We start from the raw sequence: 112,154 nt of genomic DNA, 5'->3' as shown, positions 1-112,154 counted from the left end.
TTTTCTGCCCTCCTCATCTTTTGCATTTTTGTATTTTCGACGTTCATCAATCAACTCTAATTTCTCCCGAGATCTTTTCTTGAGTAGCCTTACTGATCTCATTCTTTACGATTGTCCACTCTTCATCTGTTGTGTTTCTTCAGCCTTTTCATTTCGTCCTTGTGCAACACATTCCTTGAAACAATCCCTCACACTGTCTTTTCTTTCAATTTATCTAGATCCCATAATTTTTTTCCTCCCTTTGCTCAATTTCTTCAACTTCAGACGGCATTTCATGACCACCAAGTTGTAGCCAGTGTCCACGTCAGTTATCCTTAAATAGGCATGTAGGTAAATGCTGAGCTAACGCCCCAAGCATAAATAGAGAAGTCATTAATGAATGCAAGGCACTACAATACGTACACCCGCGTCGTCGAACCCGATCTCCCATGAACAGACCGGCAACTAACCATTCACCCAACTCATAAGTCTGCAGGCTCTATTGAATTCTGACCCCAAAATATCATCGGTATCAACAGTCTCTTCTTGTTTCAGAACTTATTCAACTAATTCTTTCCATTCATACAACTTTTGATTTTTTTTCCTGTCATCTTTCTGCCTTGTCTTCTTGCCCTAGAAGTAGTTCTCCACTGTTCCAATGCTGTAGCAGTTCACTATTATCAGGAGAACGTGCACCGCTGCATCTATGCTTGTACCAACATGACCTAACAGTCTACGAAACCTACTCTTGTGGAATGATCCGCCCGTCCGTGTAATGCATCGATCACTACCTACTGACAATCACTACATAGTCACTACCAGCAATGCCTATGAGAACCACGACACCCATACCGTACGTAACTAAAAGGGGTCATCTTCCTAACACAAAAAATATCTGCAACGCTATTGTCTCTGCTCAGCATTTAAAAGGAGGTCTGAATGTGGAACAGCAATGCTTTATATCTTTCTAAAAGCACGTATGATTTCTACTCGCAAGATAATATAATCTGCCTAGCCAAGACAATGTGGCAAAATACAATACAATTGTCTCTCCCCAATAGCTGGCCCGTTCCGCTCAACTCTTTCCGCCTGACCTAACCCTCATATACCTGGAATCTGGCCCACTTACTAAACAACTCATTCAACCCAATAATTTCAAAACACAATTCTAACATGCAAAAATATCATCTCACTGACCAACGCTATATCTGTACTATCAAAACCTGAGCCTCATATAATTTGACAGCTACAATCAACGCATTGGAGAAACTATTACGATAATATAGATCATTGTCTACAATCCTATCGACAATGTGAAACATCACGTCTTTCACAATTCTCACAAAATGTAACTTCCTCAGGATTTGTAACCTGGAATACCAATAGGTTCTTCAGGACATTTAACCTTGAATCAAATACCATCACTATCTCACAAAATACTCAACTACTTCACAAAGCATCTCGTCACTACTTCAAGATCTATCTTCTACTACGACGACGTGACAACGACAAAAACACAATGTTCCTACATATCCATCTGATAACTGCTCAAACTTCACCCGTGAGATACACTACATGACCGGTCCCGTTACACATCTTTTTATCGATCTTAAATTGTGTTATTATTCCCGACATTAAATTTGTAAATTTGTGAGCACGCAAAACTGTCTTTGCCAACTAAGACCATATTCTATCTCCCAAGTAACTCATAATAAATCAATTCCAATTTTCTAACATAGGATATTCAGACGTCGTGACGATAACACTTTTCACCAGAAGATTAACCTCTCTCCTTTCGTCATATAGGCTATCCTCGCAGCAACCTAAACTTGGAACACAGTGAGATCCTAACGCGTAACACTGAATACATTGACAAACAAAATATTTTACCCGCACGGTATTTCACATGCTGGCTAACTCATTCTAATCACTACACACAAACATACAAATAGAAAAATAGGGCTCCGACCGTACCCGGAACACTTAAGATGGCAAACAGCACATGCCTACAAAATAAGGAACATAGAATTTACAGACGTTTCATCCTCAATCTGACCATGGCTCAGTGGCTGGCGATATCTGTACTTAGCTCAACACATTCTCATAAGTACTTCTCATGATTTTACATCATTTATCATACGTCATTCCATTGTCTTCTTATATTCGGTGTTAGTATCTGAAAAAGAAACGCACGGAAGGCTTTCCGAAACCATGAAAGAACACGCTTCGCGATGTTTTAATTTCAACCACGGTCGCACTCGTTGTTGAACCTCCCGTTGAATACAGCCTTTGACGGTTTACAATCGTCTATTGAAAAGCTGATTTTATCACCTTGCCCACAAAGTTACTTAAGACAGAAGCAACGTATCGTCGTCTACTCATTAGCTTAACCCTAGCGGTGAAACTCCTGAAATGCCTCAAGTTACTCATAATATTAATTAACAGATATTATTAATTAATTTAATCACTGTTTCTCATATAGTACTAGGAAAATGTTCAAATGCGATTTTCATTATTGCAAATGATCACAGCTCAGCTTATATTCTTGAACTACGCAGCTTCGCAACCAATCAATCAATCAATCAATCAATCAATCAATCAATCAATCAATCAATCAATACTGATCTGCATGTAGGGCAGTCGCTCAGGTGGCAGATTCCCTATCTCTTGTTTTCATAGCCTTTTCTTAAATGATTGCAAAGAAATTGGAAATTTATTGAACATCTCTCTTGGTAAGTTATTCCAATCCCTAACTCCCCTTCCTATAAACGAATATTTGTCCCAATGTGTCCTCTTGAATTTGAACTTTATCTTCATATTGTGATCTTTCCTACTTTTAAAGACACCACTCAAACTTATTCGTCTACTGATGTCATTCCACGTCACTCTGCTGTTTTTTTCTTTCGGTGGGGCTCCCGAAGCCCGCTTCCCCCGCGTGGCAATCGACTCAATCTACATTGCCTCCGACATGCTATTAGTTTCTAATTAGAAAAGAGATAGCAGGGAAGAGTGGGAAAGGTACTACAGGAGTACCTGCCTGTTTGCCCGTCAGACGCGTCACCAGGCAAGGTTTGTGTTGGTAAGGTGGTGTTAAGATGTGGCATTAAGGGCTTGGGAAAACCATATAGACAGAAAAGTGCCTACATGTAAAACCGGGCAAATTTTGATAGCGCGTGCAAGGATGTGGTTTTTGGATAGGTCCAGGTGTTTGTGTTAGTTGAGAAGAGGTATCATGCACCAGCCATGAATCATAATCTCGCCATTCCAGTTGTCAGAGGATCAGTCCGTCTGGGCACTGCCGTAACTAGCGCGGGCCTTGCCGGTTGTGGAGCCATGCGTCAAGTACCACTAGGGCCCGCCGCACAGCACCACCTCCTTGGGGTCCCTCGTACCCAGTCTCCGATCCCGGAGAATGAGGCGAAGCCACCTGGGCGGAGGCCTCCTGGATGGAGGTGGGTCATGACATCGGGCCTCCTTTCTCTCTGCCCACGCCATGTCCCTGTAAACAGGGCAACTGCGATGAGAGGCCGGGTGGCTCCCTGCGCAGTTGTCGCACACCGGCGCCTCTTTAAGTGCTGTGCAGGCCGTGTAGTGGTGATCACCCCCACAACGGTTGTACCTCACTAAGAGCCCACACCTCTCCTGCAGGTGGCCCCACCTCAAGCAGCGGAAACACTCTAAGAGCTGCTGAGGAGGACGTTTCAATCTCACCTGATTGCCGCTACCCACTGAGGTCCTCTCCTGATTGGCTCCTCGGTCGACTGCTGTCCTGGCAGCAGTTCTGGGCTGCGGCTGGGTGGCCCTCTCCTTTTGGGCCGGTGACGTCCTCTTCTTCCTGGTGCGGGGGTGGCGCCTGTTTCCTGATTGGGGTGGTCTCTTCTCGGCTGGGGAATAGGTCTTGTCCTGGTGGTCCTCCTCCGGGCCTGGTGACCCTGGGGTAGCAGTGGCCCCGCTGCAGCGCCGGTTTCTCCCTCCTCCTGGCTGGCGACGGTGTCGGTCGTTGCAGGCACTTGATTGCGTTCCCTGTCCGGTGGGGCGCTAATCGATGTCTGCAACTCGACATACACGCTGGCAGGCTGGGTCTGGATAGCAGCCTCCGATCGCGAGGGTGCGTCCTCCTCCACTGCTGTGCTACCGTCCGCCGTTAGGGGCGCTTTCCTGGATTGCGTCCGGGTAACAGGCCCTTCCTGGTAGGCCTGGGTCTACGTCCACTTCGCCCTTGCAGGTGGTCGTCGTTCCTCCTTGGTGGCCTTGTTGGTCTGCGTGTACTACGTGAAGTACAGCAATCCAAGTGGGGTCACGCCGGCAGGGCGCTCTGGAGCTCCGTCGTCGTCCTCGGTCCTCGGCTCCGTCTAGGTGGCTGCCTCCTGGCTGCCTGTGTCGTCGAGCTGCTCCCTGAGTCCTGGTAGACGGACAACCTGGAAGTGTTGAACCGCCCAGCCAGGGATCACCTCGCCGATGAGCTGGATGATCGGCTCCTCTTCGAGGAACTCCGCAATCGCAGTCAGGAGGTCGATTATGACAATCGTCTCCCCCACCGGTTGTACACTATCAGCGCCTGGATTGTAAGGTCGGGGGCGAGCTCCAAGCACAGCCTCGCTTGGAGTTTCTCTGTGGCTGATCTGCAGTCGTAGTCGATCGGTCTCGCTGGAATGGATAGTTGGTCCATCCTGATCCTCTTGTAATAAAACTCGTGAAAGAGAAAGCGAGCACTGAGAAGTGCTGTAGCTCAGACAAAGCTCTTTCGAAAGTGTACCAATAAGTACAGATGCCTGACTAGTACTTGGAAAGAACAGATCGCCTGGCGAGGAGACTGACTCAGCGGGAAGCACGTACGTCTGCTCGCTGTGACTGCCAAACTCGTCCTCATAAACTCTGCTGTACGCAGATTCGGCTTCTGTACTGTAAAATGGAGCGACCAGAGATGTCCTCGTTTCACCACGTCTAAGATATGTACAGTATGTGTCATGGCATGATAGCGTGCCCTGTAAGCCAAACCTTGATGTTCGGCCAGTACGCATGACGCGATCTTCATAAAAACGTTCTCAAATTTCATGTAAATCACTTGAATAAGGTATCAAACTGCAGGGAAATACATGGCCATTCGAAACATGAGCGTCGTTTCATTAATTCACCCCGACTTATGCCTAAAACTCGACATCATATGTCACACTTTTTATGCTCATCCATTTATGTATTCATACGCGATCTCTGAGACACGTATAGATTTATATCTCGTAATATCCCTTATGCACTTCGAAGATTTATTTACAATAATTTATATAAAATTCCGTTAAACAAATTGCCGATTATGAAGTTTACGTATACCGCACGGGCTTAACTGTTCTAGAAAGTAGTTTTAGGGCATCGCCACTAAACGTTGACCGACGTGCAAGTGTAGATGCCACACGTGTTGAAGACGACGCGGCTCTGCCGGATTACCACTTGGCAAATGCCGAAAAAATGGCGCTCTCTGTCGAGAACCCAAGATGACGGGTGTCGTGATACTAAGGATTCGGCAGGCTGGGGGCTTGTGTTCGGATTTTCGCGAGCTTAATCTTAAAATAATAAGATCGTCTTTACACACACACACTTCCCCCTTCACCTGATTAAATAGATAGGCACACATAATACATTTACATATTATACAATTAAGAAACATGAAACTCTTCGTACATATACACTTGGTTAGATAGTCTCTCTCAAAGTCCTTGACTATCCAGTTCAATTGCATTCTATAATACAATAATATCGTACCATACACACTTGGTGGTTACTTAGCTTTTGATTGAAGATTTCTTCAATCTTCTGCATCGACTTCTCTCTCTTGACGACTTATCTGCACCAACGATGCCGTAGCCGCGTTGAGTGGTGCGATATTTAGTTCACATGGATGTGTAACTCCTGGATTCGAACACAACATCCTCAAACTCTGTCGTCGAACAGAATAGTCTCGAGCAGAATAGTCTATCTCCCAAAGAGTTCTGTCTACAAGGTTATGTTTACTGATAGGATAGGCTCGCTATGACACTGGGCCCTCCTGTCAAACAGTTCGATGTTCGTGTTGTTGCAGCCCAAGTCTTTGCACTAGCAACCTGCTAACTATGCTGTACACAGTGTTTCCTTCACTGTTTCGCGTAACCCGATACAGTTTCTCCCTCGTGGCACTCAGCCACAAACACACGTTACAATCAATCGATCAATCAATCAATCAATCAATCAATCAATCAATCAATCAATCAATCAATCAATCAATCAATCAATCAATCAATCAATCCTGATCTGCATTTAGGGCAGTCGCCCAGGTGGCAGATTCCCTATCTGTTGTTTTCCTAGCCTTTTCCTAAATAATTTCAAAGAAATTGGAAATGTATTGAACATATCCCTTGGTAAGTTATCCCAATCCCTAACTCGCCTTCCTATAAATGAATATTTGCCCTAGTTTGTCCTCTTGAATTCCAACTTTATCTCCATATTTTGATCCTTCCTACTTTTAAAGACACCACTCAAACTTATTCGTCTACTGATGTCCTCCCACGCCATCTCTCCTCTGACAGCTCGGAACATACCATTTAAACGAGCAGCTTGTCTCCTTTCTCCCAAATCTTCCCAGCCCAAACTTTGCAACATTTTTGTAACGCTACTCTTTTGTCGGAAATCACCCAGAACAAATCGAGCTGCTTTTCTTTGGATTTTTTCCAGTTCTTGAATCAAGTAATCCTGGTGAGGGTCCCATACACTGGAACCATACTCCAGTTGGGGTCTTACCAGAGACTTATATGCCCTCTCCTTTACATCCTTACTACAACCCCTAAACACCCTCATAATCATGTGCAGAGATCTGTACCCTTTATTTACAATCCCATTTATGTGATTACCCCTTATGTTAACCCCTAGATACTTACAATGATCCCCAAAAGGAACTTTCACCCCATCAACGCAGTAATTAAAACTGAGAGGACTTTTCCTATTTGTGAAACTCACAACCTGACTTTTAACCCCGTTTATCAACATACCATTGCCTGCTGTCCATCTCACAACATTTTCGAGGTCACGTTGCAGTTGTTCACAGTCTTGTAACTTATTTATTACATCATCCGCAAAAAGCCTTACCTCTGATTCCACTCCTTTACTCATATCATTTATATATACCAGGTGGCTCACGGACGCTGTACTTTCTACTTATAAATGTCCCGCATGCATAAGTGATGTGTGGGGTGTATACTAACTGATTTTAACAGGGGAACTACTGCCAGCGGGCAGGTTACGTCAGAATGTGAGGAGATAAGAAACAGAGTCACACTCGCAGCATGTTACTCAGCGCTGCTAGTCGAATACATCCCTTGCATTCGTTAACATCGTTTTCGACCGCATAGTTCTAGGCTGGTGTATGGTACAGCCGCACTATATTTGCTGTCTGCATATCGGCAATGGCTAGTGTGATCAGCAGCGATGAATACATAGACATTATTTTAAGCTGGACAACCTGGTCGGAATGCAACAGACGCTCCAAACAGACGTACGCCTTCTACACACATATTTCGCCGAACAGTATTCGGTTTTGTTCCATGCAATCTTCTCTTTTATCGAGTTGAGTGTCTACACGTGTCTAAATTAATAAGTTATTAGATTTCATTTACTGCATCTTTGGCGTATCTACAAACAGTAGCGGCGGTTAGGGGGTGGAGTGAGGAGGGACAGTCGCTCCCCCCGTCACTTTGTAGAGTAAATATGACATTTATTCCATTTTAGCAAGCTGGAACTAGGAATTATTTTTAAAAAGCTATTTGTACAAGCCTTGTTGTCTTATACGCTAATTCTTTCCTTTATTGTATAGCGCTACGGCAAGTAGTGGAGACGTTGCATGTGCTGTGAGGAAGGGTAGTAGGGGTACAAATTTTTGCCGAGGTAGTGGCCACGGAGTTATAATTCACCCGCTTGCCGCGCGCATTCGTCAGTCTGGCAGTCTCTTTATTGTCTGTTAGTTTCTTAGTATGTATTCAAATACTAAATGATAATTAATTGCATAATCATGCCGTACATCTAGATATATAATTGTATAGGGCGATCTGGCCGTGGGGTTACGGGCGCGCAGTTGTGAGCTTGCACTCGGGAGATAGTGGTTTCGAATCCCATTGTCGACACCACTGAAGACACGTGTAGACATTCCACTCAATGAAAGAGTTGCATGCATGAAACAAAAACTAATACTGTTCTGTGAAGTACGTATGTAGAAGGCATACGTCTGTTTGGAGCTTCTGTTGCATTCCGACTAGATTGTCCAGATTAAAATAATGTCTGTGTATTCACCGCTGCTGATCAAACTAGCTACTGCCGATATGCAGACAGCAAATATAGTGCGGCTGTAGCATACATCAGCCTAGAACTATGTGGTCGAAAACGATGTTTACTAATGCAAGCAGTGCATTCGAGTAACATGTTGCGAGTGTAACTCTGTTTCTTATCTCTTCATATTCTGAGGTAACCTGCCCGCTGGCAGTAGTTTCCCTGTTAAAATCAGTTGGTAAGCACCCCACACATCACTTATGCATGCGGGACATTTATAAGTAGAAAGTACGGCGTCCGTGAGCCACCTGGTATAAGAAAACATAAAGGTCCGATAATACTGCCTTGAGGAATTCCTCTCTTAATTATTACAGGGTCAGATAAAGCTTCACCTACTCTAATTCTCTGATATCTATTTTCTAGAAATATAGCAACCCATTCAGTCACGCTTTTGTCTAGTCCAATTGCACTCATTTTTGCTAGTATTCTCCCATGATCCACCCTATCAAATGCTTTAGACAGGTCAATCGCGATACAGTCCATTTGACCTCCTGAATCCAACATATCTGCTACATTTTGCTGGAATCCTACAAGTTGAGCTTCAGTGGAATAACCTTTCCTAAAACCGAACTGCCTTCTATCGAACCAGTTATTGATTTCACAACATGTCTAATATAATCAGAAAGAATGTCTTCCCAAAGCTTACATACAATGCACGTCAAACTGTAATTTTCAGCTTTATGTCTATCACCCTTTCCTTTATACACAGGGGCTACTATAGCACCTCTCCATTCATCTGGTACAGCTCCTCCGAACAAACAATAATCAAATAAGTACTTCAGATATGGTACTATATCCCAACCCATTGTCTTTAGTATATCCCCAGAAATCTGGTCAATTCCAGCCGCTTTTCTAGTTTTCAACTTTTGTATCTTATTGTAAATGTCATTGTTATCATATGTAAATTTTAATACTTCTTTAGCCTTAGTCTTCTCCTCTACCTGGACATTATCCTTGTAACCAACAATCTTTACATACAGCTGACTGAATACTTCTGCCTTTTGAAAATCTTCACATATACACTCCCCTTGTTCATTAATTATTCCTGGAATGTCCTTCTTGGAGCTAGTTTCTGCCTTAAAATACCTATACATACCCTTCCATTCTTCACTAAAATTTGCATGACTGCCAATTATGCTTGCCATCATGTTATCCTTAGCTGCCTTCTTTGCTAGATTCAATTTTCTAGTAAGTTCCTTCAATTTCTCCTTACTTCCACAGCCATTTCTAACTCTATTTCTTTCCAGTCTGCACCTCCTTCTTAGTCTCTTTTTTCTCTATTATAATAAGGTGGGTCTTTACCATTCCTTACCTCCCTTAAAGGTACAAACCTGTTTTCGCTTTCCTCAACAATTTCTTTAAACCCATCCCAGAGTCTGTTTACATTTTTATTTACCGTTTTCCACCGATCATAGTTACTTTTTAGAAACTGCCTCATGCCTGCTTTATCAGCCATATGGTACTGCCTAATAGTCCTACTTTTAAGACCTTCCTTTCTATCACATTTGTTTTTAACCACGACAAAAACAGCTTCATGATCACTAATAACCATGGGCGCCCGCAGGATCTTTTCCACTGGGAGGGGGGGGACACATTAACAATTTTCTTGAATATAAAACCAATATAACGTCAGCAACATTAAATTGTTTACAGAAACTTCCAGTTATAACATATGCTAGATGACTGTCAGTAATTTCAGTTTATGAAATAATCTGGTATGATATTAAACAATTGAACATCAATATCTTTAGAATTCCAGGGGGGGGGCAAATGACCCCCCCCCTTGCGGGCGCCCATGCTAATACCACCTATTACTTCCGTTTCTCTATAGAGCTCATTTGGTTTTATCAGCACCACATCCAGGATATTTTTCCCTCGGGTTGGTTCCATCACTTTCTGAATCAACTGTCCTTCCCATATTAACTTATTTGCCATTTGTTGGTTATGCTTCCTGTCGTTCGCATTTCCTTCCCAATTTACATATGGTAAATTCAGATCTCCCGCTACAATCACATTTCTTTCCATGTCGTTTCCTACGTAGCTAATTATCTTATCAAATAATTCTGAATCCGTGTCAATTGTACCCTTTCACGGTCTGTACACTCCAAATATATCCAGTTGCCTATTATCTTTAAAAATGAACCTTACACCTAGAATTTCATGTGTCTCATCTTTAACTTTTTCGTAGCTTACAAATTCTTCTTTCACCAGAATGAATACTCCCCCTCCCACCATTCCTATCCTATCTTTACGATACACACTCCAGTTCCGTGAGAAAATTTCTGCATCCATTATATCATTTCTCAGCCATGATTCAACTCCTATTACAATATCTGGTAAATATATATCTATTAAATTACTCAATTCTATTCCTTTCTTCACAATACTTCTACAGTTCAACACGAACAATTTTATGTCATCCCTACTTGATTTCCAGTTCCCTGTTCCCTTATCACCGCTCCCTAGTGCCACCCCGTTTCCCTATCACGGTAGTCAGCTAGATTATCCCGGTTCTGTCGAAGTTAGCGCTGTGAAGAGGAGGCGGACCTCCTGTTGATTGAATCGGATAATACGATTACAGCGCTCCTCCGGAGACCTCCGGTAGTCCTCCGATTGAATTCACTGGCGGAAAATTCAAATGCTTTGATGTGGGCAATGTTGCAACGGTGATCTTAGGAGGAATTACAATTTAGATTTCAGAACTAATTCCACAGATGCATGTGTTCCCCTACGTTTGTCATTCAAATGATGTAGTCGTTTCAAGATAGCCGCATTATTTCTTACGTTATGAATAACAGATTTTGATCTGCTGACGTTCAGTTTGCAATAGGTGCAGGTGGATAGAATACTGTAGATTGAATATTGGCATATATTATACTGTTGCAAATGCGTTAACAATATTATTAATACTGGTAGTAAAATAGTTTAAGTGGTCATTATATTCCATTGCATGTAAACATATCTATCTTCTATCTATATATATAAAATAAGAGTTTTGTCTGTACATTGCTCAGAATTTGAAAATAATGGTATTCCTGTATCGGTCATGTCCATAGTAACAAGAAAATGCATTTTTTACTTTTCCGTAATGTCTGTCTGTCTGTCTGTCTGTCTGTCTGTCTGTCTGTCTGTCTGTCTGTCTGTCTGTCTGTCTGTCTGTCTGTCTGTCTGTCTGTCTGTCTGTCTGTCTGTCTGTCTGTCTGTCTGTCTGTCTGTCTGTCTGTCTGTCTGTACACGCATCACGAGAAAACGGTTGAAGAGAATTTAATGAAAATCGGTATGTGAAGTCGGGGGATGAGCCTCTACAATCTAGGCTATAAATCATTTTGCTCACGCTGAGTGAAATGGTAGTTTAGGGGAAGGCCTAAAATTGAATTCTCAACTATTTATGTTATTAGTGGTCGTATTTTAAAGAAAATGGGTATGCAAAGTTGGGGAATAAGTTGCTACAATCTTGGCTATCAATAATTGTATTCACGATGAGAAAAATGGTAGTTTAGGGGAAGGCTTAAAATTTAATTCTCAAATATTGTTATTAGTAGTCTTATCTAGATGAAAATCGGTATGCAAAGTCAGGAAATAAGTCGCTATAGTGTAGGCTGTAAATTGTTTTATTCACGCTGAGTGAAATGGTAGTTTAGGGGACGGCCTAAAATGTAATTCTCAAATATTTCTTATTAGAGGTGTAATCGATGAATGCTACATAACTAAGGTTATATAGTATTAAATTTCATATTATTCATGTCTTATACATTGTTACCGTACTGGCTATGATCACAAAGATATTCATGAATTTGGATTTTTGTTACTAAGTCCATATCAGCGCCGAGTAACGAGAAAATGGGTAAACAGTATTTAATGAAAATCGGTATGTAAAGTCAGAGAATAAGAAACTACAGTTTATGGTATAAAATATTTTACAAATCACAGAGTCAAAAGAAAACTAAATGTGAAGGCCTACAATATAGAAATCTCATAACTTTGATCATTGTTTGTCGTGATATGCTTTGTTGTCTTCTGTTGCCCCTCATCTCCAGTAGATGGGATTACTGCTGTGTACAGAGTAATTTTTATTTGATTTACGTTGCACCGACATAGATAGGTTTTATGGCGACGATGGGATAGGAAAGGGCTAGGAGTGCCTTAGGCCTTAATTAAGGTACAGGCCCAGCATTTGACTGGTGTGAAAGTGGTAAACCACGGAATACTATCTTCAGCGCTGCCGACAATGGGATTCGAATCCACTATCTCTCGGATGCAAGCTCACAGCTGCGCACCGCTAACCACACGGTCAACTCGCCCAGTCGTACAGAGTGTAACAGCCTGTCTGAATACTGATGGGAAGTAGCTGGGGAGTTAGATAACTTTCTTCTTTAGCATGCCATTCCCCTGGTTTTTAAATTTTCTGATACTACTGGTACGTAACACACTGGATCATCATAGCATTCGGGCTATTCAATCCCTACTCTGAGGCACTGATTGGAATGAACAGTGTGCATATTTAGCGGAATAATGGCAGATGAGTGTTCATGGCAATCTGCGGCCTGGTCATCCCAGCTCTGGAACTTTGGACTATTAGATTGGCACCGCAATCTAACCGCAGCACTATTCGTTAAAAGTGATAAAACGTGCGGCTTTCCATTTGATCAAGTATTTTATATGATAGCATTGCTTTTAATCGCTACATTCATACTTACTTTTTTGTAATGACCTATGTTGATTTCAGGTTAGGAAAACCACAAAGTCAGTCTTTCTGAGAATCCCGTAGCGAAGCACGGGTACATCAGCTAGTATTATATACGATGTTCTTACATTAATTATACTCGTAGCTCATTTATTACGGAACAGTACATCCGGCTCCATGGCTAAATGGTTAGCGTGCTGGCCTTTGGTCACAGGGGTTCCGGGTTCGATTCCTGGCAGGTTCGGGAATTTTAACCTTAATTGGCTAATTTCGCTGGCGCTGGAACTGGGTGTATGTGTCGTCTTCATCATCATTTCATCCACTTCACAACGCGCAGATCGCCTAAAGACGTCAAATCAAAGGACCTGTATCTAGTGAGCCGAACTTGTCCTCAGACACTCTCGGCACTAAAAGTCATACGCCATTTCAATTTTTACTGAAGAGTGCGAACTGATTGAAACTGGTTATATGCTGTACCGGGCTGAGTAGTTCAGACGGTAGAGCGCTGGCCTTCTGAGCTCAAGCTTGCGGTTTCAATTCCGACTTTGCTCGGCGGTACCTGAAGGTTGTCAGGTGTACCGGCAGTAGCGGCGATTGGGAATTAGAAGTAGGGGGGAAAAATGTAAAGACAACAAAGTACCCCAGTTTGTGGGATATAGCGGGGGCGGGGATAAACGTTATACATTAAAACTGAAGAAAAAGCTACTAAATGGAATTTCGACAGACAGGTAAAGATTCTCAGCCTACCAACTTACCTGTGTTGGTAATATTTATTTGAGATTTTGATTCAATACTATACAATAAAACTTTCACGAGAGGAACAATATTACACATGTATTACAATTAAATAGACGTACGGCGTGATTATATAATTAAAATCATTTAGTATTTGACTACAAACTAAAAAAAAAAAAAACTAACTGACACTAAATAGACTGCCAGACTAACGAATGCACGCGTACCCTTCCTCACAGCACATACAAAGTCTCCACTACAGTACTCGCAATTTCGTTATTAATTAAAGCAAATAATTAGCTGATAAGACAACAGGGCTTGTAGAAATTGCTTGTTTTAATAATTTCTACAATACCTTGTTTCATCCAGCTAAAATGGAATACAAATGCAAAGTTTTCTCCACAAAGTAGGGGGGCGACTGTCCCCTCTCGCCCCCCTAATCGCCGCTACTGTACCGGCACATGAAAGAACTCCTGTGGGACAAAATGTCGGCACCTTAACGTCACAAAAAACCAGAGAAGTGGTTATGGGAGTACAATAATAATAATAATAATAATAATAATAATAATAATAATAATAATAATAATAATAATAATAATAATAATAATCCTTCCATCAATTTACCCTCCAGGGTTGGGTGTTCCCTCGGACGCAGAGAGGGATCCCACCTATACCGCCTCAAGGACAGTGTCCTGGAGCGTGAGACTTTGGGTTTTGTTTTATGTCGCACCGACACAGATAAGTCTTATGGCGACGATGGGATAGGGAAGGTTTGGGAGGGGGAACGAAGCGGCCGTGGCCTTCAGTTAGGTACCATCCCGGTATTTTCCTGGAGGAGAAGTGGGAAACCACGGAAAACCATCTTCAAGGCTGCCGACAGTGGGATTCGATCCCACTATCTTCCGGATGAAAATGGGTTCGAACCCCACTGTCGGCAGCTCTGAAGATGGTTTTACGTCGTTTTCCATTTTCACGCCTAGAAATTACTCTCCTTAGCCGTTCCTATCACATCGTCGTCATAAGACGGCATGACGTAAAGCAAATTTTTACAAAAGTAATCGACAAATGAAACACGAACGATAAATGAGAATGTATATATTTCCTATATTCTCCTTCGTCATACTTATAAAGCAGTATTTACTATGTCGCTAGCACATCCGTTGCGCACCACGGATGGAACGGCAAGCGAGGCACACATTCAGTACTGTTGCTCCGTCCTCCGCTCGCCCTCCGCTCGCGTGCCGAAGCACCGATTGGTTTCCCAGCAACAGTTTACTACCGGAGAATACCGGAGAGAGCGCTCAATCGCACTATCGATTGCAATCATAGGAGCAACTGCTCCGTTCCCAGCTCTATTCGCAACAGTAGCTCCGAGTGTAAGGACATAGTGGGCTGTAATTTCAAACTTATGTCCATGAATGTAGGCGCCCTATAAAAATCGTTACCTACATAAACAAAAATTGATCTATATCACCGATATTCCATACAATACCCCTTAACAAAGAACGTATAGTCATTCAGAATAATTAATGCATCCTCTCATTTGTTATCAAAAAAATGCAATTATATCGACATATAATACATAGCCCATATACCTGTAAGTATAAACCCTGTAGATACAACAAACAATATATCTTAATAGGTTCAGTTGTTCCTCAGAAAAGTACAGGCCCTACCTGTGCAGAACTTACACAGTGGTTCGTTCATTATTATTATCATTATTATGGAAATATTCCCATTATATTGGCGCTAGAATACAGTAATTTCAAGTTAAATTTGAATTCGTTTTTAATTTCTGGACATATGTAAAACACGTGAAAGACGTGGCAGAAGTAAGGGATGATTATTTACGAGCGGAGGGAGGAGTTCAAGCGGTTCAAATCTGTAAATGTTGCTCTGTAAAACATGGCACAAATGACTCCTAACCATTGGTCTTGCGGTGTAGGTGGCAACGCGTCCGCCTGTCACCCGGCGGTCCCGGGTTCGATTCCCGGCCAGATCAGTTTTTAATTGTAAATTATTAATATCTCTGGCCTGGGGACTGGGTGTTTGTGTCATCCTTAACGTTCCTTTCCTCGCTTTCAACACTTTACCCTACCGCCATTTACATAATACACGCAGGATTCCTCATATATGGTGCAAATAGGGGCAAAGGATCTTCATAGGTCGACGCCCCGAACAAATAGCATTAAAAAAAGTTAAAGAAGGAGTGTAGTTTCGCGCAAAAACAGCGACGTCATAAATTCCTGTGAAAATGCTTGTTCATTCCTCCCGTATAAAGTTCACACTACGCGCTTGTCATTCAATGTTTTTTTTTTTCTATGCTAGTTGTTTTACGTCGCACCGACACAGATAGGTCTTATGCGACGATGGGATAGGAAAGGTCTAGGAAGTGGAAGGAAGCGGCCGTGGCTTTAATTGAGGTACAGTCCCGGCATTTGCCTGGAGTGAAAATGGGAAACCACGGAGAACCATCGTCAGGGCTGCCGACAGTGGGGCTCGAACCCATCATCTCCCGAATACCATCTTCAGGGTTGCCGGCAATGGGGTTCGAATCCACTATCTCCCGGATGCAATCTCACAGCTGCGCGCCCCTAACCACACGGCCAACTCGCTTGGTCGTACCGACTGTAACAGCCTGCCTGTATATTGGTGGGAAGTAGCTGGGGTGTAAGATAACTTTCTTCTTTAGCATGCCATTCCTCTGGTTCATACATTTTCTGATATATCTGGTACGTAACACACTGTATGTATGAGTTCAATCAATCAATCAATCAATCAATACTGATCTGCATTTAGGGCAGTCGCCCAGGTGGCAGATTCCCTATCTGTTGCTTTCCTAGCCTTTTCCGAAATGATTTCGAAGAAATTGGAAATTTATTCTACATCTCCCTTGGTAAGTTATTCCAATCCCTAACTCCCCTTCCTATAAATGAATATTTGCCCCAGTTTGTCCTCTTGAATTCCAACTTTATCTTCTTATTGTGATCTTTCCTACTTTTATAGACGCCATTCAAACCTATTCGTCTACTAATGTCATTCCACGCCATCTCTCCGCTGACAGCTGGTTCATCATTGTATTCGAGCTATAAAATCCCTACTCTGAGCCACTGATTGGAATGAGTAGTGTGCATATTTAACGAAATAATGACAGAGGAGTGGTCACGGCAGTCTGCGACCTGGTTATTCCAGTTCTGGAACTTTGGACTCTTAGATCGGCACCGTAGTACTGTTCGTTGAAAGTGAGAAAGTGTGCGGTTTTTCATTTGATCGAGTATTTTATATGATAACATTGCTTTCAATCGCTACATTCCTACTGACGTTTTTGTAATGACCTATGTTGAATTCAGTTAGGAAAGCCACCAAGTCAATCTTTCTGAGAATCCCGTAGCGAAGCACGGGTACATCAGCTAATAATAATAATAATAATAATAATAATAATAATAATAATAATAATAATAATAATAATAATAATAATAATATTGGCTTTACGTCCCACTAACTACTTATAAGGTTTTCGGGGACGCCGTGATGCCAGAATTTGGTTACGCAGGAGTTCTTTTACGTGTAATTAAATCTACCAACACGAGGCAGACGAATTTGAGCATCTTCAAATATCACCGGACTGAGCCATAATCGAACCTGCGAAGTTGGGGTCAGAAAGCCAATGCCTCAAACGTCCGAGCCACTCAGCCCGGCATGCAATGATAATAGTATTAATTATTTCATAACGAAGTAATTTACAGTCACGGACAAGGCCTAAATTATAACATGTTTATATTTAAGAAAATACATAATTATGTTTGTACGTAAGAATGCGATGTGTAATATCGATAAATAGTTAAGGTATTAACTGAGGGGCCTAGTTTCGCACAATAGTAGCGACAAGTTTTAAGTTCCTGAGAAAATGCTCTTCCATTTCTCCCGTACCAAGTTCACACTACGCGCTTGTCATTCAATCGGAGGTTCTGTTACATAATTATTATGTCTGTACGTAAGAATGCTAGGCCTATTTGTAATATCGCCAAATAACTGAAGTATTAACGGAGGGGCGTAGTTTTTCACATTAATAGCGACAAGTTATAAATTCCTGTACAAATGCTCGTTCATTTCTCCCGTGCCAAGTTCAAACTACGCGCTTGCAATTCAATCGGAGGTTCTCCGGAGGCAAACGATTGAAAGCGCCCGGAGCCTCCGCTCCGTAAACAACCGCTCCGTTAACAGCGCTAGTCATATGTCTGTTTGGACACCCCTAGGGGGTGCCGGTTGCGGTGCCAGTACCGGTGCGCTATGCCGCGCTCCTCACCTGGCCTGTTGTAGAAAAATAAGTATAAAAAGAATAAAATATATTAGTGTGATAATAATAATAATAATAATAATAATAATAATAATAATAATAATAAAAATGGTGGAATATTTACTGTAAAGTGGGTGCATTAGTGTGGTAATATGGCGAAACGCAACGTTATTCATTGTGTGCCATGGCTGGATGTTAAATGAATTTCTGAATTTGCTTTTGAGCCAGCGGCAAGGGCAAACATGGGTGGTCACCCATCCATGTTTTGACCACGCCCGGTGTTGCTTTGGTTGGCCGGGCTTTGCCGCTGGATTGTTCGCAGGAATATCTCTATATTCCCGAGTATCCGTTGTTTACGATACTTATAATCAGAAAATACTTGAATTTAGAAAAAACAGCATGTTGTATTGCAGCTTTTAGTTAGTTATTTCCGCCTCGGCTACCGGTGTTTCCAGTGCTTCGTTATTGTGGTGGATTCTGATTTATTGTGGGTTTGAGCTGGCTGTTGGGAAGGCTAGGCCGTTGCATAGGAAGTGAGGCATTGTTACTTGTTTCTTACACTGTACTTGGCTGGGCGTGTTCTGGGGTACTTGGGTTCGGGGGTCCTGGTATGAGTTGTGCTTGTGTGAGGTGGGTCTGAAGTAGTTTCAGTAATGACTGTAATAGTGTGTCTGTGTTTGTGGTAGGCAGGTTGGATGAGGTAGTGATTGGTCTTGGGTTCGGTTGCGGGGACTGTAGAAGTGGTAGGCTGAGTAGTGGTGTTGGTTTTGTTTGTAAGTGTCGTGACTGCTTGTAATGTGCTTTAATTGCTTTTTTGATGAAAGGGCAGCCAGGAAACGAAGCGGCATGACTGCCTTGGCAGTTGGCGCACTTCGCCTGGTCCCGTGGTACCTTACAATCTGTGTGGCGGTGGTTACCACCACACCTATTAACAGCGCTAGTCTTTTTTTTTTTTTTCTTCGGGGGGGCCCCCGAAGCCCGCTCCCCCCGCGTGACCAACGACTCAATCTACATGGCCTCCGACATGCTATTATTTCTAAGAAGAAGAAAGAGATAGCAGGGAAGAGTGGGAAGTGATACAAGGAGTATCTGCCTGTTTCCATGTCAAACACGCTACCAGGCGATATTGTATTAGGTATATGGTATTGAAGTTTGGTATTGAAGGGTCAGGGAAAAACCACATAGGCAGAAAGAAGAAAGAGCCTACATGTAAAACCTGACATCTTTTGATAGCACATGCAAGGATGTGGGCTGGAAAAAGACCAGAGGTTGTGTTAGTTAGGAACAGGTAACATGCACAAAACATAAACCAATTCCTCGCCATTCCATCGCCTGGGGATCAGTCCGTCTGGGCACTGCTGGGACTAGCGCGGTCCTTGCCGGCTGCGGAGCCATGCGTCAAGTACCACTAGGGCCTGTCGCACGACTCCACCTCCTTGGGGTACCTCGTACCCAGTCTCCGATCCCGGAGAATGAGGCCAAGCCCGCCGAGGCGGGGGCCTCCTGGAATGGGGTGGGTCATGGCGCCGGGCCTCCCTCCTCTCTGCCCGCGCCATGGCCCTGTAGACTGGGCAACTGCGGTGGGAGGCCGGGTGGCCCCCCGCGCAATTGGCGCACACCGGCGCCTCCTTAAGTGTTGCGCAGGCCGTGTAGTGGTGATCACCACCACAGCGGTTGCACTTCACTTGGAGTCCACAGCTAACTTGACGGTGGCCCCACCTCAGACAGCGGAAACACTGCAAGAGCTGCTGAGGGGGACGTTTTACTCTCACCTGACTGCCGCTACCCGCTGAGGTCCTCTCCTGATTGGCTCCTCGGTTGACTGCTGTCCTGGGAGCAGTCCTGGGTTGCGGCTTGGCGGTCCTCTCCTGGTGAGCCAGCGACGCCTTCTGCTTCCTGGTGCGGCGTCGTCTTCTTCTTCTTCTTCTTCCCGGGGGTTGCTTCTCGGCGGGGGAAGAGGCCTCGTCCTGGTGGCCCTCCTCCCGGCCTGGTGACCCCAGGGTAGTTGATGGCTCCGCTGCGTCGCCGTCTTCTTCCTTCTCCTGGCTGGCGGCGGCGGCGGCGTCGGTCGGTGCTAACGCCTGAGTGCATTCCCTGTCCTGTGGGGCGCACATCGAGGTCTGCAGCTCGACAGACGTGCTGTCAGGCTGGGCCTGGACAGCAGCCTCAGAACGCCAGGGGGCGTCCTCCTCCACTGAAGTCGCACCGTCGCGGCGCCAGGGGGCGTCATGCCCCACCTCCGTGATGGCGTCGCTGGTCGCCGGCTGGGTGGCCAGGACTAGGTCGGTATTAACCGCCCTATTCCTTAGCCTCCTCGGCGTCTCCCTGGTCTCCGTCGCGGCCCTGACTGCGCCGGTGTTCATCCCTGGCACGCCGTCCCTCCCTGGTAGACGGATGACCTGGAACAGAGTAGAAAGCTCCTTCTCTGCGTCGCGCATCCGCTCCTGGTCGTGATGCCGGATAATGAGGCCTCCTGGTAGGAAGCTCTCGACGGCCACGGTTGTCGAGATGATCCTGCCTCCTCGGCGAGGGCGCCGCATTCTGTCCAGGACGAGGCCCCGTTCAGAAGTTACAGGGCGCCCTGGCCTGTAGTACACGAGCAGCGCCTCGTACTCCGGGTCGGTGTGGCCTTCAGAGAAGAGAAAGCCGTCAGGGGGGTCGCACCCGTCCCTGCACGGCTCCGTCTCCACCTCGGTCTCCGGCTCCGGCTCGGGTGCAGGCGGCTCGTTCTCCTCCGATGCCCAGCAGTAGTCTGCTGCTCGCCACACGTCCGTATTCTTCTTCATCCTGGTACTCCTGAAAGAGAATAAGAATAAGCGAGCACTGAGAAGTGCTCAGCTCAGACAAAAGCCCTTTCGAAGTCGTACTAATAAGTACAGCTGCCTGGTTAGCACTTGAAAGTACTGAGCGCCTGGCAAGGAGAGAGACAACGGGGCGACAGGCACGTACGACCTCTCGCTACGACAGCCAGCTGCTCCTTCGAAGTATCATTCCCTATATATCTTACGTTCGACGTTTCTTGAAGCTCCCCCCCCCCCTACTTTTGTAGAAGTAAGACGAAGTCTGATTGGTTTACGAGTTCCTCCCACTAACTGCTGGGGGAGTGTCATCGAATTCACTCGAACAATTTGTTTCGAGCTGCGTCAACAATCTACGCGATATTTGCAGACTTTCTTCTGCGTTTTCTGTCTTACTCTGACGCCGTGTAGTTGATTATTGCACAACATTACACCCACTGACTTGAGTTGTACCAGCTTGCTTCAAGTAGAACACTTATGACGTCTTATTCTTTTGAATACTTATAATCCTTTCCCACTTAATAAAATTATCACTCAACATTTGAAACATTATAAATTTTTTTTGCCTCTGTTACATGATCATAAAAACTCTAGATCAGTACTCAATATCCTTAGTCTCGGAAGTCGCGGATTCGAGACTCGCTCGAGTCCGTTCGCTCGGCACTGACCGTGAGACATGAAATGGGGCGCGTCGCGACATGCGGTCGTGACACGGGGTCGGTCAGTATGTATGTATGTATGTATGTATGTATGTATGTATGCATGTATGTTAGCAAGATACCTGTGCTTTGCTACGGTTTTAAACTGAATGTTATCTTTCAAGGTTTTAAATTTTGGAGTCAACTGTCAGTTGAACCTGTAAAATAAAATATCCTCAATTCGTACGTCAAATGGTGTGAAGAATGATTATTTTCGAACCTAAGACTTACTTAAACCCCATAGGATAGGAATGATTTTTTGACCCAATCTTTATTTATTATCTAAGATGTGAGTGGGGCCAGTAGAATAACAAACACGGTATCCTTTGCCTGTCGAAAGAGACGGCTAGAATGGGGCTCAGGAGCTCTCAAATTAGGAGCGTTCGGTTGGCAACCACGGGATCCTTAGCTGAGTCTTGGCTTTGATTCCGTTTCCTTCTGACAGACTCCTCGTTTTTATATATCCTCTCCGACCTTCCTTGGTCAGCTTTTGTTATTTTTCGACACCGATGGTATTAGAGCATTCGATTATTCGGGAGTCTTTCACTTTCACGCCCTTTGTTGTCCTCGACTTTCTTTGGTCTATACTTTTTTTGAAGTTTCGGATCCTTTCCATTTTTATCCTCATATTAGTGTTAATAGAGAATGGTTGCCTAGTTGTACTTCGTCATAAAAAATAATCTCCACCACCAGCACCACGACAACCGTAGAAGCGATCAATTTGTGAAAAATTTGACGTAGTACATGGAACAGTAATCGAGGAATGAATTTTATATTTTAGGGTAGAATGTTTTAAAAGTATTTATCGTCTAGAATATAGAAGACCAATGTGTTGGAGAGTTTGAAGGAGATAATTAGGATTCTCTCAGAGGACAAGACGGAAGGTAGGCCTCCCTCAAACAATGCATAGGATACAGTAGGTGTAAAAGAGGGATGGGAAGGAAAGAGGGTAATTGTAGGAGACAGGTGGTCTAATGTTCTAAGGGAAAGGAGATTGCAGGCTAAGGGCTCTATTCAGGACCAGAATTCAGGACAGGTGTCTGTGAGAAATCGGTAGGAGTCACTGCAGGCAGAACAACAGAGGAACGATGACGAACAGGGAACTGTTGCTGAGAACTGTGGAAGTAGGAGGAAGGGAAAAGGTAAGAAACGGACATGTAGAATAGAGGGCAGGAAAAGACAGGTGGAACAGGTCCATGGGAGGGAGAAAGTGGAGGAAGAAGTAGCTTCTGCAGCTGTCAGGAAAGATAGGGCTGACCAGGAGGGGAGGGAATCAAATGATTTGGGTAGGGTTGAGGCTGTGGTCATGGGGGATGCCATTGTTAGACATGTGGGGAAAGTGTGTAGAGGAAAGGGAACCAGGGTAGAGTGTTATCCAGGAATTAGGTTGAGGCAGGTGTTGAGGAATGTAGAAGAGAAGGAGGAGGGAATGGAGAAGGTGGTATTCACGATGGAGAAATAGTTGATAAGTTACGCACCTTTTCCTGCCATTCAAGTATTTGCTAAAAAAGGTGAAGTAACGGGTTGGGAAATCCTAAAACGCAGAAGTATATCGTGATAAATTTTGCCAAAAGACTGTTCGAAATCAATGTATAATATGTCCACCTGAGCTCCCCTACCTCTTTGAAAATGTCTTGAGTAAGGTTAACTAAATTTTTAACCGTAGATAATCGAGGAAGAACAATTTTAGCAGCCTGCCTGGTGACCATGATCTTGAATAACCGTAGATAATCGAGGAAGAACAATTTTAGCAGCCCGCCTGGTGGCCATGATCTTGTCTCAACATACTGTGAGAAGTTTTCAGCAAACTTTTCTGCACTATCTAACGTCTTGTTGTCGCAGGTGAACGATGCGCAATCTGTTTGTCACATTTATCATTTTATGTCTTTTTTTTTAATGAATGCCCAAAATGTACTCGTATTCCTACAGATATCCTGGTCCACATTTGGAATATAATTGATGCACATACGCTCTTTTAATTTGTGTCTTAATCTCAGACGGATCTCAATTCTCTAAATCGTCCTTTATTATAGTCAAAAAAATATTGTCGCTTTCTGTAATACTCTTCCTCTTTATTTTATATCCCGGAAAAGGACAAGGAAACAAGGAGACGGTGGTGGAGTGAGGTCGTTCAGAAGGGCATTAAGAAGAACCTGGCTAACAAAGAGGTGGGACAAAGATCGGGACGAAAACAGCAAGAAATTCTAAAAGGAAGCTAAGAAACAAGCAGAGAAACCGGTAGTTAAGGCTAAAGACGATGCACAGTCTGTTTGGTACGAGACCATGGAGTCAAAAAGAGGGTAAGGAAGGCATTCAGTATAGCAAAACAACGGTAAAGTAACTAAGTAGAGATATGGATCAAGCAAAAACCATAGAGATCGCAGATTGTAGGGTGCTGTACCAAGACAACGAACTTTTGAGCCAATGGATGGAATACCTTGGGAATCTTCTAAATGTGGAAAATAGAAGACTAGATACAGGAATGGGAGAAACAAATATGGGCACGGTGGAACATATCTCCGAGCTTGAAGTCAAAGTAGCAAAAAGCCAAATGAAGGATGGAAAGGTAGTTGGACCTGATAACATCCCGTCGGAAGTATGGAATGTTTTACCGGAGAAAGCTATTACTTTTCTAATCAACGTGTTAACTGACATCGTGATACCGGGCGAGTTGGCCGTGCGCGTAGAGGCGCGCGGCTGTGAGCTTGCATGCGGGAGATAGTAGGTTCGAATCCCACTATCGGCAGCCCTGAAGATGGTTTTCCGTGGTTTCCCATTTTCACACCAGGCAAATGCTGGGGCTGTACCTTAATTAAGGCCACGGCCGCTTCCTTCCAACTCCTAGGCCTTTCCTATCCCATCGTCGCCATAAGACCTATCTGTGTCGGTGCAACGTAAAGCCGCTAGCAAAAAAAAAAAAAAAGACATCGTGATAAGTGGGGCAATGCCAGAAGAATGTAGAAAGAGCCTACTGAGTCTGATATTCAAGAACAAGAGGATATCTTATCGTGCAGTAATAGAGGCATTAAACTGATGAGCCTTTCCATGAAGGTCTGGGAAAGAGTGATCGATAAGAGACTACAAACCGACGTAGACATTGTAAAAGAGTAGTTCGGGTTCATGCCTCGCAGGGGAACTATCCATGCTATATTTGCTCTGCGCGAGCTAATGGAAAAGCACAGAGAAGGAAACAATGAACTTTCTTTGGCATTCATTGACTTGGAAAAAGCATTCGGTATGATCCCGAGAGACGAATTATGGGGTTGCTTGAGGAGGAAAAATGTACCGGTACCTGAGCAGTATGTCAAGGTAATCCAAAATGTTAAATTTTAGTCAGGAGTCGCGGAGACTTTTTCAGTAAATACAGTAGTTCACCAGGAGCCATCGCTAAGCCCTTTACTATTCGATAGTATAAAGGCTATGCTAACAGAGACAGTACGGAAGGAAGCGCCATGGACGATGTTGTTTTCCGATGATGTTTTATTATGCACAGAGTCGCGAAATGAAGCAAGTTTATGAGCATTGTGAGCGATGAATAATAAGTACCGGTAATCTTACAAGGAGTGAGCATACCAGTGGTGAAGAATTGGAAATACTTTGGCTCAATCATAAATGACGCCCACCCTCATCGGAGGGTCTGCCTAACTAGGGCTGCACCCGGCTAGGAATAGCCACACGAATTATTATATCATAAATGACAAAGGCGATATCGGAAGTGAAATTTCAAGCAGAATGCAGTGTGAGTGGAATGCCTGGAGAAGGGTTTCCAGCGTCTTGTGTGACAAGTTAATTCCAGCCAAATGAAAGGGAAAATGCACAAGGTATAGTTGTGAGGCCAGCACCCGTGTATGAAGCGGAAACCTGTCACCAAAGGACTGCTGCAAAATATACGTGTTGCAGTGATGAAGATGCTGAGACATTCGTGTGGAATGACAAGGAGAGGCAGAATACAGAGTAAGGAAAGAGACAGTCAGAGGAACTACAGGTGTGGAGGAAGGATGATTATGAAGGAAGGTAGGCCTATTAGAGATGGCTCCGCCTGGTAAGAGGAGAAAGGGTAAGTAAGTAAGTAAGTAATATGTTTTATTTATCCTGGCAAAGTTAGGGATGTACTCCCTTTCTTACACTTAACCAGTCTTAACCTAGAACACTTAATAATAACTACTGATGACAATAATATGATAATATGGACAAAAGTAACAGTAATGCCATTAACAAAACTAACCACACTTTAAAAAAATATCATATCATCTATATAATATAAATCGTACGTAAAGTGCAGAATATAATTATGAATAATGAGTACTAAGAATATAACTATGAATAATGAGTACTAAGAATATAACTATGAATAATGAGTCCTAAGAATATAATTATGAATAATAAGTACTAAGAATATCATTATGAATAATAAGTACTAAGAATATCATTATGAATAATGAATACTATAACAACTACTTAAGAAAAAGTTTAGAAAATATATACATTTCTACAGTACACCGAAATATCGCCTTCAGCTGAGAGGTGAAGAGAAGGATTAGTAAGTAGAAGAAGAGGAAGAAGAATATCTCTGAAAGGAAGAGGGAAATGATGATGAAGAGGCGGTAGGAGTAGGTGTTTACGGGTCATAATTTGATGATTCATGCATGTTTACCTAGTATTTCGACACAGGCATGTTTAAAAGCTAAGCTGCTGGACATGCTTCTGACGTCCACTGGTAAGAGATTCCATTGTCGGGCTGCGGTAACGGTGAATGATTTCGTGTAGATTGCTGTTCTGTGTACAGGAAGGGATAAACACATGGTGCTGCAGGATCGGGTATTTTTGTTATGGTCTGTGGAGAGGAGCTTCATTCGATCACGGAGATAGGCTGGTTGAGAACTTTTAAGAATAGTATGCAAGAAGCAAAGAGTATGAAGTGTGCGTCGTTCTTGCAGGCGAAGCCACCCGAGCCGCGTGTAAGACGGTGTGACGTGGTCAGCGTAACGAAGTCCACAGATAAATCTTACACAGGCATTCTGAGCGCACTGTAATTTCCTTCCCCAGTCCACTCCTAGGTTGTTGTAAACTATGTCGCAATAATCAAAATGAGGTAATGCGAGTGATTCAACAAGATTTTTCTTTAGTTTAAAAGGGAAAGTGAATTTGAATTTACTGAGACAGCGTAGCGTTCCGTATAATGATAAGATGGTTGGATTGTATAAAGGAGGGTATGACAGAGCTGAACCTACAGGAAAACCTGATCGCAGACAGGAACAATTGGAGTAAGTTAATCCGCACCAGTGATCCCACTTAGTGAGGGAATAATAAAGCTGAAGAAGAACAATAGAAGAAGTAAGGAGGTTATTTTATTACATTTGTGTCGGTGCGACGTAAAGCCCCTAGCAAAAAAAAAAAAAAATTACATGTGTTAAATTTCAGTCCGCCTCTGTGGTATAGTGGTTAGTGTGATTAGCTGCCATCCCCGGTGGCCCGGGTTCGATTTCCGACTCTGCCACGAAATTTGAAAAGTGGTACGAGGGCTGGAACGGGGTCCACTCAGCCTCGGGAGGTCAACTGAGTAGAGAGGGGTTCCATCCGCCCCTCAGCCATCCTCCAAGTGGTTTTCCGTGGTTTCTCACTTCTCCTCCGGGCAAATGCCGGGATGGTACCTAACTTAAGGCCACGGCCGCTTCCTTCCCTCTTTGTTATCCATCCTTTCAATGTTCCCATCCACCCACAAGGCCCCTGTTCAGCATAGCAGGTGAGGCCGCCTGGGCGAGGTACTCCTTCCCAGTTGTATTCCCCGATCCAGAGTCTCATGCTCCAGGACACTGCCCTTGAGGGATCCCTGGCTGAGTCCGAGGGAAAAACCAACCCGTGAGGGTAAACGGATTAAGAAAGAAAGAAAGAAAGAAAGAAAGAAAGAAAGTGTTGTTTCATCTTTTTTCTCGTTATCACAGTTGGCATTGTCTATTTCTCTTTAGATACCTGCTCGCTATTTTATTCTTCATCGAAGAAAAAACGGAACTAAATTTCACTCTGTTCCGGCGTTGACGACCGATAATACAGTATGTGACATTTCCATTGTAAATAGTCGACCTCATTTCAACGATACTCGTCCACCTAACTACTTTTTATTAACTCTGGGTTCATTTCTAGTCAAGTCAGCAATAATCTTAATCACAGCAAGTATGGAAAATGATAAATATTTTAAACAAAATTGAGTTTTATTGTATACCGTACTGTAAACTTCTTTCTTTCTTATTATTATACCGAGCTCGATAACTGCAGTCGCTTAATTCATAGCAGGGACTGGCTGCATAAGGAATGGCATTACTACTGTCGGATTTTTAATTATGGACACTCGAGTTTAGGCTTTAATTACAAACGAACCAATAGGCCTATGGAAATTCGAGTTATACCAATATTTTCCTTGTTTAATTCTACATTAGCGTATATAAGACGCATTGTTTTCGACGTTCATTAAATATTTTTTGTTCGTGGTTGTAATAAATATTGCCCGGGTTTTTGGCTTCTCTACGAAGCGCTCACTTAGGAGTATATACAAGTAAAACGACTTGTCTGATTCTAATGAAATTTTTATATGTTATAACCACATGTAATTGTAGTGTAATACTCAAGTTACAATTCTTTTCAACCACCCCGAAAAATGTTCTTATCATTTTTCTAAAGCAACTCTTTTTCAGCCCAGGATAAACGTACAGCAGCAAACTTGGGCTTATTTTGAAGCACTCGGTCATGGTTATCAGAAACTACAACAACTGTAAGCGTACAGAGTGGTACCGAATTTATGAAGAGTAATAATGCAGGGAGGTTTTGACGGTGCGAATAACAGCAGGCCGGGTGGTGAAATTGGGCGCAGTGTTGCCGCGTTCAGTAGTAATCACGCGCGCAACGAACACAGTACACTCGCCCCGGGCAGTTGTGAAACGGAATGCTCGTGACCTTGGTTTGTCCGGAAGCTATTTTCAGTTTTCCTATGTTCTGCATGTTGACTACGTCACTTCAAGATGCCTCCGAGACCGCCGTTATCAGAGGGTGAACTTGCAATGATTTTTTTTTTTTTTTGTTATTTGCTTTACGTCGCACCGACATAGATAGGTCTTATGGCGACGATGGGAGAGGAAAGGCCGAGGAATAGGAAGGAAGCGGCCGTGGCCTTAATTAAGGTTAATTAAGCATTTGCCTGGTGTGAAAATGGGAAACCACGGAAAACCATCTTCAGAGCTGTCCTCAGTGGGGTTCGAACCCACTATCTCCCGGATGCGAGCTCACAGCTGCGCGTTCGTAACCGCATGGCCAACTCGCCCGGTTTGCAATGATTTTGAGTGCTATTTTTTTTCAATGAGAGGGGGGAAAAGTAGGGGACAAGAGGTTCCCTGTGTACCAGAAGGTGGCAGATTGTCTTGGATTATCGCTGTCGTCAGTGCAGAGAGTAGGAGCCGCTTCAAAGGAGAATGATGGCAATACGTCATCCAGGTCATAATTTTACACATCGGAAGCGAAGAACGATTTCTTGACGGTGCAGAACTTTGTTTTAATGGCGAGAAAAGTAGTGGTGATTACCAGAATGAGATGAACTCGGCTCATTATGAAGAATGGTTCATGAAAGTCCTGAGTCTATTGCCTCAAAGTTCGGCTGTCGTTATAGATCAAGTTCCATATCATACGAGGGTCGATCCTTCATCTAAAAACCCGAACACGTCATGGCTGAAACGTGAAATTATACATTGGATAACGTCAAAGAATATTTCACTGCCACATGGAGTTGACGATTATAACAAATTAACTAAATCAGAGCTGATTAGTTTCAAACGCCAGTAAAGAAGCTGGAACAACTGACTAAACGACTTCGACCAGATGTACAGATTATTTGGTTACCAGTGGCCCATTGCGAGCTTAATCCAATCGAGCTCATTTGGGCTTACGTAAAAGGGAAAATAGCAAAAACAAATATGACTAACACATTAGTAAATGGTAGAGGTATGGAAACAATTTACGCTTTATGCCGAGAAGCCTTACGTACCGTGACCCCTGAACTCTGGAAACAATGCATTAAACACGCTAAGAAAATTGAAGACCACTACTGGGAAAAAGATCAGTCTGCAAATGTCCCTTATTTCGAGTCAGTCATAATCAACATGAATGACAGCAGCACCGATTCTTCAGAACACAGTGATTTTTCAGGCGAAGAAAATTGATAGAATTAAATACCGTACATATATGTAAATAATAATACAAATACCTCTTGTAAAAATTGTACAGTGTGAAATTTCTAAATCAGGAAGTCAACCATTTTTAAACCTGCCGTTGAAGGTCCAAAGCCCTTATGAGAAAAGGTGATGGGAAGTGGAATTCATAAGAGGAAATAAAATTAAAGGTTGAAAGTAAACGAAAAGCTGTGTTCGTTGCGCGCGTGATTACTACTGAACGCGGCAACACTGCGCCCGATTTCCCCATCCGGCCTGCTGTTAATCGCACGGTCCGGCGTACACAAAACCTCCTTTCAGTATTAATCTTCATAAATTCGGTACCACACTGCACGATTACAGTTGTTGTAGTTTCTGATAACCATGACTGAGTGCTTCAAATTAAGCCCAAGTTTGCTGCTGTACGTTTATCCTGGGCTGAGAAAGAGTTGCTTTAGAAAAATGATAACATTTTTCGGGGTGGTTGAAAAGAATTGTAACTTGAGTATTACACTACAAATACATGTGGTTATAACATAAAAATGTCATTAGAATCAGACAAGTCGTTTTCCTTGTATATATTCCTAAGTGAGCGCTTCGTAGAGAAGAAGCCAAAAACCCGGGCAATATTTATTACAGCCACAAATAAAAAATATTTAATGAACGTCGAAAACAATGCGTCTTATATACACTAATGTAGAATTAAACGAGGAAAATATTGGTATAACTCGATTTTCCATAGGCCTATTGGTTCGTTTGTAATTAAAGCCTAAACTCGAGTGTCCATAATAAAAAATCCGACAGTAGTATCGCTCATACCTTTCATATTGTCAAAGCCAAGGATAAGACAGAGACCGACCTATGAAAGTAACAAAATTGCTCTAGCCTATACTAGAAGACATAGTGCACTGTAAACACTAGGTCCTCCCAGCTAAGGCATACATGCTTACTAAGGTTCTTTTTAAAATACCGCTATAGGCTATTTTACTGCCTGCCTGTACAAGGGTTTAGTTTTGGATACTGCTTCTTGTAACACTGATACATTTCATTATAAAATCTGTCTACTAGTGTATCTACACCAGAGCATTCGGAACCGATTCGTAGTTATAGTACCTCAATCCAGAGTAAAGTTTTTAAAAGTTTGATCTCTTAAAATTAAATGTTACTTTGGGCTTGATGGATTGGTCTTGGCACGAGGACAGAGGAACTTGTACGCTCTGGGCGGTATGGTGACGATTTTGTGCCAGTAACGGGTCCATATTAATTACTTAAATTATTGTGATTACATGTCCGACTCCTTAGCTGAATGGTTGCGTTGAGGCCTTCGTTTCAGAGGGTCCCGGGTTCGATTCCCGGCCTGGGTGGGGATTTTAATCGCGTCTGATTAATTCTTCTGGCTCGGGGACTAGGTGTTTATGTTTGTCCCAACACCTTCCTCTTCATATTCAGACAACATACTACACTACCAATCACCACAGAAACACGCAATAGTGATTACATCTCTCCAGACAGGGTTGGCGTCAGGGCCAGATCCACATGTGTGACAGAGTAGACAACCGCGACCCTACAAGTGTGGGAAAAGCGGTAGAAGAAGAAGAAGAAGAAGAAGAAGAAGAATTTTTTATTATTATTTAACACCAGGTCGAAAGTTCTTCCGTTGCAATTACGGACCGGACTGTGTGATACAAGGTTAAAAATATTCATACGATTGTCAAGTTCTTCGTTGTAGTTACCTACAGTAACGCTTATAGACGTACTCTGACTAGAGATAATGTTAAAATGCCCAGCTATTATTAAGCGTTGATCATACATCTTATATTGCGACTCTAACGATTGGAACAATTCAACATAAGTATCTACTGCATTTCGGACGCGGGAGATGGTAGAGGTGGTGTATATATGTTACGTAGATGGCATCACCATCATCATCATACCTCGTTCCATAGCGTTTTATTTATTTATTTATTTATTTATTTATTTATTTATTTATTTATTTATTTATTTATTTATTTATTTATTTTTCCCACCTTATGAAGAGGTTTGGACAATAGCATTGCCGTAGGTCGGTTTTAAATGTTGCCAGATCCAGTGCTCAACCCCTCATCTCATTCGGTGGAAATTTCCACGTTCGTTGGCAGGTAACCCCAGCCCAGCTTCGCCTTTAGTCAATAGAAAGGGAAGCCCTCCGAGCCTCCCAGGGAGAGCTCAACCTTGGGTTCAAACTTACTAGGGGATGGTTTGTAGGGAGGGCGCGGAAACAAAATACTGTAGCTATTGCCCGTTCCAAGATTATTGATCGTAAAGTAAGAAGGAATCTTCAGCTCTTAAACATTTCAAATAACTGCAGGACCTGTGATGAAAATGTATTTTTGTCCTCATCATTTATTTATTTATTTATTTATTTATTTAATACTTAATATAGATTTGCTCGTAGTTTAACATCGCACCAACACGTAGGTTTCCGTCAATGCCGAGATGGGAAAGGGCTAGTCGCTGAAAGAAGAAATGAGTACATCTTATTCTATGTTCCTCGCATTTAATATTTTATCAGACATAATTTTAATTATTATCAAAATATAATTCAATTAATATAATTCACCTTGCATGTAGATACCGTACAAATTCTGTGGATACTCGCAGCAAAAATTATAACTATAGGTTCAGTTGTTTCTGAGAAAAGTGTACCTGCGAAGAACATACATATACAATTCCATACGCTCATTCCTTTTTTTTTTTTTTTTTTTTTTGAGCGAATGGGTAGGTGTGAGAGTGTCAAATCGAGGAGAACTATCTTCAGGGCTGCCGATGGTGGTGTTCGAACCCACCATCTCGTGAATGTCTGTAAGTTACTGTGCTGCCATCTCAGTGTCTCGTAATTTTAAAGTATTTGCTCCTCTCTTTTGAACGCGAAACCCATTCTTGAGATTGAAAGAACGAATATGAATGTTGCGACTTCCCTCATTACACGGCATAAATACTGTAGATTACACTAGTGCTACCAGTCGTTAAAGTTTTAGCAAGCACCACTCTACGATTGTTATTCTTAAAACAAACAAACAAACAAACAAACAAACAAACGAGAAAAAAGAGCCCTTTCAACAAGAGTAGAGTACAAGAACCGAGAACGAAGGAAGTAATGTACTGTATCTCCGGGAAGCTCTGAGTTTGGGAGCGTGGAGTGGCGTCTGCTATTGCTTTCAATGTACTTGTGCCAAGCTCGTCATTCTATATATTCTTCTTCTCTTCTGACTTTAGACGGTATTACATGTGTGCAGGATAGAAAATGCTTTATTTTCACGCCTTTATGGGCCTCCCTTCTAATTACTCTCATTTGTTTTCAGGAAATGCAATGTTACTTGTACGATTCGTAGCCTATGTTATATTTAGTATAGTTTGTGAAAGTTAATAATATAATTTATTCAAAAGGAAAACTGTCTTCTATCTGAGTACTTTTTCATTAGCTATTAACTTTCGTATTTTAAACTAGGACACTGAATTGAAGTTGTGTTCCAGCTTTGGAACTTTGGGCTGTTAGATCGGCACCGAAGTACTGTCGTTAAAAGTGAGAAAATGTGCAGTTTTTCATTTAATCGAGTATTTTATAACATTGCTTTTAATCGCTACACTCCTAGTGACATTTTTGTAATGACCTATGTTGACTTCAGTTAGGAAGACCACAAAGTCAGTCTATCTTAGAATCCCGTAGCGAAGCACGGGTACATCAGCTAGTGAGCAGTAAAAGTAAAGACGTTATGGGGCCCATGTTTTTTGACTTCCCTTTACACAGCCAGTCTGTCGACCCTCCCAGTCCCTCCCTTGTACGAGTCTAGAACAAACTTGCTCTCACCGATCGATATGGAAAGCCCCTTGTGTCTTCTAATGTGTTGGGAAGTGGGAAGAGAACTTGTTTGGCAGATACAAACCTCTGTTATTTCCTTAGAAACCGTCATTTCATGTCCTATTAATATTCATAAATAATTTCGTACAATTACAACTGGAGTGCAGTTTGAGAATAACTTACTTGTTCATTTATTATGCATATTTATTTTAAAGTACAATGTTTGCCGTCATTTCGATCAAAATGGGCATTTAGGTGAAAATCTTCCAACACTAGCATAATAAAACTAAACTCGTGCCCTTATCCTGAGATGGTGCAACTCTTTTCAGGCATACACCCAATGGAGGTGAGCTGTATAGAAGCATTTTAACATACCAGTTCTGCCATTCTTAAATTTCCGGCAGTAGCCTACCTGGAATCAAAACCGGCCTCCAAGGCCGACAGCTAATAGTGCTAACCGTTACGCTATAGAGGCAAGCACTAACATAACGTTATCATTATTTTATAACAATCTTGAAACTTCCCGCTATGGGAGCGTTAGAATACGTTCATGCTATCCGCTGCCTCTTCTTTTACTCTGCTCATAATGAGGGGATTGCTGCGAAGTTGTGCAATAGTCACCACCACCTTCTGTTGCTGTATGGAGAAAGCAGGTTATGTGCATCATAATGCCAAAGAGATGGTATATGCAGCAATACCACAAATACGTTCTTGTACCATTAGCCATGAAAATTTCAGATCTTGGGAGTGAAAGCAGAGTGGACAGAGAACAGCGAATTCGTAAGTTCGAGTAAGACACATAGGAGTGGGAGAATGCTGGTACGAGCAGGTACCAGCAGCAGTAAAGCGAGAAAAGCCAATGAATATACAGTATCGGACGAAGAACTGGGTTTTTTCAATAGGTCAGCATGAAATGGCTTTCAAATTGGAGGGATGACCAGTTTTAAAGAAACTATACTACAAAAACACGTTTAAGGTACCGGTATGAAATGAAATGGCGTATGGCTTTTAAGTGCCAGGAGTGTCCGAGGACAAGTTCGGCTCGCCAGGTGCAGGTCTTTCGATTTGACACCCGTAGGTGACCTGCGCGTCGTGATGAGGATGAAATGATGATGAAGACGACACATACACCCAGCCCCAGTGCCAGCGAAATTAACCAATGATGGTTAAAATTCCCGACCCTGCCGGGAATCGAACCCGGGACCTCCGTAACCAAAGGCCAGCACGCGAACCATTTAGCCATGGAGCCGGACAAGCCAATGAATATACAGTATCGGACGAAGAACTGGGTTTTTTCAATAGGTCAGCATGAAATGGCTTTCAAATTGGAGGGATGACCAGTTTTAAAGAAACTATACTACAAAAACACGTTTAAGGTACCGGTATGAAATGAAATGAAATGGCGTATGGCTTTTAAGTGCCGGGAGTGTCCGAGGACAAGTTCGGCTCGCCAGATGCAGGTCTTATTATTTGACTCCCGTAGGCGACCTACTCGTCGTGATGAGGATGAAATGATGTTGATGACGACACATACACCCAGTCCCCGTGCCAGGGAAATTAACCCTGCTGGGAACGGAACCCAGGACCCCTGAGACTAAAGGTCAGCACGCCAACCATTTAACCGTGGAGCCGGACACATGTAAGGTAGAAGTCAAACATTCAACTACACCAAGGATGAGGGAGATTAATGAGATGAAAATCCACAGCCTGTTTCCAGTTTCAACCAGGTCAGAAATGGAATGAATGAAGTCCCCATCTAGCGGCGAGAATAGGAGCTGTGCCGGCTGCCGAAGCCTGTCACACTCCTCTGAGGCAATGATTAATGAAAGGTGAAATGATTTTGGAGAGTGTTACTGGAATGAAAGATGATACGAAAACCCGGAGTATCCGGAGAAAAACCTGTCCTGCCTCCGCTTTGTCCAGCACAAATCTCACATGGAGTGACCGGGATTTGAACCACGAAACCCAGCGGTGAGAGGCCGGCGCGCTGCCGCCTGTGCCACGAAGGGTCGAGAGAGATTAAATGAAATAAAATTATTAGCAATTCATTAAAAATCCACAGTCCGTTTCCAGTCATTTAACTAGTAGGTTAGGAATTGAATGAATGAAACCCTCTCTAGCAGCGAAGATAGGAATGTGCCGGCTGCCGAAGCCTGTCGCATTCCTCTGGGGCAAAGATTAATGACTGACAAGTGAAATGAAATGACATTGGAGAGTGTTGCTGGAATGAAAGATGATAGGGAAAACTGGAGTACCCGGAGAAAAACCTGTCCCACCTCCGCTTTGTCCAGCACAAATCTCACATGGAGTGACCGGGATTTGAACCACGGAACCCAGTGGTGAGAGGCCGGCGCGCTGCCGCCTAAGCCCCGGAGGGTTTTATTAGCATTTCATATTGCGTCTATTTATTTGCACCAGGCTCTGCTGCTTATTCTTTCCTATCCCACCTCCCTCGGCGGATTTCCGTTTTCTTTCGGCCGCGAGGGTTTTAGCTTTGCAAAAAATGTTTTCATGTTGACACATTTTTATAACTCTTTTTCCCCTTTTCTGCGTATGCTCTCCTCAAAGGATCGAACCTCTTACTTTCTCTCCTATAATAGATTTATGAGAATATCATCCCCTTAAACCATTATCACTTTTACTATCACTCCATTTATAACATTAATGAGGGAGAATGAAAAATATCTGTTGACCGAGAAAGTGCCAACCACAGCTGTGAAAAGAACTTTAAAAAGAAATTCGCCACGTAGTCTGTTCCTCGCATTCTGCGTCACATTTCGGCCAGTTAGTGGGGAGGGAGAGATCGGGAGTCTTAATACATTTCAAGCATTTAGCTTGTTGTCAATAAACGGTAATTAACACATTGCTTTCTTTGTGGTTGGAGACATCTTTGACCCTGATATTGTACACAGACAACCTTTCTTACGTATGAGGTCGTTAATGTTTATTTCTGTATCTTCCATACGGGAATACTTTATCAATATCCAAGTAAGTTCGATATACGGGTTCGGGTCATGTAGAATAGTAGATTAGAACCCTACTCTTGGCAACCCTGACGATGTTTTTCTGTGGTTTCTTCTGCTCGCACCAGGCAAATGCTGGCCGGGGCCGCATCCTATTTCCGACCACGGCCACAACCATCCTAGGAGTTTCTTATCCTTTCGTCGCCTGAAACTTTATGAAGTAGCTAAACACATATCATTGATATGTATAGGCCTACATACATCTTCATTATAGACTGTTATGCCTTTCAATGTTTAGTCAACAAATCTCTGTGAATTAACTATCACAATCGTCTATTTCCACGTAGTTATGTGGTTTCATTTAGTCCCACACCGCTTATCATTAAAAACTAAGTCTAACCATCGTCGCTTTGGTCTTCCTCTATCTTACTCTCCATAGCCAAGTCCATTATTCTCCTACAGTACAGGTAATCTACCCTCCTCCGCCCATTTCCAAGAGTGTGGCCCCTTCTCATGACAGAGAATGGCCTCGAGGTGCAAAGATAGGTTACAACTACTAACCTACATTTTTTCTTGCCGTGCGGACAGTATGCGCCGCGGCGATAGAAAAGAGCCTCTCGAAGGGAGTGTGGTCCCAAAGGGGCCACTGTTCTCATGACAGAGATTTGCCTCGAGCTGCAAAAGTACCTTAAAGCCAGTGGCGGTGCGTTCTATATGTTCAGTGGTTCAGTGAACCCCCTAGAAATAGATAAGTCTAGGTAAAATGGTTTAACAGAGCCTATTCCTTAAATTTGCTCTGTACATCAGCGCGCGTAGCGGTATTTTTGACATCAACACTCGGTTGCTCTCCGGAACCAGCGAAGAGGTTCAATTTCAGGACTGAACGCGCGGGGCCCTGAGACGTAAGGAGAGTGCGCAAGGCGAGGGGTTATGGGAAGCAGGGAAAACATAGCCCAGGAATCGCTGTCAACTGGACCAGCGATAGATACGAGTTACGTCGAGCGGTTCCGAAATTAGCCGAAGCATTGCCAGAGCGCGCAGTTAAAATTTGCCGTATGTGGTAGGTTTTGAAGGGAATTTAATTTGGCGATTTTGCCATTCTGATGTAATTAAGCGCAATGAGCCAGAATATTTCGCTAACTGTGGTTTGTATAGCATGAATTGGCGTAAGTACCCTAAATTTATGTAATCAAATGAAACTTTTCATTAGTAATACGTGTTTTATGAAAAGTAAACAACAAAATACGTCAACACATAAATAACAGTAGTCTGTCTAACACGTTCTTGAAGAAGTTATTCCTACGTAAGCAACGTCTTCAATGAAGAAAACCTACAACCTGTTTTCCAGTCATTGACCGGGTCAGGGATGGAATGAATGAAGCAGATATAGGCTATTAGTACGATGGGGTCGCCACTCCCAAAGTGATTTATTAATGACTGATAGATGCTATGAAATGAGAATGGAGAGTTGCTGAAATGAAAGATGACAGGGAAAACCGGAGTACCCGGAGAAAAACCTGTCCCGCCTCCGCTTTGTCCAGCACAAATCTCACGTGGAGTGACCGGGATTTGAACCACGGCATCCAGCGGTGAGAGGCCGACGCGCTGCCGTCTAAGCCACGGAGGCTCAACGTCTTCAAAATGAGGGGAAATTAGATCAGCTTAAAGTAATTGCACCTCATATTCTCTGTCTTTCATTCTTCATTGTTTTGGTAACTTCTTCGAGCTGTAGCCGTGTCTCTGCAAAGAAAAGTCATGTTTCTAATCAAGCAATGCCACTATTTTACATCTGTGTAAACATCAAGTAACAATAATAATCTGAACACGTTATTTTCCACAGCAGTGAACCCCCAGACGTTTTATCCACGCGCCGCCACTGCTTAAAGCTAAAAAATGATCTTTATTTCTCGCGCCGAGGCCATTTCAAACTTCCGGGACGCTTCATAAATTGTTTTTTCTGCAATGGTTGGCAACAAATTCTCGGCCTCATCCTAGGTGTCAGTGACGTCATCCTCTTACTTACGTGTACCAATCACCGTTATAAACAACGGAGTACGGCGTCTAAAACAGTATTTCTTATTATAAAAGTAAATGTACTTCTAGGGGCGCGCGGGTTGGTCCCTGGCAAGCGTATTGAACGCATCTCTCTTCCTCGATCATTATAAGGTAAAATTGGAAGCATTTCAAGTAAAATTCTATGTAATAATCCTTGAGTTCTCCTTTCTATATTTTTACGCAGTAGCGAAGCCAGGATCGACCGATGGGGGGATTCTAGTTACAAAATGATGACAGAACATATTGAAGTTGCTTGTACGTGTGTGGTACGCGCATGAAAAAATGAAACTAGTACTTGAAAATATCAGGGGTATCAAATTATGCGCAAGATAAGTGAAATATTGAAAGGAGAAAATGTTGATGTGAGTGTTTTTAGAGGAAGATGTCACTTGATTCAAGTATGAACCCTTTACATCCGTTGATGTGGAGATACGTTTCTCCATGTCTCGATATCTGAAAAGCTACAGTATGATCCGTTACACCTGAGAACCTGGCGATGGCCAACTGAGGTAATGTTTCCGAATTCCAATTTCTGTAACCCGAGTGTGGTTAAGCCAAATATCATTCCAGTTATACTAATTTAAATTTCTTTCTCCAGGATGTCCATTGCGGGTTCGCCGAATACATTCTAGGTGGAAAATTTCTAAGTTCAGCAAGTATGCTACTTTTTTAACAACCACGGAATTCCTTTTTTAAAATTATGTAAATCTAATGGTCTATAATGATGATGAATGTACGTCTAAAGACTAAAATGGCAGTAGTATTTCACTCATATGTTTTTGCACTGCATGTTCCGTACCACCAGAATTTTGCCTTTTTAAACATTATATCATTAAATATATAATTAAAACTATAATTATGAATGCATTTGGATAGATTTTTACGTTATTTTGCCAGTTTTTAGATTCTTTTTGGATATTTTAGGTCGTTTCATAGGTCTTTATTAGGCAATTTATAGGTCTTCAACTTCCTAGCCTTATTGATCATATCCTGAGCCTGGGCCAGTCAGGTGCACACCTCTCCGGTTCACTTACTGTAGCTCTCGGAATCCTACCAACCCCGGACCCTTGGCTCTTGAACGTGTGTTGGGAAGTGGGGGAGAAGGAGGTGCGTTTGAAACTTAGCATTCTATCTAAAAGAAATCCTTAATTAATTCTTCATACACTGACTGACAGAGCAAATGCAATACCAAGAAGGAGTGGTCAGAACTTTATACCAATTGCAGGGTAGACTGACGTCACTGAGGTATGCTCATGATGTGAAATGCGCCGCTATGCTGCGCACGTAGCGAACGATAAATGGGACACGGCGTTGGCGAATGGCCCACTTCGTACCGTGATTTCTCAGCCGACAGTCATTGTAGAACGTGTTGTCGTGTGCCACAGGACACGTGTATAGCTAAGAATGCCAGGCCGCCGTCAACGGAGGCATTTCCAGTAGACAGACGACTTTACGAGGGGTATGGTGATCGGGCTGAGAAGGGCAGGTTGGTCGCTTCGTCAAATCGCAGCCGATACCCATAGAGATGTGTCCACGGTGCAGCGCCTGTGGCGAAGATGGTTGGCGCAGGGACATGTGGCACGTGCGAGGGGTCCAGGCGCAGCCCGAGTGACGTCAGCACGCGAGGATCGGCGCATCCGCCGCCAAGCGGTGGCAGCCCCGCACGCCACGTCAACCGCCATTCTTCAGCATGTGCAAGACACCCTGGCTGTTCCAATATCGACCAGAACAATTTCCCGTCGATTGGTTGAAGGAGGCCTGCACTCCCGGCGTCCGCTCAGAAGACTACCATTGACTCCACAGCATAGACGTGCACGCCTGGCATGGTGCCGGGCTAGAGCGACTTGGATGAGGGAATGGCGGAACGTCGTGTTCTCCGATGAGTCACGCTTCTGTTCTGTCAGTGATAGTCACCGCAGACGAGTGTGGCGTCGGCGTGGAGAAAGGTCAAATCCGGCAGTAACTGTGGAGCGCCCTACCGCTAGACAACGCGGCATCATGGTTTGGGGCGCTATTGCGTATGATTCCACGTCACCTGTAGTGCGTATTCAAGGCACGTTAAATGCCCACCGCTACGTGCAGCATGTGCTGCGGCCGGTGGCACTCCCGTACCTTCAGGGGCTGCCCAATGCTCTGTTTCAGCAGGATAATGCCCGCCCGCACACTGCTCGCATCTCCCAACAGGCTATACGAGGTGTACAGACGCTTCCGTGGCCAGCGTACTCTCCGGATCTCTCACCAATCGAACACGTGTGGGATCTCATTGGACGCCGTTTGCAAACTCTGCCCCAGCCTCGTACGGACGACCAACTGTGGCAAATGGTTGACAGAGAATGGAGAACCATCCCTCAGGACACCATCCGCACTCTTATTGACTCTGTACCCCGACGTGTTTCTGCGTGCATCGCCGCTCGCGGTGGTCCTACATCCTACTGAGTCGATGCCGTGCGCATTGTGTAACCTGCATATCGGTTTGAAATAAACATCAATTATTCGTCCATGCCGTCTCTGTTTTTTCCTCAACTTTCATCCCTTTCGAACCACTCCTTCTTGGTGTTGCATTTGCTCTGTCAGTCAGTGTATTTACAGTTTGGTTATATAGTGTACGCCTTGAATAAAGGCTTATCTCGATGTAATAATAACATGCAACAAGGGCGCCCATAAGATAGTTTTCAGGGGGGGGGCGGCTAGACCTGGGGGTATGTAGTATTTTTAATATTTAGGGAGATGAATGGCGACTTGTATTCCACGGTAGAATACAACAACTGTATCCCTTCCACTTCTTCGTAATACCGGCTTTTAAAATCATTTTCTTGAAAGAAAAACACCTGACTATATTAGATTTTTCCCTTTCCCTGAAAGCTAGGAGGGGTGGGGGGTGACGCGTCTCCCCCTTGCCCTCGGGCATGGGCGCCCATGACATGCGAACAATAACAACTTCTTCTATTATCTGCTAGAAAACTGGTGACAACGTTGCCAGACACTACAACAGTTGAACCCCTCCGACAGAGGCAGGTAGTGTATTCCACTGCCGTGCTAAAGAAATAACGAACGAATTTATGTAACCTGTGGTGCGATGAGGTGGTATCGATAAGTTGCGAAATTGTGATTGGATGACAGGTGGTGAAAGTACAAGTAGGAAGGTGAACGCGAGGAGAATATTATTTTGTTGAAGAAGGAATGAATATTACTGCGCTGTTTGAGTTTTAGCCAACCAAGTTCATGGTAGGCAGGTGTAACATGGTCACACTCATAATAACGTAGGTCACATATATAGCGAAAACAGGCATTTTGCGCGTGTTGTAGAGAGTCATTGAGAGTAGCAGTAAGGTCGTTGTACACGGCATCACAGTAGTCGAAATTAGGGAATACCAGAGTACAAAAGATATGTTCCTTTAATACTCGGAAAGAATACAGAGGCGAACAGAAATATTCAAATGCAACATTATGCTACTACAAGAGAACATGTAACAACCAAGACATACACAATAGAAAGTAAAATATCTTCTATGTTCTTAACATATTTTTTATTTCCTTTTCAATGTCATGTGGTTGTACATACGTAAATTAAACATAAATACATGTTCGTAATGAAAAATGTTCTCCCAACTGTTGGATATAAGTATTCAAATAAACAAAACACAGTACCTTAGTACTTGGTTATCATGCCACGATTAACCGCTGCCGAATGCATTGGCACTGAATATACGTGCCTGCTAATTTAGTCCGAATCAATTTTATTCCATTCCTACAGAATAATGTCTCAGTCTCGTTTTGCTTGTGATGTGGTGTTTTCTGATCCTGTCTTCTAATTCTTGCCAGACGTTCTCGATGGGGTTCAAGTGGGGTGATTGAGGTGGTATTTTGAGAGTAGACGATCCATAACCTAGCAACTTCTGAGGTGTGCTTAGGATCGTTGTCTTTTTTATGTATGGGTTACGGAGTGAGAAGGCACATCTTACCAACTTTTCCCTGTCTTCTTCTTACCTGGTTAGTTCAGCGGCAAGTCCGCGCAACGTTTGCTGACTTGATCAAATAAACTAAAATAAATCTTAAACATATAACAGGACAGGAATCGCGATTGTGTGAGTGAATGAGGATAGGAATTTCACAAACAAAACTTTTAATAATCGAAAACATAAAAGTCGAATAGAAACATTAATAATCACATACATTTAAACACAAAAATACAAGTTCACATCAGTAGCCAAGAAGTGGCAACATGACCAATTAATCTTTTCGGAGACCGTAGGAACATTACATAAACACTGCATTTTAGATCTTGATAAGTTCGAACAGATTTTATACAGTAATCGTCGTAATTAAACGTCCCATTTCACGAGATTAGGAACAGAAATTCTTCGCACATAAAGAAACTAAATTTAACATTACTCCCATAAATTCGGGATAGAAATACACACGAATACAAGTACAGGACTATCTGTTACCCCCAAAAAGTACTAAAGTTAAGATGAGCCCACGCTCATCATCACGAAGGAGAATGAACTCGCAACCTCTAGAAATCACACGTGCTACCCTTCTAACAAAACACAATCAGATGACAAATACTGAAAGAACCAAGAGACATTAAAATAACACAGAACAAAACAGAAATACCACTGCATCTGAAATAATAATTGCAAGGAAATACACTCATCTTGCGGGATTGGCGAAGTAGGCCTTTCTCCCTGGGTCCATTATCTGGGTGATAGCATTGACCTTCCCTAACGAGAGGAGGGTGCAAGGCCGTCTATCTCTCGGGTACAAACAAAACATTACTCAAACTGACGTCTACCACTACACGGTCGAGTTTCTCACACAACTAGGATCTGTCACGATCCTTCCGGGCCCCTCTTCACGCATTCCACTGCGCTTTCAGTTGGGCGAACTGTTATCCCTTCAATCCGGGGCGCACTTAGCCTTTCAATAACAAAGCATTACTATGACATATGAGTCACTTTCCTCAAATTCATAGTTTGGCTTATATGCCGGACCTCACTTCAGGCCATTCAAATCAAGCAGAATATCATCCGTGCATTTCATCTCTGTATACATCGGACCCCGGTTCATGCCACCTGCTCAGTCATGAGAAAACTCGCCGGAATAATTTGGATAACCCTCTCTAATACAACAATGAGGACACCTGACCCTCAGTTTCTTCAGCACCTGTGAAATTCATGCACATTTATATAGCATGCTGGCCCTATTCATACGTTGCCCGGTACTCCCAGTAAGAGTCTCCCACTCGACGTTGCAAGGCATCTATGTTCTTTATATATTTTTAATATGCTAGTTCCGCAAAACTTCTATACAAAATAACCCAAAGAAATAACATAACATTATGAGACACTAAATCAAACCTAAATCCGACCTAACTCCCTCATTACCATAAACATAAACATAAACATAAACATAAACATAAACATAAACATAAACATAAACATAAACATAAACATAAACATAAACATAAACATAAACATAAACATAAACATAAACATAAACATAAACATAAACATAAACATAAACATAAACATAAACATAAACATAAACTTACTACACATGCAGAAGTCCTGAGTGAAATTACATGATTGTCATAAGGGCTTAATGGGTGATTATTTACAAAGAAAATATATGCGAAGCTAACTGTCCCTATCTCATGCTAATAAAATCTGTTAAAACTTATTATCTTGTCATGATGACCTTACGGTTCCTCCATGCGGACTCAGTAATTGGACTTAGCCCAACATTACTCTATCTTCGTCCTGGGTCGTTGGTCCTCGGTTCAGCTCCTGGGGTTGGTTCATTGCGATGCCGTCTGCTTGACTGATGAGTGTTGGACGGTCTCGTGCTATTGGCAGCTCTTGTCGTAGTTTCCGTACCGCACTACCTGCAATTAGACACAAAGTTAAACGTCTACTGGCTCGCCCCGATCACTCCTATTTCTTTATCTTCCACGTTAGGGCTGAAAGTACTGCCTAACCACTGGAAAGTTATTTAACAATATTCTTAGTGCTCTACTGCATACCACCTCTGTGTTGAAGTCTATTAATTGTTCCCTTCCTAGTTCGGGCACTAGCTATTTCTCCAGGCTACAATTATTTAATTGTTTGACTTTGCATCTTCTAAAACGGAGTCTTTGTGTAGTTTGCAAACTTCACGACGCAGCCTCCTACGTGGCTGACTTCCACAACGAGCAAGACTGAATAAACGAATGATCCCCTCTCCACTTAGCGCGCTCTATTTATTAGTCCAGAGACGCCACGCCATAGAAATCACCGAGATACACACTTGATTCCTTTGTGCAGAGAACAGTTTGGTTCCCACGCCTATCCCGCGCAAGTTGTATAACGGAAGGCAATAACTGTTAATACCACAAATCAATTCAAAGCACTCAGAAAATTATGATAAATTTTTCTGTCGTGTTAGTTTTCCCGGATTTCGTCCATATGCGTACATATCATCCTCGTTTCATAACTTGCCAGTCCTGCTTTCTACCGCATTTTTTCTTATCAGGGTGGCATATGTGATTCCCCTAACAGCATTCGAGTCGCTTCATCCTTTACACGCGATTTCCTTTCTCTCTCTCTCAGCGTGCCACGCACGTTCTAGCGTTCCCTGCCTTCCTCGTGCTCTCAGACATATTTTGCGCCTTTCTGATTTCGACTCCCTGATACCACATTTCTGATGCGTTAAATATTCTTTCTCACCATGAACGATATGGTTCAATATATACCCTCAGGGGCGAGGGGCGACGGGGGTGATATATAAAATATTCGAAAATAGTTTCGAATCAATACTTTTCGGGGTAGCTGAGATGAATAGTGACACCCCGGAATTTTTTAAAATCCAAGTTCAACCCCCTTTGCGGTCGGGGCGAAGAGGGAGTGATATATCAAAATAATCGAAAATAGTGTCGATTCCATACTTTTCGGGGTCGCTAAGATGAATAGTGACACTGCGGATATTTTTAGGATCCATGTTCAGCCCCCTTTGGGGTGGGGAGCGAGGCGGTGTGATATATACAAATAATAGAAGATAGTGTCGAATCCATAGTTTTTGGGGTCGCTGAGAAGAAGAGTGTCACTCCGGATATTTTTAAAGTCCAAGTTCAGTCCCCAATGGGGTGGGGGCGAGGGGGAGTGATATATAAAATTAATCGAAAATAGTGTCGAATCCATAATTTTCGGGGTCGCTGAGGTGAATAGTGACACTCCGCGTTTTTTGTATCGGGAGACAAACCGCGTGGGGGTAAGAAATCCCAGGCACCCTTAAGGGCTGGGGGAGGGACGCCTCGAGATTAAAAATAACCGAAAGTAGTGTCGAACCCATACTTTTCGGGGTCGCTGAGATGATTAGTGACATCCCGGAATTTTTTACAGTCTAAGTTCAGCCCCTTTGTGGTGGGGAGGGGGTGTGAGATATAAAAATTAATCGAATATAGTGTCGATTACATAGTTTTTTGGTCGTTGAGATGAATAGTAACACTCCGGATTGTTTAAAGTCCATCCCCCTTTGTGGTGGGGCTGGGGAGAAATTATAAATAAAAGTAATCGAAAATAGTGTCGAGGGGCGAAGGGGGTGACATAAAAATAATAGAAAATAGTGTTGAATTCTTACTTCTTGTGGTCGCTGAGATGACTAGTGACACAACGGATATTTTTAAATTCCAAGTTCAGCCCGCTTTGGGGTGGGGGTCTCGTGATCCTAAGGATTGGACAGGCTGAGGACTGGGTTCGGAATTTTTCGGGAGCTTACTCTTAAAAAGTAACACGATCAACTTCCAACACACACAGTTCCCTTCATCTGTATTATCTTAAAAGAGCACACTGTACAAGTACAAATACCCTATTCAAATCTTGAACTTTTTTTACAAGTATATTTATAACTCTTGGTTAGAGATAGTCTCTTTCAAGTCCTTGTCTATCATTCATTCATTCATTCATTCATTTATTTAGCTTCCATAGACTGTACAATTACATATTTTGAAATATGCCAACAGTATAGGAGTTGTCAAGCGATTTCCTAATACTAACAATAATATATGCACAACAATGAACATTTTGAAAAAGAAGAAGAACAGAAACACCACATACCTCAATGTTAGGACAGCACATCTTAATTTTTTAAATAATATTAATATTTACAAGACAAAATAAAAATATATTGGTGTGGTGTTAATAATGTGAACATAGTCCATGTGACATTAACATATTTTTAAGGCTATATACTAGATTAAAAGTTAATAAGTAGTAGCATCATTACCAGCACTTCATCATGTATTCTTCTGTACTGTAGAAGCAGCTACTCAGCAGGAGATTTTTTAAAGCTGTGGTAAATGAACTGACGGGACTAATATCTTTAATCGTATTTGGAAGCTTATTATACAATCTGATTCCAACAGAGTCTACATGTCTCAAGGCAATGGTTTTACTCTTGTGTTCGATAAAAATATTATTTCTTGTTCGCGTCTGGTAATTGTGATTGTCAAAATTCTTTCTGAAGTGATCAATATTTTTTTTCACGTGTAGAATGCATTGCATGATGTATATACTTGGTACTGGGAGTATCCTTAGTCTCTTAAATAATGGTCTGCAATGATCTAACCTGTTACGTCTCAATATAATTCTGATAGCTCGTTTCTGTATTCGAAAAATAACATCAAGATTTGATTTGTAACAGCCCCAGAGACCAATAGCATAAGTGATGACAGAATGGAAAAATCCAAAATATGCCATTCTAACATATTCTTCACTACAACTATTAGACAAAATCTTTAAGGCAAAACAAACAGAACTCAGAGACTTCCCTATTTTTTTAATATGACAATCCCATCTTAATTTTTCATCTATATGGACACCTAAAAATTTTGTGGTCAACGTATTTTCAATTGCATTTGCATTTAATATAAGGTTGTGTTTTTTGCAGTTTTGTCATGGTAGTTAGATGCCTTGAATTCCATGTATTGGGTCTTTTTAAAGTTCAATGTTAATTTGTTTTTCCTGAACCATGATTCTAACCTAGACAGGACTGTATTTGCTGTAGTTTCTATAGACGTAGGGTCAGGATTATTAATAATAATGTTTGTATCATCAGCATACAGAACTGCTGTTTCTACTTGATTATTGTGAGGAAGATCATTCACATAGATCAAGAAAAGAACAGGGCCCCAAAATACTACCCTGCGGAATACCTAAGTCTATGCTTTTTACCTGAGAGTGATATGTCTCATTATGCCCTTTACTGTTACAATGTGTAATTTCAACAAACTGGGATCGTTTATTCAGGTATGATCTAAACCAGTCATTAACAATTCCTCTAACTCCAATCTGATATAATTTGTGCAACAATATTTCATGATCAACAGTATCAAATGCCTTTGAAAGGTCAAGAAATAGTCCTATCACAGTTTCATCATTGTCAAGAGCATTTACGACCAACTGTGTAAAATGTGATAAAGCAGACAAAGTACTTCTGCCAGCTCTGAACCCATGTTGTGCATTATTTAACAAGTTATATTTGATTAAAAATTTAGTAAGCCGATCTTTCATAGCGCATTCAAATATTTTTGAAATAACAGTAAGTATAGATATTGGTCTGTAGTTATGTAAATCGTGTAAGTTTCCACTTTTAAAGACTGGGATAACTTTAGCTATTTTCAGGAGATTAGGGAACTGACCACTAGAAAATGATTCATTGATGAGATAAGTTAAAGGCTGTACCAGGTAGGGAGCACACTTTTTAATGAGTTTTGTGGGAACTTCATCTACACCTGTGGAAGTTTTGTTCTTCAAAGATTGTATGATTTTAAAAACTTCCAGTTCTGTTACTGGAGTTGACTGCATAGAGTTTTGCACACAGGTTGGGAGTTCTGGTAATACATCTGATTTATTTGCATTTTCAAGTTTGTATGGTAGGGATAGAAAGAAATCATTTATATAATTAGCCAAATGATGAGGGTCATTCATTTGTATTCCCTTATCATTTTTTATGGCAGCAACTTTATTTCCAACTGCATGTCTGTTGGTTTCTCCCTTGATTACCTTCCATATGGTTCGTGATTTATTGCACGACTCTTTAACTTTCTTGTTATTGTGCATTATCTTAGCCATCCTAAGAACTCTTCGATAGACTGATTTGTAGTTTTTAACATACTTACAAAAAACCTGGTCACAACTCTGCTGTGCTAATCTACTTAGTAATTTAAATTTTTGACTTGAGATCCGTATACCCTTCGTGATCCATGGCTTTTTTGAAGATTCATTAATTACTGCAAGTTTTTTTGGAAAGTGTAATTCAAATTCCGTTAAAAAATGCTTAAAAAGGTTCTATACTTTTGGTCAATGCTATGAACGAATGTTATTGGAGTCCAGGTCTGAAGTTTAAGGCTTTCAATGAAACTGCCACATGCAGCTGCAGAGAAAAAACGAGTTAATTGTGCTTGCTTTATTTTGGTTGAATGCTTGCTAGCATTCTCAAATTCTAGTTGTAAAATTTGAGCATGATGATCTGATAATCCAAAATTTATATTGGATGCTTGCATTTTAGAACAATGGAAATTAATACAAATGTTGTCTATCGTTGTAGCTGAGGTGGCAGTTACCCGGGTGGGTGTAAAAATTAAGTGTTTTAGATTACAGCTTTGAAGAACCTGCAGTAGTTGTGATGTTGATGGAAGGTTTTCTTCAGCAAACTCTATGTTAAAATCACCACAAAGTATTACTTCTGCGCTGCTATTCCTACCGAAAATGTTATGAAGGACTTGATCTAATTTTTATAAGAAAATTTCCACATCAGCATCCGGTGAACGGTACACGGTTAACAGAATTGCCCTTTTACCATAGGGAAGCTTAAATTCCACTGAAGTTAATTCAAAATCTAATTCCGAATTATGCACTTCAAGATCCTTCCTTTCTTTACATTCAATTCCTGACTTAGCAAAAATACAAACTCCCCCATGCTCTTTATTAACCCGACTGTAATTACTTGCCAGATAATAACCTTCAATATTAATGAGTTCAAGTTCATCATTATTACACCAATGTTCATCCAAACAGATAAACATAACATCCTGTATTGAATTTAAAATTACTTGTAATTCTAAAATTTTATTGTTAAGACATTGAATGTTCTGATGAAATATTTTGAACCGCCTATTCCTACCCTCCAAGTCATTACCGGTATTTAATTCTGGACCCACATTTTCGATTGAAATGTTATTGGGTCCAGAATCTAACACACGTTTCCCGGACTAGGTAGTTCTTTTTTTTTTTTTTTTGCTAGGGGCTTTACGTCGCACCGACACAGATAGGTCTTATGGCGACGATGGGATGGGAAAGGCCTAGGAGTTGGAAGGAAGCGGCCGTGGCCTTAATTAAGGTACAGCCCCAGCATTTGCCTGGTGTGAAAATGGGAAACCACGGAAAACCATCTTCAGGGCTGCCGATAGTGGGATTCGAACCTACTATCTCCCGGATGCAAGCTCACAGCCGCGCGCCTCTACGCGCACGGCCAACTCGCCCGGTAGGTAGTTCTAGGACAGTCTTTTCCTGATCTTTACTTGTAATGATGTTACTTATTAACTTGCTTACATATTGCTTCCCAAGTCCATTCAAGTGCATGCCATGCCTCGTATGAGATGTTCGGTTTAATTTACTAATGTCTAACAGTGTAACATTTTTGAAATGACTACATATTTGCCTGAATTTCTCATTTGTGTCCTTGACAGCTTTATTCACAATTGACCAGTCTGTTAAATCATGCCTATGGGGTACGTTTGTCACTATCACATTTGTATGGGTCAGCTTACCTAGAGTCCTTTTCAGAATACTTGCAGCCTGATGGCCTTCATTTCTTGCTACGTCGTTGGTTCCACCGACAATAACTATGACGTCGTTTGACGAGAGTTCATCAGCATTTCTCAAGAGGGGTTTCACTACTTCTGAAAAGGGGGCACCTGGTTGAATAACACCTGTCACTTCACTGTCGGCTCGCAACTCGGCTATATTTGCTGAAAGGCCTCGACCGTGACTATCACCAAACAGTTTCACTTTCTTCTCCTTCCTTACTTTCTTGATCACGTTATGGGCGTGAATTCGGCGTTTTTTCGTCGGTGAATTCGCATCTCAGGAGAAATAAGTGCTTCCTTGCTCTTCCCGAACTTCGTGTAAAACGCTGAATCTGTTCGTTACTGTAGGTTGATTTCCAGATGAATTAGGCCCTGTTCGCGACACTTTCCTGTGCCGCGACGTAACCTCACTCCACGACGCGCCGGTTTCTTTACACTCTTTAACGCAGTAAAGTTAAACCCTGCGAAACTTGGTGATTACTTAGCTTGTGTTTGAAGCAGGGGCGGCTTTTCAGGTGAAGTAGGTGAAGTGCCACTTCACCATTTATTTTTACCAGAATGATTTTTTTTAAAATTTACTTTTCTTATGACATTTGTTGGTTTTACGGAAAGAAAATGTTTTTGTACGGCGTTTGGAGCACCAAGAGTTCGCATTACTTGATGAGAACCAGGGGAACTCACGAAAGCGCCGGCTGTTGGCCACCCACAGTACGGCGCGTGAGCTTGATTGAAGACGAGAGATTCAGCAGCTGGCTTTACCTCCGAAGTGCCGCTTGGCCTTGGCCGTTGCCATGACAACCGTGACGTCACCCGCGTACTAAACGCAGTGCGAAATGTACAAGTGAAGTTGCGGGAAGATCGGAATGTTTTATCTTTCCTGTGTCATTCTGTGTGAAGTACGAGTACTTACGCATCGTGCTTCATTCGTAGTGTTGTGCTGTTTTATTTAAACATGTATCCTGTTTATAACATAGTGTGTATTTTATTACAAACAAAATTTTCACGTTGGAGAAACGAAGATCAGAATGAAGTTCTACGTTTTGGTCGCCCTACTGAATCACTGCGAATTTGTGCTACAAAAGAAGTGAAACATTCCGGTAAATCTTACAATCTTAGTTTCAAACGATCGTGGTTTGAGCAATTTTCATGGTTGTGCTCCTCTCCAGCTCTACAGAAGTTGTTTTGTTGGCCCTGCTTGCTTTTTAGCAATAAAAATAACGTTTGGAATAAAGAAGGATTTTCAGCCCTTTTGAACCTAACACGTTCTTTACATAAGCATTCAGACTCTGCAGAACATATAAAATGCTAGCTAAATTTGAGGACTTCGGAAAGAAACCAAAATACGATCTCTGATGCCCTGAAGGAAAATGCTAGACTGTATATTGTACACTTCAATGAAAATGTGGGTTTCAATAGGCTTTTCCTTCAGTTGGTAATTCATGCAGTGCTCTATTTAAGTAAGCAAGAACTAGCTTTTCGTGGTCATGACGAAACATTAAATTCAATAAATCGTGGTAATTTTAAGGAATTGTTAACATTGCTGGTATCAAGGAGCCCTGCAGAAGTACAAAACCAGTATTCTAAGATAAAAAGTAATTTAGTGGCGAATTAAAGAGTATTCAAAATGAGTTAATCGAGTGCATTTCAGAATACATCGATGATTTCGTAAAAACAGAATTGACGAGTGCTGATTTTTTTCTGTTCAGGTGGACGATACGACAGATATCACACAGGGTTCTCAGTGTTCTGTAATTGTGAGGTTTGTTAATGCTGACGGGGCTATAGTGGAACGTTTCTTAGGTTTCCATGATGTAAGTGCTGACAGATCCTCAGATGCTTTGTTTGCTTTATTGGACAAAATTTTGGGACCATTCGATTACGAGTACAAATTAGTAGGACAGTGTTACGATGGTGCTAGCGTGATGTCTGGCCATTTAAATGGACTCCAGAGAAAGATGAAAGATAAAGCTCCTCTTGCAGTAACACTGTTTGACGCACCGATTAAATTTGGTCTTACAACAGAGTTGCAAAACAATACGAAAGTGTCGTATATTTTTTTCATCAATTTCTGGAATACCATCCTTTTTCCATCACTCGGCGAAGAGAACTTACGCCATTTCTGCTGTATCGGGTCCACGCATTCCAACCGTGACTCCTGTCCGCTGGAGCTCGAACTCACTATTATTGAGTGTAATTGCGGATGACTGGGAAAATCCGAAGGAAGTTTTCGAAAATATAGTTACCAGTGAAGAGTCCGGTAACAAATGTATTCTACTTGCTAGAGGCTTTCTTCACGACATGAACAGTTTTGAATTCACTTTTCTGGAAGAAGGGTTTCATGACATTTTTTTGTTTAACTGATATTCTTTACGATATTTTGTAAAATAAGTCATTGGATGTGAACTATTGTATACCAAAAATAAGAACAACATGTGATCTTTAAGAAACAAGAGGATCGATGAACATTTTCTAATTATATTTGAAAAGGCCAGCAAAATGACAGATATGCGCCAAAACCCGAGAGTATAGTACCCTTATTCAGGATGAATGTGTTCAGATGTATCGAGTTTTATATTTTGAAATTTTGGATAACATTTTGATGGAAAACGATGAGAGATTTCGCGATTGTGATAAAATTAAATTTGTTTGCTTAGCCGATAACACAAAATTTGAAGAATACAACACGTGCTTTCCTTCTAGCGCTCTTGAAAACGTGCAAAATTTCTTTGGATCTGTGTTTCCCAAGATGCATCGCTTAAGAAACGAACTCTCTATTTTGTATGCCGATGAAAAGTACAGACATGTTTCTACTGAAAACATGTTCCAAATGCTTCACGGAGATAAAGACATTTTTTACGGACGCTTATAAATTTTTCTCCCTTATTCTGTCCATCTCATCTACTACTGCGTCAGTGGAAACAAGCTTTTCTTGCCTAAAACGTATAAGAACATACCTTAGAAATGCAATTTCAGAAGAGACTTTCTTATTTGGGAAATATTGCTATTCAGAAAGAACTACTTCTGCAGTTAATGAACAAACAACCATTCTATGAAGACATTACCGACAAGTTTGCAGCTTTAAAGGACCAGAGGATCGAATTGATGTAAAAAAACTAGGTGAGTTCAATTATTAAGAAAACAATTAATGTAAATATATACATTTTCTTTACTACTATAACTTTTTCAGTTACTAGCGTCAGTAAACAGCTGTGCGTCATAAATGAAAACACGACAACATGTCCAAATTTTCCTGAGGGTGCCGCGCTTCTATAATTGTTTGTCTCCCGGTCAGATCTTATCTCTACTTTGCATTGTAGAGCAAATGCAGCTACATGGTTGCCGCGCTGTGACGTTACACGGTCTGATCCGTGCTGATCTCTCCGCCAATCATAGGTACGAGGTACGAGTACAAAACAACCAAAAACAACACGTAGTTCCTAAATCTGTCGCTCGAAACCGAACGGGTTATAGCTCTTCACCATACTTTACAGCCACGAGCCGCCACTGGTTTGAAGGCTTTTTCTGCCGTCAGCATCCGTCTTCTTTCTTGAACTCTTCTCTGCGTCCGTGACGCCGTAGTCTTCTTGCGCGACACAATGTTTAGTTGAAGGGAGGTGCAAACCTAGAACTCAAACCGGCACCTCCTAAACTCCGTCGTTATTCAGTCTAGCAAAATTCCCTTCGCTACTGATTGCTAATTTGCATCGACTGAAGTCTCTTCCTGCTTTGCGCATCCTTCGCAAAATCTGACTGATTGTGCCCGGCAACATACAACTATTTTGCAGCTTACGGCAGTTATATGGCTTACAGTCACACACACCCTGCTTGCACGACTGCTGGCTAGATTCTCTCGTTTTGTGGTGCACTGCCACACACACTACTTGCACGGTAGTTCGATGGATTCTCGCCGGTCTCTCAAATCCCAATCCGAGGCTTCTAAACCATTTACCCCTCTATTCTTCCAGAAATCTGTTGTTTGATCAAGTTTGATTGGCTCACGTGTTCCTCCCACTAACTGATGGGGGAGTGTCATAGAATCTACGCGAATAAGTGGCTTTAAACTGCGTCAAACTCTACGCGATATTTCCTTCCACTAGCTTCTAGAAATACCCTCAGAGCTTCCTACTGCGCTTCTGTTTTACACTGACGCCGTGTTGTTAGCTATTTCATACTATTACACAAGCATTGGCTCCGCGTTGCACCAACTTGCTTCATGTAAAAATTTGAAATCTTATGCCTTGAATACTTCGAATTTTTCACTTAATAAAATTATCACTCATACATTCGAAGTACTGTAACTTCTTGCCACTGTTACATGATCATATGAACTCTAGATCAATACTCACTATCTCTAGTCTCGGAGGTCGTGGATTCGAGACTCACTCGGGTCCGTTCGCTCGGCACTGAGACATGAAAAGGGCGCGTCGCGACACGCGGTCGTGACAGGGGCGAATTATCGAAAACAGTGTCGAATCCATACTTTTCGGGGTCGCTAAGATGAATAGTGACACTCCGGATTAAAAGTCCAAGTTCAGCCCCCTTTCCGGCGGGGGCTGAGGGGGGAGTGACATAAAAATTATCACAAATAGTGTCGAGTCCATACTTTTCTGGGTCGCTGGGATGAATAATGACACTCCGGATTATTTTAAGAGTCCAAGTACTTTTGGGTGGGGGCGAGGGGGGGGGGGTGAAATGTTAATAAATCGAAAATAGTGTCGAATTCATAGTTTTCGGGGTCACTGAAAAGAATATTGACAATAGATATATTTTTAATGGCTAAGTTCAGCCCCTTAGGGAGAGTGGCGAGGGGAGGGACGAGGGGCAGTGAAATATAAAAATAATCGAAAATAGTGTCGAATCCACAGTTTTTGGCTTCGCTGAGATAAATATTGACAATCAAGAGTTTTTGAAGTCCAAGGTCAGCCACCTTTGCGGCGGGGGACGAGGGAGGTATGAGTTTTAAAAATAATCGAATATGGGTTTGAAGCCATACTTTTTGGGGTTGCTGAGAGGAATAATGAAAATCGGGGTTTTCTTGAAGTCCAAATTCAGCCACCTTTGGGGTGGGGGTGGGGGCGGGGGCGGCGGGGGAGTGAGATAAAAAATGATCGACAATAGTGTCGAATCCATAGTTTTTGGGGTCGCTGAGATGAATGGTGACAATCCGGAGTTTTTTGAAGTCCAAGTTCAGCCACCTTTGTGATGGGGGCGAGGGGGGATGAGGTATAAAAATAATCGAAAACAGTGTAGAATCCACAGTTTTCGGGGTGCTGATGTGAATAGTGCCACTTCGGAATTTTTCAAAGTCCAAGTTAGCCCCCTTTGGGGGTGGGGGGCGTCGGGGCAAGAGATATAAAAATAATCGATAATTGTCTCGAATTCATAGTGTTCGGGGTCCCTGAGATGAATAGTTAAATTCCGGATTTTTTAAAGTCCTAGTTTAGCTCCCTTTTTGGGTGGCGGACGAGGGGGCAGTGGGATATAAAAATTATCGAAAATAGTGTCGAATCCATAATTCTCGGGGTCGCTGAAATTAATAGTGAAACTGCGGATTTTTTAAAAAGTCAAATTTCATCCCCCTTTGAGGAAGGGGGCGAGGTAGGAGTGAGATATAAAAATAATCTAAAATAGTGTCGAATCGATAGTTTTCGGTGTCGCAGAGATGAATTTTTTATCCCTTAGGGATGGTGGGGAGGGGTGAGATAAAAATCGAAAATTGTGTCGATTCCACAGTTGTCGGGATTGCTGAGGTGAATAGTGACACTCCGGAATTTTTTAAAGTCCAAGTTCAGCCCACTTTGGCATAGAGGAGAGAAAGGGTGAAAAAAATAAAACGCCCAAAATTACCGAGTTATGAATGCATGTGTGTTCCAGTGTAGCTATGAACAAAAAATATAAAACTATGTTTTATTTTTACTATCTGGAAAATATACTGTGGGGATAAGAGACCCATAGATCAATGGGGTAGGGGTGAAATGTAAACATAATCGAAAACGACCGATATTTGTGTCAAATCCATAGATTTCGGGGTCGTTGAGATGAACTGTGATATTGTAATCTGTGATACCCTGGATGCCGTTTAAGAAAAAGTTCAGCCACAGTCAGCAAGGAGGGGGGGGGGGTGTGAACTACCATATCATCTGCTATGTACTTGTAGCTGTGTGCTGGAGGACTTTACTTCACATCTTGAATAAATCTATCTACTTTGAAACTTCAACTCTACGACTTCTTATTTAAAGCTCCTTCATGTGTCTAAAGAACTGCGACTGTGTTTGGTAGTCTACACTTGGCAGCTTAAATAATCTGTCTTCTGTAAAACTTCAAATTCTTTGAACTCGAGTTAAGTCTCAGGTCCGAATCCAAATAAACATTTTCGGAAACAGTAGCAAAATTGATAAATGTGTCACGGCTCGCTACGCAACACGATCACAAACACCCATCCCCGAGCTAGAGGAATTTACTAAACGTGGTTAAAATCCCCGGCTTGGCCGGGCATCGAACTCGGAGCCCTCCTTAATAAATTGTCTTTGTATTAAAGTAATTGTACCGTAATCTCTGGGAGATATAAGTTACGTCTGTCTGTTAGGTTATATGCTGAAAACAAAAACCGACTGAAAAGATACTGTTCACATATTTTATATTTAGAACATCGTTTAGGTATCGTTTTTATTAGTTTTGTACTCCTACTGTGGATCTGTAGTAGAGAGTTGGTCTCCGGAACCCAAGACTGGGGGTTCAAAGCTGGCAAAGGTAGTCCGATTTTAAGGGTGAAAAACAGTCCATTCGACAGATCTCTGAAGACATATTTGGTGTTTATCCGAGAAAAATAAATTGAAACTCAGTCACAGGTCACTTCAACGTACAATTGGTAGATTAAAACAGAACGTCGAACTGACAGACAGACAGCCTAGAAAACGTAAAACAAAGTGCCCACACACTAGCTGAGGCCATACTCAACCCTTTGATCTACTCTGAAGGATGCCTACCTTCCACCTATCAGCAAAATTTCATGAGATCTGTCTCTTGGGTCGTATCGGGTTCTTCGTCACTTGCTGAGGTAAAGGTAGGGTTCAGTAATCCTAATCTATCTACTCAAATGCAAGGTCTATTCATAAAATATTTGTATTTCATTATGGAAAAATTGACTAAGAAACTAATAATTTGAAATCCATGTATAATTCGGACTCTCTCTTGTCCGCTTAACACCACAATAATTTTTTTAACACAGAGGGGCCGAACGCTGGTTTGAGCCTTTAACTTAAATGCCTGATGGGCATCCTTACTAGAAACCATTGTTTCAATTATTAATTTAAGGAAGGAAAGTCTGGAAATCCTTAAATTCGGCTTCCATGTGAGACTGAGTGTACCATCATAGTGATTCTTTATGGTCCAGCCCTCCTAACACGAACTCTGGACTCTGGGTATAATTAAGGCAGTCCAATCGGTGTGTGCCACACAGTGGTTATACGGCATGGACCCTTAATTGAATCGATGTGACCTGCGACTTTGTCATGGACCGACATCTAAACTTCTAAGTTACTTTAAAGTCATTGTGGATGATGACCGCAAGGAAAATGATGCTACAGTGGCATACGCCCTAATCTAAGTCACTGAGGTTGATGACCCCCTGACCATTCCAAGTTTCTCAGCTGAAGGCTAAACACAATTAAGTTACATCAGTTGATGACCAAAGTTTCCCCTTTACTAACCCCAGCACCTTTACTGCTCAATCAATCAAAGTCAAATAATGCAACACCAACAATGCTCACAATACTTTGTGGCAGTAAAATCCATTACCTTCGGATATGTCCCCTTAATTGTTACGTTAACATTTACACATTCCCCAGAAAACAAACTACGATTTCCAGAATGCATCTCCAAGTTATTCGCTTGCTTTAAAGTTATTTCACAAATACGGTTCCACTGAATTTAATAATTAAATAAATTAAATGATTAATGAAATCTTAATGAACAACAAATCCTATCTCCACGGACGAATGGTTTCTTTCACAAGTCCCTACTCAAAGTTTGACGCAGTTATATTCAATTCATATTTAATGTTTATCATCTATTGTTATTTTGTAGCTGGAAACATTTTTTACATCATTCATTTCCAGTATTATATCTTGTTTCATGACATCACACTTTAAATCTAATCTAACCCTAGCCATTATTAATACTTGGATAACCCTAATAACCTAGTACAAACCAAAAGTAACTCGCCGTATAATGCAAGCCGATTACAATGTCATGTCTTGTCATGAAATTTCATAAAGTTTGTGCACCCTCACAAACAAAACAATCATCACTACCACAACTCTATAGTTTGGACAATCCTGAAAGTGGCTAACCTCGCTCACTATACTCTAACTTTAGGGTTTCATATATACATTACAATCTCAATTAAACAAATTCACAGTATATAATAACTTACACGTTATTCCCGGATGAAAATTTCAACTAGATCCGGTAGTTAATGATCCCCGTTGCCAAAAATGCAATTTCGTTTCAATACGTAACTCATTACACACCTTCCGTTATACAAAAACTGTCCCCTATCGATCAGCTGGCGGTATTGAAACAGACGACCCTCCTCTGTCCGTCAGTTTCAACATGACACACATGTCATCGTCATACATGACTGGCTTCAAAGAATGAACACCTTTGACTTCGCAAAATAGAACAAAATACGATATTCTGACCAAACCAATATGCACATAGATTTACTTTTAAATGTCCCACAATAAATGTACACGTCGCAAATTAATACCGGCGCGGATTCTCGTACACTACTTTCCTTCCCAAACGTTATAAATTCTTCCTCGGGCTCCCTAAAGTCCCGGCTTCATCTACAGGCTTCCAATCACCTGATTCGCAAATCCTATCTCAACTCACACGACAAATCTGATCTCTGTTCTCAATCTCAACGACTTTCACTGACAAAAGAACTGGAATAAAAATCCTTACTAGAATCCACGACGCCTAATAACGCACAATACTTTAATAATGAACAACTTCGCATAAAATGATCTCGTATTTTAAAACTGGATTTTCACGAAAATGACTGACAAATTTACTGTTATTATTGTCACTCAGACACGGTTTGACGGACATAGAATACGTTACACTTCGTGACAAATTCACCGATCTGCATTACTCAACACCACACACAGCGCTTCCACCCGATTGAAAATGGGCAACCACGGATCCCTTTCGCACCAATTCCATAAAATGTCAACTGAAAATTTTACATCCGATAAACATCTTAATTTGGCATCACAAAATATAGGCAATAAATTCACGGAGCTGACGATCTACTTTGGACGTGATATCACTTCGAAACCATCATTAATAACTTTTTACAACATTACACGGCACTCGCAATACTTTAAAAATTTATCCAAGCAGAAAATAAAACAGATGACCCTTTTCTTCCTCTCAGGTGTTGGAGACCTGTCAATGAAGCCGGGACTTGTGGAAGCCCGAGGAAGATTTTATATTGCTAGGAATGGAAAGCAGAATACGAGAATCCGCACCGGTATTAATTTGCGATGTGTACAATTATTTTGGGACTTGTAAAAGTAAATCTATGTGCATATTTGGTTGGTCAGAATATATCGTATTTGGTAATTAGTCTTTTGCGAAGTTAAATGTTTCATTCTTTGAGGTCAGTCAGACATGATGAACAAATGTTTCATATCGAGAGTGACAGGCGGATAAGGGTCGTTTGTATCAGAAACCGACAGCTGATCGAAGGGGGGGACAGTTATATAACGGAACATGTAGTGGTTTACGTGTAGGATTGAGATTTCATTCGTGGCGACGGAGATAAATAATTACGGAATCTAGTTGAAATTTCCATCCGGGAATAACGTGCGAGTAGTTGGATAATGTGAATTTGTTTAATTGAGAACGTAATGTACATTTGAGACCACGAACTTAGAGTATAATGAGCAAGGTTAGCCAAATTCAGGGATGTCCAAAATATAGAACGGTGGTGGTGGTGATTGTTTTGTCTGTGAGGGGTGCGCAAACTTTATAAAATGTTATGACGAGATATGACATCGTAATTATACGGCGAGTTGCTTTTGGTTTGTACGTAATTACTAGGGATATCCAAGTGTTAATAATGGCTAGGGTTAGATTAGATTTAAAGTGTGAGGTCACGAAACAAGATATAAAACTGGACATGAATGATGTAATAGTTCTTTACCAGCTATCGGAATCAACAGATAAACATCATATGATTTTAAAAAAATTACGTCACATTGTGTAGGAATTTGTGAAGAAACCATTCGTCTGTGGAAATAAAATTTGTTGTTCTTTAAGATTTCATTAAATCATTTAAATTTATTTAATGATTAAATACAGTGAAAACAGTATTTTGAAATAACTTTAAAATCAAGTGAATAACTTGAAGATGCATTCTGGAAATCGTAGTTTATTTCCTGGGGTATGTGTAAATGTTAACGTAACAATTAAGGGGACATATCCGAAGGTAATGGATTTTACTGCCACAAAGTATTGTGAGAATTGTTGGTGTTGCATTATTTGACTTTGATTGATTGAGCAGTAAAAGTGCTGGGGTTAGTAAAGGGGAAACTTTGGTCATCAACTGATGTAACTTAATTGTGTTTAGCCTTCAGCTGAGAAACTTGGAATGGTCAGGGGGTCATCAACCTCAGTGACTTAGATTAGGGCGTATGCCACTGTAGCATCATTTTCCTTGCGGTCATCATCCACAATGACTTTAAAGTAACTTAGAAGTTTAGATGTTGGTCCATGACAAAGTCGCAGGTCACATCGATTCAATTAAGGGTCCATGCCGTATAACCACTGTGTGGCACACACCGATTGGACTGCCTTAATTATACCCAGAGTCCAGAGTTCGTGTTAGGAGGGCTGGACCATAAAGAATCACTATGATGGTACACGCAGTCTCACATGGAAGCCGAATTTAAGGATTTCCAGACTTTCCTTTCTTAAATTAATGATTGAGACAATGGTTTCTAGTAAGGATGCCCATCAGGCAGTTACGTCAAAGGCTCGCACCAGTATTCTGACCCTCTATGTAAAATAATTGTGGTGTCCAATTGACACAATTGAGTTGAAATAATTACAGTCCGTCGTGTGCGATCAACAATAACAAGTGAAGGGCATTTCCTTTTTTAATGCTTTATTTCCAGGAAACTGGAAGAAAAAATGTTCTGTACAGCCAGAAATGTAAAAATGGCTAAATAAAAATGCCAGGGTCACATGTGAGCCCTAAGATGAATGCTGGCGTGACTTAGGTATGTGACTTACCATCTTCCCACCTACTATATCTTGTTTCATGATGTCTAACTCGTAGTTTATTTTATGGGGTATATACGACGCAGTTGGTCGCCCCTGTGCGGTTTTTGTAAATGTCAGAATACGAGGAAAAAGGGTCATTTGTTTTTATGTTTCACTTGGACAAATTTTTGAAGTCTTGCGAGTGCCGTATGATGTTGTAAAAAGTTTTTAAATAGGGTTTTGAAGTGATATCACGTCCAATGGAGATCGTCATTTCGTGTTCAAAACCTTCTTCCATGATATAAGGCAAAGGTCGAGAATTCATCAAACTCTCACAGTCACATAGTGTAGTCATCAACTCCTCGTAAGTAAGACATGACCTACCCAACATCCTCTTCAATAAATGTTTGAGAAGGCGTATCAAGCGCTCCAACCATCCGCCCCACCAAGGTGCACTGGGAGGGGGGGGGGGATTAAAACACCATTAAATGCGCCTGGCAATGCTGTACTTAGATATATCCTCCCAGTTCAGAGTTCGAAGCAAATTAATTAGAAGACCCGACCGATATTAGTGTTGAATCCATATTTTTCGGGTCTACAGAATTAATTTCAACGAATCTTGGTACACTTATGGCTTACTATCAGAAGACAAACTACGTGGAGATATAGCAAACCTAGCCCCTCTTGGGATGGGGTTGGGAAGGGGTGCGTTCTAAAGTTAATCGAAGACAGTGTCGAATCCTTTCCTTTTGGGGTCGCTGAGATGAATAGTGAAGTCCAAGTTCAACCTCCTTTTATATAGTGTGTGAGAAAGGGTGCAAAACAAAATTTCCAGAATGATCGAGATAATGGACGTATGTGTGTATGTATGTATGTATGTATGTATGTATGTATGTATGTATGTATGTATGTATGTATGTATGTATGTATGTATGTATGTATGTATGTATGTATGTATGTATGTATGTATGTATGTATGTATGTATGTATGTATGTTCAAACATAGCCCCCAACCAAAGCTGATACACGTGTGACATACTATCTGGAAAAAAATTACCTTGGGGGTAACCCCTGTCCCTCTAGAGTAGGGATGAAATGAAAAATGATCGAAAATGGCCGATATTTGTGTCGAATGCATTGTTTTCAGGGTAGCTGAAATGATCTGTGACACTCTGGATGCCGTTTAGGACAATGTTCAGTCCCAATCGGCAGCGGGGTGAGAACAGGGGTGAAGTAAAGGAAATGTCAAAATTGACAGAGTTTATGCGTATGTTCTAGCATATCTCTCAACAAAACATGGTACACATATGACTTACAATCTATAAGAAATTATTATGGGGTAAGATAGCCCTAGCACCCCTAGGGGCTGGAGTAAATTTTAAAAATCACACAAAGAGGCGTGAAGTATATAAATAATAAACAGCTACAAATGTTACTGTACTGTCCACAGTTTTCGGGGTCGCTGAGGTGAATAATGACACCCCGAATGTCGTAAAGTCCACATTCAGCCCCCATCGGCTTGGAGATGAGAATGGGGTGGAAAGTAAATTGTCGAAAATGACCGAAATTACTGATGAATGTGTGTTTTTTCCAGCATAGCCCTCATACAAAATTGGAATACGTATGACTTACTATCTGAAAAAAAATACTGTTGGGGTAAAACACCCTTAGAACTTCTAGGGGAGGGAATGAAATTAATAAATAAACGAAAATGACTTATATTAATGTCGAATACATTGTTTACAAGGTCGCTGAGTTGAACTGTGACACTCTAGATGGTTAAGTCATACTTCATCTGCAATTATGGAAGTTGAGAAGGGGCGGAAATGAATGTAAAAATGACCGAGATTATGGATGTATGTGGGTATCTTCCAGAATAGCTCTAACGAAAATTGGTACACATATGACTTACCATCTGGGGAAAAAATACTATGGAGATGAAACATCCCAAACCCGCTGGGGGTGGCGAATGGGAGTGGGTGATATGTCAAAATAATTGAAAATAACCGATATTAATGACGAATCCGTTATTTATGTGTCGCTGAAATGAATTGTGACGCTCTGGATACCGTTTAAGTCTACATTCAGTCTCCCTTGAGAGGGGCTTAAAAGTAAATTGTATAAAATGACCGAGGTTAGTGTTGAATCCACTTATTTTGGGGTCACAAGTCTGACTGGTAACAGTCTCAATGACAGTTGAAATCATGTTAGTTACATCATATGTATAGCGCGAATGGTAAACGTATATAGTTATCGTTTGCTTAAAGGATCAAGTAATTCCCAGTAAATTCAAGCTTCCACTAGGACAAAATTTTACTTGAAAATTAAATAATCTAAAACTTGAAATCAAAACATATAAATAACTCTAAAACTACATAATAGATCGTAACACCAATATCTCAAAAACGAGTTCTATAAAAATTCACTTCACACATAACTAACTGATAATACAAATCTTAAAGGTAAACTTTCAAAAACTATTCGGGCAACGCCGGGTACTACAGCTAGTTTTGTGAACTTGGATTGTGCGCTCTCCTCCTCCTCCTCCTCCTCCTCCTCCCCCTATTACTACTTCAACTACGACTACTACTACTTTACCGTATCGGTTGGCTCAAGGGTGCTACAGCTTTGGCATGTGTATAGTTGTATTTGTTTCGCTTCTATGAATGCATTATTTCCTTCCTCCCCTGATTTAATGGACTTGATTGCCCAAACCCATGCAGTTCCAAAATTTGATTTCAGGTGGAAGAATAACTGGATGGATGCTGATTTGAGTTGGGATGCACATATAGCTTTTATCACATGGAAATTGTCAAAGGTACTGTATTTATTAAGGGCCCTTACTTATAAAGTCCCAAGAAGTTCGTGTTAAATGTATTCTTTGCATTTGTTCATAACATTGTCCAATATGGAATTATGCTGTGGAGAAATTGCAGTGAAGTTAAAAGTGTGGTGAAGAAACTTAAAGCATCACACAGCCAATACATATAATGGCGTATCGAATAATTTTGCGAAATCAATAATAGATCATATTCTTAAACCTTCTACTATCTGTATTAATGGCAGTTTGGAAACAGGAATATTTTCGGAAAGGCAAAAGTATTCAAGGGTAATCCCACTATTTAAAAAGGACAAACATAATGGGCTAAGTAATTACCGGCGAGTTTCAGTTGTCCCAGTATTTGTAAAGAATCTAGAATGTATTATGGTAGAGCAATTGGTAGACATTTTTAAACTACAACAATTTGCTTTACGTCGCACCGACACAGATAGGTCTTATGGCGACGATGGGATAGGAAAGGGTTAAGAGTAGGAAAGAAGCGGCCGTAGCGTTAACTAAGGTAGAGCCCCAGCATTTGTCTGGTGTGAAAAGGAAGAACCACGAAGAAACCATCTACAGGGCTGCCGACAGTGGGGTTATCTCCTGACTGCAAGCTCACAGTTGCGCGCCCCTAAGCACACAGTCAACTTGCTCGGTTCTTTTGAAACTAATAATCTTCAGTGTATTGAACAGTGTGGATTTCGATTGGGTAAATTGAGCAATTGACTCCCTGCTTGAACACACTTTCTTTGCTTTAGTAAATAACAAGCTTGGTGCTTACCTCCCTCGCTCAGTAGAGCGGGGATAACACGAGGGGACCCTTCGCGGCTTCGGCCCGGCGGGCAGGTTTTAAATGAACGCAACGCCCATGCTCGAAACACTTCTTAGCTCTGTGACGAGAAACCCATGAAAATGATTACTTCTCCCCCGCTAACCGTGGAGAGAACGATCGAAAAATGAAAAAAACAAACCCTGAACGGTGGATCACTCGGCTCGTGGGTCGATGAAGAACGCAGCAAGTTGCGCGTCGACATGTGAACTGCAGGATACATGAACATCGACATTTCAAACGCACATTGCGGTCCATGGATTCCGTTCCCGGACCACGCCTGGCTGAGGGTCGGTTGCTAAAACTGAACGCGACATTGCGTTCGAAGGGGTTGGGGAAGCGTCACGGTTCGTTCGGCCACGGCCGCCGCCGCGTCTCCTGAAAAGAGCTTCACCCTGGTGGAGCTGGATCGGTCGACACCACCACTGAGAGTGTGTGAGAAGTGAGGGTTGGTCCACGCAGCGTCTTTGTGTCTACTGGCGCCGGTTCGCCGCCCTTGCCCCGCGACCAAGCTCGAAAGTGTGTGCTGTGTGTGCAGCGATCGAACATTTTGTGCGACACGCACAAACCAAACACGACCTCAGAGCAGGCGAGACTAATTTAAGCACATTATTAAGCGGAGGAAAAGAAACTAACAAGGATTCCCTTAGTAGCGGCGAGCGAACAGGGAAGAACCTAGCACCAAATCTCGCAGGTTCACCCTGCTGAGAAATGTGGTGTTTGGGAGGGTCCATTTATCCCGGGAACCTGCGGCGAGTTCAAGTCCTTGAATGGGGCCACGCTCCGCAGAGGGTGCCAGGCCCGTAGAGACCGCTGCGGCTTCCGGGAGGATCTCTCCTTAGAGTCGGGTTGCTTGAGAGTGCAGCCCTAAGTGGGTGGTAAACTCCATCTAAGGCTAAATATGACCACGAGACCGATAGTGAACAAGTACAGTGAGGGAAAGTCGAAAAGAACTTTGAAGAGAGAGGTCAAGAGTACATGAAACCGTTCGGGGGAATACGTGAAAAACCCGAAAATACCTCAACCGGGGAGATTCAAGCCTTATCCACGCCTCTTCCCCTGCTTTGGCTAGATGGGTCCGCCCCCTGCACGGAGCAATCCGGCGTCAGGGTGGTAACGGGTTTCTACTCGGCCGGGTAGTGGTGGGGAGGTCGGTGGGCCGCACTTCTCCCCTCGTTGGACGTCGCGATCCGTTGGGTGTCGGTCTAAGTCCTGGGTGTGTAGCCTGTTCGTCCGCGTCGCAAGGCGTGTTCGTCGGACAGACCTCCGGTGTTCCGGCCGACGGCTCGACGGTATGTGTGCGCGGAGTTGATTCGCCGCCCTTCGGGGCAGGCGTCCGGCCCCTTACAATCGAGGGCGCGTGGCATGGACTACGGACCTCCGGCCCGGCTCCGGCCCCGCTCAGCTGTTGGTTTGGGGATGCCTCGGACAGAAGAATCTTGTAGACTCCCGTCAGCGGCGCAAACGTTTCGGGTAATTTCACGACCCGTCTTGAAACACGGACCAAGGAGTCTAACATGTGCGCGAGTCATTGGGTTGACACTAAATGTAAAGGCGCAATGAAAGTGAAGGTCCAGCCTCGTGCGGACCGAGGGAAGATAGGCCGCACTGCTGTGCGGCTCCGCATTCCCGGGGATTCTCGTTCTCATTGCGAGTTGAGGCGCACCCAGAGCGTACACGTTGGGACTCGAAAGATGGTGAACTTTGCCTGGCCAGGACGAAGTCAGGGTAAACCCTGATAGAGGTCCGTAGCGATTCTGACGTGCAAATCGATCGTCGGAGCTGGGTATAGGTGCGAAAGACTAATCGAACCATCTAGTAGCTGGTTCCCTCCGAAGTTTTCCTCAGGATAGCTGGTGTTCGAACGAGTCTCATCCGGTCAAGCGAATGATTAGAGGCCTTGGGGCCGAAACGACCTCAACCTATTCTCAAACTTTAAATGGGTGAGATCTCCGGCTTGCTTAAAAGATTTTTGAAGCCGCGAGAGATTTATTTCTTGGATCGGAGTGCCAAGTAGGCCACTTTTGGTAAGCAGAACTGGCGCTGTGGAATGAACCAAACGCAGAGTTAAGGCGCCCGAATAGACGCTCATGGGAAACCGTGAAAGGCGTTGGTTGCTTAAGACAGCAGGACGGTGTCCATGGAAGTCGGAATGCGCTAAGAAGTGTGTAACAACTCACCTGCCGAAGCAACTAGCCCTGAAAATGGATGGCGCTGAAGCGTCTTACCTATACTCTGCAGCCAGCTCGGTAATGAGGGGTGCGCGGTTTCGCTTCGGCGGCCCGCCCCGTGAAGCCCTGACGAGTAGGAGGGTCGCGGTGGTGAGCGCAGAAGGGTCTAGGCGTGAGCCTGCTTGGAGCTGCCGTCGGTGCAGATCTTGGTGGTAGTAGCAAATACTCCAGCGAGGCCCTGGAGGACTGACGTGGAGAAGGGTTTCGTGTGAACAGCCGTTGCACACGAGTCAGTCGATCCTAAGCCCTAGGAGAAATCCGATGTCGATGGGGTCCGAGACTACAGTGTTAGGACCCCATGGGGCGAAAGGGAATCCGGTTCCTATTCCGGAACCCGGCAGCTGAACCTCAACAAGTCGGGTCCCTCGAATGAGTATCTCGTCGGGGTAACCCAAAAGGACCCGGAGACGCCGTCGGGAGATCGGGGAAGAGTTTTCTTTTCTGCATGAGCGTTCGAGTTTCTTGGAATCCTGTAGCAGGGTGATAGGGTTTAGAACGCGAAGAGCACCGCAGTTGCGGCGGTGTCCCAATCTTCCCCTCGGACCTTGAAAATCCGGGAAAACCTGCTCAGATTACGTTATGTGATGATAGCAAGGCTTTTGACTGTGTGTACTATATAAATTTGATTGCAAAAATTGCATTCCTACAGAGTGAAATACACGCAGCTTGATATATTGATGTCATACCTCTGTCGTCGTAAATAAATAGTAGAAGTTGAAGGCGTGAGGCCATTTAATCTTTACATTAACCTTGTTGTCCCACAAGGCTCAGTGTTAGGACTGATTTTGTTGTTGGTGCTGATAAATGATCTAGTTTACAATTTGAACTCTACAGCCAGTTCGATCTTATGTGCGGACAATACAGCTTTCATGTCAAACGCTGATACCAGACTATATACGAAGTTAGACAGCTATAAAAGGATACCCTATACGGAGGGTTGCCCCAGTTAATAAGGGGCGCAACCTTGAGCGCACGTGTCGTTCCTGGAAGCAGCTGCATGTAGTTTTTTGTTCTGTCTAGTCAACGTGATTTAGAGAAGTGCTGCGAACAGTCATATCGTACCATTGTTGCCTCATGGCCTGCCGAATTGCAGATATATGATAAGGCTACATTGTTTGCCTTTCCGACGCTAATTTCTCATTATCGAATATTGTGCAAGAGTGTAAAATGAAAGGTCTCAACACTAGTAAGTCCTCTGTAGGCAATGTGATAAAATTTCATCAGAATAGTTCCCGCCAGAAACAACAACTTCGAAAAAACTGCCGCGGAAGAGAGTTCGACCATTCAGGACTCCGGACATCATTGAGAAGCTAAAAGCTGCTGTCCTAAGCTAAAATTCACCAACTCACCTTGGCGGCCATATACGTACATCTAAACGCACAGTCTACCATATAATTAAAGAAGATCTGAACCTGGTGAAATGGCATAAGGCACGTGGACGTACTTTGAAAGAAAGCCACGTTGAAGAACGATTCACTAATGCCTGAACATTATACGAAAACTACCTAGCAGGTGATAAATGGCAGTCAGTTGTTACCTTGGATGAAGCTTTGGTTTATTTGGATGACACCAACAAACCCAAAAGGCCAAAACGGGCACTCAATCTTCGTCAAGGAAAACAAAGAAAAGTTTGCTATGGGGTTCACTGTAGTGAGAGGATACTGTGCCCGGGGTAAACTCAGAATCCTCAGAGTGCCGATAAATGTGAAGATCAATGCTACCTACTTCCAGAAGAATGTCATGGATCGCTATTTTGACGAAGATATCCCTCGGCTGTACGGTGAGAATGCTTCAAATGCACATGGATGCACATGGATAAACCATCAAGTCATACTGCCAGATCATCAGTTACCTACTACGAGGGAAATGAAGAAGAGACGGGTGTCCATGTAATACAATTTATTGACATCCCTGTGAATTCTTCGGATGCCTCGCCGATGGATTATTGTGACTTTGGTCTCCTGAAAAGTGGTCTTTCTTCTTGACGTCCCACCACTATTGAGGGTCTTTGGAAAGTGTGCAAGGAGGTATGGGACAATATTACTCTCCCTGTACTCTGTTGAAGACTTCTATAGTGAAAATTGATGTGTAGGGCAATAGTCCGTGCCTATCACATCGGGCACATTCTGGTCTGGAGAAAAGGAATCGTCTAGGACAAAAGGTATGTCAAAATCGTCCAAGCTTAACTGGGACAACCCTCCGTATTCAGAAACTGAATGGTTTTACAACAAACAAGTCCTTACTAAATTACAACAAACCTCAAACACTGACTGTATTTGGATACGAATCTGACTTGGGACGCACATATTGTTTTTATCAAATGGGAAGTGTCAAAGGTACCGTACTGAATTTATTAAGGGCCCTTGCTTATAATGTCCCAAGAAAGTTCGTGTTAAATTTATTCTTTACATTTGTTCATAGCATTGTCCAATGTTGAATTATACTGTGGAGAAACTTCAGTGGGAGTAGAATATCAGAGCTTCTCGTAATCCAAAAGAAAGCTCTTCGTCTGATATCCAAGTCTCCACCAGGTACACACTGGAAACCCTTGTTCATTGATAATTCTATGGCCGTAGTTAATCTATACATTTTAATGCATTTTGCAAAGTAAAACATATCGCTTATAAACAAAAGAAGGTCATCTAATTTGTCCGTTGGAACTCTTCAACAGATTACCAACTAGGGTGCAGGTTCTTCCTAATAATATATTTAAAACTGGACTGAAGCATTGGCTGTTGCAATATCCTTTTTATTCAACAAAGGAGCTCTTTGCAATGGATGCAGTCGGTATTTAATTGCGGAACCCTTTAAATATTATGTACTAAAATTGTAATGTACCGGTATATATATCCGTTACCATTGATCTGTACACAACGAGACAATGTCTATTGCAAAATGGCAGAATAAAGGTTGATTGTGTGATGGTATATATATATCACACTCCCGCACTGTATTTATTCATTGGTGTATTCCTGTAAGTGTATTTGAAGCTGGAAGCTCTCCCATGTTAGATATTCGTAATTTAGTTTGTACAGACAGTTGGGAAACACACAGCTGTTTCCAGGTTTGGAAAATCTCCAAGGGAAACTTTAGTGAATAACATGGAGAGTCCAGTCCTCGGCGGGCGTGGTCGGGAGATAGCCACGTGTTACCATGGTAATGATTGAGGTGGGGCCAACGACAGGATAGGTGTGGACTCCTAATCAGGTGCAACCGTTGTGGGGGTGATCACCACTACACGGCCTGCGCGGCAATTACGGAGGCACCGGTGTGCGCCAACTACGCGGGGCGGCACCCAGCCTCTCATCGCAGTTGTCCTGTTTTCCGGATTATGGCGCGGGCAGAGAAGGAGGGCCGGCGTCGTGTCTCACCCCTATCTAGGAGGCCCCGGTCTTGGTGACCTTCGCCTCATTCTCCGGGATCGGAAACTAGGCACGAGGGACCCCAAGGTGATGGAACACCGAGCTTGATAGCTGCAGTCGCTTAAGTGCGGCCAGTATCCAGTATTCGTGAGATAGTGGGTTCGAACCCCACTGTCGGCAGCCCTCAAGATGGTTTTCCGTGATTTCCCATTTTCACACCAGGCAAATGCTGGGACTGTACCTTAATTAAGGCCACGGACGCTTCCTTCCCACTCTTAGCCCTCTCCTGTACCATCGTCGCCATAAGACCTATGTGTGTCGGTGCGACGTAAAGCAAGTAGAAAAAAAAAATGGTGATGGAACGGTGCGGCAGGCCTTAGTGGCTATTGGCGCATGTCTCCGCAACCGGCAAGGCCCGCGCTGTATAGTCACGGCAGTGCACAGACGGACTTATCCCCTGATAACTTGACTGGCGAGAATATGGCGCTTGCCTTGTGCATGATACCTTTTCTCAACTAACATTATCACCTTGACCTATCCAGAAACCACATCCTTGCATGCGCTATCCAAATTTGTCAGGCTCTTTTTCCGCCTATGTGGTTTTCCCTGCCCCTTAATACCATGCCTCAACACTATCCCAACACAAACCTTGCCTGGTAACGCGTCTGACGTGCAAACAGGCAGGTACTCCTGTAGTGCCATTTCCTACTCCTCCCTGCTACCTCTTTTCTCCTTAGAAATTAATAGCATGTCGGAGGCAATGTAGATTGGTGACAATAATCACGCGGGGGGGGGGGGGGGGAGCAGGCTTCGCCCCCCCCCCCCCCCCCCCCCGAAGAAAATGCCAAGAGTACGATTTACTGAGGACCATTACTGTGAACATTAACGAGTGTACGGTTGATTGTTTTCTTGTTAATACTTATACAATTCTTGTGCTGAAGTACTGATCTCGTACATGTAGTTGGTTTTCTATATCTCATGGCAACTTTTGGTAATCTATGACCCGGTTTCAAGGCATGGACCAACAGCAAACAAAAGTGTCTCTAAAATCAAATGTTAGTGTCAGTGCTCAAAGAGACACAGAATCAATATGATATCCCATGTGTTGATGGTGAGAGCCGGTAATTTGTGTTGATACACAGACACAGTGAAGGGCTAATATCTACATCCATATTTTGTAACTACTGTACTGGTCATCGGGCTCACTACAAATGGTAGTACAGTCTTCACTGTCTTTTCTAACTACCGGTACTGTTTTGTTTTAGGATTATTGAATATATATAGGAAGTCTTCCAGCAGTTGTACATGCTTATTGAGTGTGTTGCTATGTTATTGATATTGTGTGTTGATGAAGTGCTAACATACATATTATGGTTAGGTAAGAATATAGATAGCTTATTTCAATTTGTGGAGAAGTTATTGGAGAATGTAGATGAGGTTCCTACTTGTTTATTCGTTTTTAGAGGGTTAGGTAAGACCCAATCAGCAGAGTACCAGTTTTGCAGTTCTATGAACACTACCTGAGCGGAATCTTTTATGCTCCACCATTTCTTCTTCTTCTCCTTGCTATTGTTATTCTTTCTTTCTTAATCCGTTTACCCTCCACGGTTGGTTTTTCCCTCGGATTAAGCGAGGAATCCCACGTCTACCACCTCAAGTGCAGTGTCCTGGAGCATGAGACTTTGGGTGGGAGTATACAAATGGGGGAGGAGGACCAGTACCTCGTCCAGGCCGTTTTACCTGCTTTGCTGAACAGGGGCCTTGTGTGGAGATATAACGATTAGAAGGGATAGACAAGGAGGAGAGAAGGAAGCGGCCGTGGCCTTAAGTTAGGTACCATCCCGGCATTTGCCTGGAGGAGAAGTGGGAAACCGCGGAAAACCACTTGGAGGATGGCTGAGGAGGGAATCGAAGCCTTCTCTACTCAGTTGACCTCCCGAGGCTGAGTGTACTCCGTTCCAACTCTCGTACCACTTTTCAAATTTCGCGGCAGAGCCGGGAATCGAACTCGGGCCTCCGAGGGATGGCAGCTGATCACACTAACCACTACACCACCGGGGCGGGCTCTTGTTATTAATATTCTAAATTAAAGGATACTATGGTGACCTCTGGCTCCCTTTTACCTGCATTTTCGGCAAATTATTATTATTATCATCAGTATCGCAATTTATTAATGTATGTATTTACGGTATGTAGATTCAATTATGCTACAAAAATTAATATTTTGATCAATGTCGTTTTTCTTAATGCTACAATTGACGTCCAAGCGTGAGGCAATTAATTTTTTCATTAATTTTATCATTCTAATTGTAATAATATTACAATTGATTGATTGCGCTTCCAAGAAATGATAATGGACTCGTCGAAGTCGGTGGCGCGTCCCCTCTGTCTCATACCTCTGGAATTGTTGATTTTATTTTATAGAGGGGAAGGAACTAGGAGAAACGAGGTCGCCAACGCTCGCTCCAAGTTGAGAACCCTGGTCCCTTTGAGTCACCTCCTACGACAGGCAGGGGATACCATGGACGTATTCTACCATCCCCGGTTATTGGGGGAAAATTACTATCAACTGTATTATCATAGGTAGTAAGTTATTGGCACAAATGAAGTAACGTTAATGGCATCAGATAATACGCAATGCGTTTCGATGGAGAATTTGGTCGGGTCAATGTGTAGACGATTGGTTGGTTGATGATAAGCAAAGAGTGTGTGTGTGTGGGGGGGGGGGGGGGGAGGCGTGAAGGGCGTAACAACTTCTCGAACAGCCAGTGCTTAGAATCGACCTCTCGAATGTAAGCTAATTTATCAATCGAATGCACAATGGCTTGACAACAGGTACTGTAACGCACATCGGCAACGAATACTGAGAGTAATCGAGACCTCGGCGTGAACATATCGTATCGAGAATAATCGAGATCATTCGCTGCTATATAACTATAATACATCCCCCTGGTTGATGCGATGAGCATTTAACCCTGGAGTCTAAACCTGTAAGCACAAGGACCTTAAGGAAACGTGAGTTTTGTTTTTTCTTGCTGTTATACTTGTGATAAAACGTCTGGAATCAAACATGTATGTGAAATAGGCGATTTTGCTCAACACTTATGTATTGACTGCTGTGTGAATGTTTTTATATTCTTTGGTGCATGTTTCAAAATTACCTGTCTGCGACGCGTTCGGCCATCAGGTTGCCTTGCGTTCTGTGCTTACAAGGACCAAACAATGAATGGCTGTTGGCTTGTTTGCGACGTATAAAGCTAGTTGGGGATGAAAGAAAAAGTTGTTGCTGTTGTTGTTCGAGTCATCAGTCCATAGACTGGTTTGATTTAAATGCTACGGTAACATATATTTCACACCCCAAAGTGTGAAGCCAGCGAGTACGCAGTCGATTTCATAATGCCCTTGACAATTCAAGGTCATAAGATGTCTGCCATGTTAAAAGGGAAAACTCCATTGCGGTCCATTTATTTCTGATTTGAAATGTAGATCTTGGGCTCGTGGATAGAAGGATTCATTTATAATTACTTCGAATATTAATTTTTCCGAACACCGAGCTTGATAGCTGTAGTCGCTTAAGTGCGGCCAGTATCCAGTAATCGGGAGATAGTGGGTTCGAGCCCCACTGTCGGCAGCCCTGAAGATGGTTTTCCGTAGTTTCCCATTTTCACACCAGGCAAATGCCGGGGCTGTACCTTAATTAAGGCCACGGCCGCTTTCTTCCACTTTCTAGGCCTTTCCTATCCTATCGTCGCCATAAGACCTATCTGTGTCGGTGCGACGTAAAGAAAAAAAATCCGAACAGTGTGCCTATCAATTGCATACTCTGCCATTATCTCCAAGCAGTTACTGTACCTTGCTTCTTTTCTATACCGTACCGTATTGACTCCATGCAGATTAAATCGTGGATTACCGGTAGGCCTAAGGTACTGACTGGTATTCAGGAATATGGTAGAATTTGCAAAAATATGTCGGCTTACAGTTTGTGATATTTGGTACGTTAAATTAAATGAGTTAAAATTATTTACATGTCGGTGCAAATCGTCGTAAGTCTGCTAATGTGGTAGGCATATTTCAGCGCATGGCAGACAGACTATAATACACATACGTCACCGCTTGTTCTTTAGTCGGGTGATAGTGGGTTGAACCCCATTGTCGACTGCCCTGTAGTTGGTTTTCCGTGGTTTCCCCGTTTTCACACCAGGAAAATGCTGGGTTTGTACTTTAATGAAGGTCACGGCCGCTTCCTTCCCACTCCTAGCCTTTTGCTGTCCCATCGTCACCGGAAGACCTATCTGCGTCGGTGCGACGTAAAGCAAATAGAAAAAAAAAGTTGTATAGTCGACAATGAATTTTATTTCGGTTAGTTGGATCACTTGAATTAATATAAACACGATCTCCAATAGTAATTGAGAGATTATGCAATCTTCTGAGAGTTCAATGGGCTTGCCAAAATCCGAAAATCTAAAACCAGGACAAGTTCGGAATAGAAGGGCCCCGAACTCGGGACATAATTTACCTATTAGCATGGCCAATATGAGTATTTATCAGAAGAAAATAACATTCTCCTTTGTAGGAACTTCATTAATGACGAGAACATGCATTATTTCAAAAATGTATTACGTAGCGCAGGCCACTTGAAATGGACTAAGTATTTGTATACCACGCGTAGGCACTATTTCTGAAGACTATTGCTTATCACTTATCACCAAAGAACATCTCTGAGCAAGACCAACTACGACATCTCGTAGTCGGACTTGCTCCGAGTAGGAGTTGGAAGACTTAAGTGATCTGGTCTTGACAGACCGCTCAAATGTCGCCGCGGTGATTATTTAGGTTCGTTCCAACCACCGGGACGGCGGTGCTTAGACGGCGGTGGTTCCAACACACGAGTTTCTGACAGTCACCGGCGGATTCATGCATCGCCCTGTGCGCCCTGTGCGCATGCCCCCGGTTTGGGATTGGTCAGCGGCTGGTCCCGAACATGATCGTGTTGGAACTTTATTACTGACATACTGATGAAATTCAATATATATAGAACACGGTAAAACAAGTATTTTAAAAATGAATGAAATATAAAAAACACACACGTAGTTAATATTCGTTTTAATTGGTTAGGGAGGGATATCTGCCTCCAAGCCTTAGGCCTGTATTTCACTCTTAAGAAACTATAGCTTCATCATCAAAGATAATTTATACCAACTATCTGCGAATCTTTTATTGACCATTCGTTTTACGAGGTGGTGAGGAGAATGGAGGGAACTACAACCGTTGCGGTAGTACTGCCAACTGAATGGAAATGAAATCGGAATTGAATCGATAGTATGATCGATGAGATATTAATTTTCTAAATCGACGTTTCCCTGTAGGAGTTCTAGGTTGTTCCTGTGATGTACTTTGATTTTCCTCACTCATGTTCAAGCAACATATACGTTGACTTTGCTATGTAAATAACAACAGTTTCTAGTGTTGCAATTATACCGCGAGATGTCTCACGGCGATGCATAATCGACTCATATTTTCTGTGTCAGAGGTTGCCCATACGAATCTCGAATATAACCGAGGTCAACCGATTCAACACTAGAGAACCGAAGTATCCCTAAAAGTTCCGCACCGCAGACTACCTATATTCAATGACTGGCATTTCGTGGAAAATTTAAAGGTAAAAATACAGAGAGGGGAACTCAACGATTATTACATAGAATGTTACTTGAAATGCTTCCAATTTTACCTTATAATGATCGAGGAAGAGAGATGTGTTCAATACGCTTGCCAGAGACCAACCCGCCCGCCCCTAGAAGTATATTTACTTTTATAATAAGAAATATTGTTTTAGACGCCATACTCCATTGCTTATAACGGTGATTGGTTCACGTACCGGTAAGTAAGAGGATGACGTCACTGACACCTAGGATGAGGCCGAGAATTTGTTACCAACCATTGCATTAGCTTTAAGGTATTTTTGCACCTCGAGGCCAATCTCTGTCATGAGAACAGTGGCTCCCAAGGGAGCCACACTCCCTTCGAGAGGCTCTTAACTATGGCCGCGGCGCATACTGTCCGCACGGCAAGAAAAAAAAGTCCTTCAGAGGTTCTAAAATGCAACAGTTGGCAGCATTGTCGTTCCTCTCGGCGCTCCCTCTCAGCGCTGCTAGTGCGACAGTGAACTGGCGTGCGCCACCTAGCGGTCGCTCATGTTACTAAACCGTGAGTGCTCTTCTCTGTAGCTTCGCCAATTTAAATTACCCGAAGTTGACTTCCAAAACTTCTAAATAACCACAATAAAATATCGCGGACTTTCGTCTTTTTGGCTCGTATTTTCTATTCAATAAAATCACGGGTTTTACGATCGTCGGCAGTTGCAGAGTAATTTTCGGCCTACTAGTGGCCACGGTTGGTCGTGGTCCGACAGCTCCGCACTCCGACCGATCAACCAAGCAGAGGGTGGCCACGGCTTTGCCGTGGCTCTCCGCCTCTGTATTCGGGAGAAAGAGAGGGGCTGGTCCCCACCGTCGACTGTCCTGAGAAGTTTTCCGTGGTTTTCCATTCTCCTGCAGTAAGGCGAACCCCGGGACAGTTCCTAGTTATGCCACGGCCGCCAACCCCCTTACTTTCTCCGAGCATCTCCATCACCGTAACAAATTTCCTGGCCTGCCATTTTCATCCTATCACCTTCGGATTTTGACCATGCTGCGTCATTGTCAATTTGATACAACACTTTAACTTTCACGTTTTTATCAACAATTTTTGGTCATATTAATAACTTACAGTAATAATGTTATTTGCTGTACGTCCCACTAACTACTTTTTTCGGTTTTCGGAGGTGCCGACGTGCCGGAATTTTGTCCCGCAGGAGTTCTTTTACATGACAGTAAATCTACCGACACGAGGTTGACGTACCGTATTTGAGCACCTTCAAATACCACCGGCCTGAGCCAGGATCGAACTTGCCAAGTTGGAGTCAGAAGGCCAGTGCCTCAACTGTATGAGCCACTCAGCCTGGCATTTTGTGATATGAATAAATTTTCCAATATTTTAAAACACTTTTTACTGTATTTACTGTATTTATGACATGCTCTTATTCTGTTGAACATTTATAGGCTGGTACCTACGTAAATCAAGTTGACTTAGAATTCTCCAGCTCCGTATGTTGGACTCTTGCTGCCTTCTTGCAGATTCGAGAGTTTGTTTTCTTCGGGCAGTTTTGAACTCTTGTTATCCAGGCATGTGCTGGAAGTGATGATTATTGTATTAAGGGGAGTACAATTGAGCAATGATCCTGTATTAACATTAATCCGAAGGAAAAAATGGAAGAGGTAAAACATTTTGAAAAATCAGCCAAAGAAAGGCAAGGCCCACGAAGGGCGTGAAAATATGACTCTGTAGGTCTCGTAAATCAAATACCATCAGAATTGGAAGAAATGAAGTGTTGGCCAAGGGAGGTTGGATAGGAAAGATGAAAGCAAGGAGCCTGACACAAATAAGTGGAAGCAATACCAGACTCGGCTAGGCAGTAGCGTAGCCAGGATTTCAGTTTGGGGGGGCCCATTTATTTTGATAGGTGACCAAACTTCCAAAGTTTAGGTGGTATAGAATACCTAAAAAGGAAATGAGTCTCCTTGGATCCAAGTAAGAGTGGTGGATTCGTGCGGATTCCGGAAGCTAATAGTAATCATCATCATCATCATCTTCTTCTTCTTCTCCTTCTCCTTCCGTTTTTCCTACATCTGTGGGGTCACGGGTGCGAACTGTGTCGCACATGTGAATTTGGCCCTGATTTACGGCCGGATGTTCTTCCCGACGCCAACCCTATATGGAGCGATGTAATCACTGTTGTGTGTTTCTTTGGTGCTTGGTAGTGTAGTATGTTGTTTGAATATGAAGAGGAAAATGTTGGGACAAATACCAAGTCCCCAAGCCAGAATATAAATACGGTAATTTTATTATAATAATGGTCATGTGATAAGCTATAAAGAAGTGACATTTAATACGATTAATGCGGCAAAGAAACACACACACATACACGTTGAATAAAGGTTTCTCGCAGTTATCCATGGCTAGATGTTGAAACCAAGAGAATGATGGCCCACCGTGACTCGTTATTTCGCCATTATAAGCAAACCTTAGATGACACAGACTACGAATCTTAGCGCATCTTAAGAAATCGCACAAAGCAGTTAATCAGAAATAAAAAATGTGCATATTTCCGGAATTTAGCTAACAACTTTAATTCCAGTCGCGCATGGGACCAATTTAGAGCTCTGGGAATAGGAAAACATCAACAGAGCCAGACAACTCCTGATATTCTACTTGACGAACTGAACGATTACTCTAGTAGAATAAATATTCAACCTACCCCAATTAACTGCACCGAATCACCGCCCTCCCCTCCAGCCAATCCACCATTCACATTTCTCAGTGTCACAAAAAATCAGGTTAAAAAGGCTTTGTACTCGATTAAATCAAAGGCCACGCGTGTAGATGATAATCCTATTACTTTTATACATAACATTATTGGTACTGTCTTGCCTATACTGACGCACATACTGAACTACTGTTTACTAAACGGAATTTTCCCTACTGTCTGGGAAACAGACAATATTGAATATTATACTGGTACCTAAGAGTTTAGACCCACAATCTCTCTCTGACATTCGTCATGTGTTCATACTCCCTGCGCTTTCTAAAGCCTTTGAACGTTTAGTGTATGAGCAAGTTCTGGAATACCTAAATAAAAATGCTTCTTTGGACCCTTTGCAATCTGGATTTAAGAAGGGTCACAGTACCACGACAGCACTTTTGAAGGTAAGAAGAAACGCTATAGACAAACGACTGCTCATTAAACTTATCATTCTTGACTTCAGTAGCATCTTTGACACTATAGAAATTCCGACTACGATAAAGTAAATGGAAATGCTAAATTTCGACCTGGCTGCGCTTTTCTTAGTTATTATTTGAGTAACCATCAACAGCGTGTAACAGTAAACGACAAGGCCTCTAAATGGAAAATGAAACTTAGTGGTGTCCCGCAGGGCAGTATTCTAGGGCCCTTACTTTTCTGTATTTATATCAATGACATACCATCCGTGACAGGAAATAACATATCGACACTGCAAGACAAGATATTAACAATGACCTCTGATGACTCAGTATATATGCACAACGAAATTCTCATATACTAAACTCCACAAAATTTCAGGCAATCATAATTGGACCACGAAAATTACTGAGCTGCTCAAACAATGTCGCAATCCCGCCTATCCTACTGAATTGGAACATTATTCTCCACAGTAAACCGGTTAAAAATCTTGGCTTGATTATGAATGAAACACTTGATTGTTCTGGTCACACGAAAGAAATACGTAAAAAAGACTTTTGGAGTGCTTCACCCTCTTAAACGGCAGAGGGATATATTTCCATTTGAGCTAAAGGCAAAACTAATAAAGACACTCATTCTCCCTATTCTTGATTACTGTTACGTTGTATTAGTTGATATGACGAGAGAAGAAACACTTAAACTTCAACGAGCACTGAATTCCTGCCTGAGATTTATTTACAACATCGGGTACGATGTTCATACCACCCCATACTATCAGGCTGTCTCATGGCTGAAGCCTGATAAACGTCGGCAGCTACACACTTTAACGATGGTGTTTAGGACTGTTAGCTGAAAGTCAGCCACTGTATATTTCTTCTAAATTCACCTTTTTATCATCATTTCACAACTTAAATACACGTTCTAGATCCTATCATTCTACTCCACTGCACCGCACAAATATAATTAATAGATTATTTGTGGTGATCGGCGTCATATTATGGAATTCCCTGTCAGCTCAGGTCAGAGAAACTAGCTCTTTATTAAGATTTAAGGTCTCCTGCCGAGACGTCCGACTCGTTGGCTGAATGGTCAGCGTACTGGCCTTCGGTTCAGAGGGTCCCGGGTTCGATTCCCCGCCGGGTCGGGGATTTTAACCTTCATTGGTTAATTCCAATGGCCCGGGGCTGGGTATTTGTGCTGTCCCCAACATCCCTGCAACTCACACACACCACAGAACACTATCCTCCACCACAATAACACGCAGTTACCTACACATGAGAGATGCCGCCCACCCTCATCGGAGGGTCTGCCTTACAAGGGCTACACTCTGCTAGAAATAGCCTCACGAAATTAAATTAAACCTGCCGAGACTACCTGCTGAGGACAGCTGACTGAATGGTTGACATGTGAATATGTGCGTGCCTGAGGATGTCATTTTTAAGAGTTTTTAATATTGAAATGCAATGGCGTATGGCTTTTAGTGCCAGGAGTGTCCGAGGACATGTTAGGCTCGCCAGGTGCAGGTATTTTTATTTGACACCTGTAGGCGACCTGCGCGTCGGGATGAGAATGTAATGATGATGAAGACGACACCTACACCCAGCCCCCGTGCCAGCGAAATTAACCAATGATGGTTAAAATTCCCGACCCTGTTGGGAATCGAATCCAGAACCCCTGTAACCAAAGGCCAACTCGCTAACCGTTTAGCCATGCAGCTGCACTTTTCAATATTAATTAGTTTTAATATTAATTTAGTTAATAATGTATTTAAATTTATTTTTAAAACTATTAATTTATGTAGTTTTAACTGTTTTACGTATCTCAGTATTTTATTTAAGATTTTGATTAGTATGTGGTTAAGTATACGAGAGGGCCTCTAACCCTAACTTCGCCACTGTAAAAAAGGCGCTAATAAATAAATAAGTAAATATAGAATTTAAGGGGTATGGGTATAGATTTTTGTTAGTTGGTAAAGAAAAATATATGTCACAACATATGCTAGGGAGTGTTTAGCTTGTCCTATTAGTTTCCCTAGCGGTTAGGGCAGCGCATTTGTGAGCTTGCATCCGGGAGTCAGTGGATTCGAACCCTTCTGTCGGCAGCCCTGAAAATGGTTTCCCGTGGTTTTGCATTTTCACACCAGGCAAATGCTGGGGCTGTACGTTAAATAAGGCCACGACCGCTTCATTCCAACTCCTACGCCTTTCCTATCCCACCGTCACCATAAGGCCTATCAGTGTCGTTGCGACGTAAAGCAAATTGTTAATTCGTTTCCCTCACAAGCCTGGGGTGCAGAATATAGTAGCATTAAGTTACAGTTTTATGACGCTAATATTCGTATGTATAATTTTCATTAACGTGCCAGAAACCAACAACATGGAGCTGTTGCCATTTCAACACCGTTTTGAGGGCCACCGACCAAAGTCGGGATTTGAACCTGCGAGCTCGGACTCAGAAGGACAGCGACTCAACCAACTGAACCACATGAAAAGGAGGCGTTTGTGATTATTGTTATAAATAGATTCAGTTAGTATGTTTACACAGGTTTTATGAAGAGCATTTATTAAGGCGTACGTTTTCCAACTGTCCTAAATGCACGAGACCGGACGGAAGAACTAGCTGGAAACTAAAGAGCCTTGCAGGGGTGTCGATTCCTTCTCTGTACACTTTTCCAAACCAAACTCAATGGCGAAACAGCCCCGAAGGGCCATTGCCTACCAAGCGACCGCTGTTCAGCCCGAAGTCCTGCAAATTACGAGGTGTCCTGTGGTCAGCACGACGAATCCTCTCCGCCGTTATTCTAGGCTTTCTAGACCGAGGCCGTTATCTCACCGTCAGATAGCTCCTCAATTATAAGCTCGTGGGCTGAGTGAACTTCGAACCAGTCCTCAGATCCAGGTAAAACCCCTGACCTGGCCGGGAATCGAACCCGGGGCCTCCGGTAAGAGGCAGGCAAACTACCCCTACACCGCGGGGTCAGCTTGTTACTTTTAGGTCACCTTATTTTAGAATTAGACTTAAGGCATCCTGCATTCGATGCCCGCCGCTGACAGAGTTAAGAAAGGCATGGGATCGGGAAGATACAGCCTTGTTTGTGGGTGCAATAGAGTTGGCCATGAGTCTCCCGTGATCGAAATATCTACGACCTGGCAGGTAGTCACCTTCACGGGGTGTAGTACCAAAGTGGTTCTTCTTTTTTTAGAAAAAAATTAAATGAACATTCTACTTCCTTACAAACGAAGAACGATATTATCAATTTTACGAACAGTTTCAATAATGCAGCCGGTTTAGAGTACAGAAGCTATGATTTCGTTTGTTGGATATAATTACATGGTAACAATCAAAACCATCAATATCTACAGAAGATCCGTCACCGCACTCGGTAGGACCGGCTTTCTTTTCATATCCACCGGGAAAGTTGGCCGTGCGGTTAAGGGCGCACAGCTGTGTGCTTGCATCCGCTTCGAACCCCACTGTCGGCAGCCCTAAAGATGGTTTTCGGTGGTTTCCCATTTTCACACCTTAATGACAGCTGATGGCGGAGCTGTTGAGGATCCAACCAGCCTTAGGGCTGAAGACTGAACATACAATTAAGGCTACGGCCGCTTCCTTCCCACTCCTAACCCTTTACTTCCCCATCGTTGCCATAAGACCTACGGTGCGACGTAAAGCAAATTCTAAATACAAAATAAAACATCTTTTCACAACTCCTTCCATGGAAAAGTTGTATCCACGCTACTGGCCTAGACTTGGCCACTGAAATTATTTCGTGGGTACGCCACTGCATCCACTCACCATTTAAGGTACAAGGTAAGCCCGAAGAATGGTTGATATTCAAAATACACCATCATAAATGATGCGGTTATTACTCAAAAGTACTAAAGAAAAGTAAGGCACGCGACCTAGTGTTTTAAGCAGAATCGGTATCAATAGAACGTGACTTCCCATTTTAAAAATGTTTCATGCATCGACTGCGACTCAAGCCTCGGCCGTCTTGATGAGAAGATAGAACCATTGGAACTGAGTTATCACGTCCGCTAATTACAAGATAGTTACATGCACTTTTGATGGTGCCATTTGAAGTTCCAATCAGTCCCTGGGCATTTGACAAAATATATGGACCTACCTATAGAACTAAGGTACGCATCTGCGATCTGTCTTGCTATTAGAATTTTAACAAAATCATAACTTACCGAGGATGCACATTATTTTGCCCTTGGTGACAAATAAAGTTATTATATGGCACAAAATGAGAAACTAACGTGCAGCTCACAATCCTGTCACAGTCTTCCGAACGCTGCAACTTAAACACAGCACAACTTTCAACCACGGTACAACCCCAGTTTCCTGGAACTGATCTGCAAAAGCTGACACGATGTTGTTCAACTGTTTCTGGCTGTGGACCCCGTTATCTCGGTGGTCACGTTCCGGCCCTCTACTGAGTAATCCCTGGTTAATTGCCCCTTTCCTCATCTTTGGCATTTGTCAACACATTCCCAATACTGAGGCCCGCGCATCACAATCCTAAGTGACTTCCTTTCATTCAAGCAGTACAAATATGGAGAATTATGAATGGCCGTATTGAGCCCTGCTAGTAGATTCTTTGTCGCTACGTTAATTCGTCATTTCGGCGTAAGTTTTAAGTTGTTCGTATCATACGTAAAACAACGGCTGATCGTCGCTCTAGTTTCAGGAAACATTTTGGGGGGGGCCCGGCCCCAGTGGGCCCCCCCCTTGGCTACGCCAGTGCGGCTAGGGGAACAGTGGTCCCCAACCCACGCTCCAAAGTTCAGAGCCCCTGGTCTCCCTTTCAGTTTCATCTTATAACAGGGAGGGGATACCTTGGATATTTTTCTACCGCCCCCACACACAGGGGGCGTGGTCAAGTCTATTTTTATCCCTCATGACATTCATTTTCTGTCCTGAGCTGCTAACTTTAACTCCTATATGCTAGCTTTTAGTTGCTGACTTTCTTCACAACCCATTTCGAATTCAGCAATTTTTGATATAGAAATTATTTTTTCTTCGACACAAACACTTCCTTTGGATACTTTGCCCAAATTACACCATGCAATGATTCTTTGGCATTCTGAGTGTTATCTACTGTAGAGCACTCTCAAATCACATTTGAAGCAAATCTTTGATACATACTATCTGAGGAAACATGTTGCTACAGTCATATTCTGGTGAACCTTCTCCACCAGTAAGAGCTTGGTTATAGAAGCACCACAACTCCTTGATGGGCAGACACTTGAAAGGCTTCTCGTTGGTCGACATGCAGTGGTAGTGTGGCATAAAGAGCTGGTTTCATCTGCTGTACATTAGGATTTAAAAAACTTTATATTGCACTAGGATAGCAGTTCCCAAGCTACACTATTGTTTCTTCTTGCAGACTGCCAGACTTTCTACCACCCATTGTCACTCTCTATTATTCTCCACTCACAGTGCTTTTCAAACCAGTTTTCAATCTTACAGAAATATGATTTAGACATGCTTCTTTTTTAATAGAAATGTCTGGACAATACCCTGCCAGTTTTTGGAGATGATTGTGGGTTTTGGCATCTCCATCTCTGCACATCCATAGAACCTCGGCATCAGCCATCTCCATAGCATTAGGAGAGCCAGTCAAATTATACTCGCATTCCCCACTTTAATGAATTTCCTGCTACTGCTTGAATCCCTCGCTTCTCTCTCCAAGGGCTTTTTCTGTTCTGGTCATTTGGGCTACAATACCTGGACATGATATGAAAAGCTATGACAAGCCCTATCAATACCTCAATAACATTTCCCAGTCCATAATGTGAGGTGTGGCCATGTTTGTGCCATGTCCCATCATGGCCTGGGAGACGGATATATTGATTTCTTCCTCTCTAAGGCTTGGATGTAGTTTAACATGTACTACTACTACTTTCATATTTCCTAAAGATATGCTTTTTAACATGCATACTGTATTTAGAGGAACTAATTGCTGGTGAACCCATAACTATAGCAAACTGTTCAATTGCTGCAAGTCACCTACTTGTATGCAGGAATGCATTAACCATTTCACAGTTTACTTCAAACGGTATCCTACAAGACTTGTTCGACTGTACCCTGGGACTGGTGTATAATTAACTGAAAATAGCATTGCAGGTTTCTGAGCAAATTCCATTGAATATTTTATCTCTACGGACAAGTCTCCTTGCCCATATGTAACACACACGCGACCCTTGAATATGTTTTTCCACACACTGCTATGGATTATGCACTTGCCAAATCATCAACTTCATCCTGTAGGAGACTGCTAAACATTGACAGTTTTTTTACTGCTGGAAGATTCTTTAGTATGGGAATAAGATTAACATTTACTGTGCACAATATTTGGTTTGGTAAATTGATCTGGTAAATGAATAGTTATATTTTTCTTTCAGACATGGTTTTTATCAATGGATATTGAATTTTCACGACCGCATTGTAATCGAAACCGACCTTCAACCTATTAGGTCATGTTACGTACATTTAATACTCTTCGTGGGTAGAGCAACCGACGCGAAATCGGGAGGTTGTGGGTTCGGATCCCTCTGGTGTTCGGTTGGCCATTTTTGTTCTGTACTTAACATCTCTTCAACAAGTATTAAATGTACGTAACACGACCTAATAGGTTGAAAGTCGGTTTCGATTACAATGCGGTCGTGAAAATTCAATATTCATTGACTTGGCCCTCAACGGGCGACTTAAACGCACTCTACAGTGTGATGGCAGTAGTGCCAGACCTGTAGCTCAGATCCTTTCCAACAGAACAAAGATGGCCTAGGCCACCATAGCTCAATTGGTAGAGCAACCGACGTGAAATCGGAAGGTTGTGGGTTCAGATCCCACTGGTGTTCGGTTGGCCATTTTTGTCCTGTACTTAACATCTCTTCAACAAGTATTAAATGTACGTTACACGACCTAATAGGTTGAAAGTCGGTTTCGATGGTTTTTATCACTTTAACAACAATTTACTAGGCTGCTTCTTTTAGCAACAAGTCTCAATTCTTCCAGAACACTGATAATTACATAACCTCATATCACAAATCCCAACCTTAAAAACTTAGTTCCGTGGACTAATTATATAGTTTGTGTTTATGCATCATTTACAACATACCAATTATAAATACATATATGTAACATATAAAGGAAAAGCACAATAGGCTTAAAACACTATTTCAGTTCAAAACAAATGATTGAGATATGGACTGGCTTCACCACTGAAATAGGTGCCAACTCCACTATATATATATCATTAGTCCATCAGAATAGTCAACATAAATTTGCACAGGAACAAAATTTCTTACATTCACACCATGTGCTCAATTCAAAGCCTAAAAAAAAAAAACTAAACAAATGATCTCTATAAGAATAGCAACAATGCCCACTTGTGGAGGGTCATTTAAATGGCCACTAAGGGCTGATATTTAAAATCCAAGGCTCTCAATGAAAAGTGAATCATCTCTCCCCCCCCAATCATTTCCCCCAAATTTTACCAATACATTGCCTTAAAATATCTTTTAACGATGTATTATATGTTCTCAACACAACCTAATAAGCTGAAAGTCTATTTCAAGCTGAATGAATTAATTAATTAAATTTATTTATTTATCTATTAATTTTTATTTATTTATCTATTAATTTTTATTTATTTATTTATTTATTTATTTATTTATTTATTTATTTATTTATTTATTTATTTATTTATTTATTGTATGGCTTTTAGTGTCGTGAGGACAGGTTCGGCTTGCCTGTTGCAGGTCTTTCTGTTTGATTCCCATAGGCGATTTGTGCATCTGGAAGTGGGAAGTAATGAGGGGCAGTCTAAGACGGGGTCTCGAGAACTAGTGCAAGCAACTGTTTCTCGCGAGAAATGTCGAGAAATCTTGAGAGCGTTGTCTCTGCATTGTGCGGCGAGCAGTATGTCGTAGGCCTGTAGGTAGACAGAGTTAAATGTTGTTTGTCGTGAATAGCCAACCATGGGCCTTCTCTATTCTGTAAATATGTGTCAACAAGCAACTAGGCCTTTAGTTTCTTTCAAGGTCTGTTATTGACGCAATATAACATACAGTAAATATAAAGGATACACATTCTGGCATTGTATGCAGCAGTAAGTACAGGAATGAGTAGGCTTAGTACAGAAACTGGCGGCTGTTGTAGGTGTACATTGTTATCACTCATAATTTATCGGACTCCACATTCATTATCCATTTGACCAGTGGTTATGCTTACTGACATTATGGTGACAAACAAAATGGTGACAAACAAAATAATTCCTTACAATGTTATACAGTATTGATCGTCTTGGTCTCCCTCTATTATTCTCACTCTCCATGACCGAATTCATTATTCTGTTCTTTAAAAAAGTTCATAATCCTCCTTGGTAACCTATCCTCCTCCATTCACCTCACATGACCCCATAACCGAAGCCGGTTTATGCATTGATTGTAGCGGGAGATTTGAATTTACCAGATGTCCCTTTGGAAGGAAATGCGAACAACAGGAAGCATGACCAACAAATGGCAAATAAGTTAATATGGGAAGGACAGCTGATTCAAAAAGTGATGGAACCAACGAGGGAAAAATATCCTGTATGTGGTGCTGGTAAAACCAGATGAGCTCTATAGAGAAACCGAAGTAATAGATGGCATTAGTGATCATGAAGGTGTTTTTGTCGTAGTTAAAAATAAATGTGATAGAAAGGAAGGTCTTAAAAGTAGGACTATTAGGCAGTACTGTATGGCTGATAAAGCATGCATGAGGCAGTTTCTAAAAAGTAACTACGATAGGTGGAAAGCGGTAAATAAAAATGTAAACAGATTCTGGGATGGGTTTAAAGCAATTGTTGAGGAATGTGAAAACAGGTTTGTACCTTTAAGGGTGCCAGAGTATGGTAAAGACCCACCTTATTATAATAGAGAAGTAAAGAGACTAAGAATGAGGTGCAGGCTGGAAAGAAATAGAGTTAGAAATGGCTGTGGAAGTAAGGAGAAATTGAAGGAACTTACTAGAAAATTGAATCTAGCAAAGAAGGCAGCTAAGGATAACATGATGGCAAGCATAATTGGCAGTCATACAGATTTTAGTGAAAAAATAGAAGGGTATATATAGGTATTTTAAGGCAGAAACAGGTTCCAAGAAGGACATTCCAGGAATAATTAATGAACAAGGGGAGTGTGTATGTGAGGATCTTCAAAAGGCAGAAGTATTCAGTCAACAGTATGTAAAGATTGTTGGTTACAAGGATAATATCCAGATAGAGGAGGAGACTAATGCTAAAGAAGTAATAAAATTTACATATGATAACAATGACATTTACAATAAGATACAAAAGTTGAAAACTAGAAAAGCAGCTGGAATTGATAAGATTTCTGGGGATATACTAAAGACAATGGGTTGGGATATAGTACCATATCTGAAGTACTTATTTGATTATTTTTTGGTCGAAGGAGCTATACCAGATGAATGGAGAGTTGCTATAGTAGCCCCTGTGTATAAAGGAAAGGGTGATGGACATAAAGCTGAAAATTACAGGCCAGTAAGTTTGACGTGCATTGTATGTAAGCTTTGGGAAGGCATTATTTCTGATTATACTAGACATGTTTGCAAAATTAATAACTGGTTCGATAGAAGGCAGTTCGGTTTTAGGAAAAGTTATTCCACTGAAACTCAACTTGTAGGATTCCAGCAAGATATAGCAGATATGTTGGATTCAGGAGGTCACTGTATCGTGATTGACCTATCTAAAGCATTTGATAGGGTGGATCATGGGAGACTACTGGCAAAAATGAGTGCAATTGAACTAGACAAAAGAGTGACTGAATGGGTTGCAATATTTCTAGAAAATAGATCTCAGAGAATTAGAGTAGGCAAAGCTTTATCTGATTCTGTAATAATTAAGAGGGGAATTCCTCAAGGCAGTATTATTGGACCTTTATGTTTTCTTATATATATATAAATGATATAAGTAAAGGAGTGGAATCAGAGGTAAGGCTTTTTGTGGATGAAGTTATTATGTATAGAGTAATAAATAAGTTACAAGATTGTGAGCAACTGCAACGTGACCTCGATAGTGTTGTGAGATGGATGGTGGGCAATGGTATGATGATAAACGGGGTTAAAATTCAGGTTGTGAGTTTCACAAATAGGAAAAGTCCTCTGAGTTTTAATTACTGCGTTGATGGGGTGAAAGTTCCTTTTGGGGATCATTGTAAGTATCTAGGTGATAATATAAGGAAAGATCTTCATTGGGGTAATCACATAAATGGGATTGTAAATAAAGGGTACAGATCTCTGCACATGGTTATGAGGGTGTTTAGGGGTTGTAGTAAGGATGTAAAGGGGAAGGCATATAAGTCTCTGGTAAGACCCTAACTAGAGGATGGTTCCAGTGTATGGGACCCTCACCAGGATTACCTGATTCAAGAACTGGAAAAAATCCAAAGAAATGCAGCTTGATTTGTTCTGGGTGATTTCTGACAAAAGAGTAACGTTACAAAAACGTTGCAAAGTTTGGGCTGGGAAGAATTGGGAGAAAGAAAACGAGCTGCTCGACTAAGTGGTATGTTCCAAGCTGTCAGCAGAGAGATGGCGTGGAATGACATTAGTAGACGATTTGGCACTCATTCTTTTCACATGACCACTTCAGTCTTGCCTTTTGGATCTTCTGGAGTAAGGAGTCCTCTAGTCCTATGTCTTCTCTGACTTTTTCATTCCTGATTTTATCCCTCCTGGTCTTCTGGATCATTGTGCGTAGGAACTTCATTTCTGCTGCTTGGAGTTTCAAGTTGTCCTTTCTTGTTAATGTAGTGGTTTCCAGGCTTATGTGAGGATAGGGGTGTGGTATGATTTATAGTGTCATCTTGGTTTTGAGTGGCACTTGTTTATCTCATAGTAGATGCCTTACTTGGAGGTAAAAATGTATTGCTTTGCTGATTTGACTATTTACTTCATATTTAGCTAAGTTATCCTTGGACATTATACTACCCAGGTACTTAAATTCTGTGACACTGTCCAGCTTAGTGCCATTTAGCATGATTTCTGGCTGATTGTCACCCTTCTGTACCTTCAACACCACCATTTTAGCCTTATTGATGTTTAATCCATATCTCTCAAACTCCTGACTTCACCCCTGCAGTCTCTCTTCTACATCTTTCTCTGAGTTACCCCAAATTACTGCATCATCAGCAAATGCAAAAGCTTTTAAGTCTTGTTTTTTCTTTTAGCACCTTTAATATGGTATCCATTACAATGATAAATAATAGGGGCGACAAAGCACTACCTTGTTGTACTCCCTTTTTGTCTCAAACCAGTCTGACAGTCCAGAGCTGACTTGTACACAGCTTCTGGTTTTCTCATCAAGTACCTTAACTTTTGAAATTAGACTGTCTCGAACTTCGAGCTTTCTCAGGCACTCCCAAATAAGCTCCCTTGGTATGCTATCATAGGCCTTTTCGATGTCAAGGAACAGTAGATATAAAGGCTTCTCTTTTTCCCAATGTTTTTCCATCTGCATCCTGACAGCAAATATAAGATCTGTTGTTGATCTTCCAGGCCAAAGCCATATTGTTCCTCTTCTAAAAGTGGTTCTACAATTTCTCGCAGTCTATTCTCTATAATTTTTTCCAGAATTTTTAGTCCATGAGAGAGTAAAGTGATGCCACCGTAGTTGGTACAGTTCTATCTGCTGCCTTTCTTGAATATAGGTACAATTATACCTTTCTTCCAGTATTCTGGGATGGTATTTTTTTGCCATACTACATTTAGGAGTCTATATAGCCATTAGATTGCTGGGGTTCCTCCTGCTCTTAACATGTCCACACTTAACTTATCTATTCCTGCAGCTTTCCCTTTCTTCACACTTTTAAGGCTCTTCTCTATCTCCAGCCATGTGATTGGTGGCTCCATATTTTTACTGGGCTCTTCACTTTTTCCAGATTCTTCTCTGTTTTGAATTACATTTGATGCCTCTCCATTCAGGAGCTTGTCAAAGAAGGTCTTGAATTCTCTCCTGATTCCATCTTCCTCTCGTACGACAGATCCACTGTCCTGCTCTATTACCTTGATGTCTTCTAGGTTATTTCGCTTGTTTTTAATTACTCTGTGAAGAAGTTTCTTGTTTCCTCTGCTGTCCTCTTCCAACTTTTCCACAAACTCATTCCATTTTTTTTCTCTTTCTCTTCTCTTACTATTCTCTTAGCCATAAGCTTTTTTGCCCTGTAGAGTTCCAGTAGTTTAGTTATTTCTTGGCCACCTGGATCTTGTGCATCTCTTTGCTTTTCTTTGTCTAGCATCTTTTATGCCCAATTTCTCTCTTTTACAGCCAATCTGACTCTGTCATTCCACCAAGGTGTCTCTTTTTCTTTCATGGTCGATCCTGTTACTCCACACAGGTCTTTAGCTTCACCCACCAAAGTATCCTTAAAAATTTTCCATTCTTCTTCTACTGTATTCATTTCCCCTTTTGGTAAGTGTCTCTGTATCCTTATTTTATATTCTTCCTTCAGCTTGGCTTCTTCGTATCCTTATTTTATATTCTTCCTTCAGCTTGGCTTCTTCTAATTGCCAAGGCTTCACTTTAAGTTTTCTTTTTCTTTGCTTCGGGGTTGTGTTAGCCACATGATTTAGGTCTGCAATCAATAATCTATGATCACTGTCCATACTCTCACTGGGGATAACTTTGACATCAGTTACATAATCAATCAGTATTGATTGATTGATTATGTTTTCCATCCCAGCTATATCTTGTTATCTTGTGGCTGTCTTGTTTTTGGAAGAAGGTATTTTTGATGATCTATCCATTTCTTCTGCACAAATCAAGCAGTTGTTCGCCTTCTGCATTTCTGTTCCCAAACCCATGTGGTCCAATGATTTCCTCATAACCAAGTCTGTCTGTCCCAACTTGTGCATTTAAGTCCCCAATGATGATGACATTTTCTTAATCAATTATATCTTCTAGATCTTGATAGAATTGTTCCTTCTCTTGAGCAGTACATCCAACCTGTGGTGCATATACCTGCACTACCGTGTAATTTGTGGACTCCAGCTGCATAGATAATTTAATGATCCTATCATTCTTATAGGATACTTCAGTAATGGCGTCCATGTCTTTTGTTATCAGGAAAGCGACACCATTTCTGGCCTCTTCCTCGCGTCCACTCCATACTAATTTGTAGTCATCTCTGAGAATCTTGCTACCTGCCTTTCTCCATTTTGTTTCACTCATTCCCAATATGGATAGATTTTTCCTCTTCATCATATCGATAAATTCTTCAGTTTTTCCAGTCTGGGTCAAAATATTCAGTTCCAATTCTTACATTGTTCTTCGGACATTTCTGTCTTTCATCGGAGCCATGTTGGCCGTCATACCTGCCAGATCTGCTCGAAGGCTTTGTCAGTTTCGGTATAATTTTTTATCTCCATCTGAGGCTTGTTTGATTATTGAAAGCAATTCAAAGATGCTACCACTGGCTTGCTAGGCCTACCATGGATCTTCGCATTGATACTTTTGTTATGCACTAGATAGTCAGTGCCTGACACGCATTTCCTCATGTCAGTTGAGTCTATAGTTTACCCGCCAATACTCGGGAGGCTGATTGCAGTGGTTGCCCACTGGGTGATGGGGTCGCCACATTCCTACACCAAATCCTTGCTTATAGATATGTGTTAATTACTCCTTTTGACCCATCAAAAGGTACCTTACCAACATTCCTTTCACGTTGAGAAGTTCTTCAAAATATTCCTTCAACCTATCAAGTGATTCCCTTAAATCTATTATGAGTTCATCTGATTAATCCAAACCACTATTCATTTCCCATTTTAAGATTATTTACTATTGACCAGAAAAGTTTCCCTCCCACTTGACTAACCTTTCCAGGTTATTACCAAAATCTTCCCACAACTTCATGGATTAATAATTATTTGTTTTGCTCTGTTTCTCTTGCCTATATCTGCATCAGTCCTTGTTTGAACCATTTCTGATCTGCCCTTTTTATGTTTATAAGGTATTCTTGCAACATCATTTCACCAAAATGTTTACTTTTTCCCCAATTTACACACAGTTGTTCCTAGGCATTCCCTTGCTGTTTCTACTACAGCATCTCTGTATGCCACCTATTCTCTTTCTATATCCTGAATCTGTTTACAGTCTACCGTTTGGAACTTTCTACTAATCATATCCGTGTACTTTTGTCCGAATTCCTCATCCTGGAGAACTTCCACCCTTATTCGTCAGCAGACAGATTTCACTTTCTTTATCCTAGGTCTAGAGATATTTAGTTCATTGCAGATCAGATAGTGGTCTTTTATCATCAAAAAATCTCTGGAATACCGTCACATTTGTAACAGATTTCCTGAATTCAAAGGGGTTATGACATAGTCTGTTATGGTTCTGGTGCCCCTACCCTCCCATGTGTAGCACTGAATAGCATTATGCTTGCAGAATGTATTTGTAACTAAGGTCAAAGGAATGTATTCGTAACTTCTAATCCCATACTAGCACATAAGTCCAGTAAATGCTTCCCATTGCTATTAGTTTTCATATCAATTACCCATCAACTCTTTGTATCCTTCAGTTCTGTTTTCAACTCTCGTATTAAAATCGCCTATTAGCATTATGCTATCCTTGCTGTTGACCCCAACTAAGATGTCGCTCATTGCTTCATAAAACTTGTAAACACCCTCACATGATGAGTACACAGACAATTCTCATCCTGATTTCTGAAAGAGCTAAGTCTGCCCATATTATTCACTCATTTACATGGCTAGTAGAAACTGTGTTGTGTGCTATAAGGTATTCTTGCTTCATCACTTTACCAAATGTTTGCTTTTTTCCCATCTTTACACATAATTTTTCCTAGGCATTCCCTTGCTGTTTCTCCTACAGCATTCCTGTATGCCACCTATTCTCCTTGTATATCCTGAACCTGTTTACTGTCTACCATTTGGAACTTTCCACTAATCATATCCATGTACTTCTGTCTGAATTCCTCATCCTGGAGAATATATATCCTTATTCATTTGCAGTCCTACCCCACACTCTGCCCTTTTTGTTTTAACACCTGTTCAGATTACTTTTATAATCTCCTCTCTCTTTCTAGTTATCTCCCCTTACCTGAATATCATTAACTCCTAACACATCCAGATGCATCCTCTTTGCTGATGCAACCAGTTCTACTTCCTTTCTTTCTGTCGTCATCATCATCATCATCATCATCATCATCATCATTTTTCAACTCCAGTTTTTCGGTTGTGGTGTAAAAGTGCTCGCTATCTCTTCCTGTCTGCATACATTAGCTGGCCATACACGGAAAGGAATTGTGACAGACGAGGCCTTTTGTGACGCGTTCAGACAGGCTAGGACTGCTCGTTAGTGAGCGAGATCAGTTTGAGGCATTATCTGCTACAGGCGAGACCTGTTGTCAGAGCCTCAACGGAAAGACCTCGCCTCAAAGATCAAGCCTCTTGTAAGGAAAGCAGGGAGTGGACAAAGGCATTGCTAAAGAAATGCATTGAAATGTACTACAAAGAGCGGCCGTGTCTCTGACAATTATAACATGAGGTGTCACAGTGTCATAATCAAGCATTCTTCAGTATCCTCCTTTCCCCCTTCTTCAGCTTAGAAGCTACAATATTCACAGTAAACACACTTTCAACTAGACTGTTCACCAGTAATAGCTATGCAAAACAAGTCATTATGTATGTGTTGTGTATGTTTGGTATTCAGCCCGAAGGCTGGTTCGATCCTCCACTGTTATGCCAACAGCTGTCATGGATGGCCTAGGCATCACTGAAGAAGCGTACTAGGGAACTGAGGAGTGAGGTAGTTTCCCGTTGCTTTCCTCACCGAGCCAGAAGTTGCTCGCATATCAGTCTGCCAAGCCCATTGAAATGCACGGACCAGCTGACCCTATGAGTGATATTTTCATACCATTCATAACAGGGACTGGCTGCATAAGGAATGGTATTACTCATATCTCAGTCACTTTCATATTGTCAAAGCCAAGGATGAGACTGAGACACCGGGCGAGTTGGCTGTGAGCTTGCATCTGGGAGACAGTGGGTTTGAATCCCACTGTCGGCAGCCCTGAAGATGGTTTTCCATGGTTTCCCATTTTCACACCAGGCAAATGCTGGGGCTGTACCTTAATTAAGGCCACGGCCGCTTCCTTCCAATTCCTAGGCCTTTCCTTTCCCGTTGTCACCATAAGACCTATCTGTGTCGGTGTGACGTAAAGCGACTACCAAAAAAAAAAGAGAGAGACAGATCAAACATTTAAGTAATAACAAGAAAAATCCATACATGCTTACCTAACAGCATATCATAATCGTTGTGGTCCATTCGCAAATAATTCTTGTAATCATCTGGTTCATTTTCTCTCAGGTGTTGTACCAGACTCGTGTGACTAAAGCTGTCTCGCTCTCTTATCCATGATTTCATCCACTTCGATCAATTTTTTTATTTGCATGATTTAACATATAGCGAAGTGTACATTCCAACAGCCGCATCAGCAAATTTTCTTTTCCTCTGGACACTGTCTGCTTTGATGTTCCCGACCGGCAAGGATCTCAAACTAGTTTGAAAGGCCAGCGGATGAGGCTTGGCCTGCCGAGAACAAAGGGATCATTCCATTAACCGGGGGTCTGGACTTTTGACAGATTATGTTGCACAACATGACAGGCTTGGTGTCACAGTTGATGGCGAGTAGCAGGCCAGGTCTCTGAAGGTCATGCCTGGCAGGTGACCTGTCGGATCTGGCCCCAAAGGCGAGGCCTGCCAAAAAATCTTTCTGTGTATGGCCAGCTATTTTCTGTTCCAGGCCATCTTCCCATTTGAGATCTCTCTCCTCCACATTTAATTTCACTGTGTCAGTCCAGCCTTTCCTTGATCTTTCTCCTTGGACAGTAAAATCAAAGTATTTTCTGGCAGGTATCTCGCTCTTTATTCTCATAATGTGCCCTTATGACTGGAGTCTACACTTCTTTATTACACTGGTAATAGGGACCTCGCCTTCCTGTCTTTGTCTTCTGCAAGCCCCATTAATATTGATAGCTCCCCATTGTATTCCATTTCGTTTGCTAAGTTGTTTCCAAGGAGTCCCTTGCCTATCAAATTGAAGCAAGACCTCGTTACTCCCATAGATCCGAGGCTTGGTTTAAATGTCCTGAGCTCAGTAAATTCTGTGAAACAGATGTTAATCTACTTACACATAGTCCCAGTGAGGATCTTTCTTGAGCACAATGACTGAATATGTCAGAGAGGCCTACTTCCATTCCGTAGCAACTGGCATCGTGACTTTCAGGACCACATACTAGGCCACTCAGCTGTGGGCATAGTTCACGAACTAGAATGTGACTACAGTAATCCGCACCACGAACCTTTTTAAATAAAGAACTACCAATTAAAAACGGTGTAAACATTTGGTTGCTTTACTTTTAGACTGTTACAGACGTCCATAAGGTAGATTAAAATGTGTTTTCACAATCTGAATTAAGTGAAGCCCTGATGTTTCATCATTACAATAAATGTTCATAGAGCTGAATACACACACTACACATGCACTACATTCAGCCACAATTGTAAAGTTGTCCTGAGTAAGAAAATAAACAAGGTGGTGTTACTCTCATTAAGCTCTGTGTTTGTTAGTGAGACCTAGTGTTTACTATGTCGTCTTGTATGGATGACAGCCCCTGTTATGAATGATGTGCAAATGTTACTCATACAAGAAACGTCTGGTTTGATGAGGAAACTACTTCACTTTTAATTTCCCTTGTATGCCTCTTCAGTAATGCCTAGGCTATCTAGGACTGCTTATGGTGGAGCTGTTAAGGATCAAGTCTGCTTTTGAGTGGAATTCTCAACATGCATACAATAAATTTAAAACACCAGCTCATTTCTGTGTTCCAAGAATGTTTTTCAGGAGACTGGGACAAAGCACATTATGTATATTCCATCCCTTGCCATGATCTTTGGCAATAAAATATTGCTCTTTAATACACATGTATTCAATACACACTTAAACTTTTCAGGTTCTGTTGTGTTCAGAAGTGATGAACAGCATTTAGGACAATTTTTGTTTACTCATTTTGAAAGCATACAAGTGCATCTTTTTATTTGAAAGTGTAGATGAATTTATGATAATGTGTTTCTTCCTGTGTTGTACTTGTTCTCAAGGACACATAAATTTACTACACTTTTTTTTTTTTTTTGTATTAATTTGTTCAGAGTTGTGTGTCCAGCAATAATCTCAACTGGGGGCCGGGGAGGGGAAGATTTTGATTGCCTTTACTCCTTTATTCTCGAATTCAATGGCATCTAAATTATACAGTGTTTCATATTAAAATGTTTCAGCATTGAAGAAAGGATTGTAAATCTACTGCCGGTAATCCATTATTTAATATATACTGTGCACCATAATTGAGAGCCAAATTTAATCATAATTTTTGGCTAATAAATTTCAATCTCCCTGCAAACATATCTCTACTGACATATACAACATACATATAGAGATTGCAAGCTCACCTTATCTACATTATTCCTCTGCTACGTAATCCTCCATGAATGGAAAAGGCAAGGTTTTGCAATCACTGTATGAGTTGGCCGTGGCATCACCGCTAATATCAGCTGGCATACTCGGACACTGATGTTCCATTGTAGTAAACAAACATTCATGCAATACAATGAGTAATCATCTTCAGCATAGTTTTAATTTGCCTGTTGGTCTTACTTCTAGCATTGTGAATTGTGTATCATACTGTTGTTAAAAAACACAACAAAGGAGGAGAATAGAGATTGAATGGGAGAGAACCTTAGTGCGAGCAGGGGTTTAGCCTGACAGCAAAGTTCTGACTTAGTACATCTTGTGTAATTAAGGAATCAAAGGGAATATAAGCCGCAGTTATACACGTTTCACGAATAACAATAGGCCTAATAATTAAACTTATGTCGTAATGGTCCACCTTTTCAATACTACATTATACAATGTTTACATTACATTTCTAATCTAGGAACTAGTTTCGGCCTTGGCTGGCCATTATCAGCCTTAATGTAAAACTGACAAATACTTCCAATTACTAAAACAAATGTACAGACACACACAAATGACATTAAAAAGTGTTAAAAACATCTGGGATGAACTATGTACACAACATGTAAAACATGACAAAATTAAAATTTTTTTTTTTTTTTTTGCTAGGGGCTTTACGTCGCACCGACACAGATAGGTCTTATGGCGACGATGGGATAGGAAAGGCCTAGGAGTTTGAAGGAAGCGGCCGTGGCCTTAATTAAGGTACATCCCCAGCATTTGCCTGGTGTGAAAATGGGAAACCACGGAAAACCATTTTCAGGGCTGCCGATAGTGGGATTCGAACCTACTATCTCCCGGATGCAAGCTCACAGCCGCGCGCCTCTACGCGCACGGCCAACTCGCCCGGTAAATTAAAATCTTAGATGTGTTGCATCATGTTAAAATGTTTCATTAGTGCTTGTTGTTAAAATATTCTGAAAATGCTGAAAAGCATGTTGCAACGAAAGGTTAACTTCAAGGACACTGCATTGAATTGCGAATGTCTACCAGCTACAAATAAAGAACGTGCCAGTTATTTAACCATATCTTCGTGTGCCATCCTTGATTCAGCCATTGAAAATGTCCAACAGAGGAGCTTTTCAGCATTTTCAGAATATTTTAACAAGCACTAATGAAACATTTTAACATGATGCAACACATCTAAGATTTTAATTTCATCATATTTTACATGTTGTGCACATAGTTCATCCCAGATCTTTTTAACACTTTTTAATGTCATTTGTGTGTGTTTGTACATTTGTTTTAGTAATTGGATGTGTTTGTACAGTTTTGCATTAAGGCTGATGATGGCCAGCCAAGGCCGAAACTAGTTCCTAGATTAGAAATGTAATGTAAACATTGCAAAGTATAGTATTGAAAAGGTGGACCATTATGACATAAGTTTAATTATTATTGTGATCACAATTCAATACGGATCAAAACCATGGAGTTTATATCCTATGTCCAGCTCCATGGCTAAATGGTTAGCATGCTGGCCTTTGGTCACAGGGGTCCCAGGTTCGATTCGTGGCAGGGTTCGGAATTTTAACCATCATTGGTTAATTTCGCTGGCATGGGGGCTGGGTGTATGTGTCCTCTTCATCATCATTTCATCCTCATCACGACGCGCAGATCGCCTACGGGGGTCAAATCAAAAGACCTGCACTTGGTGAGCCAAACTTGTCCTTGGACACTCCCAGCACTAAAAGCCGTACGCCATTTCATTTTTTATATCCTATGATGACGTTTCATGTATGTTGTACCGGTAATTTAACTTCAGAGAAATCTTCTTTTGCACCTCTTCTTTACTTTCATGACTGGATGCCACATTAGCAGACTTGGGATGTTGAAGCATAACAATACTACATCGACATCAAACTTCTCCAATCGGTAACACCCTTCTTGTTGGCTACAAAACCTATTTTCATTTGATTATGGAAGATTTTGCTTTCATTAACATACAATGGCTTGAAAAATGCATTAGTTTGTGCTTTATAAAACTTGTCATCATCATAGAAGGATTAGAAAGCTAAAGTTCTACTGTGGGCCTTGGCAATAATTGTTGGACATTCCAGGAGAGACTTCCGTACAATGCTAAATCCTGATTTATTCACAAGTACCACTACTTCTATAGATTCAAACCATATGGGGAGAGGGCAAATCTTAAATGCTAGGCATGAGATAGTGTATTTGCAATTCTGAATTCCTTCCTGCAAAACATTCTGCAGACTAAGTTTTTGTGAAACAGTTTGTCTTCAATGGCATGTGCAGTAATAATATCTTGAGAGTTACTACATGTATTAATTCAAACTTATTTTTCAAAATATATTATTATTCCTTGTCTTCCAGATGTCTCTCATTCCTCATGTGTTGGATGAAATATACAGGCCTCCATCCATCTTTGACCAAAACTTTGGTTTGGGATTATTAAATCATGATTTGCTACAACCCCACAGTCTAATGTATTACAGACCCTGGCGTCATCGTTCAGCTCGTCATAGTGGAGTTTCTAACGTCCACTACAACAAAGATGGATTTAAGGTAACTTCCTTGAACAATGGTTTTCCTATTCTTTTTAATAATTATCCCCTTGAACAACACCTAAATGAATTATATTCACTGTTTTAGGTAAACTTAGACGTGCATCAGTTCAAACCTGAAGAAGTAACTGTAAAGACTGTTGGGAACTCTGTTGTGGTTGAAGCCAAGCATGAGGAGAGACCTGATGAGCATGGATACATTTCTCGTCAATTTCAGCGACGTTACTCGCTTCCAGATGATGTTGATCCTGATGCAGTTACTTCAAAGTTGTCATCTGATGGAATTTTGTTGATCGAAGCACCAAAAAAGGTAAATTTAAATATAACATAGGGCAGTTGTTGGAAGTATTAAATCTTTAATGGTATATCTGATCATAGCACTATTTTGAAAGATTGAAGTGAGCTGTTTGGCTGTATACTGGAGAAGTTTTCATTCTTTATATCTGATATGTAATGTTCATAAATCATCAGGGGACCATACAGAGAAAGAAATGCTTTCTACACTGCTCAACATCTGAATATTATTTTTTTAAATTCATCTATAACCTCTTAAGACTAATTTGTCTGTTTTCTCAACTAATGCTGGTTATCCTTTTGTTTGTCTTCATTGTGGTGTGTGGGGGGCATTATAGAAAAAAAAATACTGTAAATAAAAAGAACAAGGAAAATATAAACAAATGCAAGGACAACTAAAGGTAATACAAACAGATATACTACAGGATGTGGATGGTGCTGGAAAATCCTGCCAGAAACTTAAACTAGTAACACTTATGGGGTATTTTAAATTGCAACAAATTAACAGTTAAAGAAAGGTAAATAATTTAGCAAAAGGCATTAATTTAATTTAAAAGAACATCAAGGGGATTCTGAAAAAATCACCATGACCTAATAGTAAAATAGTAAAAGTTATGATTTAGAACTGCATATAAATCTTAGATAAAGTAATGTTTTAAATCGATGTATCTGCTATTTTGACAGTTGATGTTAATGATATGTTCAGCAGCTGAAGATGATCCCCAGCGGGATCAAAACTAGTCCTGCGAACGTAATGTAATTTTAATACATACACCTGTAATTATTACAAGTATTGATTAGGTGGAGACTCCCAACCCTATAATTGCGAACTTTCAGACTATCAATATGGACATGAAACTAATGACATATGATACTCTGTCTGGCATTCGCCAGTACACCAGAGATGAGGATTCTTTCTGGCACTAGCAAGTCGGGAGAAATTATGCGTTTGACCTCCTTATAGCATGCTCATATAGTTCTCTTTACCATACTGTTATGCAGCTCTTGAAACAAAGACCCCCTTTTCGCACAAGCAATCCCAAATATATACATGTTTTTTTTTTTGTACACTTTATAAAATGATACATTTATTATATGTAAAGTGACTTCTGCCTTGTCGTCTTATCCTTTTTCTGCTTTCTGGTGAATGATTTCTTTTTTCCTCCTGCCTAATGAAAAATACACAGGCACAAAACCAAGGCCTCTAAGAGAAATTGTGGTTAGAGCATGACAAGCAAGACCCTGGAAGCCAACCTATGCAAGTGCTAGTTCCATCAGCTGGTGTGTCAGAGAGAGCAGGGCAAGTATGAGAAGACTGTGAACATGCTCTTACTGTATAACGAAGCTTAACAGCCCAAACTCAATACAATGCGGCACTTGGTCTACGACAACTGGCAGCACCGGCTATTTGGCCAGGTGAACGCCAGTACCTAACTTGGTGTCGTCAAGTCGTGCACAGTGAGAGAAACAGCATGTAGCTAGTGCACTTCAATACTGGCTTAATGGCAACATCCCTCCTACAGCACTGACCTGTAGTCACTATTTCACTATTTGGCAAAATTTGCCTATCTTCACTACTATTGGCTTCTGACAGGGACACTCCCCTGTATAAATTAGGCTATTAGTCCTGCATGACCAAGGACAAGAGGGTAGGAGGAAGATAACCGAAGTTTGCATTATTTGAGGGGTTTCATATGGAGTTGCCAAGCTATAGATTAGGACCTGGCGAAGACCCCGGTTGTCTGCTGATTACGGTACTGACAAGCTAAACACTGGCCCACAGGAAACCACTGTTTTGTTTTGGTTTGTGGCCTCCGAAGAGGCCTGGTGCAGGTCTTTTGAGTACTGGGCGAGTTGGCTGTGCGGTTAGGGCCGCACAGCTGTGAACTTGCATCCGGGAGATAGTGGGTTCGAACCCCACTGTCAGCAGCCCTGAAGATGGTATTCCGTGGTTTCCCATTTTCACACCAGGCAAATGCTGGGGCTGTACCTTAATTGAGACCACGGCTGCTTCCTCCCCACTCCTAGACCACCCCTATTCCATCGTCGCCATAAGACCTATCTGTGTCGGTGTGACAGAAAGCAAATAACTAAAAAATAAAAAATGTCTTTTGAGTTGACGCCATATAGGCGACCTGCGTGTCTATGAAGATGGGGCCCTCTCTGTCGAATTCTAATGATGAAGACTCCACATACACCATGCCTTTGAGCCCTCGGAATTAACCAATGAAGGTTAAAATCCCCGACTCAGCCAGGAATCGAACCTGGAACCCCCTGGACCAAAGGCCAGCACGCTAACCATTTAACCATGGAACCGGACAGGAAACCACTGAAAGTGACAGAGATTACATGACTGCTTATTTACGTCTAATTAAATCTAGTACACCATAAAATATCCTTTGTGATGGAGGTTCCTGATCAGCATTTCATTTTTAATATTCCTTGCAGCAATGATAACCATACTAATCCCAGAAAACCAGTTCGGCTTCAGGAAGGGAAGAAGCACCAATCACGCAGTTACTTACCTGACAAAACTGGCACAAGTTACTGTACCTTACGATATGCAAGGGGAAAAAATGGTGATCATAGACTATAGGAAAGCTTTTGACCTCTTGGATAGAGAAAATCTTATCCACAAATTCTTGTCAGTTAATCAGAAGTCATCATCATCATCATCGGTTTGCCCTTCCAGCGAGCCAGGTAGGGTGTTTGAAAATGAGTATCTTCCAAAGTTGCCTACTCAGAAAAATTTTGTTTTTCGTGACAGATTCCCAATTCCATCCTCTTCTCTCCACGGCTTCCTTCAGTTGGTCCATCCATCTTCTTCTTGGTCTTCTACCTGTTATTCTCTTTTCCAAATAAGCATATGGTAACCTTGTGCTATTCATTTGTTTAACATACCCAAACCATTTAAGTATAGATGAGTTAAGTGTTTCCTCCATCGATTCATTTAGACCTAGGTTAGATTGGATCTCATCATTTTTCACGTGATCAAGTCGTGTCTTTTGGAGGGCAGTTCTAAGAAATTTCATTTCACAGGCTTGAATCCTACTACAATCCTTTGATGTTATTGTGCAGGTTTCCAGAGAATATGTCAGGATGGGAATGAAATATGACTTGTACAGGGTCATTTTTGTTCTTTGTGGGACCTTCTCATCAGTGTCTAACGATACTGTGAAAGTTAGAGCCTTTGGTTACTCTGTTTGTTAATTCTATCTCAGCTCTATTATTGCTAGCCATTACATTTCCTAAATAACTGAATTGGTGTCCTACTTCAACTTGGTGGTCCTGTATTTTTATGTTGCATTCTGTATTATGTCTGCTGATTTTCAATGCTACTGTTTTTGATGGGTTCAATTTCATTCCATAATCATCAAACTTCTTACACCATGCATTCAGATTATTTTGCACTCCCTCCTCTTGTTTCATTCCATATTGCCATATCATTTGCAAACACCAGAGCTTGAAGATCTTTATTACCTTTTCCTTTTAGTTCCTTTAAAATGGTATCCATAACTGCTATGAATAGAAGAGGTGATAAAGGCATTTCCCTGTTGTGCTCCTTTGGTTGTATTGAACCATTCAGAGTGACCATCTCCAATACTGACACAGCTTTTGCAGTTAGTATATTGCATTTGGATCTTCCTAATAAGGTACTCCGGTACACCAAGGTTTCTTTTCCAAATAGTTGATCTAGGAACATTATCATATGCCTTTTTAAGGTCCATAAACACAATAATTAGGTCTTTTTCTCTTCTTCAGTTTTTCTCTGCCAACATCCTCAAAGCAAAGATCCCATTGCAAGAATAATAATGGGTATAATGAGTCGACAACATTCAAATAGACGATGCATTTAAATCATCCAGAACATAGACCCAGACAAATGGAGTTTTTCAAGGAGATCCAAGGAGTCTGATACTTTTCATTATCATGACAGCAGATATCACAACCATCACCAGAAACACAGTTGCCTTGATATGTACATGGATGACTTGGCAATGGAGTCAGCTGATATAATATAAAAGATGCTCAAGAAGTGTTGCACAAGCTCCAAATTTGAGATATGGGCAGGGGCAAATGACTGAAAAATAAATCTTAAGAAACCAAAACAGATAACTTTCAGGAAAGGAGAGAGGCAAACACCAAAAGACACCATGCCACCACATGATAAACCAGTAGAATTTGTTCCAAAAATCAAATACCTGTGGGTCACCCTCCAAATAACACTAACATCTTTCAGAATACATGTGCAAGAAAAAGCAGCTGCAGCAATGAAAGCAAAATAAAGCATCAAACATCTTCAACAGCTCTCTCGACCAAAACTGCAGTGACCCTATTCCAAACTTCAATAATAGTAATAGCAACCTACGGAGTCAACAACTCTGGGTCCAACTCGTTGGCTGAATGGTCAGCGTACGGGCCTTCGGTTCAGAGGGTCCCGGGTTCGATTCCTGGCAGGGTCAGTGGTTTTAACCTTCCTTGGTTAATTCCACTGGCTTGGGGGCTGGGTGTTTGTGTTGTCCCCAACATCCCTGCAACTCACACACCACACATAACACTATCCTCCACCACAATAACACGCAGTTACCTACACTTGGCAGATGCTGCCCACCCTCAACGGAGGGTCTGCCTTAGAAGGGCTGCACTCGGCTAGAAATAGCCACACGAAATGAATTAACACATCTGGGATACTCTTGCAGTTGGAAACAATAACACTAACATAATCAAAGCCTGCTTCATGAAGAGTGCTAAGAATAGGAAAAGCAGCACCACTGAGGCAGATATATATTCTGATGATGGAAAATTTCATCATAGAAGATACCAGATATTGTAATAGAAGTTGAATTATGGCTGAGACGTCATAATAATGGTTTTGGAAATTTCCTCACAGAACTGGAATGTTTATCGTAGAGACAGGATAGGAATGGGAGAAGGACTATTCATACTGGTAGGAGAATTTGTAAGCTACAAAAAAGTCAAGGATGACAAACATGAAATTCTGAGGGTATGATTCATCTCTGTAGTAGGCAACTTGATGTTTTTGGGTGTACAGGCGTAGAAAGGGTGGCACTAATGCTGATGCAGAATTATTAAATAAGATAATCAGCTACATGGGGAAACAACACGGAAAGGAACGTGATTGTAGCAGGTGACCTCACTTTACCAACTGTCAATTGGGAAGGTAATGTGAATGACAGAAAGCATGACCAACAAATGGTAAAAGGACAGCTGAATCAGAAAGTGATGGAACCAACTAGAAGGGAGAATAATCTAAACGTGGTGCTGGTAAAACCAGATGGGTTCTGTAGAGAAACTCAAGTACGGTAATAAGTGATCACAAAGCTGTTTTTGTCATATTTAGAAATAAGTACGATAGACAGAAAGGCCTAGGCAGTACCATATGGTTGATATGAGGGAGGTTTTAAAAAGTCATTATGATTGATGAAAAATGGTAAATAAAGTTATAAACAGCCTATATTATTGTTGAGCGAGTGTGAAAACAGGTATACACCTTTTTTACAGGTGGTAAGGAATGACAAATATCCATTACATTATAACAGAGAAATAAAGCGATTAAAGAGGAAGAGCAGGTTGGAAAGTAATAGTTAGAAAATGTAGTGGAAGTAAGGTGAAATTGAAGGAACTTTACAGGAAATCAAATTTTAGCAAAACAGTCAGCTAAGGATAAAATGATGGCAAATATAATTGGCAGTCATATAAGTTTTTGTGAAAAATGGGAGGGGATGTACAGGTACTTCAAGGAAAAAACAGGTTCTAGGAATTATAAACAACAAAGGGGAGCGAATATGTGAGGATTTACAGAAGACAGAAATATTTAGTCACCAGTATATAAAGATACTTGGATGTCTAGGTAGAAGAGGTGACTGATACTAATGAACTACTAAAATTTACCTATGATAACAGATATTTACAAAAAGGTGTAAGAGTTGAAAACTAGAAAGGTAACTCAAATTGGTAAGATTTCTGTGGTTATACTAAAGGCTACGGGTTGGCATATAGTACCACCATATCTTAAGTACGATGCACGTTTGATTACAGTTTGTACTTAGGAGTTGTACTAAATGACTGGGAGAGTTGCTATGAGGGGCATAGGCAAAGGGGTGGTCACTGGGGGTTAGAAACGCCCACCATGGATCAGAAACTGACATTAAACAAGCGAAAGTTGGCTCAATGTGTTGGTTCTTTTGAACATTCACAGGGACATAATTGTAAAACCAACAGATCTCTTGAATCTGAACACACCATTCACTGTAAAACTGTTGACCTTGATCATATTGTTTGTGTTCTGTATTTTAATGCAAGATTGTGTAGTGTACTGGTACTGCAATCTGTTTATCAACATTTTTCATATTATAATGACACTCATCCATGCGCACACCTTCATTATGTTCTATCATCATTTTGTAACTATAACTCCCCCCATTGGTTGATCCTGGCTAAGCTACCAGTTGCTATACTGGCCCCATTGAACAAAGAAAAGGATGATAGAGCAGATAATTACAGGTCAGTCAGCTTGATGCATTACATGTAAGCTCTGGGGAAAGCATTCTTGCAGATTATATTAGACATGTTTGCAGAATTACTAATTGGTTTGATAGAGGGCAGTTTTGGTTTAGGAAAGATTACTCCTGTGAAGCTCAGCTTGTAGGATTCCGACGAGATATAGAAGATATTTTAGATTCAGGAGGTCAAATGGACTGTATCGCTATTGATCTATCGAAGGCAATTGACAGGGCAGATCATGAAAGATGAGAAAGTGACTAAATTGTTGGCTAAATTTCTAGAAGATAGTGCTCAGATTATTAGAGTAGCAGAAGCATTATCTGATCCTCTAGTGATTGAGAGGAGGGGTGGAGGTGTGGGTCCCTCAAGGCAGATTTTGAGTGACTGCAAAAAGATCTTGACAAAGTTGCGAGATGGACAGCAGACAATGTTATGATAGTGAACAGGGTGAAAAGTCAGGTTGTAAGTTTCACAAAGGAGAGAAGTCCTCTCAGTTTTAATTACTGTAATGATGGTAATTTATGGGGATCACCGTAAGTACTGAGGTGTTAATATAAGGACAGATCTTCATTGGGGTAAGCACATAAATGGAATTGTAAATAAAGGTTACATTTATTCGTATGGTTATGGGGGTATTTAGGGGTTGTAATAAGGATGTAAAGAAGATGGCATATAAATCGCTGGTAAGACTCCAATTAGAGTATGGTTCTAGAGTATAGAACTTGTACTAGGATACTTGATACGAGAACTGAAAGAAAAAAAGAAAACAAGGAAAAGATCAATTTGTTCTTGGTGAATTCTGACAAAAGAATAGCATTAACAAAAATGTTCCCAAGTTTGGGCTGGGACGACTTGGAAGTAAGGAGACAATCAGCTCAATTAAGTGGAAAGTTTTTGAGCTGTCGGTGGAGAGATGGCTCGGAATGATGTTGACAAATAAGCTTGAGTGGAAAGTAGGAAAGATGATAAAATGAAGAAAAAGTTGGGGCAAATATTGGTTGGAATAAATTACCAAGGGAAACTTCCAATAAATTTCCAAATGCTTTGAAATTATTTAAGAAAAAACTAATTAAATGACTAATAGGGAATCTGCCCTAAATGCAGATTCATCCTATAATTTTTAACTCTCTTGCTTTCACTATAGCTTTCACCTGACACATTTCACTTGTAACTGTATTTGCAAACTCTCTTTCCAGTCATACATTTGCATATCCTGTTGTCGATGTGTGGCAACTTCCCTTTTAGTCCATAAAATGCCTGGGGATTACTGCGCTACAATACGAATGATGCATTGTGTACATGATACACTTATTGTTTGTGGCATGAACAGGGTTTCAGAGTAGACGGAAAAATACCAACTTCCAGATTTCTGTATGTTGGTTACACTGTAGCAGTCTTGATGAAATATTACACATACAACAACTTTTCTGTATCAGATTTTGAAAACAATCTGCTGGGATTATTCATGTATATACAGTATTTCCCTTATTATTGCGTTGGTAGTGAATTCTGGCTAAGGCAACACATGTACAATTTGGTCCAGACTATAAGGACGTTTCCAGATTTATACAGTGGAGTTATTGAAAAATAATGGACTTGCCTTGACCATTCTGATGGTGGGGTGGTCTTTAGCAAAATCACTATCTCGTTGCTTGAAGATGTCGTTCTCTGAAGAGTTCACCAAAGAGTCCATTTATGTTCCTTACAAGCATTCTAAAAGATTGCTCTTCCCTGCTGTCAGGATCCATGAAGATGTACCCTTCCTCTTCTTGAGGGGTGAAAAAGGAATTTTAGCACTGCAGTCTGGGTTCTCTACAAGGGCAACGTATTACATCAGGGTAACTAATTAATGAGTCATCCGGCTCTATGGCTAAATGGTTAGCGGGCTGGCCTTTGGTCACAGGGGTCCCGGGTTCAATTCCTGGCAGGGTCGGTAATTTTAACCAACATTGGTTAATTTCACTGGCACGGGGGCTGGGTGTATGTGTCGTCTTCATCTTAATTTCGTCGCCTACGGCAGTTAAATCAAAAGACCTGCATCTGGCAAGCTGAACTTGTCCTCGGACACTCCCGGCACTAAAAGCCATATGCCATTTCATTTTTCATTAATCAGCCATCAACGATTTGCATTTAGGGCTGTCGACCAGGTGGCCGATTCCCTATCAGTTGATCTAGTCTTTTCTTAAATGTTTTCAAAGAACTTAAAAATTTATTGAACATTTCCCTTGGATAAATTATTCCAATCCCTTACCCCTTCTCCTATAAATGAATATTTCCCCCAAATTGTCCTCTTGAATTCCAACTTTATTTTCATGATCTTTCCTACTTTTAAAAGCTCCCCTGAAGCTTACTGGTCCTTTTTTTTTACAGTGTGCTTTAATGTGCCCTACGTCTCACCGACATAGATAAGTCTTACAGCTACGATGGGATAGGAAAGGTCTAGGAGTGGGAAGGAAGTGGCTGTGGCCTTAATTAAGGTACAGCCCCAGCATTTGCCTGGTATGAAAATGGGAAACTACGGAAAACCATCTTTAGGGCTGCCGACTGTGGGGTCTGAACCCACTATCTCCTAGGTGCAAGCTCACAGCCAACTCGCCTGGTACTGGTCCTTCTGATGTCATTTCACGCAGTCTTCACGGCGACAGCTCAGAACATACCACTTATTCCAGCAGCTCGTCCTTACTCCCAACTGTTCCCAGCCCAAAGTTTGCAACATTTCTGTAACACTAATCTTTTGTCGGAAATCACCAGGAACAAATAGTGCGGCCTTCCTTTGGATCTTTTTTCAATTCTCATATCAAGTGGTCCTGGCGTGGGTCCCATACACTGGAACCATTCTCTAATTGGGGTCTTACCACAGACTTACATGCCCTCTCCTTTACATCCTTACCACAGCCGCTAAATACCCTGATATCCAAGTGGGGCACCCTACCCGGCTCGCTGGAAGGGCAAACCGATGATGATGATCATCATCATCATCCAAGTGGGGAGATCTGAAACTTTTTTTTTTTTTGCAACCTCATTAATGTGATTACAATAATTGAAACTGAGTGGACTTTTCCTCTAGGTGAAACTTACAACCAGTCTTCTCATCTGGTTTACGATCATACCATTCTTTGCTGTCCATCTCACAAGAATGTCTAGGTCTTTTTGTATTTGCTCACAATCCTGTAACTATACCATATAACATAGTCTGTAAATAGACTTATCTGCGATTCTAGTTCTTACTCATACCATTTATATATATATATATATATTCAAGAAAACAAAGGTAGACTTAGAGAAAGAGAGCTACAAAATATTTCAGAAAGCTCCTAGGAAACAGAAAGAGGCTGTTTTAGTTATCAGTTGTTTTGACATTAGATCCAGATCATTTGCTCGTTTATCCATACTGTATTCTATAGCTAAAGAACAGCACCTTTTTTTGTATTTAATCTTTCCATAGAATTTTAGCAATTTGAAGGCTGGGGTTAGTCAGGTGCGTAGTTTTGTACATCAGCCTGAGCAAGGTAGCAGTTATTTTGCAGAATGTAAGTTAGTTCATTGTACAATAATTTCATGATGGTCAGAGGTATGCTGCAACCTTATGTTTGTGGTATAGACTTTCATTTCTTTAATACTGTATTACTTGTAAGATTACCAAGTATTGATTTTACATTTTTTCTCTCTTTTCCAGGCTCTGCTAACACCGCACGGTGAGAGGGTTGTTCCTATCACCCATACAAATGCTCCTGCTGTAAAACAGGTACTGATGCCAGAAAAGATTGCACAGACCTCTCAGGAAAACGTATCTTAAACAGAAAATTTTATTCATGGTTCAGAAATTTCAAAATGAGATTGAAGACTGATGTAAACTTGCATGGCTGTATTCATTGATATTGTGAAACAGGTCTGTATTTTTCTTTTGACTGCTTAATTAAACAATACTGATTTCAAATAATATGGCTTGTCAATTTTCTAGCACTTCCCTTCCTTTTCCTCTCAGGGTCTATTCTTACAAACTCTCCATGTGAGCATAGCAGGCTGCAATACTAGTTATGGTAGAACTTCTTGAAGGGCAGGCGTACTTTTTTAACATGTTGTTGATTGCGAGACCTTTGATATTGTGACCACTGTAAAACTGAAGTGAATAGTGCTGGTCAACGCTCTCACTCGAGAATGACGTTGCGAATCTCGAGACTCTCACGAGAATCTTGAGACCGATTCTTCTGTGCTGCATTCTCGTAACTATGAGTGTAAGCTTGAAATAACTTTCTCACATGGAAACGTGTGTCGATAAATTTTGTCAAAAGCCTGGAAAAGTACTGTATGTTCAACTATGAATCCCTTAACACCATTAGTAAAAGTGAAAACAGAATGTCAGTACGGTATCTTAAACTGTTCATCTTAGTTGAATAACCCTGCAGATAGAATAACCCTGTAGATAGAATGTACACCTACTTGGATACTAGAGGCGTG

The 112,154-nt window shown here is 41.7% G+C and overlaps 1 protein-coding gene and 1 non-coding gene across 2 annotated transcripts; both read left to right on the top strand.

Moving 5' to 3' along the window:
• The first annotated feature begins 64,465 nt into the window (after window positions 1-64,465).
• On the top strand, window positions 64,466-111,636 carry LOC136865752 (alpha-crystallin A chain). Its single transcript, XM_068226312.1, has 4 exons — window positions 64,466-64,522; window positions 100,687-100,878; window positions 100,966-101,187; window positions 111,373-111,636. The coding sequence occupies exons 2-4, from the start codon at window positions 100,687-100,689 to the stop codon at window positions 111,490-111,492; spliced, it is 534 nt and encodes a 177-aa protein (XP_068082413.1). The 5' UTR covers window positions 64,466-64,522; the 3' UTR covers window positions 111,493-111,636.
• Window positions 65,494-65,648, top strand: LOC136858915 (5.8S ribosomal RNA). Its single transcript, XR_010858695.1, has one exon. It is a non-coding gene; the product is annotated as a 5.8S ribosomal RNA (ribosomal RNA).
• Window positions 111,637-112,154: the final 518 nt, after the last annotated feature.

Source organism: Anabrus simplex, chromosome 1 (genome assembly GCF_040414725.1).
Source record: "Anabrus simplex isolate iqAnaSimp1 chromosome 1, ASM4041472v1, whole genome shotgun sequence".
Lineage (NCBI taxonomy): Eukaryota > Metazoa > Arthropoda > Insecta > Orthoptera > Tettigoniidae > Anabrus > Anabrus simplex.
This window is presented reverse-complemented; position numbering and strand designations above follow the sequence as displayed.

Bases quoted from the DNA above. Each gene is read 5' to 3' on its own strand.
- LOC136865752 (XM_068226312.1), top strand. From the start codon at position 100,687: ATGTCTCTCATTCCTCATGTGTTGGATGAAATATACAGGCCTCCATCC. The intron at 100,879-100,965 runs GTAACTTCCTTG...TCACTGTTTTAG, and splicing joins ACAACAAAGATGGATTTAAG to GTAAACTTAGACGTGCATCA. The intron at 101,188-111,372 runs GTAAATTTAAAT...TCTCTTTTCCAG, and splicing joins TGATCGAAGCACCAAAAAAG to GCTCTGCTAACACCGCACGG.